Here is a 140,496-nt window from a genome sequence, read left to right on the forward strand (position 1 = left end):
GCCAGGTCCCCTCAGTACCCCTGGTCTTTGCTTTGACCCACTGCAGAGTTCTGGGGCTGGTGCAGCCCACGGCCACGTGTCCCATTGCTCCCCCGGAGGAGGCTGCTTCTTCTGATGTTTCCAGCATATGCGCTGCGTTTCACTGACTTTATGCTTAACACTTTGCTCTTCTCACCAGAAACACCTGAGTGCAGAACAGCCATTACCTTTTTTGCCATGAAGAGGACCATGAAGTGCCCCAGGACGTGAGTTGCAGGGTGGACATGGGTGTTCCTGGCGGTTCGGCTGGATCTGCCAGCTTACCCTTTGCTTCTGGGCATGGAACTGATGCCTTTGCAGGGGGGTTCGCTTCTGCCCTGAGATTTCCCGTCATGTGCAGCTGGGACCAGGGGTGTCCGCTGTCCCCCCTCTATATGTGATGGGCGATCGCTGCCTCGGCTCTGGAAACTGTGCTCCAGGCAAAAAGGCTGCAGTGGACAGCGCTTAATGGAGCTTCTCAGATGGGAAAATATTACCCGAGGTAATATTAATCAATATTAAATGAGCTGATGGCTTACTTGATAACTTTCAGTGTTCATTCAGTAAGCTCAGAGGGACAGGAAGCTGGGAAAGGAAGATTGCTGCTCAGCCAGCTGGTGTCTGTGGTCAGCTGTGGCGGGGAACGCGAGTTTGGGCCGCGATGAAGCGCTCAGGAGGGCAGACGAGAGCAGCGACGCCAGGCCCAGGCCTGAGAAGCACCGAGAGGCGAGGAACAGTGACACATGTGCCGTGTCCCGCTGTGTCCCCGCGGCTTGGCCAAAACACCCGCAGGTGCCACCAGCGAGACGCCGGCCCTGGCCCCGCCCCTGTGCCCCGCCCCGCCGCGCTCGCCCAATCAGCGCCGTTTCCCCGAGCAGCCGGCCCCGCCCCGCTCCTATTGCCCTCCCCGCCGCTCGGGGCCCCGCCCCGCCCGGCTCCCGCCAATGGGAATCGGCGGCGCAACCCCCGGCCCCGCCCCCCGCGCGGAGCTCGCGCGGCTGGCGGGCGGGGCGCGGCCTGCACGTCCCGGGCGGGGGCGCGCGCGGCCGGTGTCGCCGGTGTCGCGCAGGCGCGCGCGGGAGCCGGTGTCGGTGTCGGCGCAGCGGGGGCCGCCGCTCGGCTCGGCCGGGGCTGCGGATGGCGGAGCGGCGGGGCCCGGGCAGCGGCGCGGCGGCGGCGGCGGGGGAGGTGAGGCTGGGACGCGGCGGCGGCGGGAGCGCCCTGCGGGACCTGTCCAGGTCCTGACGCGGCGGCAGGTGCCGGCGGTGGCGGGCCTGGCCGCCCCGCACCTGTTGGACGCGGCGGCGCGGGGGTGCCGCCGCCGGCTCGCAGGGCGCAGTGCGGCGCGGGGCCCGGCCGTGCCCGGCGGCGGGGCCGGGGCCGGGGCGGGCGCCCGGGCGGCCTTGCCCGGTCAGGGGCCGCGGCGGCGGCGAAGCCATTTTGAGCGGGTGGCGGCGCCGCGGGAAGTTTGGCCGCGGTCGCCGACCCCGTGGGGGCCACCCGGCGGTTCGGCCGCCGAGCCCGGCGCCTTTGCCTGCGGACCGGCGGCTCTGCCCGGCGCTCTGCCGCCCCGCAGCCCGCAGCAGGCGGGGAAGGGGAGCGCGGCGGTCGCGGTGGCCGAGCTGTGCTCCCTCTCCTCAGGCTGTCCTCGGCTGTCCCCCCCGGCTGCCCCCCCCGGGATCCGGGACCGGGCGCCCCCGGCCCCGCCGCCCGCCCTCTGCAGCGGGGAAGGCGGGCGCGTCCTTGCGAGAGGAGCTCGGGCGTGAAATGCGGGTTCACCTCGCAGCGTCTCCTGTTCCTGCCTGGTTAAAATACGCTGGAAGCCCCTTTTTTGTCTTTTTTTCTAGTGTACCATCTGTTGCTGTGGCCCCCGGTGGGTTTGGGTTTTGTGGTTCCTCCTGGGTTTGGTTGGATTGAGGCTGTGTTGGAAGAAAACTGCGGTCGAAAATATCTCTTATTGTGCAGAAAGTCCGGTTTGCTTTAAAAATGTGTGGTTTTTTTAGAAATGAAGGCATATTGGGTTGCCTGAAGGATGCCCAGCTGGCCCATGGCCAAGGGGCAGCTCTTGCCACTCTTTCTGCCCCGGCTGCACCTCCCGCCTCTCACATCTCAGGGAAAAATGTGCTTGGCCTGGGCTTTTATTTAGTTCTTTGGGCAGATATGTCTGCATGCGGGAGCCTAACTTCTTTTTTTTTTCCATCTCCAGTAGGTTCTTTCAAGCAGCAGCAAACCTCAGTTGATGTTTCTGCGTTGTGCTGTGTCTTATTTGAGTCCTGAGGCTCCGAATGCGGTGCTGTTGCTCAAGGACTTTCGCCACTGTTTGTAGCGTGTTTATTCCTCAGGGAATCTTTAAAACTTCCTGGGTTTTGTAGCATAAACAAGATTGCCGTCTTGGTTTTCTTTTGGCTTGCAGCAGCAGCGACAGGCTCACCCCGATGGTTGGACTCGTATGGACACGCTGCTTGTTCTGAGTTATCTGTCACCACGGCTCGAGCGTCACGCCAGTGAAGCCGTAGCCTTGTTCTCTGAGCTGTTATGCTTGAGGGGGGCAGCAGGCCAACCTGCCCAGTGCGAAAAGTGTTTAGAATAATTAGTGATGGAATACCCTTTTAAAATAATTGTTTGGGTTTATCTAGCACTCAATCGTAGTGATATCTACCTCTAAAAATAGTCAGGCCTTCTGTGTAATGAGTCTTGTAGTATAAACGATCATGCCTTGAATGACTATTGTTACTTTTAGGATGTCAAAGATAGATGGTTTTGGGGGTTATGCCAAATCCTCTGTTTGGCTTTTTTTTTCCCTGCAGGAAATAATGTGTTTTTTGGCCGTTATGGCACATGGTTGCGTGATGACCAGAGGAAAAGCTCAGTAAACCTCATTGTTTGGGGCTGGCGTGGCGGGACAGAAAGCTTCACAGCGCAAGGTTGACTGGTCTTGTCATTCCCACCAAATTCTTGCTCCGTGCATTGCTGTGTTCGCAGAAACGTGGCCAGCAGTTGGCTTAGGTGACTGTGCACCACTTCTGCTTCGAGGCAGCGTCCTCAGCTAATTGCCGAGCTCCATCAGCTGGCATTTGGTGCTGGTAGGTCCAGGGTTTTCGTGCGAAGAGCACAGAGTAGCTCAAGCGTGACAGCCCCGTGCTGGGCTCTTTGTCGCGGCGCTCGGCTCCGCAAGGGTGGCCTCCCAGGATGCCTTCCCCGGGTTTGCTGAGGCACAGCTGTGCCAATGGGCAGTTCTTGCTTTCGGTAATTAAGACAAAGGGTTGTGCGAGGAATTTTCTCACGTTTTATCAGAGCGTTACACATGAGCGGTGGCCCTAACTCTTAAAGTTCCTTTTCAGCAACCAGTGTAATGGCAGAGGCTTCTCTGGGGCAGCTTGTGTGCGAAAGCACCAGCTCCTCAGCTTGAGGGAAAGCAGCCCAGTTCCTTCAGCAGGAGGGGAATTTGCTTTATGAAGACTTGTTTTCTGAGAAGGTACCATGGAGGACATTGTGCTTAGTGTCTGAAGCAGGTGGTGTTTCATAGGTTTGCAGACGTCAGGCTGTTTTTGTGTTTGCCCCCAGCTTATTCAGACTTATCTGCTCTGATGAGAATTTATTGCCCTTTTGTGGGCTGTATGGGGTCTAGGAATGGAAATGAGGTGCCGCAAGTCTTCAACGGCAGACCTCTTGCTTACTATAAGCACTTAAGCCTTCTGCAGTACCTTTATCATGTTTATCATAAGAAAATGGGGCTGAATGTGTACGTTCTGCTTCTCTCCAGGTGCTAGCAATGAGCATGACTTGTCAGGTTGATGCCTCTTGCATTTGAAGCCCTTTCAGTGGGTACAGGGCCCTGACACACTAGGTGAGGATATTTGAGCATCTCAGGATGTGGTCTGATGAAGAGAGAGAGCACTTGCTCTTTCTGCAACTTCTGGAACTAGTAAGCGCTTGGCACCTTTGAAACTCAGGCCATCCAGCTGCCGCACTATGGATTTCAGTTTAAGTATCAAAGATTAAAACAGTGGTTTTGGACTGTATTTATCAGTAGAAGCTGTTATTTATGTTACCTTGGTTTTAAAGGAAATGCCTTTATAGTATAAAGTGTTGCGTGACCAAGAAAAAAACACAACAGCTTGGTGGATTGATTATGTAAGCAAATGAAATGACATTTTAAAGCAAGTTTCTTTCCTGTTTGCCTACAGTGTGGCTGTTTTTGCTCTTCACTACCATTTAACAGCAGAGTGCATTTTCTCAGCCCTTCTAGTGAATGTTTTTTGTATGGTAGGTATGAGAAGTATTTGTTTTTGCAATTTGAATGCTTGAAGAGGCTGTCAGCAGGCTCTGGGAGCCGGCAGGAGCCAGCTGTGAGTATTGGGGTCTGTAGCTGACCAAAGAAGCAGCACATCTATGTATTTGAAAACCAGAAACCCACATAACTGATATTAGTCTGGGAGCCCAGCTTGTCTCAGAGTGATGGCCCAGCCAGCTATCCTCTCAAGGAGTTGTGGTTGCAAAGGGAATTAAAGTGAGGATGCTGCCCATGCTCCTAAATCAGGTTTGCTTCATGAACAAATGTGTTATTTTATTGGGAACTCCTGACAACCCCGTATGTTTCCGAACTCAATTTCCCATTGTGTAAGCATCACACTGTCAGTGCCTCCAGATGGAATTGGTCAACACATGGAAAAGTCCATCAGATTTTGACAAGAGAGTAGAGTTGTCAAAGGTAAGTGCTGAGAAGTTGTATGAGGACAAGAATCTGCATTTGGGGAATTCTCAGATTAGTGCTCTGCTGGAAGGAAAGCTGTTGGCGGAGTGCAAATGTGTTATTAGACATCAGAGGATCTTCATGGTAGGGAGACAAACAGGAAATCCAAGTTTCATAAGTAGCTCTGGTAGAAGCTGAATATCCTTATTTTCCTCTGTGAAAGTGGTGAGGAATGATCTGATGAGCAATCTTGCATTGTCATAGGTAACAAAAGAAAACAAAAGGTTTTGGGTACTGTCCTTCATCCTGACCCTTGGGACTGAAACAGGGGAGGGAAATTTCACTGTAAAGGCTTTTGCAGTTGTCCGGGAAAATGTCCTTTTATAGGTGCCACGTAACCACTCGGGTCGGGATTTTTCTGCGCAGAATCCTTTTGGCAGAGATGCAAGAGGAAGGTCTGCTCGGGGGATTGAGGAGCATCACCTTTTTCCTTTTGGCACCAGTATGAATTTAAGATATTTATACTGATGTTCCTTTCTACTTTGGCTTCTGAAACAGGATGTATTTGGTTTGTTTTTTTTTTTTTCTTAAATGTGTTTTTTTAATTTATGGAGATTCTAACAGAATGGAGCTCTCGGACCTGTGTCTTGCGTTTTGCAGGTGGGATGCTGAGTATCCTGGGTATTCTCGTTCAGAGAAAACGTGGGAGGAATATGCCATGTTTTGAATTTAAAGGAAAGTAGAAATCTTCCTCATTTGGTGATGAGTTTGGTGTTGTGTGTCAGGTTATACTCTCTGATTACTTCACTGTCTGTTGTTACAATAATACTTTAAGTTGCATAAACAATTTTTTGATGGGCCTTTGGTAATATTAGGCTTGAGGACTGTACCGGTGCCAATTTATCATTGTTCCAAACTCTACGTGTGCTAGCACTCCTAATTTCCTAATGGCTCTTCCTCCTCCTTTCTGCTATTAATTTTGTCATATCAACTCTGGGAAGAGAAGAACTGTTTAAAATTTGATCAAAAAGAGACCAAGCAAGTATGGAAAACATTAGTTTCTTTGTCAGATGTAGCATGTGAAAATGAAGTTTTTACATAGGGATTGTGAGGCAGCCTCAACTAGAAGTCTTTTTTTTTTTCCCATTTAATCTGTTTAAGTTGTGAGATTTGCAGAGATAATAAGTACCTGCCTCTTCCATTCTGAAGGGCTTCTGCTGAAAGCATTCGGTCTAATATAAGGTTGATTTTTATTTAGGCTGATTTACTCAGCTCCTCATCTTTATCAGCAAATGAGTCTTTATGTTTAAAGTTTCACTACCTTTTCCTTTGCTTAGTTATATTCTAATATTTGGGCACAGTCTCCTGGGAAACTATTAGAGGGGAAAAATTATCTTTAACTTCTTTCTTTAAATGCAGATTTTTTAAAACTTTGTTTACAAAGCCCATTCTGAATCAAAATGAGTTTTTATTTTTCACCTCAAATATTGAGCACTGGTACCGAGTACTTAATAATAATGATAATAATGACTTTGACTCCCAGTAAGAGCACAGTGGGATCTTGAATTCAAAAGCATGATCAGCCTTATGTTTTCATTAATGAAATTTGCATGTGCATGCAGATTAGCTGGAAAATAAATGTGGACAGCCCCAGCAGAAGACCCCAGCCAGGGTTAATATAAACACCAAGGTATGGGCTGTACATCAGGAAATCTGTGCAACAGAATAAAGTTATCTGTGTGGGGAAAGGGGTTTATATCATTCCTGTGCTGCCTGAGTTTTAAAGCTTGCTCATGGAGCTCTCATTGGAACGCTGGAGGAGGAGGAGGAAACTTCTAGTTTGTCCCTTTTGCCACTTTTTTTAACCCTGAGAGCCTCTGCTCAGCTTACACCCCGGAAAGAACTTGGTAACACACGTGTTTGATGTGTTTCCTGCACTATGGACATTAGCAAGGGCTTTTATGTAGGGAGAGATCTCCCTTGCGATAGCTTCTTAATCTGTATAGGACATAGCACTGGTTTCTCACTTCGATTTTAGTATGAGAGCACATGTGCTTTCCTGAGATTTAATGTGAATTTTACAGACGTTCTTGTAGTCGTGTTTTTACAGATGCTTTTTATCTCCTGCCACGTACCAGCGCCAAGCAGCGTTCTGCAGTTTGATGTCGTGTGATGCTGTGTTTTGGTAACAAAGTGGAGCTGGAAATTAATGCTTAACTCAAACCAGCCATCCTGGCAGTCGTGAGTTGGGTGTGTACGCTAGCGTTTTAATTCGCATTGGGAATGTGCTTTTTGATGATCTCCAGCTTTCGATTAATCAGCAGCTAAATTGGGACCCTTCGCTGAGTTAGCAGCTCTTAAGAACGTGAAATGGAAAAGTACAGCTGACTCGAGCAGAAGCACCGGGGTCCGGTAGGGGCGCGTGTACTTCTGACAAGGTACAGGCAGAGGGGCAAAGTCTCCCAGGCCAAAAAGCTTTCAAGAAAGTGCAGAAAATCCTCTTTTAACTCTGTAGGCTACCTTAGCTCAGACCAGCAGGGGCTCAAGCCCGTAGCCTTCCCTCTGTTTCATGAGGTCCTTCCATCCTAGTAAAGTCTGCAGAGTCTGATTCTTTTCTTTTTTTTCCTATGTCTTTGAACCTTTTTGCAAAAAATCTAAGAAGTTACATTAGACTCAGGGCTCTGCTGTATTTCCCGAGATGATAATGATAATGAGTTGGAAATACCTCCCGTCTGTGCAAAGGGCGCATTAGCCTGAAAGCCTTTGGGTGGTTTATCCCCGTTGATGCTTTTATATCAAAGTTGATTTCCGTAGACCTCAGCGCTGATGAATGCGGATAATGAGGGATAGCGAGTACTACTGTAGCTGTGTCTATGTTGTTTTTTTTTCTGGTGCAGCCTAGTTTCTCTTCTTTTATCCCCCAAAAGCTATTCTTAGTAAGTGATTGTTTGGGGTTTTTTTGTTTGAATTGAGTGAATAATCAGTATTTCATTCACTGTCCTTACATATGCTTAAATATAGTATTAACGTAATCTTCTTATATGCTTTTCCTCCTGCTGCTCCTGAGTTCATAAAGGAACCAGGTTCACTCTTAATAAGAACTATGAATGAACTTGCCTGGAAGTAAAATAGTTCTTTTGGGCTTTGGCTCGTGTTTAGGGCCAAGATGATAATTTATTTATATTTTTTGTAGACAGTATCATTCTTCATGCGCACAGCTTCTTGTACTGTGCCATTGGCAGTGATTTTTCCATCTACAAATTCCTTAGATACCATCTGTGAAACGCTTTGTTCCCGCTTTGAAACGACAATGACTTGCATGGCGGCAGACTTTGTATATTTTGCCCTTTTTTTGGACGGCACATCAACTGGAGGAGCCCAAGGCGGTGATTGACATCTGTCAGTCTCCTCTCGCAAGAGTTCCGCTCGGCTCCCCTCGGGTCTGAAGAGCCAGCGGAGGGAGGAAGTGAGGGAGCTCTCCGTGGTGCCGAGCAGCGCTGAGCGCCGGGAGCTTCCCGCTCGCGCCGTGAGGCGGGAACCACGGCCCCGCACCGGGTCTGCCGCCTGCCCTCCCAGTTTCGGTGTGTTGGGACATGTTGCAGGGCGGGAGGGGTCTTGCTCTGCGCTCGGGCTGCTCACCCCAAGGCGCCGAGTTTGTGCGGTCGCTGCGTTACCTGCTCCTCGCTGTGCTGAGAGCTTCAGCACGCTAGAAATATAAACGTTGAACATTAGGCCATGGTCACGTTTCCTGGAGGCAGAGTAAATATAACAGAGCTTAAATAAATATAGCTGGTGTTCCTATGACTCCGTGCATTTTTCTCAGCCTCCCCGTTTCCCATCGTTGCATTTCAGATCATGATGTGTAGCTTTTCTGGTAACCCACAAAACACTCAGCACTATTAGACAGTGTTCCCAATGCCTCTGTTCATTTTTCTGTTTCTTTGGGCCTCCTCGTGCATTTTTTTCTGAGGTGAAACTGCCTGCTTTCCATGTAGGATTCAGTCCAGCTTAGCAGTCAGCAGGTGAAGTCTCAGTGTTAGGTGAAGCAGGATATTTCTGAGGCTGGTTTTGCATAATCCTGCTTCAAGTTCAGTTGTCCTTTCTTCTGCTTTCAATTTGTTCTTTCTTCAGTAACTCATTCAAGAGGTTTACTTTAAAATAATGATGGTTTTCCAGTCTTAAGCCTGACAGCTGTGAGAACATTTGCTAAACGCTGCTCTTGATTGCTTTAAGTGAATGTGGAAGAGACTAGAAATACAACATTGGATTCTTGCAGTGAAAGCTCCATTGAGGAATATAGCTATTGACTGCTATTCTCTTGCCAGAGTATCACCTGACCTATAGGACTGCTTGAACAGAACAAGCTGCTTTGAATCCTAAAGAAACAAAAGCCAATATTTGGAAGGTCACAGACCTTCAAAGGACAGAATAGTCCGTTTGCTTGGGAAGAGGTAGAAAGCGCTAATGCTGTCCATTTAGTTGCAGGTTTGCTCTGATTAGGCGACCCAGAAGAACAATTAGACAGTGGACTGTCTTGACAAAACGTGAGTGAATTGTTTAACATTGAGTACTGCACTGCCACTGTGAGGTATTTGCTGTAACCATCGTCTCGTGTAAGTCTTAACTAAACCCACGACCAGCCCTTTGCCTGCAGAGCGTTGGGGCGGGTTGATTGTCCTGAGACTTGTGTAGGTCCCTCTGATATGGAGATGTTGTGGTTGTCCTGTGAAACATGGACAGTGAGGATTATAATGTGTGTGTGGTGGGGTGGTTTTGAATCAGTGACTTTGGGATCTCTGTTTGGATGTTGCTGGTGTTCTTATGGGAGGTTTTACCTCACAGAGCTAAAGTCAGCCAGCCCCTTATATTTCTGAGTGAATAGCTTCCTCTTCACAGAAAGTGTGTGCAGTATATGCTTATGTATGAGATACGTGCATATATATAATTTTTTGTGTTCAGTACTTTGCCCAGAATAAAAAATTCGGTCTAAATTTAGATACAGGAAAAGGTCACTAAAGTGGGTGCATAATCCAAATTCCACTCAATACATGGTTTCTTTACATATAGACTAATGTACTCTTTGGTTCGGTGACTGAGATCGCTTAGGTAGTCTTGATGGCATTAAATGGCTCTTTCACTGAAATGTCCTGAAGCAAATTTTACATCTTGAGTTATTCGCTTCCTGTGCTGATGTGCCGGGGGAATGGGGAATACTTATCTACATGCCCTGCTGCCTCATTGTTTTGATTTTTGGGATCATCTAGATCCCGTATTTGGGGTTTTTGCCGAACGTTGCATGCACAAAATCTGCTAGCCATGAATTGTAACTCCAGCATGTGCTGACCTCTGCGTTCAGTCTTAAACACTCTATGTTCGTGTTTCCCTCTGTTTTTGTTGGAATGACCTGAATATTGGTCATTTGAAATATAAGCCAGCTGTTTCTCCATCGGGCAGGGAAAAGCACAGCCTGACAGTTAAGGGCTCTTCATCTATCACCATATCACTTAGAAGTCCTTTAACCAAATTTTCTCAGCCCTACTATTTATATTTTTTTAATGGAACTTTTCAAACACACAAAAGCAAAGAAAAAATTTACTTTCTATCTGTAACTTTCATCACAGATTAATTCTCCTCCCCTTAAATACATGTAGTTTTGGATTTGTCTTGCCCTAAGATTCTCTGGGGCCACTTTGTGTAATTTAGTTAGCAGATAAAGTAGGCACAAGTATTTTTGCTCCCATTAGCCTCGTTTCCTTTGCGTATCAGGAGGAGCTTTCAATACTCAGCATTATTATATTATCTGAAAACGTATTTATGAAATTTTATCTGAACTCAAAAAGACTGATGAAAAGGAGCTTATGAGTTACCTGCTGACAACTCAGCCTATGGGGATGATGCATCAGAATTATCTTCTGTAGCCTTGAGTCAGCGTCTTGATACACTCACAAGTTTTGGTCCGTTTGCCCTCAGCTGTAGTTTTGGCTCATGAATCACAACATACAAGACTTTTTCCAAGCGTTTTCTGTATGCCAGTAATGCAGGACAGGGAGGGCTCCGTTCTGGACGTGCCATCCTGACCCATGCCTGGGTCATGCCAGCAGCTTCCCTCCCTCTCCTGCCCCATCTGAGCTCTACCCGGTGTTTCCCTTGCTGATCTTGTCAAATTCAGGAATCTATGACAATTTTTGGAGTAAGAAGGTGGTAAGTACCGTTTCTGCACAACATGGCTGTAAAATGTCTAATGCTCTGTGATGGCAAACACTCTGCCCACACACCAGAGTGGTGATGGCAGTCAGATTTTACACCATAAGTGAGGTTGGTGGTGGGTTTTTTGGGTTTTTTTTTTTTGAATGTACAGATATTTAATATTGAGTAACACATGGAGCTACTCTGAAAGGGACAGTTCGAGTCAGTCCTGTGTTAGAGAGATTCCCAACAGCCAGCTGCAACTATCAGGTTCTGAGAAAGGCTTCAAGAAACTGGGAAGACTGACTGGGGGTCAAACCCTCTCAAAAATTATCTTGCCATTCTTCAAATCTGCTCATATTTGTAGTGGGGAAAAAGCAGAAATATGATTTTTTAGAAGTGAAAGGTAGCGCTTCCCTATTCTTAGAAGTCCAGCAGCTGGTTCTTCCAGAAACATTGCAGTGATGAGACACACAGGCAAAAGTCCTGGAAGGCGGCACCACGGAGATACAGACTGTGGGTGAGACTTGAGTTGCAAACATGGGGTGCTTTGCGTTGCCTTTGGAAACTCTTCCCCTTCCCTGGGACCCTTCTCCTGCCCCCCCGGCTCTGCCCAGGGCACAATGAGGGTGCAGATGTGTGAACAGGGAAGCAGTGAGGAAACAACTGACCCGGCAGCATCATTTCCAGCTAATCACGCCCCAGTCCTTTGCCTGGGAAAAGAACATGACTCAGTTTTCTTCCCTGGTCTTTTAATTTCCCTGTGCCTGGAGTTCCTGTAATGTAAAGAGCTCTGAAACCCTCTCATGTTAAATGCATAACATTTTTTATTTTTAAATAAAAAGCATGCACAGTCGGTGACTACAACCTGCCTGCTTGCATAGGGTGCCTCAAATGTGCACAAACAATGTATGTTGATCCCTGTTTTCAGCCTGTGCATTTTATCTTGATGTATTCTTTCTACTGAAGTTGCAGCACCCTCTTCTGCTGTTTTATCTTCATGTAGGCACTATAAACTGCAATCAAGTTGCCTTCTAATCTCCTTGCTGATAAAATTAATGGAGTTCTGTGGCTGAGCTGCATATGGTGTTTTTTTGTTATTTTCCTGCAGTCAGTTGTGTGTGTGGATATGCCTGTGCCCCTTGGATCTTGTTTTCCTGTGTTTAAAAGCACAAGTCTGCGAATCAAGTGTGTTGTTTCGGTGGTTCCGAAGCAGTCAACTTAATGTTTAAGGGCTATGGGGCGTGACTTCCTATGGTAAAGCCTGGAGAAGATATTCTGATGTCCTTAACGCAGGACATAATGTCATGGTTTCAAGCACAGTTAAACTGAGTGATAAGTATCTTTTTTTTTCCCCAAACTTTAATTTCTGAGGCATTTTTTCTGAAGTCTAATATTAGGTTACAAAATACCCATGTAGCTCATGTGCTTCTTTGCCCTAGGGAGGAAGTAAGAACAAAAATACTCAGCCTGCCTTGTTCTGAAGTCTTAACAAATCGCTGCTGTTCAAATGAAGAAGGGTTCGCAGTCCCCTGGTGTACGCTGGACACATGTAGAACAAGCACGCAGGATGTTCTACAGGCGTTTTTTTGGGGTGTGTTAAGCAGAACCCCCTGCCTAGTCCTCTAGCCTGAATTCTTTTCTGCAGTCTGTAGTCCAGATTAATCTTGTTCTTGTAGCTGTTGTCTAAAAAGTGCTAATACAGAACAGTGAAATTGCTTTCAGTTGATTGCTTAAACTCCTTTGCACTTAAAAAGTCGCTGCTTAGTCTTAAGATTGCGCTATTTTACTGTTCCAATTTGACTAATGTTTAAAGCAGCTAAATGAGTAATGTAAATGTTTAAACATTAGCTATAGTGAAATCACAAAAAAACCCCCAAGATTAAAGCATAGATTCCCCTGAAGACATTTATGGTGATTTTGCTAATGTGAATAATTCTTTGGCTTCAGTCACATTCTCTTCTAAGGTAACTGCTCTTATATATGGGGTGTCGTGATCCTGTAGAGAGGAGGAGTGACATTAAAATCTTTGCTTTTCAAATAACGTTGTTTCAGTATTGAAATTGTATATTGAGGCTTTGAGTTCTCATAAATAACCAGTACACCAACATGTTGTTAATACAGTTTTTCAAATGTAGAGATCACCATGTTAAAAATCAGAAATTAAAACTTCCTTGCTGGTGTTGCGGGATTAAGTGAAACTGCTTTTGGCGAGAGAACATTTGGAAAAATGATTTGTCTGTGTTTGTTCCTGAACAGGTTTGAATCTTTGAGTGTTCCAGAATAGTTGCTTAATAGCAACTGAATTTTCGTAGCTTTTGAAGTGTCAGTGAACTTGGGTTCAGTGTCTTACAGATACTTTCTATACATAAGTTCAAAAAAAGAGTTTGTTCTATGCAAAGGGAAGACAATATGTAGCAGCTTTGTATTGTGTAAGAGCTGCGCTTACTGCATTTTCCAGTTGCGGCATATATGTCCTTTTTTCCTAAACTACTTTTTTTCATTGTGATGATTGGTTGCTAGTCTTTCCCAATTTATTTTAGAATTTTTAAATGAGCAATTCAAAAGGGATGTGGGGATTGTGGTTTGGATTTGGGCTATTATTTCATTAATTCAGTCTGATAAATTAAGGAAGGTGCACACATATATGTTAACTTTAGATGGAAAAACTATTTCCAGAGGAAAACCCAGTTCTCTAGTTGTGCTGTTGAACTGAATTTCTAGTTTATGGCGGAGACTTGTCCCCTTTGTGTATGGAAAGATGTGCCATGTCTTCTTTTGCAGGGTAACACTATAGTGTTCCGGGGACAGGAGCAAAACCTGCCATGAAGACATCTCTTCCCTGTGTTCCATAATAGGTTGGAAAAGACCTTTAAGATCATCGAGTCCAACCATGAACATGTAAAGATTGGAACTGGTGTTTTTCATGAGTGCATGCAGGTGGTTACCTGGTTTGGGTGGTTCTTGTCAGTGTGTGCCTCAAGGTGGCACCTCCTGTCCCTTGTGGGTGGGTGTTTGGGAGGTCTCTGTGACTGGCCATACATTTTTTTCCCCTAAAACCCTACAGAACTGAATTAAAACATGTAGCATCTTGCAAGTTTAAATTACATTGGAAATTCACCATGAGATACTGGAGGGACACACAGGCACGCTCGTGCATGTGCAGTGCTCGTGTATAAAGACAATTATGACAAAACTCCTTTAATTTAAAAGAAAAAAGAAGCTATTTTTGGTGGATGTTTCCACAGATACTGGAATTCCATATCACGTAGTTTATAGCTCAAATTCCAGGGGTTTGGAAGAGATTTGTTGTGATCGTGGGGCTATGACATTGGGAAAATATTAAAGGAAATGGTAAATCATGGTGCTGTATGTATTGTATCCCCATTTGGTGGACGTGGATATAGTCCATTGCAGCGAGGTAAACTGACTTCAATTACACCGCATTGAGCTTTCTAGGCATTTTTATTACCTCATGCTAAATATTATGGGCATATTTTTTCTGGATTATTGGAAAACGCCACCATGAAGTGCTGGGAAAATGAAATATCTTTAGTTCAATCTTGTTTTTTTTTTTTTTTAATGCAATATTCCAATATACGGAGTTTAAATATTATGGCAGGTCCCTTCTTGTATAACTCGACCCAAACTGTTTGTATCGTCCACAGCCCTGCACGCTGTGTAATGTGAATGCAGTGGAAGATTTTGCAGGGTGTCAGCACCCTCTTGTGGGCAGTGTAACAGCAGAGAATGTTTGTTATTTTCCACATGCAAATATCAAAATCCTTTACAGGTACAGGTGGCGTCCCCACTCTGATCAGCTGCTGGTTTGCGTGTGTGTTTTTGTAGAATGCAGCCGCTTGCCTGAAACACTCTGGGTTTTTTGGGAAGTTGCTTCTGTGATTTGCCGAACCACTTTTGAACAGTGTATCTTCACATTGATAAAGTCACATACATATTTTCTTATAACTAGGAGGCTATCTCAAAAAAAAATAAAACCATCTGCTCCTGATTGAGCAGACGTGAAGTTTAATTGTATTTATGGAAATAATATTTCTTGTAGCATCAGTCCTTATCCTGTGTCCTCCTTACCCTCCATCTAGTGTTTCTTTCCTGCCCCACTGCGGGTAGCTGAGGAATTTTCCAGCTGTTCAGGCACATCAGGGAATGCAAGTGCCAGTGGTCTCAAGAAACCGATGCTTGAGAAGTGAGTTGTAGCGTGAGGTCTTGTTTATATGGTTTAAAATCAACCACCAAAACCAAAATTTAAGATGTAAATAATAATAATAATAAAAACCTCTAACAAGATGACAACTGTAAATTTGCTCGCGGGATAAGTTGGCTGTGTTAACACAGAAGTTGACTTTAATTTGAAGGCATTCTTGGCCAGGTTTTTGCTGACCCTTGCTGCTAGAAGGTGCAGAGATGGCAGATTGAGTTCTGCTGAGTAGCTGCTTGTACCTCTGGGATGTTCCTCATGGCCCCAAGCACTAAGCATCTTCAGCTTTGATGTTTTTATTTGATTTCCCCCAACCAGGAATGTCCAGAATTGTTTCTCCCCTTCCCTTTGCTGGGGTTGCAAGGGAGTTGGCTGTGTGACTGTGTATTTGCAATATGTATTGTTTATTCTTACAGAATCAGGAATTTTTCCATTTTGAAATTGGGAGTTGTCATTTGTAATTAAGTTAAATTTGTGAAAGCAACAAATACTGACGGTGTTTCCTCTTTTTGCAGGTTGCAGAGTCAGCATGTGTCTCTAGTAGTTAAAAAGGTAAGCAGTCCGTATTTGCAAATGTATAGCGAGATTCTTTGTTTTCTGATTGATGCATTCAAATAATAACTTGGAAGAGAGCATTCATCTTAATGTATTTAAAGAGTTCCTTAAAACTTTATTGTTTTATATATAACATTTATTTGTTTCGGTAGACTAAACTCCTTCAAAGATACTGGATCAATACAGTTTGAAAACAGAGAAAAGATTGTTAAGATGTATCTAACTTTATCAGGTTGATGTATGTGTTACAAAACGTTACTTACCCTCCTGATTGCAAATTTGTGTCCAATCCATGTAAATAAAATAAATACACAAAGCTGGCATGTAAAAGTTCAGAGCTTGCTGGGTGTTTGAGCTGAGCTGCTTGTGGTAGGAAAGGGAGAAGTAAATCCAATTTGTAAGTCTGTCTCCTAATGCCAAACATCACCCAACCCGAGTAACTGGATTTTTTTTCTATTTATAAAATAACTTGAAGATTTTTGAGACTTTTTTAACTTCCTTTCAAACTGTTTCAGATTTTTCTTCCAACAAGCTCTTATTTTCCTTAGCAGCACTGAGTAGCTGCATCTATTATCTTTTAAATGATGGTGAAAATACTAATGTTATTTACTGGGATATCTAGGCTGCTCAGTTTTCTTCTCTGAATGGCTCTACCTTTTCCTTGGAAACACATCTTAAACACATTTCTGACAGTCATGGGTATTTGAGGAGTTCCTCAGAAATAATGCAAGTTCAAAATTAGATGTTCAAACCTTGGATTAAGCCACTGAGAAGGATACAGACAAAGGATACAAAACTCCTTAATAAATACATGTTCCAAAATAGTTTCCTGTAGAATAAATCTGCAAACATGGCCAGTTATTTCCAGAGCTGGGCTCTAGACATCCTGGGTCAAGGGAGCAATACATGTAAAATCAATTATTTATGTAGTGTAACAGTAGATGGTGCTGTTGGAGTGGATTTAATCACCTGAGGAGTTGAACTGCAAACTGAGGCAGATGGTATCAGAGCTCTTGGGGTTCCTGTGTCCAGCCAGCAGCTTTGTGTTTTGAGATTTGCTGTGCCGAGCAAATACTTAGGCTGTAATTAGCCTATACAAATTCTAGCAGTTGCTGCTAATGTATATTCAGTTTTGCTGCAGTACACAAAACTTGAAGGGAAACTTGCTGTTGGCCTGTAAAGCCACCCTTGTGCTTGACAAGTACCTGAATTGCATGTGGGGAAAAAATAAATCACTAAGAGTGCTTCTAAAACACAGTGTGTGGGTATTTCTTCGGAGAGTGTATGAAGTAAGATGATAATAGTGGCCAAATCTGTAAGTAAATGAGATTTGCAAGGGTGTTTTTGGTGTGTAGAGATTTTCATGCAATATGTTAAAAGAAAAATAGTAGTAGTGAGTTTCTTTTGTGTTGTGTGACGCAAAACTCCATCTATCACAAGCCATAAATCCACAGAAACCTAGGCTAGCTTTGTGACGATGATCTAGAAAATAGAGGTGAGAACTGAGAAGCTACTGAACTTTTCCATCCGTCTTGCTGTGCAGCTTCTGGTCTCACATGGGTTAGTTTTGATGGAGGACACCTCAGTTTTTTAGCATCTCTGCATTCCTAATTCAGTGATGTGGGTGAGATGGAAGCGCTCGAGGTGTGCGGGTATGTAACCGAATTCACCCTGGGAATTGCTTTTTCTGTGGTGAGAAGGCAGTCCAGTTTCTCCTTGATGCCTCTGTGGGTGTTGAATTTGTGAAATACAAGATGTTAAAGGATTTAATGCTTCCAAGGTACACATTAAAGCTGTATGCCCTGTGTTTGTTCTGCTGTGTCGTGTTTGCATCCTCGCACTCAGCCTTTAACCTGCGCTGTTCCAATCATGCAGACTCTGCAATATGTTTGCCAACATTGAAGATTGAATTTCATACATATAACAGGTTGCGTATTTTGTATTTCCTAAAACTGTCGTCGATGTGCCAACTGCAAATGAGTGCAGTGGGTCACTGGGTTTCTCTCTCAAGTGCGTTGCCTATGTTCCTTATCTGGTAGTCAGGTTGTAGAGACTTGATTTCTCTATTGCAAGCTGTCGTCCTTCAAGCTGAAATCATCTCGGATCTTCCTGATTCTCACAGCCCAGAGTCCCTTTGCTGTGGGCAGCAGTGGTCAGTAGAGCTGGAGCTGCTCTGGAGAGGAGAGCTGCAGGGGAAAAGAGAGCTGTAAGGCTGGGAAAATGACTCCTCCAAGTCCTGTGAGTGAAATGTCCAACAGCTGAGGGCAGATAAGTTAATCACTTTTCAATTTTCAATACCTAGTGTAGCAACTCTTCCTCGAAGGGAAGGAGAAATACACATAGTTATGTACGTCTTTCTTGCCTGTGGTGAGGGCAAGGTGGTGAAAGTTTCAACAGCTGGAAGAATTATGGTAGAGAGCTCAGTGGTTTCACAGTCTGCTTTCTTGCTTTTTTACAAAGTATGTGCTTTGCTCAAAGGAGCAAAATGAATTGTTATTCCTCTAAGGAGTGTGTTTTCTGTTTTTCCTCTCTGTGTATCAACGGTGCTTTTCCTTCAGGGCTATGTAGATGTAGATACCTCACTCTCCTTGCCCGTTCCCCATTGCGCACAGCTCAATGCGGATTGAAATGTCAAACTTGGCCTGAAACCATTAATCAGCAAGGTGCAGAACTGCTAACTTTGGTCTTAAAATAGGTCTGGTCAGGTGGGAAAGTGATGATGGGACTCATTTCCTCCCGAGCTTCTTGATGGTGGTGGACACGTGGTAGCATGACCATGGCATTGGTGGCTTGTTCCACCATGGCAAGTTCTCTTTTTAAATTGTGTAAACTGAGCATGAATGGTCCAGTTGATATTTCTTTGTCCTCAGTCGTCACCATTAACATAGATGCTGAAATAGAACTTCAGCTCATTAGAGGTAAGTGGGGAAGTTCGTTGGTTTTGGTGAGTGAAGTACTGCTAATTTAAGATGCCAGTGGCAGTGTTTTTCCAAAAATGCCAGCCTGGCTAGTTGTCAAAATATGATGGTCTGTGTAAGTCATCTACTGGAGTTTATCCATGTTTGATCATGTGCTCTCTTCCAAAGAGCCGAGAGCTGCTATACTGAGAAATGAAGGTCTGAGAGCAGGTGGAGGTGACGTGTCAGAGACGTCTTCTTGATATTTTCTGTCCTGCAGGGTTTAATCTGCAGGCAGGATTAACAGACAGCTGCTGTGCTGCTGAGCTGCAGGACCCACAACATGAACATGTGTTCGTTTGGTTGCTCTAACTGGGGAAACAGGACAATGTCACAGCCTTCCATAGTGTCACGTGTTGCTGGTTTGTTTATAAAAAGGCTGGAAAATGCTATGGTTAATGCTGACATCGGGAGGTGTCTTGGTAAGACTCAGCATACAAACGCTCATATGGAAAATGTGTGATTAAAACATTCCTATTTGAGATTTGCATATTTGTGCATTGCTGCTATTCACAAATATACATTGTGCATTTCTAGGCAGTATATGAAATACATAACTAAGAACACAAGAAACAATTACAAAGGATGCTGATGTATCTTGGTTTCATGCACTAGGACATATAAATGTTTCCTTGCTTGTGTCACTCCTTCTTTCTGAGATATGTATAAGCCTGAAGCCACAGCAAAGCGTTGCCTTCCTTTTTAATAACAACATAAAAATAAATTTGCCTTTGCACACCCAGTAGCAAGGATGTCTTCGATATTGTCCTTTTAAGAAACTGTCCTTCCTTGCCTCTTTTGCTTCCCAAAGGGTTAATTGTCACACGTGCCTCTTGCGGCGGGTAGGGACGAGCCCTGCGCTCCCGCATCTTTGTTCATCAGATTGTGCATCGGTGCATCCGGTGGCTCCAAGAACAGCCCTTGGCTGGTTGGAGAGAGCGCCAGGAGGTGCAGGGTAACGCTTCTTTTGGGAGGACACCTCTGCCTCTTTCGGAGGGGCCGGCCAGCGGGGCCGGCGCAGTGTCGGTGGGTTCATGGCATCTGTTCCAGCCGCAACTCTCAGCATGGGGACCGTGGGGACCCCGGCCAGCGTGGCCCTGCGGCGCTGCAGACGGCGTCGGAAGAAGCGATCGGAGCGGAAAGGTAGCGCTTTAATTGATGGATGGTCAAAACAAAGTGCTGGGTGGGAGGGTGTATGTGTAGAAGTTGACGAGTGAGGTTCAAACCTTCGTTGCTAAATGCAAATTCGGTGTTTTCTCGTTGGGTTTATAGAGTAAAAGATTTTGAACAGAATCCTTCAACATCTCCCAACGTTTTATTTAATTTAGCTTTCAAAGTTTCATATTCAACAAATATGAAACGTCTCTAAAGCTGCAGCTTTCTGACTGCTACTCCCTTCTAATAACAGTTTTGTTTGATCTGTCAGGTTATGAGTTTTTTGCATAAGTGCCATTCTCTGTTAACATACAATATTGGGTAGCTGCTAAATTTTCCTTTTAAGGTATATCTAGTTTTTCCTTGATTACGAGGTTAAACCAAGATAACTGTTCAAAGGGACCTTCACAACTTTTTTTGTGTGTGCAGTGAATACACAGAATATTCAAACTGAAGAAATGCAAGTTATATCTCTCTTTGCACTCATGTGGTGCACACTTGCTATAGCCGACATTTAGTTAAAAATCTTTCAAATAGTCTCTTGGGGAAATAAAATCAAGTAGCATTTTGTTGGCTAGTACATTTTGAAATACTTCTGGTGTTCTTCCCATCTTTGGAAACACTCTATGAGAAACAGAGACTTCAGGAGAGACTTAAAAGCGTGAATTTACTGTATTTCTCTATGACCCCACTTCAACCAGCATACATTTAGATGTTGTCTGGTTTGGCATGGCTGGCATGGAATGTGTTTAGGAAAGGAAAGTGTTTTGCAGTGCTGCTTGTAGTCTGAATATCGCAGAATCACTTGGCTTGGTGAGTGCATTTAGCCAACAGCTGAACTCAGGTTTGTCACTCCATGTAAAAAGCAAAAATCCCCTTTGCTACACCAGCACAGTGAAGCCAAACCCTGGATTTATTGTAGCAGCATACCTGAGAAAAAACAGTTTGTGCAGCCAAGGAGCAGGCTTGTTCCACAGTCCTGTTCCACATAGAGAATGTGTATGCACTGACCCAACCCAAATCACTTAACTAATATTATGTTGATTACTCTGTATTGTTATTTCTGAAAGCTCTGTAAATCTCTGAGCATCAACTATGCTTTTTTCCTTTATTTGTACCTTTTGCCCCCCCCTGCCCCTCAAACTTAGTTTTTCCAGTGGTCTCAAAGAGTGTTACTCCAGTTGTTTCTTGTCCCAGAGCAGGATTTTAGGAATAAAACTCGTGAGTTTACTCAAACCTGCTGTCCAGACGTCTGTTGCTAAATGGATTATTTACAGGCAGTGAATTAATTTATTCTTGCAGTTTTGCTGCATTATGAAACCTGCTCGAATACGAATTTGGAAGGTCAAAGAAGTCAAAAACATTGTTCTTTCTTCAAAGTGAAATGATAACTGAATTATTAATGATTTCAGAAGTAATCAAGCATGCCTTGGCAAGAGAGAAAGCTCCATCCTATATGAGCAGCCTGGGTTCAGGGTCCTTTTTCTGGACAAAATCTACCCCCAGTTTTTGAATGCATACATGGGCACTATTTTCTATTGAAGGGCTTTTGAAAACATATATATGTATATATTTTAATTACCTAATCTGTGTACCTCTGTAAGCCAGGTGAAAAAATAATAATAATAAAAAAATACATAGACTACAGTGGGAGCAAGTTTGGAAGATTAGTTTCCTAATTAATATCTGTACAAAAAGCACTGAAAAGTTCATTCTCTCTGCTGCAGCTGAGTGCTGTCTCCTATGTGTTATATGTACTGTGTGAATGTTATCTGCTAGCAAAAGTAGATGTTATTTGGACTTCATTATTAAGTACAATCGGTTCAAAGTGTTTTTTTACTTTAAGAGGGTGGTTAATTACAAGTTAGTTGTAATGGAAATCAGTGATGTTTTACTCTATGAAATGCACAGTGTTCCCGCTGTAGTGATGCGCTTGGGATAGGGGAGTTGTAATGAAAAATACAGAACTTCCCAGCATAGCTTCCAACCTGAGGTGCTCTCAGAGACCTCAAGTGTACTTTACTCCTTGCTTTGGGTGTCAAAGTCTAATCTTAGCCTTGGTAGGACGGCTTTAGAGTAAGGTCAGTCTAGATCAGCTCAGAAATTGTTTGCCAAGCAAAGTGAGGAGCCTGTGGCTGCTTGTGGACCAAAAATCTGTCTGTTGGTGTACTGAATTATTATGTATATGTTAGTAGTTCTTTTTCTCTCTCTCCCCATCCTGGGAAAATGATGTGTGCGTGGCTTCGTATGCAGCAGGAATTGCGCTGTTGAGTTGAAATACAGCAGTGTCAAGAATATATTTAGCCTAACTCTTAAACACATACGGTTAAACCTCAAAAGGATGCGAATGCTTCATTAGAAAACATGGACAGACGGCTCGGTGGCGTTTGGCTGCGTTATTTATTCCTCTAGCATCGCATCTCTTACGTGCCTTACAGCTCTTGTGTAAACTGTCCTCCTTCCCTTCTGTTTATCTTAATAGATGCTTCCAAAATCTGTTTAGCAATATCTGTGTGAGTTCTATTTCTTATCAACTTCAGTAATGCCACCAACAGTCTACATTAATCTATACAAATATTTATGCACCCGGGGTTCCTGTTTACCTCTGCTTTTAGCAGGCAGGAGCTTGCTTTTCCTCTGCTTTAGGGAGGGGGGCTGTGGTGCTGAGCCCAGAGCGATAACCCGGCTCGTCGGGAGGGTTTATGTCTGGGACGGCAGCGTTTCTCACATCTGGCTGGGCTCAGGTAGCTCTCTGACAACCTCTGTAATCATTAAAAAGTTAATTGTCCCAAGTGGTTTGTCCTTGAGAACTCCATGGTGCTGCAGGAGTAACTGGAGCCAGTTCGATGCGCTAAATAAGGTGACGAATATTTACAAGTCCTGTTGATTGCAGTCAACTAATTTCCTTCTGTTACACTGGAGTTGTGCTGATTCTATATAATGCAAATGTGTCAGTACAGTAAAATGTTGCCGTAGCGGCTCTAGTACTTCAGTAAGAACAGGAGTTTTGAAAACTGGGTTAGGACAGTGATGACACTTCATCTGGGCTGTGAGGAGTGGACAGCGCTGGAAATCACCCATCTGAGGGTGATCAATCAGAAGGAGAGAGAACCTCTTCCTTATTTTTCTTCTACTTTAGGCTTGGACCTGATGCTCGCATCAGCTCTCACTCTCCCAAAATCTCTCTGACCTGGCACAGTGATAATTGGAGTTGAATTTGGTCACACATAAGAATTTCTCAGCCACCTGCTCAAGCTTTTGATGTTTATTTAGTTAGATGTATGTGGTGGTACAGGCTTTTTAAACCTGAGGTCTTTAGGAACACCTCAACTACCTAAAGCTTTTAAAGCATTTTGTTGTCTTGGGAGTATTTTGTTTTATGTTTATAAGCATTGAAGTACATAACTATTAAAATAATCTTTCCTCAAAATGAAAACTAATTTTTCAACCACCTTCCAGGTCCCTTCTCTAATAATTAACTAAGTTATTTCCCACGAAAATTTGTTCTGAACTGATACTCACAAGCTTGGAAAAACCTATAAATATGTTTTGGTTTCAGTTAGTAGTTAAAAATATTATTTATCACTTTGTGTTTGTCTTTGCTAATCAGTTCAAGGCAAAGTGCATTAAGTTTTCATGTTCGCTTCAGCTGTATGTTTTAAAACCCCAAATGTTGTTCGTAAGTACATACAGTTTATATATGATGTACTGTATCCACGTGTACAATGGGTAGTTTGAAAACCAGCGAGCATTCCTTGCCCGAATTCAGCACAATATGCTGATAACACTTTGGAGATGCTGGAGTTTGATTCTGATTCTAAAATGCGTTGTTGGTCCATGCCTGGTTGTCATGAACTGTGCATTGTCACGATAAAACGATAACGTGTAAACCTTAGTTCCTGTAGCCCACAAGAAAGTGCCACCTTTCATAGACACAGGTTTTAAACCTTTCTGGCATAGCTGGATTTTAAATCTCTGTTGGCTGTGGTATGTGAGCTGTGTACCAGATACATAGAACAAGTGTTGCTCTTTCTGTTACTGCAGAGAAATGTTTCCTCTGCCATACGTAACTGTGCCTGGTACTGTCCATAATACACTTTATCTGGCTGATGGCAATATTAGTATGCCAAGAGCTACAGCCTTATTGATAGTACAGAGTTAATTATGATTGGAATCAGGCTTTCTCTATGCTAATAGGAAAGCAAATTTAAGCGGCTTTTATAGAGCAAATAAAAGTAGCCTGTTTAGCAAAAGTTCTGCTCGAATTTCTAATCTCTTTAAGGGAAAAAGGCTTATGTGGTTTGCATGATCCTCTCCCCTCTCTCTGTCCATCTGATTTAGCAAGGACGGTGACCAGGTGTGCGAGATGCCCAAGCTGGCGCTGCTGCAGTGGAACCAGGGCACGCTTTGTCCTTAAAAATGGATGAACAACTATTTCTATTATTGGTTGGTTATTGCTGGCACGTGTGTACTTGCCATCGCTACTCTAGCCCTGGTGACTCTTCTCTGGCTTTTCTGACTCCTAAACTCTATCTAAAGGGAAGAGCGATTTAGGTGATTTATTTGTTTTACTCTACTTAGTAAAACACGCTGGTTTGTGGCAACTGTAGTTGCTGGTTTGTTTGTTCCCCCATTATTGCACTGGGACAGATGCTGTCACAAGATGGGGACTCTGCCAGCTGGCCTGAAGTGAGGTAGCTGTAGTTGTGGCTGCTGGAGCCTGCAGCTGGGATAAAACACGATGGGAATCCCTGCATCCCCCTCAAGTCATTAGGAGGTTCCGAAATATTCGACGTTGGCAACTGGATGACAGACAAAAGTGTGTGCTCAATGAGGGAAGGGCAAAACTTTATGTAATAAAGCAAATGCTTTAGGAAATGGCCCCAAGTTGCGCCAGGGGAGGTTTAGATTAGATATTAGGAGGAAATTCTTCACGCAAAGAGTTGTCAGGCGTTGGAACAGGCTGCCCAGTGCAGTGGTGGAGTTGCCATCCCTGGAGGGGTTTAAAAGACGTTTAGATGAGGTTCTTAGGGACATGGTTTAGTGCTAGAGTTGGGTTATGGTTGGGCTTGATGATCCTGAGGGTCTCTTCCAGCTGAAATTATTCTATGATTCTATAGTTGTGCCACCCCCTATGGCAGCATGAAACCAAACAGCATCTTTTATGCCACTCACCTTCCAGTGTTCCCAGTTCTTTTGAAGGCACGAGGGCTCGGATGAGGAATAGCCCACCTAAAGCACATCAGTGGTCATCTGATGCTGAAGGGATTTGCACTGGGGTTGGAGCTGTTTGTGCTGTGCCAAGCAAGGCACAAGCATCTCAGGAGGCGAAGCCTTTCACTGTTCGTGGTGTGGGAGGAATCAGAAATGGCACATTAAGCAGTGTCGTGAGGTCACCAACGTGACATCGGCTCACAGACCCGCTCCTGGGGAGCAGCTTCTAGGACCATTGGGCAGCGCAGCAAGAGCGAGCTTTGGATTTGAGAGGGTGATGTTGATGCTTTCCAGGTACTTACAGGGGGCTCGTTCTTGGGGTGGCAGCACTCGCACCAGAGCGTGGTGGGACAGTCGTGGCCGATGTCTTTGTGACATGAAGTTCACGTTGGTCTCGCAGCCGTATGGGAGATGGAGCTGGGCTGGGCATGAAAACCCACACAAGTTTTCTGCGAGATGAAAGGGATGGAGGAAGGAGAACAACCCATGTGCTCAGGCTGGAAGCTATTAGAATATGCCTGTGTTACCTGGAGAACGGGATTTGTTCCAGATCAGCGGAGAGGTTGTAGTACACAAGGTGAACGATGACAGAGACATGGAAGAGAGGTTGCCACCAAAACACACAGTTTACCGAAAGCTACGATGCATTTACTATGAAGTTTACATAGTCATTTTGTACATAGTCTTTGGATTAAAACAAAAAAGTGGAAATTCTGTGCTTTGTTTTAGGTGCTTCTGGGAGTCTCAGAACTAGTGTGTGTGACTCAAGTGTTTTAGCTCTGTGCCCCTTGAAATGTGGCGCTGCTGGTGACAAAGTTAGCGGGGTGTTTTACTGCTTGTCTGCCTTGTCACATTGCGATGATCTGCTTGAGTTTACACTGTCTGGCTAATGGGGAATCTGAACATCTTCACTGGGCTCAGAAAGTGTTTGTACACAGTCCTCTTAGTGACTTAAATCGCTGTCTTCTCCAGACAAGGTCGGGAAGTGAACAGGAATCGTTTTGTGTCAGCAAAGATGCTTGTTCAGCTCACAAACGGGGCTGATCATAAACGTGTGGTGCTGGTGGTAGGAGATTCAGGATATCTGCAGGCATATGGGGTTTGTTTTTGAAACAGTGACAAACATTGCCATCCATTTCTTTCTCATTCTGCTGTTAGACTCATAGCATTAATTAGTGTAGTGATTGCTAACTGCACATTTTACATTTTCAGTAAGGGCTGCTGAGCTCCTGCTGTGAGAATTAAGCTGTAAAGATTGCGAATAGTAGCGTGCTGAGGATTTGTTTGGTTGAAGATAAACAGATTTCATTGTTTTGAATTACTGAATAACAGTATTTAACATGCATGTTAAAGTTGCAAACTCAAACATTTATATGTGTATTTTAATGCCATTCTTCATTTCTCAGTATCTGATATTTTTGCACTACAAGTTTCTCGATGTTTCCGATGTACATGTTTAACGATTACATTTTAATCACTTATATGCCAGTAGCTGCAGTTTTGTGAAAACCTGGTTTTGAAGTGATAGTTTCACTGGGCAAGTCCTGCAAAAACAGGTCCTGAAACCATCTCCTAGCAGATCCTTGAATGGATTTGTGTGTGTGTGGTGTTTTATTTTCTTTTTATATTAGCAAAGATAAAACCAAACTGACTTAAAGAACAAAATGCAACAATGCCGTTCATTGTGTTTGATGTTTAGACTCGGGATTTCTACCATACTTCTGCATGCTTTGCATGAAGTGTCTCCTAAAATAATAAAGAGGGGTGGAATGGCTGGTTTCTTCTTGCAAAACTTGGTAACTACATATAATGCGCTCGGATTACTGCAGTATGGGATCGGTGCATTAAGAACAACGTGAGTGCAAAGTTCTGCATTTTGTTTACTCGCAAAAATTTTAATGTAGAGTGGAATTAAAGGTAGAATTTCCCACAAGAAGTGGGGAGAGAGATGGGAAGATATTCACAGTTAAAGGCATTTGGCTCTGTTAAAATGAGTGGTGATTTTATTGTGTACACCTTATCAAGTGACCATGTTGGTTTGTATGGTTCTTGTTAATAACCTTTGACTCTGTCTCGCGCTGAATCAGGTATCACTTGTTCTACCGAGTCCTTATTATCCTGAATGCTTACTCCAAAGTGTCCATGCAACTGCTCACTTTTAAGATATGTACAGTGTAAGTGAAATGGCCACGGATAATTAGAATTGATAGTGTCTATGGTAAAAGTTAAGCTAAGTAAAAGGCCGAAACTCTGCTGGGAGATAATTGCAATATTGGAAATAACAGAAGGTTGCCCTGTGATTTCTGCAGACTATTCATAATAGATTTGGAGTAGGATCAAAGACTCACTTAAAAGTAGGACTTAAATCTTAATTTAATCTGATTGTCAGCAAAAGGAATCAATGTTTATAGGTGTTACACAAGACTAGCTTATCACAGAACAGTATTGCATTTATACCGGACTTTACTCTCTCTAGATACTTTCCAAACATTTAATTGTGATAAAAAGTCAGCAGAAAATGAATGCATTATATTAAAAAAATCTTGCAATGCAGAACATGGAAAGTGCAATGCTTAGTTACTAAAGCTTCAGAAAAGGTAAGAGGAAGATGCACAAAATTCAACAGATTGGCAGGTACAAAGCAAATTTCCACAGTTTGATCCACTGTTAATGCTCCGCTACTTTTTCTTCACTGTAATAATGGATGTTTTGTTAAAAGTGTAAATCCTTGCATGGTTTAGGGTTACAGTGTTCTCTGTGGGAGCACTCATCGCATTATGAGATTGGAGCGATTACCTAGAAAGCAAGAGATACTATGCAATTGATTCATTTTCAGGAAAAAAATAAACTGCAATACATTTTAAAAAACCCCAAAACTCAAACAAAACCCCTCACCCTTAAAGTAGTGCTTTTGATTTGGGCAAAATTGTTGTCTTCTTTCAAACCAAATGCTAGGTAGGCTACGTTTTTTGTATGCCAGATGCTTATATTCACCTGTAGATCAATCTCACTTGATCAAAGTCCCTGTGGTTAATCGCCGTGGTTAATAAAATGTATTTCCCCACAGCCAAATAACCTACATGTAATATCATCTGGACATTTCGGTCAATAAGAAAATTCACATGTAGGAGAGGGTGTTATATGAGCCGCTCTGTCCTTTGCCTGAGATGGGGCCACATCTTTCAGTTGCTGGTGATCATCTCAGTCTTAAGAGGGATCTTGAGTCGGGATTTAACCAAACCAAACACCACGTATCAGCTACAGAAATAGGCACTTTGGAGAATTACTATGCGAAAATCGAGCAAAACCCATGGGCAGCCCAAAGCAAAGCCAGGTTGCTGATTTTTAAAGGAGATTTAATGCTTTACCTTGTATGTCAGTACCTTAAAGCTTAAATATCCCACTCTCTGTTTTCCAGACAGAATCAGTCTCCGCCAGCCAAGAAACCAGCAAAAATATTTCACCATGGATGTAGACGATGAAGAAAACATGAGTAAGATGTGCTTATTTACACAGTAATAAGCTATGTGATCATTTCTGAAGGTGACTTTTTCTCATGAGCACAGGGATGACTGCGAAGAAACTTCAGAAGTACAAATTTATGTGTTTTGAAATACAGTATAGAAGAATGAATCACAGCTTTTGCATTAAATTATTTCAATACATATGGTTATATGCTAGTCTAGTTATACCTTGTGTCTCATATTTTTCTTCCAACAACTGACTAATTACACAAAGTATTTTCCTAGTAATGCTGAGAGTTAGGGACTGGTCAGGAGGGAGAGGCTGAGACCAAGGAGATGGAGTCAAACTGGATAAAATAAATGAGGGAAAGCAGCAATGGGGGAAGGAAAAGCAAAAGGAGGAGCTAGAAGAGCTCCCACAGGTCTTGTGTGGCTAATTATTCTCATTAGGTGCTCATTGTTCCAGCCCTGAGCTACTGAATTACTAAAGTGCGTTTAAACACAGAAAGTCAAATAGAGTGATCATCCTGATGCATCCACTGGTGAAGTGTTGCGAGGCTGCTGATTCTGTAGTATAATTAAGGTCTGATAACCTGCGAAGAAAAGTGTTCTCATTAAAACATGATAAAAGTATTTTTACTATTTTATTGACCTTACATCTACATCTACATCTAATCATCTGTCATCTATTTGTGAGAGAAATGTTCTGTTACCACTATGCTCATGTGCTGTGCCCGACTGTAAATAGTTGTGTATGATACAATAACAACTTATTTTTCCCCTAAGTGCCAATGGCAAAACAAGACATCCCTGGCAAAGCCCAGCGGTGCTGAAGGGTTGTAGTTCAGTCTGAAGGAGTCACGGAACATTTTTAATGAGAGATAAAGAAGCTGGATTATTGTGGTTAGAAAAAAACCTCAAACCCCTGAAAATATTAACTGCACTAGAATGCATCTTTTTTATTTGACTGAAACAGTGAAATCAACTGGAATATGCTGGCTAACACTTTCTATTCTTTGGTGTAAGCGAAGTTACTTCAGATGGATGCTTTGGCTATTTCTAGAAGTGATTTCCCTGAGCGAGCGTTCAATAAAATAACAGCTCTAACTGTATAATTCACATAAGTGGGGTTTTTGTTGTTTTGTTTGTTTGTTTGGGTGTTTTTTAGTTTTTGCATCTTTTGGGTAAAAATCCCATTATCTCAGTAAGGAGTATATCTGAGTCTTCCGAAGATGAAGAAAATATATCTATTTGCAGGGGCATTCTGTAATTGTCCTTAAGCAAAACACTCAGGTTTTGAGTGCTCCTGGTTTGTTGTTTGTGTTGGTGGTGGTTTGGTTCTTGTGGGGGTTTTTTGTTTGTTTTTGTGTGTGTGTTTTTATTATTTTGGGGTTTTTTGATGTGTCTATTAGTGCACCAATATGCAAAACCATTCATGGAACTCGGTGTCTGGACGGGAGGCTGGCTCCATGGGGTCGGTAAGGGTTTGGGACATGCATTTTATAACCAGAGTTGTCTCGCAAAAGTATGTTTCGAGATATCATATGTACCATGTGTTTGAAAGGAAGCTACAGATAACAATGGCTGCTTGGATGAGCCCGTTGAATAGAAGGTGCAATAAGACCTTCCTGCATCTGTACATCCACACAAACATCATGGATTTGAAATGTTAAATCATCTGATTTGCTGGGGAGAAATCAAAGTGCAAATTCTTAAGTTCTTCCCCTTGATTCATGCAAATATTTTTTTGGTAAAAATTTTTATCTTTCTGTCTTTTTATCTGTCTTTAAGCTTGTGAAGTACGATATCAGAAGTTGCCCATTAAATGTTTTATTATTTTATGTAACTCCTTTTTGGGGAAGTATCTTACAGGAAAGGAAGGTGGATATATGCAATATTTGTAGCTTGCAGTTGCATAACTAGAATTGCTCTGCAGAAGCCAGAATTAAGTGTATTGGTTTGGCTGAAATGTGAGAGAGCGATGAGGTTACATTAATGTCCCTGAGAAAACACAATATTTCAGAGTTCAGGTTTTAAGGTCTTCTTCCTTTATTTATTGAACATAGGGAAGATGTTACAAGAGACTTTGGGAAAAACTTGATTTATTTTTAGAATGTTTTTATTTGGTTTTCTGTGGCTTTGCATGGAGGGTATGTCTGCAGCACTGCGATCACCCCAGAAATGTGTGCTGGAAGCCCACCTGCCTGTTATCTCAGTGACAAACCAGATAGCCTGGCAAAGCATCAAAAATAAACCATTTGTGAGGTGTAAATTCACACTTATGTGTCCTTATCCATGACCCTACAGGCAAGGGAGAAGTGGAGCATTTTGCAGGACGCTTGGGACACTACCATGTGGCTGTCGTGACCTTTCTCTTTGGTCATTTTCCCTCTTTCTCTAAAAAGATGCTTACATGTGGTGTATGTTTTTTGGAGGATTTTTTTTTCCCCTGGATGTTTTTTATGAAAAAAATGACTTGTTTAGAATTTCCCCAGGCTGGTAAATGAGAGCAGCAATATAACAGATAGCAAGAAACATCTTTTGGTTCAGCTAAGAGTCATCGAAATTTAATTAAGTGTGCTCCAGATCACACAGAGCAGGGAGAGTGTCATCTCTCGGCAAGCAGGTAATGGAAGTTCCCCAATGGATAAAACATCTTAATTACAGACACTTTTTAATTACAGGGTGTAAAACCAAAAAATAAACGAATGCACTCGGGTGGAAAATTTCTTGACTGCCATGAAAATTTCCTATGCCCTTTTCTTTTGAGCATTCTCGGGTTTGTAAGCCTCTCAAACAACATTTCAGGAGCAGGACTTTCCTTCTGCTGAAGATACTGTCAGCTGTGATTTTTACCAAGGCAGCTTCCACAGATGTCAGTGAAATCTCCACTCAAAGCTGCCAACTGTTTTTAGTGAGTAGCAAATAAGCTACTCTTACGAAAATGGTATTGTTCTTAAATCATGGGCAGTATTAATGTTTAAGAAAACATGATCCTGTTATCAAGTGTTTGTGTCTGTATTAATGCTACTTTAAAGTGCTGAATGCACAGCAGCCACGATGGACCTCGAAGGGCTCTCTAAAGCATTTGTTCCTTGAGAACTGAAAGACTGGGAAGTGCATAGACTTCAAAGTACATTTAAAATCTAGGATTAAGTTGGTTTTAAACCTCTTGATTTTGGGGCATGTTAGGAGATCCACTAAGACTGTGTAACCTTTCTGAGGCAAGATATTTGATGTTAACATATAAATGTTTAATAAAAAATAAGAAGGGATAATGAAGAGCCTTTGTTATGGAACACAGACACTTCTTTATAATTCAGATGGTATTTTTTTCGTCCTGCCAGCTCTCTCTTATGTTTTATGCTTTCTAATAGTATTTTAACATTCACAGTTCTCATTTTCCTGCCTTACTTTAGCTGTGATGCTGACAGCACAAGGCTTAATACTAGCTTCAAAATCAGACTGATAGGCTCTGAAATAATCCAAGCTGTTTTTTAGAACGTGCATGGAGTGGTTGTCCACGTCTGCCATGACCTCTGCTTTAGAGCAACTAAATTTTGCTCCCAGCTTGAGCTGTGATGGGATCCCAAATCAGCCAGAGCTTTTGGGGAGTAAGGATGAGTGAGAGACTCCCCAAAGTCTTACAGTCTCAGCTTCTCTAAGGGGGTGAGATGCTTGGAAGAGGGAGAGGTTGGGCTGGAGAAGTTACTCCATGTCTGAATATGGACAAGATTAAAGGAGGTGGCTTCTCTGACTTTAACAGGTGGTGGTAGCTAATCTTGAGCAACCTGTCAGCTCTTCTCCAGCCCTGAGGTAATGAGGAGACCTCAGCACTGCTGGGCAGGACACACTGAAGGACCAAAAGCTCATCTTCACCCTCAGCCCGAGAAGCTGTTGCTCTTTCTTGCAGTCTGGTGATTCTGTGCCTTGAAACAAACCTGAGTCCTTCTGCTTGGCATGGAAAGTCTTTTTCTTTCCATCACGTGTAAAGCTGAGATTTGCATCACCTCCTCAATGCAGAAATTCACCTGCCTTCATGGTTTGACCCAGGCTGCTCGTACTCCCTGCTTGCTTGCTCTCCTAGTTTCTCGCACCCTGCATGTTCTGCAAAGCTAACAAGCCTGGGAGCTCTCAGGCAAGGAGTAGTTTTCTTCCCTTCTTTCTCATTGAGACGAGGTAAGTGTGTGAGTTTGTCTCCTGCATCCTACAAGTCCCCCTCTCTCTGTCAGGTCATCGTTTCCCCTGGGTGGATTAAGAAATTCCATCAGCTGCCATACATACATGTAGAAGTTATCTTCTTTACATTCAACTGGACTACGTTCAACTCCTGTTTTCCTTCTGTGATTTCCACAGGCCCTGGTAGTAGTTTTCATATAGAAAGAAAGGTAAAAATGGAGGCCGTTAATTAGTATCCATGAAACTATTCGTGTTTAGCCTAAAAGTCGTATTGTCTGATAGCAAATTCCTGGTGCCACTAATATGAGCAATGTTCTAGAAATGGTGTTTTAGATGAGGTGTAATTTTGGAGATTACAGCTTCAGGTAAGAAACTCACTGTAAAGAAAATTCACTCTCTCCTTAGATATATATATACCATATATATGTATATATAAAAATATATGTATCTGCCTGAACGCTGTGTATTGACAATTGTGGCCCTATAGCACACATTCTGCAGGCAAAATAATTTGTGGCTGAACATTACAAGAGATATTTTATGAAACTTAGCGATTTCTAGCAATGAAATGCTTCAGAATATTTGGTGTTTCATTCCTGACCAAATTGAATTCACTGGAATTTAACATTCAGTACTGTACACTTCTTTGTTGTGCTACTGTGATTTAACAAAATGTGTTCCTACCTTGGCTTTTGCTTTTGATCTTCTTTTGTCTTCTTTTTTTCTCTTTGAGCACCGAAAGGAGTAACCTATTGAGCTTTTGCTGGAGGATGTTATAAATGAAAATTTAGTAACCATTCCATCAGCTTTGTAACCTGGGTGAAGTGATGTGTGCACGGCAGGGGACTCTTAGGGAAGACTTAAAGTGTGGCTGAACTTGTTACTGTGACAAACACTTCCACCTTGGTTTGCTCTCATTTCAATTAGTATTTATCACCTAGTGTCAGTGTAGATGTAATACAGACATACTGAAATTTTGGAACAGAAGAGAGAGAAACGCTTGACCTAGTAAATTTGCCTTTTCTTTCACAAACACCAATATAAAGCAAAAATAATTTATTTCCTTAGTTTCTTTATCAGGATAAAAATGAGGTCTTTGAAAATATAATTCTTTAAATATACTTCTGGTGTATCATTACCGCAACTTTCTACTTTAGAAAAGGAATCATTACATTAATAATGTCTTTTCCCCCCCCATTAAAATGTCATCATTGTGATTGCACAGCTTTTTTCACACTTCTTTATTCTGCATAGTCTTAAGAGTTATTTGTAGTCGTAAGAGGAGATCTTTACTGTGATTTTTGGGTTCGTATCTCTGTGACAGCAGTTTTCTTACTGTGCAAGGAATTACAGAATAGCTTGTAAATGATAACTATAGGGTTTCCTAATAGAAAAACCTGAAAAATAATTGAATTAGGAGAATATGAAACAGCTGAAGAGAAACAAAAGCATTCAAACACTATTCAGTCAAGGGGCCCAGCAAAGCACTGCCCAGTTTTTCGTGGCTCAGGTTGTTTGTGTCATTTTTCAATTTGAGGAATTAAAATCACTGAGGGGAAAAAAAAGCAATATAAATAAAATAGGAATAAAGTAGAATTAAGTATCCATCTACTAGTACTGGTCTTAAGCATCCATTTTTACTTTGCTAATAGTAGTTCTTTGTTTGATAGGCATAGGCTACTATCAATTATATTTCTGGTTTAAAGCATTTTTCAGGCAAAACGTAACTTATGAGTAAAAGTTTTGTTCCAGCATGGTTTAAGTGCCAACAACAACAAAAAGCTGCAATGTTTTATTGCTAAATGCTTGTATCAAATGTGCAGTTTGAAAATCATTCGTCAACGTGTCACTTGAACTATCGAGAGGTTGTATCGCACCATTATCTCTGACCGTACCGCAGAACGTTTAACCTGTGAGCACACATCACTTAACCAGTTACAAAGAGAGATAAAGGAATCTATAAATTTTGCATTTACAAGGTCCTGCAACGAAGGCATTGTAAGTTACTCTTTCTGGGCACCGCAGGTTCCAGCAGCACCGACGTTAAAGAAAACCGCAACGTGGACAACGTTCCCCCCAAGGACGGTGGCGGGCAAGGCGCCGGGGAGGGGACGCAGCTCTCCAACGGCGGGGGCAGCGGCAGCCGAAAGCGTCCTTTGGAGGAGGGCAACAATGGCCACTCCAAATTCCGCCTGAAGAAGAGGAAGAAAACGCCCGGCCCCGTTCTGCCAAAGAACGCCCTGATGCAACTTAACGAGATTAAACCCGGTTTACAGTACAAACTCCTCTCCCAGACGGGACCGGTCCACGCTCCCATGTTCGTGATGGCGGTCGAAGTCAACGGGCAGGTGTTTGAGGGGTCTGGCCCGACGAAGAAGAAGGCCAAGCTTCACGCTGCCGAGAAGGCCCTGCGGTCTTTTGTCCAGTTTCCGAACGCCTCTGAAGCCCACCTGGCCATGGGGAGGACTCTGTCGGTCAACACGGACTTCACCTCCGACCAAGCAGACTTCCCCGACACCCTTTTCAATGGGTTCGAAACGCCGGTCCCTTCCGACGCGTCTTTTTACCTGGGGTCCAACGGGGACGGGTCCTTTAGCTCTGGCGGGGACTACGGTTTGCCGTCGTCGGCCATGGCCAGCGGCCTTTCGCAGTCGCCTCTCCCCGCGCCGCCGCCCTACCCGTCCGCCAGCGGGAAGAACCCCGTCATGATCCTCAACGAGCTGCGCCCGGGGCTCAAGTACGAGTTTCTCTCGGAGAGCGGGGAGAGCCACGCCAAAAACTTCGTCATGGCCGTGGCGGTGGACGGTCAGACTTTTGAAGGCTCGGGAAGGAATAAAAAGCTGGCAAAGGCCCGGGCCGCGCAGTCGGCCCTGGCGTCCTTGTTTAACATGCAGCTGGACCAGACCCCGTCCCGACAGCCCATTCCCAGCGAGGGGCTCCAGTTACACTTGCCGCAGGTGAGGAGCCCTTTGGATTTTCTTGAGGTTTTCGGGTAATGACCAAGAGTAGCCAAGTCGTGCGTATTGAGTCAGCTTAGAGCATTTCTGCTGTTTATTCTGCTTCCGTAGATGTGTGTGTGGATATATATGTATGTATTAAGTGATTTATCCACTTACGGCTTCTGATAATTGCATGAACTCTTTGTATTCTGTTGGATAGTGAAGAGGCTTTGTTGCTGATGCTTTTGACCACGTCACACAAGAGAGCACCAAGCCCAGCACAGTGCCAGCTTGGATTTGGGTTTGTGCTGAGGAAAGCTGGAATCACATCTTACTCGTCTTAGGCAGCAAGACTTAGATGGAGTTCAAGTCAGAATTACTGCTTTAAGTAAAATTATCATTTGACACAGCAGTTTTTAGCAGGGAAGAAAACCATTCTCCTCTGCAAACCGAAATTATTGGCATTAACAGAGCTGAATAACGGAAGTCAAAGGGCAGATTAAGTGAGGCTAATGCAGTCACCACATATTTTCAAGGTCTAAATAAATGGCACACTCACGGTGCATGTATCCAAGATGTGTGGTCAAATAGCTGTCATCTAAAGAATTGCGCTGTAATCAAATTAGTTCATAAGCATATGTGAGTTGCTTAGGCAAGTAAATCCGGATGAGAAACAGTTTAACTTAATTAATGAACTAGATGAAGTATCAAACATACCGGACGTTGATCAGAAATTTAAAGTAGCTAGAAAGGAGTAGTTTTTACAATTTTTTTAATGAAGAAAAAGCCTCCCTTATTTGCTTGCTTGTGTTTCTCACCAGTCAAGCTACAGAAATGATTGTTCAATTGCCCTCTTTCTACTGTGTCTCTTGGGTCTTTTTAGTGATATTGTGTGCCTGTCTAAATTCAAATACTTGCCTATGACTTTTTTTGCAACTTTCTGTCTGTTTATTATGAGAATTTCAAGGCTTTGACTTTTCTGTCTCAAAAACGTTTTAGATTTAATGAAAATTACAAGATATTGGTCTGGTTTGATAATGTGGGTTTGAAGAGTGTAACTGGATGTTGTGGCTGTTCTAATTGTGCTGTTCCCTCACAATGCATGGGCAGTATGAATCATTTAGATATTCCTTTATGCTCTCATTTTTAACTTTGCACATTATTGACTTATTGATGAATGTTTCCATCATTTTCAAATCTAGAACCCGGTGGGCTTTAGATTAATGCCAAATATATTGAATGGGAAGGGGGAGGGTGCTGGTTCTGCCCCACGTAGACCCAGTTCCAAGACAGTTAGTTATTCAGAGGCTTTTGATCAACTTGTGATCATTGTCATCATTGTCCTTTCTGCACTTCGCTGTGTTGTATTATCCTGCTTTTAATTATAATTAGCTGTCAATTTATTGGAATTACATGAAGGTCTGTTACATATTGGTGATTTTGGTCTTGTATCTATTAATGATTAATAAGGGGTTTAAGCAATTTGATGTTTTCAGGTCCTGCTTTATTTATCTTTTCTTTTAACTCTATGAGTTGTTTTATTTTTTGACAAAGTGTTTACTCAGGATGTGCAAAGATGTTCTATCTGGAGATAATCCTATAGTGGGTGAAGTCACAAACCTCGGAGAATACAGGAATGATGTGAGGATAGGATTTATTATAACCCATAGACCAAATAAAATGCCAGTTGAGTTGGTAAAAAAATGGAAGCTAGAAACATGCAAGGGGAGTAGAAATCCAAATACCAAATGCTCAGTGTTTGTGCCAATGGTGATGTTGAAATTGGCTGCCTGGGTAGCAGGTTCAAAACCCGTCTGGTGCATTAACTTGAGGTGCCTTGAGAGGAAGAGTGATAAAGTGGGAAGAGTGGAGAGGAGGGAAGAGATGATCCCTGCACTGGAGGTTGTCAGTCTTGCTTTATAGGGACTTGCCTCTCCAAAACAAAGAAGTCTTTTCACGGTTAGCTACACCTTGTACATGGATAGCCATCCTCGCTTTACCTCCCACCCCTCCATGTGGGGGTGACCTTGTCATGGTTCTGCAGCTGGTAGGTGATGAGAACTGGAGAAGACAGTGAAATGTGAACAGTCTTTTTAAATCTCTTCTGAAAACAAAAGGGTCACATGTTTATAGATGAATTGTGGAAGCTGATATGACCGGCTTTCTGAAAATTGCTTGTGCAAAACCCAAATCTGACTTCTGGGGAAAAGAGTATTGTTGAGCACTGAACCACAGCAAGAGCCGCACTGGTATGGACAGAAGCTTCTTCTCACACATCATTCCCTCCCCAGCCCCATGTCCCTGCCAGCAGCCCCAGCATTGAGGTTTGTAAGGGATGCTGGTGCTGGCCTCGGCTGCTTCCACCTCTGGGGCCAGTCCTGCCACTGAGCAGTGCCTTGGACATCTCAGGAGCTGGGGCAGGAACATCGTTGTACATCTCAGAAACATCAGGTGCTCTGTTGGACTTGGCATTTCTTGATTTTTAGTCTCTTTAACCCCCAGAGAGAAATCTCCCAGGCATCACTTGTTTTCTCTCCTTTTTCTCTTTTCCCTCACACACTCCGTGCTTCCCAAGGAAGGCCATGAAGGGTCTCACACCTCTGTCAAAGGTGGGACGGTGCTGTCCCTGAAAGAAGTGCTCAAGCCAGTACCAAATGCCTTGAAAAAAATATGAGAAAAGGGCATATTGTAGCAGTACTTCCGCAGTATGTGCTTCTAACCTTCAGCAGTTTGTGTCTCAAGAAGTTTTTCAGCCAGAAACTGTGTCTTTCCAGCTGAGAGCCTTTGAATTTCTCCATTAATTACAAGCCTTTCTTGAACTTCTGTAGTCTTTTAGCTTCCATAGCACCTTGTAGCAGTAAATTCCATTGTGTAAGTACGTATTGTGGGAAGAAGAGTCTCATCTGGTTTGTTTTGAACATGCATCCTGGTGTGCCCTTTGGGGAAAGTCGGCTGGTCCAGGCTGCCAGCATCACTGATGGGAACGGCTTCCATCAGACGGTAGGAGCTTTATTTAGGTAAGCTTTATTATGATACATCCCAGATTTCCTCAAAGTGTTGACTTAGAAAGACAGCTGATTATTCAGGATGCAAAGAGGCGGAAATTAGAGAATTGGAATTGTAAATATTGAAGCTTAGAAATCATGATTTAGATTAGTGAAAGCTGGACTATTGTGAGAGAAAACAACTTGCACTAGGCAAATAAGCAGTGTAGCTGCAGATTAAATTAAAGATCCACTAGAGGGAATACTTTCAATCATTCACCTAACTGTGTTGCAAATTAAGTGTATCCTGTATATCATTGTGGACAGACATTGAAACAAAACGTTAGGCAGAAAGAATGGAGTCAGAACCAGTACTGCAGCGGCTACATTTGCTTTAAGTGCTGTCTTAATCCTGGCTCAACTTGGGGTAGGGAGAAACTATAAAAGAAGTATTCAAATATAGGAAGGATATACAAATTAATTATGAAAATTATTTGAGATCTTGGAATTGGTATGTTGGAATAATTGCTGTGGGTTTGGCAGAAATGTAAAGGACATGTTTGCATAAGCAGGGAGAGAATCTACTGCCAGGTAGCAGATCCTTTAAATAAATGCAGGAAACTTTGGAGCACTAGAAAATAATTACCCTGTTCTGTTAGTGTAGATATGTCTGCACCTTGTCTGAGTTGCATGTGCTGGTCGCTGTCAGAGGAGAGATAATGGACCTTGATTTTGGTCCCACCATGTGGGTTCTCACCACTGTTCACCTGGCGTGATCTCTGTGTCCTGCCAAGGTCTTCCTTCGGATCCAGACACACCTGAGCTTCAGCTTCAGGATGTTGTAAAATACAGGTGGTCAGGGTGGTTCTGCTACAACTTTGCTGCGAGATAACCAAAACCAGTCTGTATGTGTAGAAGCGAATTCACTGTAACTTCATCAGAGAAGGGAACAGAGCACCCAAAATAGCTTTCAGCTCGCATGCCTTAACAAGCAAACTGTCAGCTATTTTAGGTCTTTCCTTTTTTGAATTACTCAACTTTGAGTAATGATTTAATGCAGGAGCCAGGGTAGAGAACCCGAGTGTCAGATGCTAGGGCACTCACTGGGAAGGTGAGACACGAGTTCCATTTCTGTTCCAATTAATATTTATTTGTATGAAAGGGAGTAGAGCCAGAATGAGAAGTGAAAGAACTCTACCCAGGCTGGTCAGTGGCCTGGGCTTGACATGGAGACAGCTTTCGAGTCCTTGGTTTTGAGAAGGGGACAGCAAGGACATCGTTTTAGGCCAGTAGGCCTTGTTCCCGGTGGTTCAGTGCTCTGTTTGCAGCCTGCCTTATTCTTCCATGCTCTTAGTGACTCTGAACTATGTTAATGTAATAGACCACCTGGGAGAAAAGGATGATTCTTCCCATTTATTGGGTGAGTATATATAACTAAGTATAATATATATATGCATATAATAGTATTTGTTCCTCACCACCTGCCTGTTGTCATGCAACTCAGGTTTCAAATAGAATAAAATGATCTTTAATATATCTGCCTGTTCTCTGGCAGTGATTTTTTTTGCCACCCTGCCCAGTTCCTCCAGTATTGTTCGCATATCTAGCGGTTGGTTTGTCTCACATGAGTTCTGCTTAGTCCTTTTTATCAGCCTCCCCAGTGTCTGGCTTCATGTTCATTCGAGCGTTTTTAGGTTTCCTTGCCAGCAGCTTAGTTCCACGCTGTTTGAGATGCAGCCCCATCCCGTCATTCTGTGCCAGCTTACATCTTCCCAGAGGGACTCGCCGTGTTCTCACTTGTGAACTGACGCCACAGTTTCCTCTGCTTTTCTTATAATGTGAAAAAAATAATCTTCTGTTGTAAAAAGCTAATGTATCCACCCTGTATGCAAGCATGGTGTTCAAGTAGCCTTTTGTCAGCAGTGTTGGCAGATAAGTTGACCGTGGGTTTTTTCCAGAAACATCTGGCAGTTTCTGTTCCCACCTCTTGACGAGAAGCTCCTCAAGCCAGCCCTGGTTCCTCAGCCTTGGTTTGGCCATGTGGGGTGATGACCTGTGTAATGAGTTACAGTGGTCCTGGAAGAAGCGTTCCTCTATGTTCACCCTTGGCAAATGGTTGGTTTTGATTCAGCATTTTGAAATCGCCCTTTTTGGTGTGTGTTGAACTTTGTGTTTTTGTGTAGCTCAGTGTTGGAGGAGACTCCCCCAGTTACCAGCCATCACGCTCACTTTTTTTTTGGAGAAGGAGTGACCCATACTGTTTATTACCTGGGTGGCAAGCCTGTCTGGCAGCCTTCAAAGCCTCTTTGTTCTCAGGTCCAACCCTAATTGGAAAAGTTTGTTTCAGTAGTTCTGCAATAGTATATGCCATCATAATGTCGTTCTACATGTTTTTACATTGTCAGCTGCCAGACATGTTCTCCTGTCCAGCATGTTGTGATGTAAGATAGAGCAAACAATATATATATGTTACAGAGATGAGGGTGTAAAGCTTGCAGCTGGGAAGCAGTGTCCATAATTATGCAGTGGGGCTATAGATAAAACACTGGAATGGGGACTCTGTTTCTTGTTCCTGCAGTGATCTGCCTGTGTAGCTGCAGGGAGGTTAATCATTTAAGCCTTTTGTGTATTAAGTTTCCATTTCTAAAACTAGGGTGAGAATAAAACTGTTGCTTGTTATTTTTCTTTAGTGTATTTACCTTAAAGTTCAGCTATTTGCATTAGGTAAGTACTAGCATGATTAAATGCAGATTTTGTGCTGTGTGGTCACAGTGCTGTAACGCAATTTTTACTCCAGCAACAAAATGACCTTATTTGAAAATCAGTGCCTGACCAGCTATATTTGTAGCATCTGAGCAAAACTGCTTTCCTGAAAAAATTCTCAATCTGTTAATAAGAGTTTCTGAATTGCAGTTCATTTAAATGCATCGAGAAAACTTGTATTTGCAATGTTGAGAGTCTTCTGACTCTACAGGTTGTGCCATTGCAAAACATTGACCAAAGGCTGGTGCAGATGTGACCCGAGTCAGCACTGACTGCTGGTCACTGTCTGCAGTTGGGGTCTGGCAAAGAGTGTCGAGCTCTGAAATAATGACACATGAGCTTTAATTTTTGCTTCCTCGGCTGCTGCAGCTTTTCCAGAAGGAAGTGAACATTGAGAGCTCTTTCACGTTATTTCTAGGCTGTCGGTTCTCATGAGCATTGTTAAGAAAATGGTGGTGAATCAGGGCAGGACTCTCAGCCACAAGCGTCATTTTGGGCTCAATGTAGTTACTTACATTGGATGCTCCTGGGTGTCTAAGACATCTGCATGGAGCTGGTGGGTGTGACACAGGACCTGTGTCCTTCTGGTGTGTCAGGCTGTGGGCCAAGTGATTACCCTACAATATCTCGGGTATCATGGACAACTGGTTTATGATCTTTATATCTGGTGTTCTGAGATGGGGACCTGAGCTCCCTCGTGGGCCTGCCCGCTCCTCCTCTCTGGCTGTGTGTCCCTTTGTTTTCAGTTTATTTTCAGGTGAAAATTCAAGAATTTAATCTTGACTCATCTCCTCTAGCTGTTATGGTTCCAGCCGCCTTAAAAACACCAGGTGAGATTAGCTGCAGTGCCGAACTGAACCGTCATTCAACAAGAGCAGGACTGGTATTTCAAGTTTTCCTTAAAACGAGAATTTAGCCTCCCTTATGGTCTGACCCTGCTGGTGGGACACAATGAGGCTCTGACTGTTACTGTTCAGCTTTTTGTGATGGTGAAAGAGAAAAACCCTTCCAAGTTTTGAGATAGTTTATTTTGGGTTATACATCAATGACATTTTTCTATTCCTAAGTTTGCATATGTCCTGTAAAAATAAGAAACAGAAAGTGTTTAAGTAGTGTTGAAAACAGATTTTGTTCTTATTTATGTAATAGCTAGATAATTAATTAATTCAGTTGTTATAAAAGGTTTGCATGTTGGTTTGAGGAGCCTGGTTTCTGCACTTCAATCTTCTTGTCAGGTCCGATGTTGAGGATACTGAAGTGATGTGTTTTGAGGTTTGAGCATGAAAGCATAGCCGTATCTGTCTATCCAGTTGTTCTCCTGAGCCTCAAATGTTCATATCCATCATGAGCATTAGGTGCTTTGATGCTTGTCTTAGGGCTGTCTGACCCTGTTTTAATAGACGTGGAGCACACAGAGCTTTGCTTCCACTTCTCAAGAGCTGCAAGTGTTCAGTATGCCTGAAAATTGGACCCAGCCACCTCCTTGACATACAGCTGATGCCCGATGTCCACTTGTTTAATTTATTGTGTCGAATCATTTAAAAGTGCAAATCTTTATAACGTAACGCTGCTGTAATTTTTAAGTGATTAGTTTAGTTTTCTAATGCGCATTTCTGTGTGATCCTGCAGGTTTTAGCTGATGCTGTTGCACGCTTGGTTGTAGATAAATTCAGTGATTTGACAGAAAATTTCACATCTCCACATGCACGCAGAAAAGTCCTCGCTGGAATTGTCATGACAACAGGTAAAGAACCAATACTGAAATATGTTTTTACTATTCAATCTTCAAGGTGAGCTAAAGATAGCAATTAAATCTTGGCTCAAGATAATTACAGGAAAATTAGACCTGCAAATACCTGTTTTTCCACCAAGTTCCTGTCTTGTGCCTGATTGAGGCATCTGAGATAATTCATGCTCTACAAAATACACATACCTTTTAAAATGAATCCTGCAACATTTTGAAGGTAAATCTAAAATTAATTTCACTGCATTGGTCACTCAGATGGTATGCTTGGGTTTTGACATATCGTATAAGAAATTATGCTTGCTTTCCAAGTTAAGGTTTTGCACATTAAGTTATTCTTGCTATATTTTATTCTTAGCACTTTGTTTCTCCGTTATTTAGTTCAAGTATCTGAAGAAAGTAGCTTATGTTTTGGCAGCTGATGCTGGCGTGCATGTACAAACGACAGTAACGTCATGGTTCTTTGATTGCTGATCTGACTCTGCCAGATCACCCGAAACAGCTGAGTTCTGCCCGAAGCTGATCTGCATCCATGCTGCTCTTGAATTTTCCTCATACCCAAGGTTTATCTTGGTCTTCAATCCACGTTAGTCCTTGATGGGACATACGTTTTGGGCCTGTCATGCGATGTCCCGATCAGTTTTACTAGTCAGTGATACATGTAGAGCCATGTTTCTTCTGAGTGGTCTGCATGGAAAGTGGACCTTGGGCATTTTTCTTGGTCCTTCAAGCTGCATAGTAATTCCCCTTGGGGAGTTGGACAATGCCAACTCTTTCCTTCTGTGGAGATCACACAGAATCCCAGAATGTCAGGGGTTGGAAGGGACCTCAAAAGCTCATCCAGTGCAATCCCCCCATGGAGCAGGAACATCCAGATGAGGTTACACAGGAAGGTGTCCAGGTGGGTTGGAATGTCTGCAGAGAAGGAGACTCCACAACCCACCTGGGCAGCCTGGGCCAGGCTCTATTACCTTCACTGAGAAGAAGTTTCTTCTCAAATTTAAGTGGAACTACCTGTGTTCCAGTTTGTACCCACTGTTCCCTGTCTTACCATTGGTTGTCACCGAGAAGAGCCTGGCTCCATATTCATGATGTTTGAGATGTTTGTAGGGGCCTCCTCCACAGAGCAGACATTTCATTGTCAGGGTCTGAGGATGCTGGTTAGGGTAGATAACCACATGCTTTAGGGACCAGAATGTGACAAGGGGACAGTGTAACCCAAACTCTGTCACAAGATGTTTGTGGTGGGCTGACCAGGCCAACAAACACCAACTCAACCTCTTGCTTGCTGCCCTCTCTGGGGACGTGGGGAGAAATGGAAGGAAGGTGAGAAGACTCATGGGTAGACAGCAGCTGTAACCTTGAATGTCCTCTTATTTTCCTGGAGCTCTCGTTGCTGAACACAGTGCTTATGGGCTGGGATACCCCTTGGTCACTGTGGCCCAGCTGTCCCATGGGCAGGAGAGGCCAGCTGGGCGCATGTTCATTTTTATTTTTATTTTTTTTTAAGGCCACATATTTCATCAGGACTTGGAGCTCAAACAGCCCGAATCTCAATTACGTTTTTAATGCCTCAGTTACCAATTCCCTTGCCAATTGCTGGCTACACCCCTTATATTGGCATTACCATCGTGCAGCCCAGGTCTTTACAGGAAGATGCTCAGTTCTGGGTGCTTGGGCTGCCTTGAACGTGGTTATTCTGCTTTTCCACACTGCGGTCACTATTCTGCAGGAGGAAGACAGCAGAAGTTGTTTGACAGGCTTGGTCGCTCTCTGCCTCTGCTGATGAGGCCTTGAGAGCCTTAGACGGATTCCTGTGGCTTGTTGGGATGTTTTTTTGCTGAATATTTTGCTAGAGGGATGTAACATTTTGAACTGCCTTTCTGAATTCTTCATGCAGCTGACCTTTATTTTTTGGTGGGATAAAAATTCTCTGTATAAAAACTACCCAAAATATTATTTTAATTCTATTGTACGGAATTACTTAATACCAAGAGCTACACTTCTATAAGTGTTATATTCCTGACAAGCTTTAAGCATTAAAACTTATTCGTTCCCTAGTCTTACTGTTCCTGTTGTTGGTTTAATACCCTTCCATAATGTGTTGCTGTTTTAATAAATCGGTGCCTTTCAGATTTTTAAGTTGCTATGCAGATCTGCATGGTTGGCCAGAAGGTACATGCTGGCTGCCTGGGGCTCAGGAATAAAACCACTGTCTTTGCAGCTCTGGCTTCAATAACTCCTCCTGAAGCAGCAGTTTTTCCCTGCAGGTTTTCAGTTTCTAACTCATCCAAACTCCAATATGAGAAACTCACAAGAACCATAGATGGTGTTGGTACAGGGAGGGTATGGCTGAGTGAAGCTTTTGCTTTAAAGAATGTATCAGAAGAAAAGAAGTGAATGAAAAGAAAGGAGCCTTGTTTGGGTTCCGCAGGAAGATCACTTGCTAGATTATTTGTGAATTTAATTGCAGCTTCCTCCTGAAATTTTGTTTTGCAGGTACGGATGTGAAAGATGCCCTGGTAATAAGTGTTTCTACAGGAACAAAATGCATCAATGGTGAATACATGAGTGATCGTGGTCTTGCATTAAATGATTGCCATGCAGAAATTGTATCTCGTCGGTGCCTGCTTAAATTTCTGTATACCCAACTTGAGCTTTATCTAAGGTGAGCTGGAGGGAAATGGAAGATGAGCTGATCACATGGAGCTGAAAAGGTGTCTGTGTAAAACATCTGTCTCAATTATTTCAGTGTGAAACACTTGTCCTGTTGCATTAGGATGTTTAATTGAGAACTCAGACCCTTTGCTCTCAAGTTTGACTTTAACAAAATATGTATTCAGTTAGGTGTCAATCACGAGAGGGGAGGACAGAAAAAATAATTAAGAATAATTTTTTAAACTGTAAACATGTACATCAAAATAATCTCAAGTGAACTAAAGGGTGTTGGATGTTTCATTTGGTGGTAAGTGCCTGAAAGCTCTTGACGTCTGGGTATATCAAGGGCACTCTATTTCTTGTCTCAATGGTATTCTAATTTTGTTACTTATAATAACTGTTAGATTTATGCTACAAAATTTCCATCCATCCTGTGTTTGTTTTTAATGCCAATTAAGACTCCACAGCTTATGGTCATGTACGCGTAGTGTCGGTTTTGACTCTAGCTATATTCTCTATTTCAGCAATAAAGAAGACCAACAAAAATCCATTTTCATCAAATCAGAGCGAGGCGGGTTTAAACTGAAGGAGAATGTGCAGTTTCATCTCTATATCAGCACATCTCCTTGCGGCGACGCTCGGATTTTCTCACCACACGAAGCGGCACAAGAGGGTATGACAGCGGCCCTACTCGAGCAAGGGACTTTATTCTTTGAGCACCTACAAGTGGCACAGTTAAAATTCAGGTGTCTTCTTTCCTTTTAGTGTAGATGTGTGTTAGACAAAGATCTCTCCAAAAAAAAAAATCTGAGCTGTTCTTCCTGTATGGTAGAAGTTAAGTATAGACTGATCCAGCGAGTGGTCTTGAAGAGGCCGAGATCAGCCAGTGAGTCAGTTCTTTGTACAGAACTAACCAACCCTTTCACTGTTTCCATCTTTTAATGGTAGTTGTCTGCTTGCCCCTTTCTCGGTCTGTCCATTAACTTCATTCTAACGCTGTAACACGCAGAACAGAGTTGAAGAGCTACCTGCTGCTTGCTGCTCCTTCCTGGAAAGCTTGGTTTAATTGCAAGAGTGTTTTAGAAGATGGTATTTGTGAGAGATGTCTCATGCTGTAGCTAATTTGCAAGGAGCAATAGAAATTGTTATGCAAGCCAGCAGTTACTCAGGCAAATACCTTTAATTGCTTCTTCTTGAGTTGAATTGATTCTTCTACTGCTATCTGTAGAACACTTTGAGAATGTTTCTCAGCTGATTGTAGGTGATTTTTGTCATTTAGATCAAGGGGACAGGCATCCAAACCGCAAAGCGAGAGGACAGCTACGGACAAAAATAGAGTCCGGGGAAGGGACCATCCCCGTGCGTTCCACCACCACCATCCAGACGTGGGACGGCGTGTTGCAAGGAGAGAGGCTGCTGACCATGTCCTGCAGTGACAAGATAGCGAGGTGAGATATCGAACTCTCTCTGCTGTTGCTTTTCATCACTGAACAAGAAAGGAGAGGTTGCAGATACCTGCAGCGAATGCGCAGGTTATTGGTTGGATTATTTCAGGGCTTGGATGTAGCGTGGAGGTGGCTGTAACTCCGGAGATAAAGCTCTGATTCTTCACCCGCGATTTGAGTCAGACTTTCTGCCGGCTTTAGAGGCAAGGAGAAATCATTGCCTATCATTCCAGCTGCTTCCAGCTTTCTTTTGTATTTATATCACTGGGAAATAGCAGAGGAATGCTTCCCCCCTCGCCCCTCCTAAAGTAGTATAACATTAGCAAAACAGTACAATAAATATATTGCATTAGTTATATTTGGATAACTTCCGTTGATGATATACATCCTTGCCCCATCACTGGAAGTGTTCAAAGTCAGGGTGGATGGGGCTTTGAGCAACGTTGTCCTAATGGAAGGTGTCCCTGCCCATGGCAGGGAGGTTGGACTAGATGATCTTTAAAGGTCCCTTCCAACCCAGACAAGCCTGTGATTCTATGATATCGAAGATACATTCACGTCCCTGAATAGATTTAGATTATTTTATATATTTAAAAAGTGTTCCAGTTTAAAAAATCTTAATTGATGGGCACTTCTAATTTTTGACTTTAAAATTATTTTAACTTAAGTTTAAATATTTTACTGTAATTAAATGTTTTGTTTGCAATGCTAGTGCTTTTATTTATATTTTATCCAATTCCTTCTTTGCTGTTCTCTTTGACAAAGATTGAAACATTTTTTTGCCCAAAATCCTAAATGTACAAATGATAATCCCCCAAAACCATTTAGCAACAGTACCTCTTAACAAGTATCAGCAGCACTGGAGAGCTGCAACGTGTTTTTTTAATTATTCTCTGTATTGGCAGCCTCTGTGTTCTTGCAAAATAGAGGAGAAATGCCAAGTTTTTCAGCTGATGATATTCTAATTATGTATTAATTAAAATAGCTCTGGTGTTTTATGAAGTCACAGTTAGTCTGATTCAAAATGTATTAAGTTGGAACTATTCTTGTATGCTGCATCAAAAATACAGGAGGAAGGTTATGCAATCGCTTTGTTCCTCTAGTCTTGTCTCAAGTGATCAGCATCTCTACTGAAGGAAGACGCTTTACTTGAGTTGAAATCCCCCTAACATAAAGCGATAGGGCATTTCAGAAGCTAGGACACTGGGTTGTTGAAAGGTAACTCTATAAAAGTGACATTTTGGTTTCTTTTTGTTTTGGGTTTTTTTATGGTGTTGTTTATTTTAATATTTTCAATAAAATCACCCAGCTTCGATAAATTCCGCAGCTTCATGCCAGGGACTTGTCCCGACCACCAGACGTGGTAATCATGCCACACTCATTCGACTTCTTTTATCACGTCGTCATTGCTGTTAGCGCAGATTAAACAGAATGAAGACAGTTGTTGAGGTAGAACACATTTGACCGTTTTGTTGATTTTGTGTGATGCAGAGCAGAGTCTGTCTCTCACTTGTGTAGCTAGTTGTCACCTCTCCTTGGGGCTAATGGCAATAATTTTGTTTGTGCCTGTGAAGGAAGCAAATAGAACCCCTTGACACAGAACAAAGACTGAATGATGGGTAAGGAGGCCCAAATTTTAATATATTTTTTTCTTTTATTTTTTTTAAACATTTCCCTGCCACTTATGACCATGTTTTGTCCACTGACATCTAAAAGAATGTAGCATCCAGCAGTTGGTCCTCTGGTATACCTGAGCTCTCTGAATTTCCCCTGAGCTTTCCCAAGGGACACAATCCCAGCCTGGAAAAGGCACGGATAAATTCGGGGTGCAGGATTGCACCGGCAGGAGAACTCCTTGTTCAGCCTCCACAGCCTCATCTGTGTGGATTATCCGTATAATCCGAGCTGTTATTTCCAGCCTCTGAGCGCTTTGTTGTGCACTGTCTGGCACCTCCTGAGCCTCGTAGGAACATCCAATTAAAAATACAAGGAACATGGGAAGACCGTGAGTGTAATCCCATTTGGATTAGAAGCATTAGAACAGGATTATGCTGGTGTGTTAGTGCCTCGTGGCCCTGCAGTACGGGATTAGTGTGGTTTCTGTGACCAAAAGTGACTGTTTTGGGACATTAATATGCATGCATTAGTTTTAAATGCATCCAAACCTTGTTCCATGGTACTTCCTGTGTATTTTTTTCATTTACCTCTTGGTGTGTTTTTCCACCCACATTAAGTTTTTTGGCTTCAAATAATTACTTAACTTGTCATGAAACATTCCAGTTGTGGTTGATGTCTTGCTGGGAAGTGCAAGATTTGTTTTCATCCCATATCATTGGGAGGAAGGCTGTAGGAATTGAGAAGTGCTTTCACATTAGGTCTAGTTGTTCAAGGAAAAGTCACCGATGTTCTTCTACTCTAAAGAAGGGAAAATATAATTTCTGATAGTGTTTCTTTGGCAAGAGGAGCACCAGCACACTCTGTAAAAGCGTTACCGAGGAGTTAATTTTTACTTAACCTTTTCGTATATCAAGTGTTGTGAAATCAGCTGCATGGCTGCATCTCCACAGTGGTCCCCAGTTGTTTGTGGAGCTGTGCTGTGACAGAACTGGAGAAACTGCCCCTTCAAAGCCAGGGGTTTGTTTCAAAAAAAACTGAATCATGTCACTGATCTAACTTTACGGAGAGCTGTACAAACAATAAAATCAGCAGGCTGAGGATCAAGGTGCTGATAGGCAGTGTTCTGTTCAGCCAGTCTTGGCACTGGGGAGATGGTGGGGTGCAACTTCTCGCTTTATAGCAGCAGCAGATTCATACGTCCTTTGACTGTCATCCTCTTCTGGAGCTGCTCGGCGTGTAGTGATGGGAACACTGAACTTCCTAATCCAGGTGTTGTTAAGGGCCATTGCAGTGTGTCTGGCCTGCCTGAGGAAAAAGGACAGCTATGGCTTTGATTTGCAGCTTTTGTTTCCCTTCTGGTGCTTAAGTGCTTTCCTAATGATTTCCAGAAGAGCTCTAGAAATTCTGTTGCCTCGTCAAACATGGTAGGATTAAATATCACCTCAGTGAGTTCCTGGTAGACAGTGAACCAAACTGCTCAGTGACTCTGATCTTCTGTCTCGCAAAAGGCAGCTCCAAAGCAAAAGGCTGGTTCAGGATGAGCAAACACATCTTTGTTTGAACTTTCCGGCAGCACGTCAGGTTACCTTTCCTTGCACCGTGCATCACTTGCAGAACTGCGGAGTTGAAGCTGAAGAAGTATCACAAGCTGCTGAACACCTGGCTGCTCTTTGGCCGCAGGTATCCCCATCAGCACCATGTGCTTGAGCTTCCCTGGCATTAAACAGCTGACCCATTGACGGAGAGCTGTCCTGCCCAACAGCGTTGGTCTTACTTGGCTGCTGAGTAAATCACCATTAACTCTAATGAGACCCAGGCCCCCAGCTCAAATCAAGGCACCTGTATGCAAATGCTGGCAGTCTGGACTCAAATCTTGTGGCTCATGCTCTATATCAATATAAAAGCTTGTGTTTTAAAAGTCAGTTTTATTTTGAAGTTTTATAGAAGTTAAGAAAGAAAATTCTTGCAGTGACTTAAAACCACCACATTCGGAATATGTAAAATGCTGTCACAAGAGGCATTGGTTTTATGCTCAGCTGAGTGTCTCAGATTTTTCCAGTGAGAAGTTTAACGTTGGAGGGTGTCTGCCTGCCCGCTGATGTATTCTTCCCCTTCGGAAGATCTCTCATCTTTGCATCTTACTTTAGGTGTTTCAGTATCGCCGTAGGTGCGATGCAGCATTCCTGTGTTCTGCTTACACCTGTGCTTTAGTGCTTTTCTCTGTTGCAAATGTGGAGCCATTTTCCTGCTTTAACGGTGAGAAAAGGTACCATGTGCTCAGGGATCTGCCCAGTAAGGCTGGACCTGAGATCAGGTTGTTTCACATGGGAGTGCTGCATTTTTGCCCATGGGTGGTGCAGGAGAGATTTAAGCTGTTGAATTAGCGATGGGAGAGTTGTCTTCTGTTATCATTTTCTCAAGCCATCAAATGCTCCATTTAGTACCATGCAGCAGCCAAGGTCTGTGTCTGCTGTACTGCAGTGGGGAAGGGTTCATTCTGTGTTAGAAACTACATCTGAACCTTGGAAGGTTTGAATTTGTAAGCTAGATTTAAGTCAATTCAGTTACTTGACCCTTTTCTGGTACTATTTTTAACCTGAATAAAAAAATCCTTTGCTCGTTTCACTGCAAAGGCAACACTTAATAAAGTTTTCTGCGATAAATTTGGCTGTTTCTGCCCTGCACCTCACAGTTTGTAGTGAAACACAGAATTTGATCCATTAATATCGAAACAAGTTGTGATTTCAGTTAACTTTAGTACTAGATTGACAAGGTCTGTTGACGTGCCTTCTACAACTCGTGCTTGTAAACTGGGAGGACGAGGCAGTTTTAGCATTTCAGGAGGCGATGCCCATGGCCTTTCAAAAACTGATGTGTGGTACTGGTGTAGCTTCTTCTCAGTTTATATCTATAAAGGCTGTTTTTAGTGGATGTGTGAGTGGAAGTGAGAAATTCCCGTTTGACAGAAAGAAGTACAGTATCAAAAAGGGACAAGAAAGTCTGCGCAATCCTTTCTTTTGACTCTGTTACAATCTGCAGAATTTCATTTGGGTTTCTGATATATGTTTCTGTAGATATGTTCTTTTATTGTAACAACTGTAATTTCAAGCTAGTTTTATAAACCGAACCGCTATCCAACCGTGCCTAATCAATGCTAAGAGCTTGAGGCTTTGGTTATATGAATGGTTTCTGCAAACCTTGTCCTTCCAGCAAACCAGCTGCTCCCAATCCAGCACTCTTGAGTGGCTCTTGTACTACTGGTTCATAAAGTTCACCTTGCAGAAGCTTGTTCAGGTGTCCTCACTCCTCCTTTTAATCAAAGGAAGTTGAGCAAGGCAAACTTGAGCTTTCATTTTCTGTGCTGGAGAAGGTCACCAAGGGTGGGAGGAGGCAGCAAAACACAAGCTCTGGAGATACTGAAGGCCAAGGAAAGGATCTGGCACAGGTTTTATTTAAGGAGCCAGGGCTTGCCAGAGGAATGCTTTGGCCTTTCTAAAAATAATTACCCATCACTCAAGCACTGTTCATGAAAAGTAGAATGTGATGTGCCTCGCTGACAGAAGCTCAGTGTGTGTCTGCAAGTTTCAGATACAATTGTAAGACCCCAGTTTGCAATGCCCAGTCTTGCATTCTCTCCAGATGTTTCTTCCATAATATTACCTGTGTTTATGCATACGCTTCCTTATGCTTGATGTAGGTAATACTGAAATAACGAGAAAATGCTATTGTGATTCATTCAGCACTTGAAATACCTCTGTGCTCACAAAATTCTAGCCATGGTAAGGTCACCTAGGCCCTGGGAAGCAACAATTTTCACTTCATACCTTTACTCTGAGGTTTGGTTGCTGATTGCATTTTCAGTGTTATACAAAATATGCTTTTATTCAAAGTAAAATATGCCTTATTTTTTATTAGTGCTATGTTTACTCATTCATTAGGGCCAGCTTTTTTAATGACGGGTGAGTAAGTGAATGCTCATTGCCTCCATTTTCATCCTCAGTAAAAACATGCAAAGAAATTGTTTCTTTGGATTACAATTTTTGGTGTTACCATTTTTTTTTAAACGCTTTGCAATTCTTGTAGCTAGCTTATGTAGCTCAGTCTTTGCAGCAGTGAAACAGTTGTGCTATATAGTTTGTAGCCTGGACTGATGATGATGTATAGCCATGCCATCCCAGCACAAACTGCAAGAAACACTGTTAGCAACATCAGAGCTCCTGCGTTCCTGACAAACCTTGCAACCCAGGCCTTTCAATAAGGACAGACATTCTGTATGAGCATGGGAGCTTCCATCGTGCTCCTCTGTTTTATTCAAGCATCAGAAGAAACTGTCCTGCTACTTGTGTCTGGGTGTTGCAGTTGTAGTCAAGTTTGCTATTTTAATAGTGCCACGCTGTTTGGAAGCACCTCAGAGACAAGGGCAGTGAAAATACTCTGCAGGAGACTTGGAGGTTTTAAAAAGCATTTTATATGATGTACGTACAGATTGATAACCAAAACTTGATCAGATGAACACAGCTACAAAAAAGTCAGTATTTTGCTCCTATCCCTGCCACCAGACCTCATCCAGCGTAGGTCACAGTGCTGCAGACAGGGATTTATGGTTGGATTCTATGAAGCAGCTAAAGTGGGCAAAGAGTGTATATGCTCTTCGCATACTTTCAGTTTTCAGATTCAGTTTTCTCCCTGCCTGCGGACAGTGCAGGCAACTACAGGTGTCCTTTCTGGCAGCAGCATGTAGACAGTTTGGCGAGGGTGTCCGGCACAAGCTTTCCCTTATGGTGATGAGGTGGTGATGAGGTGCTGATGTCTTGCAGACACGATCCTTCTTGCGTTCTGAGAAGGACTGTTTGCTCACTACCTGGTGTCTTTTGGAGGCATCGGCTACTATTTCTGACTGAGGATCTCACAGTTTGGCTTTCTCCGATTGAACGATGCTGTCCATCTCTGGCATTAGGGTGCTGGGAAACACATCATCAGACCTGTTAGTGGGGAAGTGAAGTTACAGGCTCTGCTCCTGAAGTGGGTGCTCACAGTACACCTGTTGCTCTAGGTCGTCTTACTCAAGGTTTTGCTGAGCATCCCATAAGCTGATCTGGGAAATGTTGGCAGGTGTCACAGCTATTCTACCATAGTCATGTGCTGGTCAAGAGGAAGGGTTGAAAGTCTGGTCCATTGTGATTGACTGCTGTTATGTCTGGCAGATGTTACTTGTTCCATTAAAAAGAAAGTGTTTTTTTTGTTGTTTTTGTTTTGTTTTTCCCTCCCTCTTAGGTGGAACGTATTGGGTATTCAAGGAGCCTTACTTAGCCTCTTTGTGGAGCCAATTTACTTCTCTAGCATCATCTTGGGGAGTTTATATCATGGGGATCATCTATCCAGAGCCGTATACCAGAGGATAGCAGAGATAGAAGATCTACCACCTCTTTATACACTCAACAGACCTTTACTTAGTGGCAAGTATCTAATGGAGAAGGCCGTGCCGGTAACTAAGTCTGTTCCAGTAGCAATGTGATTTTGCAGTTCTCAAACCCTTGCAAATTATGTACTGTGAGTAAACTGCTTGCTGGTTACAACAGAGAAGTTATGATCTAAACCTAATGTAGATACTCAGTCAGAAATACCACAGCAAGGACTCTTTGTGAGTTAAAAGGTGGAAAGAACTGGGGCATGAGCCGTTGGATGCGGTTGCACATAATTGCTGTCTGGAGTGTGCCCTAGCGATATTTGAGGCAAGTTGAAAGCCCCAGCTTAGTGAAACCTCTTTCCACCCATGAAATAGTGTGTCAGCTCTCACTGTCACTTCTCTTGCCATTGCAGATATTTGTTGAACGGCCCATCATTTATCAATATGCCAAGACAGACACATTTGGTTCACAATTTCTAGGTCTATAACCAACTAAAAGTGGACGGAGAGAACATCTCAAGCTGCCCTTGGTTGTATTTTCATTTTGTCATCAATCTATGCTGGATGTCGCGTTGGCTTTAATTAGCATGGCACCCAGCTTGTTCGCATGACCCAATAGTCATAATATTGTAATTTCCACTTTGTAGGTTAATGCGCAGAGGCTGTGTTCAGAGCCTGGTGGCACATTCTTTGAGAGTATTTTTCATAGAGTATTAAATACATCTGACAGACAGCAATATGGCAAGCCCCAGCTGGTGTAGCTGGCAGTTGTCTTTTGCAGCTCCATTAAATACCATTCTTTGGCTTTGTGCTGATCCTGGGCTTCAGTGGGGCTAAGAGGAATGGCAATATTTGAATTAACAGGTTGTAACTTCTAATTGAGCTGTGATTTTCAAAGGAAAGTTCTCAAGTGTCTTAAATTCTAGAACTGCTACTTACAGTAATGCTGTGAAAGCTTTAAACCTGAAGTCTCTTATCCTCCCTCTCATTGTGTGCATTGCTTTGTTCCATAGAGCTTGGCTTTTGACATGTGTCTGCTTATTTTCCAGGAGGACAAAAAAGCTCAGTATTTTAAAGCGTGTTTGAAGTTTGCCGTGAATTCTTAAAATAGATTTAGGGAGTGAGTAGGAAAAAGAGCCTGTTGAACAACCAGCATTTCTTTAGATAAGAAAGGTAATTAATAAGGATTCCCTGAACTGGGACATATTAAAATGTTAACTAATGTATTTGTTCTTATATTAGCAAGCAAGTAACAGTTACAACACTCACAGTTCGAAATATTAAATTGTTGTATGAACATAGTAGCTGATGTGTGGACTGTTTCTGCCTGATTTTCAGGGATCTTTACCAAGTCTTCAAGGCAGCAGGTTTGGGGTGGGGTGAGAGGAGTTTTTGTTACCCTTTTCACAACACATAGCAGCACCTTGTCTTCTTAAAAATCCTCCTTCTGCAATATTGATATCATCTATTTGCAATGAAATAGCACCATCTATTTAAACAGTTCAGCTGGGACTCACTGAGCAGCAGAAAGAGAGTTCAGAAATATTCTCAGCTGTTGAGTTTTCATGAAAATACACATTTCAAAAGTGTATGGGAGGCTGGAGGAGAATTGGGTATTTTCTACTGGCTCAGTCTTGAAAGCCGGTCTTGCGACCCATGCTGTTGGATGCAGCTGGGGCCTTTCTGTGGCTGCCCCACTGCTCTTTGATTCACACGTTTTATAGTGTATTCTTACCTGGAATAAGTGGAATAAACACCACAAAAACACCCGTCCCCAGTTCTATGTTACTCCTGCTACCGCACACACAACTGTGTGATGGTGATTCATTTCTAGCAGAGGGATGAAGTAAAAGACAAATAACTCTCTTTCCCCAGTGTCTCACCTGTTTGGCTGAGAAAGTACTGTAAAAACTGCTTTTTTTCCTCTCATAAAACAAGTTGTATGTCTGCAGGGATGATTGCATTAAGTCAAAGTCAGAGTGAGTTACTGCCATCTACTGTTAAAAATTCTCTCTTCATCGTCTCTCTTTCCTCATAGGAGTTTTTCTTCTAATACCTCCTTTTCGCAGCAAGTGAAATGTGAACGTGCACATCAGAGTAGCTGGTTTTTAACTAGGGAACATGGGAGATGTGTATGTTGGTAGAAAACTCCCCGTGTTGATTCTTGGAAGCCTTTTGGTTGCAGGACCCAGGCTTTTGGGATGCCCTTAGCAGCGCAGCACCAAGCGCACATGAGCTCTCCTGGGAATGGCCCAGCTCACTTGAAGAGAAAACAGCTTTGAATCTTGGGAATTTCTAGAATAATCTGAAAAGGGATCAATTTCTCAGTCAAAGCGAACGGCTGCTCAACCGAACCCTGCAGTAGTGTCTGCTTCTATGGACAATACCTTTATTCTTAGCTGCGATTATAATAGAAATTCAAAGCTTTCCCTGTTTTGATGTCCGATAAGCTGATAGTTTCTCATCCTGTAGTTTCTCTAGAGTTTCTTGCATTCTACCAGAGTATTGTCAGAAATTACCTTGTTTGGTGATTTTGACCTGTTACTTGTGGTGCTACAGATATTACCTGTTTTGATTCTCAGCTGAAAAATCCCAGAGCAGCGTCACATCTTCTGTTTATCTTGTCACCAGCGTAAGAACTGTCTTAGGTAAGCCCAAGATCTTAAGGCTCGATCCGTCCAGCCCAGAACCTTTTTCCACAGATAGTTAGGCTGTGAAAAGCCAAAGGCATTAGGAAACCTCTGCAGATACCTCCCGAGAATCGCAGCAGTGACTTGCACATGAGGGACATCCTGACTCTGGTATTGAGAATCTTTGTGTTTAGATTCTTAATGGATCTTTCATTCACGAACACTTGGCTTTGTTTTTGAACTGGTTTCATATTTTTGCCATCCGCAGCCTCCCTTAGTAAGGAGGGCTGTAGGATGTGTAAAATGTGCAATGGAATTTCCTTTTATGCTGGTTTAATTAGGTGCTCCTCAGTGCTCTATATGGTACAGGCTATAGGTAGTTGTCGTGGCACTTCCGTCAGGGCGCTCAATTTTCTATACCTCTGCGATATTCCTGCATAATTCCTGGGTTTCGCAAGCTGAAAGGTCTTAGTCTGCTTTGTTGTTCTTTGCATGGAGACCCTTCCACATAAGGATCGTCCCTTCCATTTTACAATCACATTTTTGAGCTAGTGAGACCAGAGCAGCACCTGATACTCAAGATAAAGCAGCAGGACTGATTTACATGGTGGCATCATGCTATTCTGTTCAGTTCCATGGTCCTTCAATAAAAATTCCTAACATTCCCTTTGCTTCCTTTGATTACTGTTGAACATTGACCTGATCTTGTCGTAGAATTGAATATTAGAAGCTAAAATTTCATTCCTGAATGCTAATAGCCAGCTCCAAGTCCAGCACTCCTTATGCAAAATAGCTTTGTCTGTTATTGCTGTTCATTACCTAATATTTCTCTGTGAGGAATTCCATCTGCCTTTTTATTGCCCAGTCACTTTGGTGATTTTTTTTTGGATGGGTCTGTTTCCTTGGTACCTTATCCTCTCGTTCATATTGGCAGTTTTCAGCTCTCTATCTCCTTTATAACGAAGCTTTTTTGAGCTCTGTCCTCAAAGAACTGCCAAGCTTTATTATTTCTATAAGCATTGGCACAAAGAGCTGTGATCTGTGCTTGTCATACCCTATTATAATAATATTCAAAAATAAGTTCTGAGCTATGTTTTCTAAATAGCTTATTTATCCATTTTCAAAAGAGAATAAAGTGTTTTCCTTTCTGTCCTTGCTTTCTCTCCCGTTACCAGTTTCAGCTCACTGTGCCCTGTTCATGTCTAGGTTTTGAGGGGGAAGATATGATGCACCTAAAGTGTTATCGGACTCCTTGCTTTTGAGATGACCTTTGTTCCCTGGCCGTGCTACCTGTGATCAGCCTTCAGTGGCTCCTTTGCTACCACTCCAGGGTTCCTGCAGATAATTAAGCAGCTGAACAGGGCGTTGTTATTTAAGTGTTATTTGAAATGCTGACATTTTGGTTTTTGGGTTTTGTTTGGGTTTTTTAACCTGAGGAATGCATTGTGTAGCTGCCACGGGAATGTGGTGCTTACTGGATGTGCAGCTTCCTCATCTTTATCCGATTTACTTGTGCGGATGCTTGTGATGTGTTTGAGTAGCTGACAGGGCAGAGGCCTCAAGGAGCAAATGGTGTTTTGCAGCACTTGATGAACTGTATCTGATCGCTGTACTGGGTCAGTAGCGTATGGAACAAAAGCAAAAGTTACTATAGATATCATTAAACTAAAGAAAACATATGCCATACTTACAATTTATTAGGTGTTTAGGTGCAAGCCTCGTGTCGTGTGGCTCACGGAGCGGCAGCATTTGGACTTCAGTGGCACAGGACACACACAGGCGTTGTGTGCGATCAGCTCCGCTTTTCGGGAGACGTGATGCCCACGCTCATTGCCAAGGGCAGAAGTCACGATGAGGACTTTTTGACTCATCATAAAGGCTTGTTCTTGCTGGGTATTCCTCACATATTGCTTATGGGCCGTTGTGGGTGGGACAGGGACCCCTGTCCGCCCTCCCAGGGTGGTCAGTGTGTGGATCCCAGATCCCTGCTCACCGATTTGCACATGGGTGGGTGTAGATCTGTGGCATGCTGTCGATGGGGTAGGAACCTCTGCTGTATTTCAGCTCCTGGATGCATCTCTCCTTAAAGTTATCTCCTAAAAGAGCTCTTCAGGAAACTCTTGTCCCCATTCTCAATTTTTTCAGCTTGTATTTTAAGAAAATGGGGAATGGTAGGGTGATTTTTTTACCAATTCACTTATCGGTCAGAGTGACCAGGATGGCGCAAACCAGGCGTAAAAATACAACAACTTCAGGAAGTTCAATATGATTGATATTTCAAAATGTTTGTTTGTTTATTAAAAGAGGAATTGATTATAGCAAGCAAACCAGATTTCACTGTGTCATTCAGACCTTGTAGGTCTCGCATGCTCTCGGCGCTGGGCCCAGAGCTGCTGACAGACCTGGGCCAAGTGATGTTGGCTTAACTTTGTTTATTGGATTGTGTTTCAAATATCAGCAAGCAATGCATCCAGCTGCAATGCTTACGTTCACTTTATACTAATTCACTGTGTCTTATAAAGTGTAGCACCTAGCATAACCTTGGAGTAGATTTGAAATAGGCTTTCAGTAAGAATTTCATTAAAAATAGGGTCTTATTAGAAAGAAAAAAAAATCCCCTCTTTGTTCTCCCTTGGTGAAACAACTGAGACACCTTAAAGGTAGCTTTGCCACCTCTGTAACATTTGCAGGATCCAAAGCCGTATTTCGGAGGTGTTGCACAGTTTAACATCTGAGCAAAGTGATCTGTGTCCTCTCTTGAGTCCTGCAGTTTGCCATTTCTGGGCACGTCAAGTGGGGAGGCAGCTGAAGCACAGCTGGATTGGTGCTGGAAGACACAAATGTCTGCTGCTTTCGACTTCCTGCAGATGGTGCTGAGGTTGGGGCTCCCCTTGTCTAACTTGGATGCCCACAACGTCAGCAACATGCACCTCAATTTTGACAACAGCAGAGTGAAAAGGGGTTGATTGGAGAGTTACAACTGCTGAACCTCACAGTATCTGCTCATTCCTACGCTCTGCTCGTCCCGCTACCGAGTGGGCCCCGAGAGCAGCGGTTTCTTGTGCAGGAGCAAAGCTGCTTTTTTTCTACTCCATAACTATTTGCGGGTTAACATTTAGTTTGTTGGTTTGCCCTATAAGCAAGACCAGATCCTCGTGAGATGGATGTGGCAAGGCACTTGTGTTACACTCCCCATGGACCCCTTCACGAGGAAGCTGGTTTCTGGTGGCTCCCGCAACAGACTTGCCCTGCTAGGAACGATAGAGGAGAGGATGAGAATAGCCAGGATGAGAATAAGATGTGCATGGTGATATCTCTGCGAGATGTGCAAGAGAACATCCTTGGTAGAAAAGATCCACTTCTAAGACTGCTTAGTGATGTGATTTCAGTAGCTCTGCCGTATCGCTTACTCCCCAGTAGAAACAAAAATCAAGGGTTAGTATTTACTGTTGTCATTAAACATCACTTTTCTTTCAGGTATTAGCAATGCAGAAGCACGTCAGCCAGGGAAAGCGCCAAACTTCAGCGTGAACTGGACAGTAGGAGACGCTGGTCTTGAAGTTATTAATGCTACAACCGGCAAAGATGAAATGGGTCGTGCATCTCGCCTTTGCAAGCATGCTTTTTACAGCCGCTGGATGCGTATTCATGCAAAGGTATATCTTGCAGAGTGCTAGATTTTCCAGTTCTTCTTAGTTCTTAATGAAATATCTGTGCATGCTGCTTTCTGTATTCAGAAGCCACTTTCTGAGCCTGTTGAAAGCTGAGCCTGATGTTAGCTCCTGCTCCATGTAGTAATGGAACCGAACAATGCATTTGTTTAGCTTATTCTTTAATTTGATGATGTCTGGTCAAAAATGCATGCAAGGATCTAACAGTCCTTGGTTTATAGCTAATTAAAGGGTGCTGTCTCCTTTGCCTTCTCATTTTATTGGGAAGGATAATCCCAGTGTCACTTCAATCAAACCTACTGAGGTTTTGCTCTGTCCTCTCTTAGAAGGAAAAGCTACAAGGAAGTATCTGTCTGGTTTAATACTAGCTGTTTTAATAACTCGATCCCTCTCAAAAAATTTGGCTTAATAGTTTCTTTTGTCTCCTCTTTTCTCGTCTTGAATCCACACAGCTTTCCTCCAGCTTGCGCTCCAAGATCCTCAAGCCCAACCTGTACCACGACACCAAGCAAGGAGCCACTGAGTACCAAACTGCCAAAGAGTGTTTGTTTAAAGCGTTCCTGAAGGCAGGACTGGGAGCCTGGGTGGAGAAGCCCATAGAACAGGATCAGTTTTCTCTCACCGTCTAATTCACAGACTGCTCATCACTTTGGGAAGGGGGTTGTTCTGGAAATTCCTGGTGTCCAGCACTGCTTTCTGGCATCTCCATCAAAACATCTTTTTGTTTGGAGTTGGGTTTGGTTTTTTTTGGTTAAAAAAAGCTTCATAGTAACTGTTTCTGTTTTGCTTAAGTATTGAAACTCAGTGATGATCTGACACATAAATGTATATTTCATTATGGGAAAGTAATTTCTGGTGTATTTCTAGAAATACTTTTACTGTAGAAAACTTGCAGTAAGGCTGTCCTTACAGTATACCATGACTCATTTTTTCTGGGTTAAAAGGATTCATTTTTTTAATTCAATGTCATCAAGTGCATGAAGAAAGGAAAGTTTCTCTAGGTTTTACACCACACTTTTAGGAGGTAGCTTATGGTTTTTTTTAAAGAAAATAGGTGACAAAGCTGATTCTGCTCCTCTGTTAACTTCTACTTGAACTGCGGATATTTCTAGCATATAGACCACAGAGCCAGAATGGATTCTGGACAGCTAGTATTTCCTCACTTCCTTGCTCTTTAAAACCAGCTGCTGAGAGTTTCATGTCTTTGATGTATGTATTTATTAGCCTGTGACCCAGTTTTTAACATGCAGCTTTTTATTCTGTTTTTAAAAATACATTTACCTCCCATTTACACACATTGTGAAGTCTTCATTTTTTTTTACCGTTGTAAACTGGAAACAGCAAAATGATTATTTGTAAGTTAAGAAGTTTAGTCTATAACGTGCAGAAATCTGTTTAGAAGTAGGTGATTTGTAAATCCCAGGAACTCATCAGAATACAGTCATCACTGTAACAGTAATATGACAACTTAAAGAAAAATAGTTGCTCATTTTAAGGGCACTAAGCCTGAATTGCCAAAACTAATCAGTTGCTGGGTATTGATTGCTCTCCTCTCGAAGAAATGAAAAGCTCTCGTAAGGACACAAATTAAGTCTTGTTTCCTGTGAGTTGTATCTGCTTTAAGCCAAGTCGTTGTGTCTCTGAGATTCCATTGCCTTTTGGCTTTACACATGTGATGGTCTTCATGAGGCTATTTAGGTAAGTTGCTTTGATGACTTAGAAAGGTGGTTTTCCTAAAGGTGTAGAAACTTCTGCTTTATGTAAAAATGTAAGATAGAAGGGAATTATTGTGAGATCAGTTTGATTAACTGGTGTATAGAAGTCGTTTTTAAAAACACTTTTTAGTACACGACATTTAGGAGCGATGGGACAATGTCTGGTCTCGCTTCTCTGCTCACATGGCGTGTGTCCAAACACATCCCTCGGCTCGTGCCCATCCAGGTGACACCTGTGCTTTCTGAAGAGCATCTTGGAGATCCTCTGTGTTCCCTTTGCAAGCGACGAAGGTGATGCATTGTGACATGCTAGTGCGCTTGACAGCACCAAACCAGCGCACCACTGCTCCAGCTGTCGGTTCCTGTCCCTCCGCTCGACCGCCCCGTCCCTGTGCCACACGGGACAGCAGATCAGTGGCTGGTCCATGCTTTGAAGCCAAGTCAGGTGTTGCTTTTAGACCCACATTGGGTCAGAGGTCCGGTTTGGAGTCGTGTTGGCGCACTGCGGAGCAGTGGAGCGGAGCGTGGGTCCTCCAGCCAGCTTCACGGCCAGAGCCCCTGTGTCCTGAAGCGGGAACTGGAGCTACTGTACCTGAGCCACAGCATCTCCAGGGGGTTTGCCAATACTTGGGGTGTTGGAGACTGGGATGTAAACCCAGTTCCGGCCAATCATGAACACCGAGGAGATGTGCTGCTTCGTTATTGCCCAAGTAGGAACCCGTTTTCATCTTCAAAAATGATCAAGCCTGAAAATCAGCAGTTAAAGCCTGTGGGTCACTGTCGTGGACGTAATGCATTGAGGTGCAAACAATGCATTTTTGGCAGTATTATGGATAGTAGCGAGCATTGCTGTGGGAAGATGAGCAATACTGTGGCCTAGTGGTCTCCTCGGAAAAGACCTGGATGCTTCCAGAGGTTGCTGCCTCTTCCAGATGCCGGAGGAACAAACCTTGCAAGCTGCACCAGCCAGGCTTTGTTAACTCAGCTTCACAGGTGACTGGAGCCCTCCTGTCTGCTTGGCACTAAAACCAGGAGTGCTCCTGTGGCCTCTGCCAGCCCGACAAGGCTTCTGTGGTCGTCCTCTAGCTGAGGCTTAGACTGCCCTGTTGTGAAGCTACAAGGAATTTAATTATATGTGGTCAGATTTTGCAGGCGCTTGGACCTTTGAGATCAATCTTGGCTTGTTCACATTGCAAAAATTCTCTGTGGCTGTAGCTGAATACATGCATATGTGTTTGCAGGATCGAGGGAAAGCTGCTCACACTATATACCTTTTCTTGAGATCATTACTGCTATTAGATGAAATAAAGACACGTTTCTAAGGGGCTCAGTCTGTTGATAAATGAAGTCCATTGATAATTTCCAGCGAATCATTTTTACCCATCTTTCTGAAGTGCTCATTCAAAAGTTGGTGTCTCTCTGGATTTTTTTGGATGACTTGGAAAGTATTAGCTCAAACTATTTTTTTTATAAGGTCACGAATATGAGCAATATATTTAAGTATTATTATAGACATAGTTTTTTAAGCTGTTGAAATGAACAATTAAAGTGTAAAGGAAATATGTTCCATGCCAAAACCTTTTGACGAAGGAATGGTGTTAGGTTATTTATGAGGAATGAGTGCTCTTGTTTATAATTCCAGAATTTTAAAAAGTAAGAAGTTTTCCAGGGTTGTATGCAATCCATATCTGTCTTCTGGGAGTCAATAAAACACTGCTTGGCTTCCTTCACTTGCTTGTCCCTTTTTTGTGCAGCTGTTACGTGGAAAGAAGTTGGGAGGCAGAGCTGTGGTTGCTGGTGCTCCCGTGTTCCTCACAAATCACGGTCACCGAGCACCAATGGATAGCGATGTATATAACGTGGAGTGAGTGCATAAGATAAGGCAGCTCAGCTTCCAGCAGCTGCCGAATTTTGTGGCTGACTTTTGTGTTGGGAGAAAAGCCTGGGCTGGGTGGATGGGACTTGCAGGGCTGCTCTGAGAGCGGCTTCGGTTCTTTTCATTGTGGGTTTTTTCATATTTTTGACTGCACACGAGTTTTTGTTTCAGGATCTTCAAAGGGCTTGAAATAAATAATAACAACTTTAAGGTTGATAAATACTTGAAATCTAATTTAAGGTGTTTTTCTCCACATGACGTTCTAGTGATAATAAAGTTTGTAGGTTCGTAAAAATAGATAATTTTAATTATAGATGTTTGAAATATATATGATTGCTTTAAGAAGATTTGGGCCTAAAGGCTCACACTTGAAATATCAGTTACAGCCGTACTCAGGACCTGGTGATAACGATAGATTGTTTCTTACCGCTTGTGTGTGAAGCGTATTGTGTGTAGGAGTTTGTTAGCAGCTGTTCTCACCCTGGTGTAGCCGCTGATGGTGACTCTGCCTATGTGGGGACGTACAGCAGCGGGGTTTCTGTACCTATGGCCATTTTGGTCTATCTCATCTTGGAGAAATTTTTTCATGGGTGGTTACTACGTCGGAAACTCAAGATGAAGAAGATCTTTGTGTGCCATGCCTCCGTGCATCCTCTACATCTGAAATAACTTGCAGCTGTAAGTCTAAGGATCTCGTGTTGCATTTCATGAGTCCAGTTCTGTGCTGTCGACCCAAGGGAACAAAGTAAATCTCATCCTGCTCGCTCGGTGGAAACACGCGTGAAATGAAGCCGTTGGTTCCGAGTCCTCGGTGTCACGAAGCAGAGCGTGTCCCCCACGGCAGAGCAGCGCTGCCTTTTGAAACCAAGCTGTCTTCTTCAAAAATAACCCTCTAGGAGCTGAGAATCAGTTCTAAGAATTGCTCAGTCATGGTCACCAAATATTTCAGTGTGTTTTGTTTTGTTTTTTAAAATATCAATGATTTTATAAATAGCGAAGATGATTATTGCCATTCCATAAATTAGGTTTTAATGCTTGGGAGGCTCATGCTTGCAGGGAGGCTGTGTTTTGGATTCTTTGCATTTTGATTGTCATAAAATGTCCACTGAGAAAATTATCCCAGAGTTTAACTGAAAAGGAAGCAGAGCTACAATTCAAGTATACTCTTAGAACAAAATTTTTATTTAAAACCTAAGAACCCACAGAAATAAAACACATAGAATTAATTATCCTGTCTCAGAATAGACTTTTTTATTTTTGTTGGGTTTGTGTTGGTTTTGGTTTGATTGCTTTTTTTGGTTGATTGGTTTGAGGTTTGTTTTTTAATACCAAGTGATTTCAGTTGAGTTGGAAGGTTTTCATCTTGGCTTAACGTGCTCCTGTTTGGAGAGGAGCTGGTGTTTATCCCAGGGTTACCTAGAGCTGGCAGGCACAGCTTTTGAAAGGGACAAGAAGTGGATTTTAGAAGTGACGCTGCACTCGGTGCCGCAGTTCTCTTTATGGAAACAGCTGGTCCAGTGTATTTGCAACAATTTTGGGCTGGCCCCCCTCAAGGAGGAAGGTTGTGTAGGTCTCTGTGGCGGGTATATACAGCCACAGGGGGTGTGGTGTTTCATCTCTAGCGAGGTGTTTGTCCTTAAAACACACCCGGGTGGATAAAACCCAAGTTTCTCCTTGGGTCACGTCAACATAGAGTGTTTTTCAGAAGCTTTGCAGCCATATGTGTGTCCAGTTGCTTGTTGATAAGTGGGTTGTTAATTGTGCCAATGGCATTTGCGTGTGCAGGAGTGAGTTTTATGGGTAGCTAGATTTTGATTTCTTCAGTCCTTCTGGAGAAGAAGAATTAAGCGCCCTGTTTGCTGTCAGTACTGAGGGCAGTGGGCATCGGCAGGTGTAACGATTTAAAGAATTTCTGTTGTCTAGAGGGAAAGATCCACAGTTGAGGTCACTGCAGTGGTTTTTTACATTTTTAGTATGTTCATCATCATCATACCAATATCTTTTTTGCTGTAGTTCAGGTGAGGCACCTTTAACAAATTTAAGACCAAATGTGTGTGTGAATATATATTTATACATGTATATATAGCTGTATATTGTTTGCATTAGGCAGTTGTTCTTCCCGTGTGATAGTGTAAATACATTAGCTTTACCTACCTGGTGTAAGGATATTAAAGAACACTCTCAGATACTGTCCTCAGTACTTATTTTCTCTATTTATAAACTCAACTTTGAAGACAAGACCCGGTTTTATCTCTGGTTTGTCGCTCTCCTTACAGAACACTTATTCCTATCCTGGTGTCACCACTGAAGCACAACCCATCGGTTGATTATTCCAGGCTCTGACTCTTTCGCATACTACCTTGCATTGTTTAATTAATGTTTGTGCAGAGATTTAAAAATACAAGAGCTATATCGTTGCTAAGTTTCACCATTGTTTTTGTATATTGATATCACTAGTGGCAAACTAAGTGGAATGTCACAAAACATCGTGGATGCCGTTAAAGTGGTGGTTTGGGTTAGATCCTAAAGAGCAAGTGAGGAAGTAATCTGAGGGAACACTTCTGAAGCTGCCAGCTTGACCTCTGAAATGGCAGTTTTGCAGAGAGAAAGGAGGGAGGGAGGGATTGCAGGCTTGGAAACGCCTGGCACGGCCTTGAAGAGGTAGTGGGAGCAACGGGGTGGAAAAGGAAGCTCTGGAGGTGGGAGCTGCCTGCCCTGCCCGTGAGACACCATGGTGTTGGTGAACACAAATGGAGCCTGTTCAGTCACATTGCTCTGCCTGAACAAATGCTATCAGTGATATTTGTAGAAAAGTTACTGATACCCCACTGCCTGATGTGGGGTGCACGGGGCTCCCTGCCACCCTCTCCCTCCCCTGGCCATCCGAAGAGCTGGTGGGGTGGCCCTGGCAGGAGGGGTTCCTGGCGTCCCTGTGGATCCAGGCTCTGACCTTGGCTCTGTTCCTCTCTGTTCCAGCCGTTCAAATGACAGCGGCCCCTACGTCCAACGCCAGACACTGCGCACGCTGCCCCAGCTGAGAGCTGCGGTGGCAAATGGCTCCTCCAGATCCAGGCTGCAGGAACTGCAGGGCCAACTCCGCCAGGCGTGGAGGAGGCGGCGGCCTTCTCTCTGGGGCAATGGCTGGCTGTGCTGCTGGGGCTCTGCGCAGGACTGATCCCAGCACCGCCATGTGCTCTTCCTTCATTAAACAGTTTATTGAGTGTCTGAACCTGCAGATCTTGAGTTACTTACTGCTCTTCTGCCCTTCTGTCTCCAACCAGTGGGTCTTGCTTTGGTCCCCAGGGCATAGGGGTAGAGGACAGAAAGGGTACTTGTGCTCCGCAACCATTGCCCAAGCACACAGTATAGTACACAAAGAGACCAGAAACCACTTTTCACTTGGTTCTTCTGCAGAAGCCTTTAATGCCTCCAACAAGAGCAGAACCCAGAGCTGTGAGGATCCCTGAAATGCTTGTCCTTGGAGATGTCCACAAACGTTCTCCCCGCCGTGACCTGCCATTTGTGCCTCTTTAGCCGGCTTCTCTGGAGCTCCTTCGGTGCTGGGTCACTGTGTGGTGGGTTTGCTGGGCTGGGGGAGCCCCAGGGCACACGCCTGTGGCACCGTGTCACAGGGCCCTTTGTGACCCGGCATGATAAGGGTGCTGGTGGCACAGCAACCACCTCACTGTGCCCGGAGGACACGACGGGACAGGACAGGACCGAGAGGAGCTGCCAGGAGCCCCTGTGCAGACACCTTGTTCCCTGTTGATCCGTGTCTACTGTCTACAGCGCTTTTCCTACACGTCTCCCATCCCTGCAGCAGGTGCCCTCGAGGCCAGACAGCAGCGGGATGGCGTGGAGACCCCCATTCACACCCAGGGTGGTCTGGCTGAGTGGGAAGAGTGAGGATGAGGACGAGGAGGAGAAGGGTGCTGAGGCCGCCCCAGCATCGCAGCGTGAGGAGGTGCAGGAGCACCAGCTGCTGCAGGCAGGTCAGTGGCCGGGCTGGGCCGCAGGGCGAGTGGCTGCAGCCGGCTGGGACCCATCCCCGTGGACATGCCCAGGGAAAGAGGGGACGAGGGGACAGGGCTGTTCCCCACGCTGGGCTCTGGCCATGCTCCGTCCACGGGCACTCCCAGCCCCATCCTGCGGCCAGAGAGACGGGGCTCAGTGTCCCCACCAGCCCCTGTCACGGGGCTCGGCTGTGTTCTCCAGCCTCTCGCGCAGCCCCTCAGCTCTGCCCACGCTTGGTCTTTGCCAGATCCCAACCAGGAGCTGCCAGAAGAGGAGCAGAAGGAGGAATACACCCATGTTCTGCAAAACCCCACAGCAAAGGTACCCGCAGCCAGCCCTGCTCTCGCTGCCCAGCCGAGCACCGCTCTTGGGCACTCAGTGTGGCATCCTTCTCTTACCTGCCCTTCCTATTCCCACAGCTCTTTTGGGAAACTGTCCGCCCCAAAGACTGTGAAGGCTCCGCTGTTCAGCTCGCTGAGGCCATGACAGAAGGACAATCCTGCGACGCGGAGGCTGGTGCTGCTCTGCTGGATACTCTTGTGGAAAGTGACGTCTCCACTTTGAAGCAGGTAAGTAGCCTGTGGCCAGAGTTGGAGTCCCCCAGGGATCCTGTGGCCCCTGAAGCCGGCTCCGCTGGGCTCCCAACAGCCTTCTAGGCCAGCACACTGTGGTGGGAAGGGCAGGAACTGTCAGGGGAAGGCGAGGAAATGTTCTCCTCCGGCAGCACTCCAACTCTCAGCTGTGCTTCCTCCAGGTGCCCAGGATTGTGCGGTGCATCCACCAGTGGTTCAGGACCAACACGGACGAGTCAGTCGAGCATAGGCTGGACAACACCCTTGTGGAGCTCACCAACGCACACCCCCATGATGTGGTGGTGGCCCTGCTGCGCTGTGCCCCATCGTGCGACCGGTACTGGGAAACCTGCCCTGAGGGCTCCAGGCTGCCCAGCCTTTAGAGCCCATCGGTCTGCACAGCCCGTCCCATGCGGGCTGGCAGACAGATAGAGCCTTTCAGGACCCTCTGGCCCCTCTGTTGCCCAGCCCTGGCACGTCAGCCCCAGAGCCCGCTGCCGTGCTCCCCCTGCCCACCAAGGCACCGCTGCTCAGCCGCCTGCTGCCCGCAGGGGCAGAGCCGCTGGGTGCCACCTGCGAGGGGCAGCGGGCAGAGCCAGGGCTGGTGGCCAGCCTGGGCCCCCGCGGTTGCCCAGGCCCTGGTGCTGTGGCCAAAACCCCAGTGACACGGAGCTCTGGGCCTGCAGAGCCGCTGCAGCCATGTGGAGGATGATGGTCACCACCAGCATGACCACGAAGAAGGTGTTCCAGGAGCTGCTCTGCGTGCTGGAGGACTGGCCGCTGCACAGCACGTCCACCTCTGACGGGGACCAACAGGACGTCCTTTCCCTGGCTGTGAGTGACCCAACCGGGCCTTTGCTCAGCCCCAGGGTCGCCTCTGCGGGCGGTTCTCCATCGTCCCCTGCCACTGCATCTCCCGCGGTGGCTGGAAACCCGGGGCAGGGGCAGGTTTAGGAGCATCCAGGCCAGGGGCTCCCCTTGCGTCCACGCTCAGCCCCGGCCACAGGCGTGTTTCGGCACTGAGCGCGGTCTCTGGCTGTTCTGTTTTCTGCAGGCAACCAGGGCACTGCGGGAGATCCTCCAGATACCCAGGTGCCCAAGAGGGCTGAAGGTGCATTTCCCTCGCCTCCTCCTGGCTCTGCTCTTCCAAGTTGTGTACAGCACGGAGCAGATGTCGGAGGAGGTGGATACTTTCTGGAGGGAATGCCAGGAGGAAGGCGGCCTTCCCGCCAGCCCCAGCAGGTGCTCCATCCCAGTCCTCCCAGCCCTCCCATGGCCCTGGGCCTGGAGCCAGGGCTCCCAGCGTGACTTGGGCTTTGCTCTGCACACAGGTTTATAGTGCTGACAGTGAAAGCACTGCTCTGCCGTCTGGGCTATAGGCTTGTAGCCTTTGAAGTGGAACGTAAGCACGGCTGGGACACGCTCCTCCACGCTGAGACCCACCACAGTGCAATGGGGCTGCTGGCCAGGTGAGAGCCCCCTTCTCCCTGCTCCCTGTGCCATTGATGCCCTGCAGACGGGGCACCCCACACAATCCCCTTGGTGCTGGGGAAGAGGGACTGGTCGGCGGTGATGGCCCAGCAGACTGGCAAGGGCTGGGAGAGCTGGGTGCACAGGAGCAGCCGCCTCCCAGAGCGCCGGCGTCCCCTCCCGAGGGCCTGGGCTGACGGTACAGAGCCGGGGTCTGTCTGCAGGCAGCACCAGCCAGGGCAGCCACCGCGGCGGCAGGATGCGCTGAGGGCTGAGGGCAGAGCCTGGGGGACGAGTCCCCATGGGCAGGAAAGGGGTCTCTGAGAAAGGGAAGGTTTTGGGGTGGGAAGGGTGTTTTTTTCCAGTTTTGTCCCCAAAAGGAGCCTGCTGGTGCTGGGCACTGCCTTTCTCCTGGTGAGGGCTATGGAAAAGACCCAGGCCTGTCTGAGCAAATGCTGCTGGTGGCTGGAGTGGAGCACAAAGGGGTCTTTGGCCCTTGAGGGGGACAGGGAGTCCCAGGAGAGGTTTGCCTGCCATGCTCATCACCGATGGTGCCTTTTTCCCCTGGCCAGAGAGATCCGTGTTGTCTCCAGACACTTCAATGCCTCGGTGGTGTCCTACCTGGTCGAGCTGCTATGCAAGAATGAGCCCCGCTGTGAGCTCCCTGCCCTGGCGTTCCTTGTGGAGGTGAGCCTGATGGCGAGCGCTGCCTCGCTGAGCTGCTTCCCACTGCTCTGCCCTCTCGTAGCCGCGGCTACAGAGGGAGCCCAGTCGGTGAGTGTGGGGCAGAGGGTGGGCTCCTCTGTGTGCCCTTGGCCCCCTGCTGCTGGGGGGGCACTTGCCTCTGTCCGTGTTTTGTGCCCCCCTTGCGCCAGCTCTCGCTCTTGCGTGGCGGCTCCTCGTAGGACGAGCAATCAGAGGCTGCTGAGGGTCCTGCCGGCCGGGCACCCCGTCACTGCTCTGTGTGTTTCAGATGCTGGCCTCCCCTGGCCCAGGTGTAAGGGCTGAGAGCTTCCTGCAGCTTGTTCCTAGATACCTGCAGAGCAACTGCAGCTTAACACGTTCCCTGGTGCTCAAAGGCCTCAGTGTGCTCTGCGACGCACCGTGGATGGTGAGCAGGAGGCAGCGGCTGAAGCCGTGCTGGTGCCCTGGGGCTGGGCAGGGGTGCTGGCTAGCACAGCGGCTTGGACTTGGCTGGGCTGCGGGAGCCGTGGTAGCTGCTCCCAGCTCTCCTGCCTCCCTGTTCACCTGCCCGAGTCCTTCGGGGCAGGCCGCTGGCGTCTGGGCCCTGAGGCAGCAGCGTGGGCTCCAGCTGCCACAACCGCTCCAACTGCCACAACTGCTCCAACTTTTCCACGCAGGTCCCAAAAATGCGGTTGCTGGTGCAAAGACTCATGGATCTACTGCAAGACACAGACATGGACGTGGTCAGGATGACCCTGTCTGTGCTCAGCAAAGTGATCCAGGGCCAAAACTTCCGAATTTCCACCCCAATCGCTCTGCAGCTGGCTGAGAGGCTCCGGCCACTCTTCGACAACGTAAGGCTTCATGCAGCCCCCATGGGTGCTGGCAGAAAACGTTTTGCCTTGTGGATTTTCAGACCTAGGACCAGGTGCACCTGAGGCAGCCAGTGCTGAGCTCTTGCCCTCTTCCTGTCCACCAGGAGTCCTGGTACGTGCGACAGCTCTCCGTCAGCATCTTTAAAGCGGTGATAGAGCGCGTAGCAGATGATGGAAAAAAGCCGCTGAAGACGCTCGTGCACCAGAGCCTGCTCCCACTGATCTTCCACGTGTTTGATGAGAACAAGGCCGTGGCAGCGGTGAGGATTTCTGACCTGCTGGTGTCCCCATGGGAGGTGGCTCAGCCGCCTCCTGCCCTGACACCTCACAGACGGCAGCGCTCCAGCCACCTCCTGGCCTGGGCTCCAGAGCAGCAGCTCTGGGGGACGTCTGTCCTGCTGCCCCGGCAGCACCCGCTGCCCGAGATGGGGGTTGCCCTGCTCCTCTGCCCGAGCACCAACCTGCCGGCAGAGGAGTTCCCCACCTGCTGCATCTCCTTGCCACGGGCCAGCACAGGCCCTGGGCCTTGCCCAGGCGCAGGGGACGCAGGTCCCGTGCCCTGGGCCGTGGTGCCATCTCTCGATCTCTGCTGCTCTGCAGACCTGTAGGGATACCCTGCTGCGAGCTACCCCGTTCCTGAAGAAGGAGAAGCTCAGGCAGGCGGTGTCAAGGGATCAACAGATAGAGGCAATCGGCGAGTGCCTGGTAAGGATGGCCGTGAAGCCCCAGCCCCAGCCTGGACAAGCCCCCGTGCCCAGTGTGCGGGGCTGGCAGCTGTGCCCCTGCCCACTGCTGCAGCCCATCGCCGCCAGCCTGCAGCCCACACACGCTCCCGTACCTCGGGTGTGCGGCCCCACGGACTCTTCTCCAAGCTCCTCTCCCTGCCCGAGCCCAGGGCTGCTGACGGAGCCCCGGCCCAGCTGGGGATTGGGGACAGGATGGCACTGCAGCTCCTCGGGGAGCAGCCAGCCCTCTGCTCCCTCCAGACCCGGCACCAGCCGGCTGCTGGCCGGGTGTTGTGGGTGTCCTGGCAGGGGAGACCAGTCCCGGGCACAGGGACCACCCGGCCAGGGGCAGAGTCTGCGCCAGCCCTTGTCTCCATCCCCTGTCGCTCTCTCCAGCTGGTAGAGTGCCGCAGCAGAGCAGCAGAGTACCTGCGTCAGTCCCTGACGTACGTGCAGAGCCCACAGGACTCCATACGAGAGGCAGCCGTCGCGTTCCTTGGTGAGGCACAACCCCCCAGGGTCCCTCCCAGCCCCACTGGAGCTCAGCCCCAGCCCCGGGTGCTGCACCGCCAGCGGGATTCGGCCCAGCGGCTCTGGAGCCGCCACTGCCCGATGTGGGGTGCACGGGGCTCCCCGCCGCCCTCTCCCTCCCCTGCCCTTGGGCATCGCGCTTGGGGCAGAGCCCGAGCTCAGCCCTGCCAGGGGCAGGGGCGCGTGTGGCCGGGCTGATGTGGGGGAGCTGCGCTGCTGGGGCGAGCAGGAGCGGTGACGGGCTGTGTGTTTCCAGGGGTCCTTGGGCAGCACATGAGGGCTCAGCCGGAGAAGTTCCAGCTCATCTATCAGGGTGAGTGAGGGCAGCGGGGTGTCAGCAGGGACTGGCGGAGAGCAGGAAGGACCCTGGCCATGGAGCTGCAATCCCTGCCCCGGCCGGGGAGGGCTCTGCTCCCTGCGCAGACGAGGGTCGGTGAGGGCAGAGCAGAGAGAGGTTTCAGGGACATGCGTGCTATTCATGGCCAGCACCTTCCATCCGATCCTGTTGGCCCCTGTTCCCCCTGGCCATCCGAAGAGCTGGTGGGGTGGCCCTGGCAGGAGGGATTCCTGGCGTCCCTGCGGATCCGGGCTCTGACCTTGGCTCTGTTCCTCTCTGTTCCAGCCGTTCAACAGGCGATAAACGACGAGGGCCCCGACGTCCAACGCCAGGCACTGCGCACGCTGCCCCAGCTGAGAGCTGCAGTGGCAAATGGCTCCTCCAGATCCAGGCTGCAGGAACTGCAGGGCCAACTCCGCCAGGCGTGGAGGAGGCGGCGGCCTTCTCTCTGGGGCAATGGCTGGCTGTGCTGCTGGGGCTCTGCGCAGGACTGATCCCAGCACCGCCATGTGCTCTTCCTTCATTAAACAGTTTATTGAGTGTCTGAACCTGCAGATCTTGAGTTACTTACTGCTCTTCTGCCCTTCTGTCTCCAACCAGTGGGTCTTGCTTTGGCATGGGAGAAGAAGAGAAAAAGGGGTCTTGTGCTCAGCAACAACAGTCACCCAGGCATGCAGTGTAGTAGGAAAAGTGACCAAAACCACGTTGCCCCTTGCTTCGTCTGCTGAAGCCTTTAATGCTCCCAACAAAGCTCATGCGCAGAGCCCGGAGTATGTCCACAAATACTCTTCCAGCCGTGACCTGCCATTTGCTTCTTGCTGACGGGATTGTTGAGGGATCCGAGTTGCCTCTTTAACCGGCTCCGGTTTCCTGTTTCCAGGCAAAATGCTGCCATTTTTGTCAAAATCAGTGATTACAATCTATGTTGTTTTTCAAAGGGAGCTGTTACGGCATTCTCTCCAGAATTTGAAATTTATTTTTGATCTCCTCTACCTCCTATGCTCTACACATTATGTTTTGACAATCTACAGGTTTTTATCCTTTGTTTCTGCACAAGTGTTTCTCCCAGCTCTAGGAAATGTCCCACTGCTCTTCCTGTGTTTTCCTTGTACTCTTTCCTAGAGTCCTTTTGTGAAGAGATGTGTTTGAAAAGCTTCAGCATGAGAATCACAAAAGCACAATGTAAGTGAAAACATGAGTTCAGAGGGAAGCGGGAGGGCAGTCCCTGGGCCCAAGGGGCAGCAGAATGGCACAGGGAGCCATCGCCAGGAAAGGGGCCCTCAGCCCCTCTACCTCCTCCTCTTCCCCCATTAGGGCGCGTGTCAGGTCACAGGCCCCTCAACTCCCAAAACAGCCATCTTCGGCCACATGACCATCCAAGCGAAGTCACAAACCACCTCAGTGCATTCTGTTCCGAGCCCTGTCAGTACAGGGACAGGTGACCCAGAAATCCCTGAGCTCTCATCACGGCAGCGATGGCTGGTGCCAAGGGTTCTCACCGCAGCAAAGCGGATGGCTGCTCACATTTGAGCCGGCCAAAACTAAATGTAAGGCCGGAGAGCTTCCTGCAGCTCGTCCCAAGATACCTGCAGAGCAACTGCAGCATAACGCGTTCCCTGGTGCTCAAAGGCCTCACCGTGCTCTGCGGCACACCGTGGATGGTGAGCAGGAGGCAGCGGCTGAAGCCGTGCTGGTGCCCTGGGGCTGGGCAGGGGTGCTGGCTAGCACAGCGGCTTGGACTTGGCTGGGCTGCGGGAGCCGTGGTAGCTGCTCCCAGCTCTCCTGCCTCCCTGTTCACCTGCCCGAGTCCTTCGGGGCAGGCCGCTGGCGTCTGGGCCCTGAGGCAGCAGCGTGGGCTCCAGCTGCCACAACTGCTCCAGCTGTTCCACGCAGGCCCCAAAAATGCAGTTCCTGGTGCAAAGACTCACGGATCTACTGCCGGACGCAGACATGGATATGGTCAGGATGACCCTGTCTGTGCTCAGGAAGGTGATCCGTGACCCAGGCTTCCCAGTTTCCACCCCCATCGCTCTGCATGCAGCTGGCTGAGAGGCTCCAGCCACTCTTTGGCAATGTAAGGCTTCGTGCCGCTGCTGTTGCAATTGTAAATCGCAAAGGTCCGGAGGAAGAGAACACTTCTGCTGTAGGAGGTACAGCCCCGCTCCATGGCAGTGGGCGGGCGCATTGCCCGGGCAGGATGGAGCAGGCATCGTGGGGATGGCATGGGGTGGGGACCCCGCTCTAGGGCGCTCAGGGGGGGCGGGAGCTTGGCTCACCCTCTCCACCCAGCCCTGCAAGGCCAAGGGCTGGAAGAAGCCCTTCTGGGCTGCTGGTCCCCTGCTGAAATCAAGCATTCCTGCCTGGGTGGACACATGCCCAGCAGAGCCTGTGGTGCCCTGGGCTTGTGCTGGAGGGACGCTCGCCAGGAGCAGCTGCTGCTGCCTGAGCTGGTACCTCCTCTGCCCCTTTCCAGGCTGGAGCCAGGGCAGCCCAGCCCTGCCTGCAGAGCAGCGCGTAGCCTAAAAGCCACCTGTGTAGGATTAGGGGATTCTCGGCGCTGAGGCAGGGTGGGGGCTGGCGTCTGTGCCCTGGACCCCCCACAGGGCAGAGGCATGGCTGCCTACCGCTGCCCTCTCTGCTCCAGGAGGTCCGCAAGAATGCTCCACTCCCGATGTTGCTGAGGCACATGGGAGCGCAGGATCTTCCATCTGCAGGCGCTCTCCTGTGGGTGCTGGTGGCCCAGGAGCTGCCAAGCCTCCAGGCTTGGGCTGGGGCTCTGCGCAGGACTGATCCCAGCACCCCCATATGCTCTTCCCTGGATAAACAGTCCATGAACCCCTGAACCTGCAGATCTTGAGTTACTGCTCTTCTGCCTTCTGTCTCCAAGCAGTGGGTCTTGATTTGGTCCCCAGGGCATTGGGGTAGAGGAGAGAAAGGGTACTTGTGCTCAGCAACTGTTGCGTGGGCACCCAGTGTGGTGGGAGAAGTGACCAGAAAGCACTTTGCACTTGGCTCTTCTGCTGAGATCTTCAATACTTCCAACCAAGCTCATGTGCAGAGCCCAGAGCTGTGAGGATCCCTGAAATGCTTGTCCTTGGAGATGTCCACAAACGTTCCCCCCGCCGTGACCTGCCCTTTGTGCCTTTTAGCCGGCTTCTCTGGAGCTCCTTTGGTGCTGGGTCACTGTGGGGTGGGTTTGCTGGGCTGGGGGAGCCCCAGGGCACACGCCTGTGGCACCGTGTCACAGGGCCCTTTGTGACCCGGCATGATAAGGGTGCTGGTGGCACAGCAACCACCTCACTGTGCCCGGAGGACACGACGGGACAGGACAGGACCGAGAGGAGCTGCCAGGAGCCCCTGTGCAGACACCTTGTTCCCTGTTGATCCGTGTCTATTTTCTACAGCGCTTTTCCTACACGTCTCCCATCCCTGCAGCAGGTGCCCTTGAGGCCAGACAGCAGCGGGATGGCGTACAGACCCCCATACGTACCCAGGGTGGTCTGGCTGACTGAGGACAGTGAGGATGAGGTTGAGGATGAGGAGGAGAAGGGTGCTGAGGCCTCCCCAGCATCGCAGCGTGAGGAGGTGCAGGAGCACCAGCTGCTGCAGGCAGGTCAGTGGCCGGGCTGGGCCGCAGGGCGAGTGGCTGCAGCCGGCTGGGACCCATCCCCGTGGACATGCCCAGGGAAAGAGGGGACGAGGGGACAGGGCTGTTCCCCACGCTGGGCTCTGGCCATGCTCCGTCCACGGGCACTCCCAGCCCCATCCTGCGGCCAGAGAGACGGGGCTCAGTGTCCCCACCAGCCCCTGTCACGGGGCTCGGCTGTGTTCTCCAGCCTCTCGCGCAGCCCCTCAGCTCTGCCCACGCTTGGTCTTTGCCAGATTCCAACTGGGAGCTGCCAGAAGAGGAGCAGAAGGAGGAATACACCCATGTCCTGCAAAACCCCACAGCAAAGGTACCCGCAGCCAGCCCTGCTCTCGCTGCCCAGCAGAGCACTGCTCTTGGGCACTCGGTGTGGCATCCTTCTTTTCCCTGCCCTTCCTTCTCCCGCAGGTGTATTGGGAATCCTTCGAGCCTAAAGACCGTGAAGGCTCCACCGTTGTGGTCGCTGAGGCCATGACAGAAGCACTCACCTACGACGCGGAGGCTGGTGCTGCTCTGCTGGATACTCTTGTGGAAAGCGAGGTCTCCGCTTTGAAGCAGGTAAGTAGCCTGTGGCCAGAGTTGGAGTCCCCCAGGGATCCTGTGGCCCCTGAAGCCGGCTCCGCTGGGCTCCCAACAGCCTTCTAGGCCAGCACACTGTGGTGGGAAGGGCAGGAACTGTCAGCGAAAGGCGGGGAAATGTTCTCCTCCGGCAGCACTCCAACTCTCAGCTGTGCTTCCTCCAGGTGCCCAGGATTGTGCGGTGCATCCACCGGTGGTTCATGACCAGCATGGATGAGTCTGTTGAACACAGGCTGGACAACACCCTTGTGGAGCTCACCGACGCGCACCCCCATGATGTGGTGGTGGCCCTGCTGCGCTGTGCCCCATCGTGCGACCGGTACTGGGAAACCTGCCCTGAGGGCTCCGGGCTGCCCAGCCTTTAGAGCCCATCGACCTGCACAGCCCATCCCGTGCGGGCTGGCAGACAGATAGAGCCTTTCAGGACCCTCTGGCCCCTCTGTTGCCCAGCCCTGGCACGTCAGCCCCAGAGCCCGCTGCCGTGCTCCCCCTGCCCACCAAGGCACCGCTGCTCAGCTGCCTGCTGCCCGCAGGGGCAGAGCCGCTGGGTGCCACCTGCGAGGGGCAGCGGGCAGAGCCAGGGCTGGTGGCCAGCCTGGGCGCCCGCGGTTGCCCAGGCCCTGGTGCTGTAGCCAAAACCCCAGTGACACAGAGCTCTGGGCCTGCAGAGCCGCTGCAGCCATGTGGAGGATGATGGTCACCACCAGCATGACCACGAAGAAGGTCTTCCAGGAGCTGCTCTGCGTGCTGGAGGACTGGCCGCTGCACAGCACGTCCACCTGTGACGGGGACCGACAGGACGTCCTTTCCCTGGCTGTGAGTGACCCGACCGGGCCTTTGCTCAGCCCCAGGGTCGCCTCTGCGGGCGGTTCTCCATCGTCCCCTGCCACTGCATCTCCCGCGGTGGCTGGAAACCCGGGGCAGGGGCAGGTTTAGGAGCATCCAGGCCAGGGGCTCCCCTTGCGTCCACGCTCAGCCCCGGCCACAGGCGTGTTTCGGCACTGAGCGCGGTCTCTGGCTGTTCTGTTTTCTGCAGGCAACCAGGGCACTGCGGGAGATCCTCCGGATGCCCAGGTGCCCAAGAGGGCTGAAGGTGCATTTCCCTCGCCTCCTCCTGGCTCTGCTCTTCCAAGTTGTGTACAGCACGGAGCAGATGTCGGAGGAGGTGGATACGTTCTGGAGGGAATGCCAGGAGGAAGGCGGCCTTCCCGCCAGCCCCAGCAGGTGCTCCATCCCAGTCCTCCCAGCCCTCCCATGGCCCTGGGCCTGGAGCCAGGGCTCCCAGCGTGACTTGGGCTTTGCTCTGCACACAGGTTTATAGTGCTGACGGTGAAAGCACTGCTCTGCCGTCTGGGCTATAGGCTTGTAGCCTTTGAAGTGGAACGTAAGCACGGCTGGGACACGCTCCTCCACGCTGAGACCCACCACTGCGCAATGTGGCTGCTGGCCAGGTGAGAGCCCCCTTCTCCCTGCTCCCTGTGCCATTGGTGCCCTGCAGACGGGGCACCCCACACAATCCCCTTGGTGCTGGGGAAGAGGGACTGGTCGGCGGTGATGGCCCAGGAGACTGGCAAAGGCTGGGAGAGCTGGGTGCACAGGAGCAGCCGCCTCCCAGAGCGCCGGCGTCCCCTCCCGAGGGCCTGGGCTGACGGCACAGAGCCGGGGTCTGTCTGCAGGCAGCACCAGCCAGGGCAGCTGCCGCGACGGCAGGATGCGCTGAGGGCTGAGGGCAGAGCCTGGGGGACGAGTCCCCATGGGCAGGAAAGGGGTCTCTGAGAAAGGGAAGGCTTTGGGGAGGGAAGGGTGTTTTTTCCAGTTTCGTCCCCAAAAGGAGCCTGCTGGTGCTGGGCACTGCCTTTCTCCTGGTGAGGGCTATGGAAAAGACCCGGGCCTGTGGGAGCAAATGCTGCTGGTGGCTGGAGTGGAGCACAAAGGGGTCTTTGGCCCTTGAGGCGGGGACAGGGAGTCCCAGGAGAGGTTTGCCTGCCATGCTCATCACCGATGGTGCCTTTTTCCCCTGGCCAGAGAGATCCGTGTTGTCTCCAGACACTTCAATGCCTCTGCGGTGTCCTACCTGGTCGAGCTGCTCAGCAAGAATGAGCCCCGCTGTGAGCTCCCTGCCATGGCGTTCCTTGTGGAGGTGAGCCTGATGGCGAGCGCTGCCTCGCTGAGCTGCTTCCCACCGCTCTGCCCTCTCGTAGCCGCGGCTGCAGAGGGAGCCCAGTCGGTGGGTGTGGGGCAGAGGGTGGGCTCCTCTGTGTGCCCCTGGCCCCCTGCTGCTGGGGGGGCACTTGCTTCTGTCCGTGTTTTGTGCCCCCCTTGCGCCAGCTCTCGCTCTTGCGTGGCGGCTCCTCGTAGGACGAGCAATCAGAGGCTGCTGAGGGTCCTGCCGGCCGGGCACCCCGTCACTGCTCTGTGTGTTTCAGATGCTGGCCTCCCCTGGCCCAGGTGTAAGGGCTGAGAGCTTCCTGCAGCTTGCCCCAAGATACCTGCGGAGCAACTGCAGCATAACACGTTCCCTGGTGCTCAAAGGCCTCACCGTGCTCTGCGACGCACCGTGGATGGTGAGCAGGAGGCAGCGGCTGAAGCCGTGCTGGTGCCCTGGGGCTGGGCAGGGGTGCTGGCTAGCACAGCGGCTTGGACTTGGCTGGGCTGCGGGAGCCGTGGTAGCTGCTCCCAGCTCTCCTGCCTCCCTGTTCACCTGCCCGAGTCCTTCGGGGCAGGCCGCTGGCGTCTGGGCCCTGAGGCAGCAGCGTGGGCTCCAGCTGCCACAACTGCTCCAACTGCCACAACTGCTCCAACTGTTCCACGCAGGTCCCAAAAATGCGGTTCCTGGTGCAAAGACTCACGGATCTACTGCAAGACACAGATATGGATATGGTCAGGATGACCCTGTCCGTGCTCAGGAAGGTGGTCCGTGACCCAAGCGTCCCAATTTCCACCCCAATCGCTCTGCAGCTGGCTGAGAGGCTCCAGTCACTCTTCGACAACGTAAGGCTTCATGCAGCCCCCATGGGTGCTGGGTGCTGGCAGGAAACCTTTTGCCTTGTGGATTTTCAGACCTAGGACCAGGTGCACCTGAGGCAGCCGGTGCTGAGCTCTTGCCCTCTTCCTGTCCACCAGGAGTCCTGGTACGTGCGACAGCTCTCCGTCAGCATCTTTAAAGCGGTGATAGAGCACGTAGCAGATGACGGAAAAAAGCCGCTGAAGACGCTTGTGCACCAGAGCCTGCTCCCACTGATCTTCCACGTGTTTGATGAGAACAAGGCCGTGGCAGCGGTGAGGATTTCTGACCTGCTGGTGTCCCCATGGGAGGTGGCTCAGCCGCCTCCTGCCCTGACACCTCACAGACGGCAGCGCTCCAGCCACCTCCTGGCCTGGGCTCCAGAGCAGCAGCTCTGGGGGACGTCTGTCCTGCTGCCCCGGCAGCACCCGCTGCCCGAGATGGGGGTTGCCCTGCTCCTCTGCCCGAGCACCAACCTGTCGGCCGAGGAGTTCCCCACCTGCTGCATCTCCTTGCCACGGGCCAGCACAGGTCCTGGGCCTTGCCCAGGCGCAGGGGACGCAGGTCCCGTGCCCTGGGCAGTGGTGCCATCTCTCGATCTCTGCTGCTCTGCAGACCTGTAGGGATACCCTGCTGCGAGCTACCCCGTTTCTGAAGAAGGAGAAGCTCAGGCAGGCGGTGTTAAGGGATCAGCAGATAGAGGCGATCGGCAAGTGCCTGGTAAGGATGGCCGTGAAGCCCCAGCCCCAGCCTGGACAAGCCCCCGTGCCCAGTGTGTGGGGCTGGCAGCTGTGCCCCTGCCCACTGCTGCAGCCCATCGCCGCCAGCCTGCAGCCCACACACGCTCCCGTACCTCGGGTGTGCGGCCCCACGGACTCTTCTCCAAGCTCCTCTCCCTGCCCGAGCCCAGGGCTGCTGACGGAGCCCCGGCCCAGCTGGGGGTTGGGGACAGGATGGCACTGCAGCTCCTCGGGGAGCAGCCAGCCCTCTGCTCCCTCCAGACCCGGCACCAGCCGGCTGCTGGCCGGGTGTTGTGGGTGTCCTGGCAGGGGAGACCAGTCTCGGGCACAGGGACCACCCGGCCAGGGGCAGAGTCTGCGCCAGCCCTTGTCTCCATCCCCTGTCGCTCTCTCCAGCTGGTAGAGTGCCGCAGCAGAGCAGCAGAGTACCTGCGTCAGTCCCTGACGTACGTGCAGAGCCCACAGGACTCCATACGAGAGGCAGCCGTCGCGTTCCTTGGTGAGGCACAACCCCCCAGGGTCCCTCCCAGCCCCACTGGAGCTCAGCCCCAGCCCCGGGTGCTGCACCGCCAGCGAGATTCGGCCCAGCGGCTCTGGAGCCGCCACTGCCCGATGTGGGGTGCACGGGGCTCCCCGCCGCCCTCTCCCTCCCCTGCCCTTGGGCATCGCGCTTGGGGCAGAGCCCGGGCTCAGCCCTGCCAGGGGCAGGGGCGCGTGTGGCCGGGCTGATGTGGGGGAGCTGCGCTGCTGGGGCGAGCAGGAGCGGTGACGGGCTGTGTGTTCCCAGGGGTCCTTGGGCAGCACATGAGGGCTCAGCCGGAGAAGTTCCAGCTCATCTATCAGGGTGAGTGAGGGCAGTGGGGTGTCAGCAGGGACTGGCGGGGAGGAGGAAGGACCCTGGCCATGGAGCTGCAATCCCTGCCCCGGCCGGGGAGGGCTCTGCTCCCTGCGCAGACGAGGGTCGGCGAGGGCAGAGCAGAGAGAGGTTTCAGGGACACGCGTGCTATTCATGGCCAGCACCTTCCATCCGATCCTGTTGGCCCCTGTTCCCCCTGGCCATCCGAAGAGCTGGTGGGGTGGCCCTGGCAGGAGGGGTTCCTGGCGTCCCTGCGGATCTGGGCTCTGACCTTGGCTCTGTTCCTCTCTGTTCCAGCCGTTCAATGCGTGACAAATGACAGCGGCCCCTACGTCCAACGCCAGGCACTGCGCACGCTGCCCCAGCTGAGAGCTGCAGTGGCAAATGGCTCCTCCAGATCCAGGCTGCAGGAACTGCAGGGCCAACTCCGCCAGGCGTGGAGGAGGCGGCGGCCTTCTCTCTGGGGCAATGGCTGGCTGTGCTGCTGGGGCTCTGCGCAGGACTGATCCCAGCACCGCCATGTGCTCTTCCTTCATTAAACAGTTTATTGAGTGTCTGAACCTGCAGATCTTGAGTTACTTACTGCTCTTCTGCCCTTCTGTCTCCAACCAGTGGGTCTTGCTTTGGCATGGGAGAAGAAGAGAAAAAGGGGTCTTGTGCTCAGCAACAACAGTCACCCAGGCATGCAGTGTAGTAGGAAAAGTGACCAAAACCACGTTGCCCCTTGCTTCGTCTGCTGAAGCCTTTAATGCTCCCAACAAAGCTCATGCGCAGAGCCCGGAGTTGTGGGGATCCCTGAAAAACTTGTCCTGGGAGATGTCCACAAATACTCTTCCAGCCGTGACCTGCCACTTGCTTCTTGCTGACGGGATTGTTGAGGGGTCCGAGTTGCCTCTTTAACCGGCTCCGGTTTCCTGTTTCCAGGCAAAATGCTGCCATTTTTGTCAAAATCAGTGATTACAATCTATGTTGTTTTTCAAAGGGAGCTGTTACGGCATTCTCTCCAGAATTTGAAATTTATTTTTGATCTCCTCTACCTCCTATGCTCTACACATTATGTTTTGACAATCTACAGGTTTTTATCCTTTGTTTCTGCACAAGTGTTTCTCCCAGCTCTAGGAAATGTCCCACTGCTCTTCCTGTGTTTTCCTTGTACTCTTTCCTAGAGTCCTTTTGTGAAGAGATGTGTTTGAAAAGCTTCAGCATGAGAATCACAAAAGCACAATGTAAGTGAAAACATGAGTTCAGAGGGAAGCGGGAGGGCAGTCCCTGGGCCCAAGGGGCAGCAGAATGGCACAGGGAGCCATCGCCAGGAAAGGGGCCCTCAGCCCCTCTACCTCCTCCTCTTCCCCCATTAGGGCGCGTGTCAGGTCACAGGCCCCTCAACTCCCAAAACAGCCATCTTCGGCCACATGACCATCCAAGCGAAGTCACAAACCACCTCAGTGCATTCTGTTCCGAGCCCTGTCAGTACAGGGACAGGTGACCCAGAAATCCCTGAGCTCTCATCACGGCAGCGATGGCTGGTGCCAAGGGTTCTCACCGCAGCAAAGCGGATGGCTGCTCACATTTGAGCCGGCCAAAACTAAATGTAAGGCCGGAGAGCTTCCTGCAGCTCGTCCCAAGATACCTGCAGAGCAACTGCAGCATAACGCGTTCCCTGGTGCTCAAAGGCCTCACCGTGCTCTGCGGCACACCGTGGATGGTGAGCAGGAGGCAGCGGCTGAAGCCGTGCTGGTGCCCTGGGGCTAGGCAGGGGTGCTGGCTAGCACAGCGGCTTGGACTTGGCTGGGCTGCGGGAGCCGTGGTAGCTGCTCCCAGCTCTCCTGCCTCCCTGTTCACCTGCCCGAGTCCTTCGGGGCAGGCCGCTGGCGTCTGGGCCCTGAGGCAGCAGCGTGGGCTCCAGCTGCCACAACTGCTCCAGCTGTTCCACGCAGGCCCCAAAAATGCAGTTCCTGGTGCAAAGACTCACGGATCTACTGCCGGATGCAGACATGGATATGGTCAGGATGACCCTGTCTGTGCTCAGGAAGGTGATCCGTGACCCAGGCTTCCCAGTTTCCACCCCCATCGCTCTGCATGCAGCTGGCTGAGAGGCTCCAGCCACTCTTTGGCAATGTAAGGCTTCGTGCCGCTGCTGTTGCAATTGTAAATCGCAAAGGTCCGGAGGAAGAGAACACTTCTGCTGTAGGAGGTACAGCCCCGCTCCATGGCAGTGGGCGGGCGCATTGCCCGGGCAGGATGGAGCAGGCATCGTGGGGATGGCATGGGGTGGGGACCCCGCTCTAGGGCGCTCAGGGGGGGCGGGAGCTTGGCTCACCCTCTCCACCCAGCCCTGCAAGGCCAAGGGCTGGAAGAAGCCCTTCTGGGCTGCTGGTCCCCTGCTGAAATCAAGCATTCCTGCCTGGGTGGACACATGCCCAGCAGAGCCTGTGGTGCCCTGGGCTTGTGCTGGAGGGACGCTCGCCAGGAGCAGCTGCTGCTGCCTGAGCTGGTACCTCCTCTGCCCCTTTCCAGGCTGGAGCCAGGGCAGCCCAGCCCTGCCTGCAGAGCAGCGCGTAGCCTAAAAGCCACCTGTGTAGGATTAGGGGATTCTCGGCGCTGAGGCAGGTTGGGGGCTGGCGTCTGTGCCCTGGACCCCCCACAGGGCAGAGGCATGGCTGCCTACCGCTGCCCTCTCTGCTCCAGGAGGTCCGCAAGAATGCTCCACTCCCGATGTTGCTGAGGCACATGGGAGCGCAGGATCTTCCATCTGCAGGCGCTCTCCTGTGGGTGCTGGTGGCCCAGGAGCTGCCAAGCCTCCAGGCTTGGGCTGGGGCTCTGCGCAGGACTGATCCCAGCACCCCCATATGCTCTTCCCTGGATAAACAGTCCATGAACCCCTGAACCTGCAGATCTTGAGTTACTGCTCTTCTGCCTTCTGTCTCCAAGCAGTGGGTCTTGATTTGGTCCCCAGGGCATTGGGGTAGAGGAGAGAAAGGGTACTTGTGCTCAGCAACTGTTGCGTGGGCACCCAGTGTGGTGGGAGAAGTGACCAGAAAGCACTTTGCACTTGGCTCTTCTGCTGAGATCTTCAATACTTCCAACCAAGCTCATGTGCAGAGCCCAGAGCTGTGAGGATCCCTGAAATGCTTGTCCTTGGAGATGTCCACAAACGTTCCCCCCGCCGTGACCTGCCCTTTGTGCCTTTTAGCCGGCTTCTCTGGAGCTCCTTTGGTGCTGGGTCACTGTGGGGTGGGTTTGCTGGGCTGGGGGAGCCCCAGGGCACACGCCTGTGGCACCGTGTCACAGGGCCCTTTGTGACCCGGCATGATAAGGGTGCTGGTGGCACAGCAACCACCTCACTGTGCCCGGAGGACACGACGGGACAGGACAGGACCGAGAGGAGCTGCCAGGAGCCCCTGTGCAGACACCTTGTTCCCTGTTGATCCGTGTCTACTGTCTACAGCGCTTTTCCTACACGTCTCCCATCCCTGCAGCAGGTGCCCTTGAGGCCAGACAGCAGCGGGATGGCGTACAGACCCCCATACGTACCCAGGGTGGTCTGGCTGACTGAGGACAGTGAGGATGAGGTTGAGGATGAGGAGGAGAAGGGTGCTGAGGCCTCCCCAGCATCGCAGCGTGAGGAGGTGCAGGAGCACCAGCTGCTGCAGGCAGGTCAGTGGCCGGGCTGGGCCGCAGGGCGAGTGGCTGCAGCCGGCTGGGACCCATCCCCGTGGACATGCCCAGGGAAAGAGGGGACGAGGGGACAGGGCTGTTCCCCACGCTGGGCTCTGGCCATGCTCCGTCCACGGGCACTCCCAGCCCCATCCTGCGGCCAGAGAGACGGGGCTCAGTGTCCCCACCAGCCCCTGTCACGGGGCTCGGCTGTGTTCTCCAGCCTCTCGCGCAGCCCCTCAGCTCTGCCCACGCTTGGTCTTTGCCAGATTCCAACTGGGAGCTGCCAGAAGAGGAGCAGAAGGAGGAATACACCCATGTCCTGCAAAACCCCACAGCAAAGGTACCCGCAGCCAGCCCTGCTCTCGCTGCCCAGCAGAGCACTGCTCTTGGGCACTCGGTGTGGCATCCTTCTTTTCCCTGCCCTTCCTTCTCCCGCAGGTGTATTGGGAATCCTTCGAGCCTAAAGACCGTGAAGGCTCCACCGTTGTGGTCGCTGAGGCCATGACAGAAGCACTCACCTACGACGCGGAGGCTGGTGCTGCTCTGCTGGATACTCTTGTGGAAAGCGAGGTCTCCGCTTTGAAGCAGGTAAGTAGCCTGTGGCCAGAGTTGGAGTCCCCCAGGGATCCTGTGGCCCCTGAAGCCGGCTCCGCTGGGCTCCCAACAGCCTTCTAGGCCAGCACACTGTGGTGGGAAGGGCAGGAACTGTCAGCGAAAGGCGGGGAAATGTTCTCCTCCGGCAGCACTCCAACTCTCAGCTGTGCTTCCTCCAGGTGCCCAGGATTGTGCGGTGCATCCACCGGTGGTTCATGACCAGCATGGATGAGTCTGTTGAACACAGGCTGGACAACACCCTTGTGGAGCTCACCGACGCGCACCCCCATGATGTGGTGGTGGCCCTGCTGCGCTGTGCCCCATCGTGCGACCGGTACTGGGAAACCTGCCCTGAGGGCTCCGGGCTGCCCAGCCTTTAGAGCCCATCGACCTGCACAGCCCATCCCGTGCGGGCTGGCAGACAGATAGAGCCTTTCAGGACCCTCTGGCCCCTCTGTTGCCCAGCCCTGGCACGTCAGCCCCAGAGCCCGCTGCCGTGCTCCCCCTGCCCACCAAGGCACCGCTGCTCAGCTGCCTGCTGCCCGCAGGGGCAGAGCCGCTGGGTGCCACCTGCGAGGGGCAGCGGGCAGAGCCAGGGCTGGTGGCCAGCCTGGGCGCCCGCGGTTGCCCAGGCCCTGGTGCTGTAGCCAAAACCCCAGTGACACAGAGCTCTGGGCCTGCAGAGCCGCTGCAGCCATGTGGAGGATGATGGTCACCACCAGCATGACCACGAAGAAGGTCTTCCAGGAGCTGCTCTGCGTGCTGCAGGACTGGCCGCTGCACAGCACGTCCACCTGTGACGGGGACCGACAGGACGTCCTTTCCCTGGCTGTGAGTGACCCGACCGGGCCTTTGCTCAGCCCCAGGGTCGCCTCTGCGGGCGGTTCTCCATCGTCCCCTGCCACTGCATCTCCCGCGGTGGCTGGAAACCCGGGGCAGGGGCAGGTTTAGGAGCATCCAGGCCAGGGGCTCCCCTTGCGTCCACGCTCGGGCCCCGGCCACAGGCGTGTTTCGGCACTGAGCGCGGTCTCTGGCTGTTCTGTTTTCTGCAGGCAACCAGGGCACTGCGGGAGATCCTCCGGATGCCCAGGTGCCCAAGAGGGCTGAAGGTGCATTTCCCTCGCCTCCTCCTGGCTCTGCTCTTCCAAGTTGTGTACAGCACGGAGCAGATGTCGGAGGAGGTGGATACGTTCTGGAGGGAATGCCAGGAGGAAGGCGGCCTTCCCGCCAGCCCCAGCAGGTGCTCCATCCCAGTCCTCCCAGCCCTCCCATGGCCCTGGGCCTGGAGCCAGGGCTCCCAGCGTGACTTGGGCTTTGCTCTGCACACAGGTTTATAGTGCTGACGGTGAAAGCACTGCTCTGCCGTCTGGGCTATAGGCTTGTAGCCTTTGAAGTGGAACGTAAGCACGGCTGGGACACGCTCCTCCACGCTGAGACCCACCACTGCGCAATGTGGCTGCTGGCCAGGTGAGAGCCCCCTTCTCCCTGCTCCCCGTGCCATTGGTGCCCTGCAGACGGGGCACCCCACACAATCCCCTTGGTGCTGGGGAAGAGGGACTGGTCGGCGGTGATGGCCCAGGAGACTGGCAAAGGCTGGGAGAGCTGGGTGCACAGGAGCAGCCGCCTCCCAGAGCGCCGGCGTCCCCTCCCGAGGGCCTGGGCTGACGGCACAGAGCCGGGGTCTGTCTGCAGGCAGCACCAGCCAGGGCAGCTGCCGCGACGGCAGGATGCGCTGAGGGCTGAGGGCAGAGCCTGGGGGACGAGTCCCCATGGGCAGGAAAGGGGTCTCTGAGAAAGGGAAGGCTTTGGGGAGGGAAGGGTGTTTTTTCCAGTTTCGTCCCCAAAAGGAGCCTGCTGGTGCTGGGCACTGCCTTTCTCCTGGTGAGGGCTATGGAAAAGACCCGGGCCTGTGGGAGCAAATGCTGCTGGTGGCTGGAGTGGAGCACAAAGGGGTCTTTGGCCCTTGAGGCGGGGACAGGGAGTCCCAGGAGAGGTTTGCCTGCCATGCTCATCACCGATGGTGCCTTTTTCCCCTGGCCAGAGAGATCCGTGTTGTCTCCAGACACTTCAATGCCTCTGCGGTGTCCTACCTGGTCGAGCTGCTCAGCAAGAATGAGCCCCGCTGTGAGCTCCCTGCCATGGCGTTCCTTGTGGAGGTGAGCCTGATGGCGAGCGCTGCCTCGCTGAGCTGCTTCCCACCGCTCTGCCCTCTCGTAGCCGCGGCTGCAGAGGGAGCCCAGTCGGTGGGTGTGGGGCAGAGGGTGGGCTCCTCTGTGTGCCCTTGGCCCCCTGCTGCTGGGGGGGCACTTGCTTCTGTCCGTGTTTTGTGCCCCCCTTGCGCCAGCTCTCGCTCTTGCGTGGCGGCTCCTCGTAGGACGAGCAATCAGAGGCTGCTGAGGGTCCTGCCGGCCGGGCACCCCGTCACTGCTCTGTGTGTTTCAGATGCTGGCCTCCCCTGGCCCAGGTGTAAGGGCTGAGAGCTTCCTGCAGCTTGCCCCAAGATACCTGCGGAGCAACTGCAGCATAACACGTTCCCTGGTGCTCAAAGGCCTCACCGTGCTCTGCGACGCACCGTGGATGGTGAGCAGGAGGCAGCGGCTGAAGCCGTGCTGGTGCCCTGGGGCTGGGCAGGGGTGCTGGCTAGCACAGCGGCTTGGACTTGGCTGGGCTGCGGGAGCCGTGGTAGCTGCTCCCAGCTCTCCTGCCTCCCTGTTCACCTGCCCGAGTCCTTCGGGGCAGGCCGCTGGCGTCTGGGCCCTGAGGCAGCAGCGTGGGCTCCAGCTGCCACAACTGCTCCAACTGCCACAACTGCTCCAACTGTTCCACGCAGGTCCCAAAAATGCGGTTCCTGGTGCAAAGACTCACGGATCTACTGCAAGACACAGATATGGATATGGTCAGGATGACCCTGTCCGTGCTCAGGAAGGTGGTCCGTGACCCAAGCGTCCCAATTTCCACCCCAATCGCTCTGCAGCTGGCTGAGAGGCTCCAGCCACTCTTCGACAACGTAAGGCTTCATGCAGCCCCCATGGGTGCTGGGTGCTGGCAGGAAACCTTTTGCCTTGTGGATTTTCAGACCTAGGACCAGGTGCACCTGAGGCAGCCGGTGCTGAGCTCTTGCCCTCTTCCTGTCCACCAGGAGTCCTGGTACGTGCGACAGCTCTCCGTCAGCATCTTTAAAGCGGTGATAGAGCACGTAGCAGATGACGGAAAAAAGCCGCTGAAGACGCTTGTGCACCAGAGCCTGCTCCCACTGATCTTCCACGTGTTTGATGAGAACAAGGCCGTGGCAGCGGTGAGGATTTCTGACCTGCTGGTGTCCCCATGGGAGGTGGCTCAGCCGCCTCCTGCCCTGACACCTCACAGACGGCAGCGCTCCAGCCACCTCCTGGCCTGGGCTCCAGAGCAGCAGCTCTGGGGGACGTCTGTCCTGCTGCCCCGGCAGCACCCGCTGCCCGAGATGGGGGTTGCCCTGCTCCTCTGCCCGAGCACCAACCTGTCGGCCGAGGAGTTCCCCACCTGCTGCATCTCCTTGCCACGGGCCAGCACAGGTCCTGGGCCTTGCCCAGGCGCAGGGGACGCAGGTCCCGTGCCCTGGGCAGTGGTGCCATCTCTCGATCTCTGCTGCTCTGCAGACCTGTTGGGATACCCTGCTGCGAGCTACCCCGTTCCTGAAGAAGGAGAAGCTCAGGCAGGCGGTGTTAAGGGATCAGCAGATAGAGGCGATCGGCAAGTGCCTGGTAAGGATGGCCGTGAAGCCCCAGCCCCAGCCTGGACAAGCCCCCGTGCCCAGTGTGTGGGGCTGGCAGCTGTGCCCCTGCCCACTGCTGCAGCCCATCGCCGCCAGCCTGCAGCCCACACACGCTCCCGTACCTCGGGTGTGCGGCCCCACGGACTCTTCTCCAAGCTCCTCTCCCTGCCCGAGCCCAGGGCTGCTGACGGAGCCCCGGCCCAGCTGGGGGTTGGGGACAGGATGGCACTGCAGCTCCTCGGGGAGCAGCCAGCCCTCTGCTCCCTCCAGACCCGGCACCAGCCGGCTGCTGGCCGGGTGTTGTGGGTGTCCTGGCAGGGGAGACCAGTCTCGGGCACAGGGACCACCCGGCCAGGGGCAGAGTCTGCGCCAGCCCTTGTCTCCATCCCCTGTCGCTCTCTCCAGCTGGTAGAGTGCCGCAGCAGAGCAGCAGAGTACCTGCGTCAGTCCCTGACGTACGTGCAGAGCCCACAGGACTCCATACGAGAGGCAGCCGTCGCGTTCCTTGGTGAGGCACAACCCCCCAGGGTCCCTCCCAGCCCCACTGGAGCTCAGCCCCAGCCCCGGGTGCTGCACCGCCAGCGAGATTCGGCCCAGCGGCTCTGGAGCCGCCACTGCCCGATGTGGGGTGCACGGGGCTCCCCGCCGCCCTCTCCCTCCCCTGCCCTTGGGCATCGCGCTTGGGGCAGAGCCCGGGCTCAGCCCTGCCAGGGGCAGGGGCGCGTGTGGCCGGGCTGATGTGGGGGAGCTGCGCTGCTGGGGCGAGCAGGAGCGGTGACGGGCTGTGTGTTCCCAGGGGTCCTTGGGCAGCACATGAGGGCTCAGCCGGAGAAGTTCCAGCTCATCTATCAGGGTGAGTGAGGGCAGTGGGGTGTCAGCAGGGACTGGCGGGGAGGAGGAAGGACCCTGGCCATGGAGCTGCAATCCCTGCCCCGGCCGGGGAGGGCTCTGCTCCCTGCGCAGACGAGGGTCGGCGAGGGCAGAGCAGAGAGAGGTTTCAGGGACACGCGTGCTATTCATGGCCAGCACCTTCCATCCGATCCTGTTGGCCCCTGTTCCCCCTGGCCATCCGAAGAGCTGGTGGGGTGGCCCTGGCAGGAGGGGTTCCTGGCGTCCCTGCGGATCTGGGCTCTGACCTTGGCTCTGTTCCTCTCTGTTCCAGCCGTTCAATGCGTGACAAATGACAGCGGCCCCTACGTCCAACGCCAGGCACTGCGCACGCTGCCCCAGCTGAGAGCTGCAGTGGCAAATGGCTCCTCCAGATCCAGGCTGCAGGAACTGCAGGGCCAACTCCGCCAGGCGTGGAGGAGGCGGCGGCCTTCTCTCTGGGGCAATGGCTGGCTGTGCTGCTGGGGCTCTGCGCAGGACTGATCCCAGCACCGCCATGTGCTCTTCCTTCATTAAACAGTTTATTGAGTGTCTGAACCTGCAGATCTTGAGTTACTTACTGCTCTTCTGCCCTTCTGTCTCCAACCAGTGGGTCTTGCTTTGGCATGGGAGAAGAAGAGAAAAAGGGGTCTTGTGCTCAGCAACAACAGTCACCCAGGCATGCAGTGTAGTAGGAAAAGTGACCAAAACCACGTTGCCCCTTGCTTCGTCTGCTGAAGCCTTTAATGCTCCCAACAAAGCTCATGCGCAGAGCCCGGAGTTGTGGGGATCCCTGAAAAACTTGTCCTGGGAGATGTCCACAAATACTCTTCCAGCCGTGACCTGCCACTTGCTTCTTGCTGACGGGATTGTTGAGGGGTCCGAGTTGCCTCTTTAACCGGCTCCGGTTTCCTGTTTCCAGGCAAAATGCTGCCATTTTTGTCAAAATCAGTGATTACAATCTATGTTGTTTTTCAAAGGGAGCTGTTACGGCATTCTCTCCAGAATTTGAAATTTATTTTTGATCTCCTCTACCTCCTATGCTCTACACATTATGTTTTGACAATCTACAGGTTTTTATCCTTTGTTTCTGCACAAGTGTTTCTCCCAGCTCTAGGAAATGTCCCACTGCTCTTCCTGTGTTTTCCTTGTACTCTTTCCTAGAGTCCTTTTGTGAAGAGATGTGTTTGAAAAGCTTCAGCATGAGAATCACAAAAGCACAATGTAAGTGAAAACATGAGTTCAGAGGGAAGCGGGAGGGCAGTCCCTGGGCCCAAGGGGCAGCAGAATGGCACAGGGAGCCATCGCCAGGAAAGGGGCCCTCAGCCCCTCTACCTCCTCCTCTTCCCCCATTAGGGCGCGTGTCAGGTCACAGGCCCCTCAACTCCCAAAACAGCCATCTTCGGCCACATGACCATCCAAGCGAAGTCACAAACCACCTCAGTGCATTCTGTTCCGAGCCCTGTCAGTACAGGGACAGGTGACCCAGAAATCCCTGAGCTCTCATCACGGCAGCGATGGCTGGTGCCAAGGGTTCTCACCGCAGCAAAGCGGATGGCTGCTCACATTTGAGCCGGCCAAAACTAAATGTAAGGCCGGAGAGCTTCCTGCAGCTCGTCCCAAGATACCTGCAGAGCAACTGCAGCATAACGCGTTCCCTGGTGCTCAAAGGCCTCACCGTGCTCTGCGGCACACCGTGGATGGTGAGCAGGAGGCAGCGGCTGAAGCCGTGCTGGTGCCCTGGGGCTGGGCAGGGGTGCTGGCTAGCACAGCGGCTTGGACTTGGCTGGGCTGCGGGAGCCGTGGTAGCTGCTCCCAGCTCTCCTGCCTCCCTGTTCACCTGCCCGAGTCCTTCGGGGCAGGCCGCTGGCGTCTGGGCCCTGAGGCAGCAGCGTGGGCTCCAGCTGCCACAACTGCTCCAGCTGTTCCACGCAGGCCCCAAAAATGCAGTTCCTGGTGCAAAGACTCACGGATCTACTGCCAGACGCAGACATGGATATGGTCAGGATGACCCTGTCTGTGCTCAGGAAGGTGATCCGTGACCCAGGCTTCCCAGTTTCCACCCCCATCGCTCTGCATGCAGCTGGCTGAGAGGCTCCAGCCACTCTTTGGCAATGTAAGGCTTCGTGCCGCTGCTGTTGCAATTGTAAATCGCAAAGGTCCGGAGGAAGAGAACACTTCTGCTGTAGGAGGTACAGCCCCGCTCCATGGCAGTGGGCGGGCGCATTGCCCGGGCAGGATGGAGCAGGCATCGTGGGGATGGCATGGGGTGGGGACCCCGCTCTAGGGCGCTCAGGGGGGGCGGGAGCTTGGCTCACCCTCTCCACCCAGCCCTGCAAGGCCAAGGGCTGGAAGAAGCCCTTCTGGGCTGCTGGTCCCCTGCTGAAATCAAGCATTCCTGCCTGGGTGGACACATGCCCAGCAGAGCCTGTGGTGCCCTGGGCTTGTGCTGGAGGGACGCTCGCCAGGAGCAGCTGCTGCTGCCTGAGCTGGTACCTCCTCTGCCCCTTTCCAGGCTGGAGCCAGGGCAGCCCAGCCCTGCCTGCAGAGCAGCGCGTAGCCTAAAAGCCACCTGTGTAGGATTAGGGGATTCTCGGCGCTGAGGCAGGTTGGGGGCTGGCGTCTGTGCCCTGGACCCCCCACAGGGCAGAGGCATGGCTGCCTACCGCTGCCCTCTCTGCTCCAGGAGGTCCGCAAGAATGCTCCACTCCCGATGTTGCTGAGGCACATGGGAGCGCAGGATCTTCCATCTGCAGGCGCTCTCCTGTGGGTGCTGGTGGCCCAGGAGCTGCCAAGCCTCCAGGCTTGGGCTGGGGCTCTGCGCAGGACTGATCCCAGCACCCCCATATGCTCTTCCCTGGATAAACAGTCCATGAACCCCTGAACCTGCAGATCTTGAGTTACTGCTCTTCTGCCTTCTGTCTCCAAGCAGTGGGTCTTGATTTGGTCCCCAGGGCATTGGGGTAGAGGAGAGAAAGGGTACTTGTGCTCAGCAACTGTTGCGTGGGCACCCAGTGTGGTGGGAGAAGTGACCAGAAAGCACTTTGCACTTGGCTCTTCTGCTGAGATCTTCAATACTTCCAACCAAGCTCATGTGCAGAGCCCAGAGCTGTGAGGATCCCTGAAATGCTTGTCCTTGGAGATGTCCACAAACGTTCTCCCCGCCGTGACCTGCCCTTTGTGCCTTTTAGCCGGCTTCTCTGGAGCTCCTTTGGTGCTGGGTCACTGTGGGGTGGGTTTGCTGGGCTGGGGGAGCCCCAGGGCACACGCCTGTGGCACCGTGTCACAGGGCCCTTTGTGACCCGGCATGATAAGGGTGCTGGTGGCACAGCAACCACCTCACTGTGCCCGGAGGACACGACGGGACAGGACAGGACCGAGAGGAGCTGCCAGGAGCCCCTGTGCAGACACCTTGTTCCCTGTTGATCCGTGTCTACTGTCTACAGCGCTTTTCCTACACGTCTCCCATCCCTGCAGCAGGTGCCCTTGAGGCCAGACAGCAGCGGGATGGCGTACAGACCCCCATACGTACCCAGGGTGGTCTGGCTGACTGAGGACAGTGAGGATGAGGTTGAGGATGAGGAGGAGAAGGGTGCTGAGGCCTCCCCAGCATCGCAGCGTGAGGAGGTGCAGGAGCACCAGCTGCTGCAGGCAGGTCAGTGGCCGGGCTGGGCCGCAGGGCGAGTGGCTGCAGCCGGCTGGGACCCATCCCCGTGGACATGCCCAGGGAAAGAGGGGACGAGGGGACAGGGCTGTTCCCCACGCTGGGCTCTGGCCATGCTCCGTCCACGGGCACTCCCAGCCCCATCCTGCGGCCAGAGAGACGGGGCTCAGTGTCCCCACCAGCCCCTGTCACGGGGCTCGGCTGTGTTCTCCAGCCTCTCGCGCAGCCCCTCAGCTCTGCCCACGCTTGGTCTTTGCCAGATTCCAACTGGGAGCTGCCAGAAGAGGAGCAGAAGGAGGAATACACCCATGTCCTGCAAAACCCCACAGCAAAGGTACCCGCAGCCAGCCCTGCTCTCGCTGCCCAGCAGAGCACTGCTCTTGGGCACTCGGTGTGGCATCCTTCTTTTCCCTGCCCTTCCTTCTCCCGCAGGTGTATTGGGAATCCTTCGAGCCTAAAGACCGTGAAGGCTCCACCGTTGTGGTCGCTGAGGCCATGACAGAAGCACTCACCTACGACGCGGAGGCTGGTGCTGCTCTGCTGGATACTCTTGTGGAAAGCGAGGTCTCCGCTTTGAAGCAGGTAAGTAGCCTGTGGCCAGAGTTGGAGTCCCCCAGGGATCCTGTGGCCCCTGAAGCCGGCTCCGCTGGGCTCCCAACAGCCTTCTAGGCCAGCACACTGTGGTGGGAAGGGCAGGAACTGTCAGCGAAAGGCGGGGAAATGTTCTCCTCCGGCAGCACTCCAACGCTCAGCTGTGCTTCCTCCAGGTGCCCAGGATTGTGCGGTGCATCCACCGGTGGTTCATGACCAGCATGGATGAGTCTGTTGAACACAGGCTGGACAACACCCTTGTGGAGCTCACCGACGCGCACCCCCATGATGTGGTGGTGGCCCTGCTGCGCTGTGCCCCATCGTGCGACCGGTACTGGGAAACCTGCCCTGAGGGCTCCGGGCTGCCCAGCCTTTAGAGCCCATCGACCTGCACAGCCCATTCCGTGCGGGCTGGCAGACAGATAGAGCCTTTCAGGACCCTCTGGCCCCTCTGTTGCCCAGCCCTGGCACGTCAGCCCCAGAGCCCGCTGCCGTGCTCCCCCTGCCCACCAAGGCACCGCTGCTCAGCTGCCTGCTGCCCGCAGGGGCAGAGCCGCTGGGTGCCACCTGCGAGGGGCAGCGGGCAGAGCCAGGGCTGGTGGCCAGCCTGGGCGCCCGCGGTTGCCCAGGCCCTGGTGCTGTAGCCAAAACCCCAGTGACACAGAGCTCTGGGCCTGCAGAGCCGCTGCAGCCATGTGGAGGATGATGGTCACCACCAGCATGACCACGAAGAAGGTCTTCCAGGAGCTGCTCTGCGTGCTGCAGGACTGGCCGCTGCACAGCACGTCCACCTGTGACGGGGACCGACAGGACGTCCTTTCCCTGGCTGTGAGTGACCCGACCGGGCCTTTGCTCAGCCCCAGGGTCGCCTCTGCGGGCGGTTCTCCATCGTCCCCTGCCACTGCATCTCCCGCGGTGGCTGGAAACCCGGGGCAGGGGCAGGTTTAGGAGCATCCAGGCCAGGGGCTCCCCTTGCGTCCACGCTCGGGCCCCGGCCACAGGCGTGTTTCGGCACTGAGCGCGGTCTCTGGCTGTTCTGTTTTCTGCAGGCAACCAGGGCACTGCGGGAGATCCTCCGGATGCCCAGGTGCCCAAGAGGGCTGAAGGTGCATTTCCCTCGCCTCCTTCTGGCTCTGCTCTTCCAAGTTGTGTACAGCACGGAGCAGATGTCGGAGGAGGTGGATACGTTCTGGAGGGAATGCCAGGAGGAAGGCGGCCTTCCCGCCAGCCCCAGCAGGTGCTCCATCCCAGTCCTCCCAGCCCTCCCATGGCCCTGGGCCTGGAGCCAGGGCTCCCAGCGTGACTTGGGCTTTGCTCTGCACACAGGTTTATAGTGCTGACGGTGAAAGCACTGCTCTGCCGTCTGGGCTATAGGCTTGTAGCCTTTGAAGTGGAACGTAAGCACGGCTGGGACACGCTCCTCCACGCTGAGACCCACCACTGCGCAATGTGGCTGCTGGCCAGGTGAGAGCCCCCTTCTCCCTGCTCCCCGTGCCATTGGTGCCCTGCAGACGGGGCACCCCACACAATCCCCTTGGTGCTGGGGAAGAGGGACTGGTCGGCGGTGATGGCCCAGGAGACTGGCAAAGGCTGGGAGAGCTGGGTGCACAGGAGCAGCCGCCTCCCAGAGCGCCGGCGTCCCCTCCCGAGGGCCTGGGCTGACGGCACAGAGCCGGGGTCTGTCTGCAGGCAGCACCAGCCAGGGCAGCTGCCGCGACGGCAGGATGCGCTGAGGGCTGAGGGCAGAGCCTGGGGGACGAGTCCCCATGGGCAGGAAAGGGGTCTCTGAGAAAGGGAAGGCTTTGGGGAGGGAAGGGTGTTTTTTCCAGTTTCGTCCCCAAAAGGAGCCTGCTGGTGCTGGGCACTGCCTTTCTCCTGGTGAGGGCTATGGAAAAGACCCGGGCCTGTGGGAGCAAATGCTGCTGGTGGCTGGAGTGGAGCACAAAGGGGTCTTTGGCCCTTGAGGCGGGGACAGGGAGTCCCAGGAGAGGTTTGCCTGCCATGCTCATCACCGATGGTGCCTTTTTCCCCTGGCCAGAGAGATCTGTGTTGTCTCCAGACACTTCAATGCCTCTGCGGTGTCCTACCTGGTCGAGCTGCTCAGCAAGAATGAGCCCCGCTGTGAGCTCCCTGCCATGGCGTTCCTTGTGGAGGTGAGCCTGATGGCGAGCGCTGCCTCGCTGAGCTGCTTCCCACCGCTCTGCCCTCTCGTAGCCGCGGCTGCAGAGGGAGCCCAGTCGGTGGGTGTGGGGCAGAGGGTGGGCTCCTCTGTGTGCCCTTGGCCCCCTGCTGCTGGGGGGGCACTTGCTTCTGTCCGTGTTTTGTGCCCCCCTTGCGCCAGCTCTCGCTCTTGCGTGGCGGCTCCTCGTAGGACGAGCAATCAGAGGCTGCTGAGGGTCCTGCCGGCCGGGCACCCCGTCACTGCTCTGTGTGTTTCAGATGCTGGCCTCCCCTGGCCCAGGTGTAAGGGCTGAGAGCTTCCTGCAGCTTGCCCCAAGATACCTGCGGAGCAACTGCAGCATAACACGTTCCCTGGTGCTCAAAGGCCTCACCGTGCTCTGCGACGCACCGTGGATGGTGAGCAGGAGGCAGCGGCTGAAGCCGTGCTGGTGCCCTGGGGCTGGGCAGGGGTGCTGGCTAGCACAGCGGCTTGGACTTGGCTGGGCTGCGGGAGCCGTGGTAGCTGCTCCCAGCTCTCCTGCCTCCCTGTTCACCTGCCCGAGTCCTTCGGGGCAGGCCGCTGGCGTCTGGGCCCTGAGGCAGCAGCGTGGGCTCCAGCTGCCACAACTGCTCCAACTGCCACAACTGCTCCAACTGTTCCACGCAGGTCCCAAAAATGCGGTTCCTGGTGCAAAGACTCACGGATCTACTGCAAGACACAGATATGGATATGGTCAGGATGACCCTGTCCGTGCTCAGGAAGGTGGTCCGTGACCCAAGCGTCCCAATTTCCACCCCAATCGCTCTGCAGCTGGCTGAGAGGCTCCAGCCACTCTTCGACAACGTAAGGCTTCATGCAGCCCCCATGGGTGCTGGGTGCTGGCAGGAAACCTTTTGCCTTGTGGATTTTCAGACCTAGGACCAGGTGCACCTGAGGCAGCCGGTGCTGAGCTCTTGCCCTCTTCCTGTCCACCAGGAGTCCTGGTACGTGCGACAGCTCTCCGTCAGCATCTTTAAAGCGGTGATAGAGCACGTAGCAGATGACGGAAAAAAGCCGCTGAAGACGCTTGTGCACCAGAGCCTGCTCCCACTGATCTTCCACGTGTTTGATGAGAACAAGGCCGTGGCAGCGGTGAGGATTTCTGACCTGCTGGTGTCCCCATGGGAGGTGGCTCAGCCGCCTCCTGCCCTGACACCTCACAGACGGCAGCGCTCCAGCCACCTCCTGGCCTGGGCTCCAGAGCAGCAGCTCTGGGGGACGTCTGTCCTGCTGCCCCGGCAGCACCCGCTGCCCGAGATGGGGGTTGCCCTGCTCCTCTGCCCGAGCACCAACCTGTCGGCCGAGGAGTTCCCCACCTGCTGCATCTCCTTGCCACGGGCCAGCACAGGTCCTGGGCCTTGCCCAGGCGCAGGGGACGCAGGTCCCGTGCCCTGGGCAGTGGTGCCATCTCTCGATCTCTGCTGCTCTGCAGACCTGTTGGGATACCCTGCTGCGAGCTACCCCGTTTCTGAAGAAGGAGAAGCTCAGGCAGGCGGTGTTAAGGGATCAGCAGATAGAGGCGATCGGCAAGTGCCTGGTAAGGATGGCCGTGAAGCCCCAGCCCCAGCCTGGACAAGCCCCCGTGCCCAGTGTGTGGGGCTGGCAGCTGTGCCCCTGCCCACTGCTGCAGCCCATCGCCGCCAGCCTGCAGCCCACACACGCTCCCGTACCTCGGGTGTGCGGCCCCACGGACTCTTCTCCAAGCTCCTCTCCCTGCCCGAGCCCAGGGCTGCTGACGGAGCCCCGGCCCAGCTGGGGGTTGGGGACAGGATGGCACTGCAGCTCCTCGGGGAGCAGCCAGCCCTCTGCTCCCTCCAGACCCGGCACCAGCCGGCTGCTGGCCGGGTGTTGTGGGTGTCCTGGCAGGGGAGACCAGTCTCGGGCACAGGGACCACCCGGCCAGGGGCAGAGTCTGCGCCAGCCCTTGTCTCCATCCCCTGTCGCTCTCTCCAGCTGGTAGAGTGCCGCAGCAGAGCAGCAGAGTACCTGCGTCAGTCCCTGACGTACGTGCAGAGCCCACAGGACTCCATACGAGAGGCAGCCGTCGCGTTCCTTGGTGAGGCACAACCCCCCAGGGTCCCTCCCAGCCCCACTGGAGCTCAGCCCCAGCCCCGGGTGCTGCACCGCCAGCGAGATTCGGCCCAGCGGCTCTGGAGCCGCCACTGCCCGATGTGGGGTGCACGGGGCTCCCCGCCGCCCTCTCCCTCCCCTGCCCTTGGGCATCGCGCTTGGGGCAGAGCCCGGGCTCAGCCCTGCCAGGGGCAGGGGCGCGTGTGGCCGGGCTGATGTGGGGGAGCTGCGCTGCTGGGGCGAGCAGGAGCGGTGACGGGCTGTGTGTTCCCAGGGGTCCTTGGGCAGCACATGAGGGCTCAGCCGGAGAAGTTCCAGCTCATCTATCAGGGTGAGTGAGGGCAGTGGGGTGTCAGCAGGGACTGGCGGGGAGGAGGAAGGACCCTGGCCATGGAGCTGCAATCCCTGCCCCGGCCGGGGAGGGCTCTGCTCCCTGCGCAGACGAGGGTCGGCGAGGGCAGAGCAGAGAGAGGTTTCAGGGACACGCGTGCTATTCATGGCCAGCACCTTCCATCCGATCCTGTTGGCCCCTGTTCCCCCTGGCCATCCGAAGAGCTGGTGGGGTGGCCCTGGCAGGAGGGGTTCCTGGCGTCCCTGCGGATCTGGGCTCTGACCTTGGCTCTGTTCCTCTCTGTTCCAGCCGTTCAATGCGTGACAAATGACAGCGGCCCCTACGTCCAACGCCAGGCACTGCGCACGCTGCCCCAGCTGAGAGCTGCAGTGGCAAATGGCTCCTCCAGATCCAGGCTGCAGGAACTGCAGGGCCAACTCCGCCAGGCGTGGAGGAGGCGGCGGCCTTCTCTCTGGGGCAATGGCTGGCTGTGCTGCTGGGGCTCTGCGCAGGACTGATCCCAGCACCGCCATGTGCTCTTCCTTCATTAAACAGTTTATTGAGTGTCTGAACCTGCAGATCTTGAGTTACTTACTGCTCTTCTGCCCTTCTGTCTCCAACCAGTGGGTCTTGCTTTGGCATGGGAGAAGAAGAGAAAAAGGGGTCTTGTGCTCAGCAACAACAGTCACCCAGGCATGCAGTGTAGTAGGAAAAGTGACCAAAACCACGTTGCCCCTTGCTTCGTCTGCTGAAGCCTTTAATGCTCCCAACAAAGCTCATGCGCAGAGCCCGGAGTTGTGGGGATCCCTGAAAAACTTGTCCTGGGAGATGTCCACAAATACTCTTCCAGCCGTGACCTGCCACTTGCTTCTTGCTGACGGGATTGTTGAGGGGTCCGAGTTGCCTCTTTAACCGGCTCCGGTTTCCTGTTTCCAGGCAAAATGCTGCCATTTTTGTCAAAATCAGTGATTACAATCTATGTTGTTTTTCAAAGGGAGCTGTTACGGCATTCTCTCCAGAATTTGAAATTTATTTTTGATCTCCTCTACCTCCTATGCTCTACACATTATGTTTTGACAATCTACAGGTTTTTATCCTTTGTTTCTGCACAAGTGTTTCTCCCAGCTCTAGGAAATGTCCCACTGCTCTTCCTGTGTTTTCCTTGTACTCTTTCCTAGAGTCCTTTTGTGAAGAGATGTGTTTGAAAAGCTTCAGCATGAGAATCACAAAAGCACAATGTAAGTGAAAACATGAGTTCAGAGGGAAGCGGGAGGGCAGTCCCTGGGCCCAAGGGGCAGCAGAATGGCACAGGGAGCCATCGCCAGGAAAGGGGCCCTCAGCCCCTCTACCTCCTCCTCTTCCCCCATTAGGGCGCGTGTCAGGTCACAGGCCCCTCAACTCCCAAAACAGCCATCTTCGGCCACATGACCATCCAAGCGAAGTCACAAACCACCTCAGTGCATTCTGTTCCGAGCCCTGTCAGTACAGGGACAGGTGACCCAGAAATCCCTGAGCTCTCATCACGGCAGCGATGGCTGGTGCCAAGGGTTCTCACCGCAGCAAAGCGGATGGCTGCTCACATTTGAGCCGGCCAAAACTAAATGTAAGGCCGGAGAGCTTCCTGCAGCTCGTCCCAAGATACCTGCAGAGCAACTGCAGCATAACGCGTTCCCTGGTGCTCAAAGGCCTCACCGTGCTCTGCGGCACACCGTGGATGGTGAGCAGGAGGCAGCGGCTGAAGCCGTGCTGGTGCCCTGGGGCTGGGCAGGGGTGCTGGCTAGCACAGCGGCTTGGACTTGGCTGGGCTGCGGGAGCCGTGGTAGCTGCTCCCAGCTCTCCTGCCTCCCTGTTCACCTGCCCGAGTCCTTCGGGGCAGGCCGCTGGCGTCTGGGCCCTGAGGCAGCAGCGTGGGCTCCAGCTGCCACAACTGCTCCAGCTGTTCCACGCAGGCCCCAAAAATGCAGTTCCTGGTGCAAAGACTCACGGATCTACTGCCAGACGCAGACATGGATATGGTCAGGATGACCCTGTCTGTGCTCAGGAAGGTGATCCGTGACCCAGGCTTCCCAGTTTCCACCCCCATCGCTCTGCATGCAGCTGGCTGAGAGGCTCCAGCCACTCTTTGGCAATGTAAGGCTTCGTGCCGCTGCTGTTGCAATTGTAAATCGCAAAGGTCCGGAGGAAGAGAACACTTCTGCTGTAGGAGGTACAGCCCCGCTCCATGGCAGTGGGCGGGCGCATTGCCCGGGCAGGATGGAGCAGGCATCGTGGGGATGGCATGGGGTGGGGACCCCGCTCTAGGGCGCTCAGGGGGGGCGGGAGCTTGGCTCACCCTCTCCACCCAGCCCTGCAAGGCCAAGGGCTGGAAGAAGCCCTTCTGGGCTGCTGGTCCCCTGCTGAAATCAAGCATTCCTGCCTGGGTGGACACATGCCCAGCAGAGCCTGTGGTGCCCTGGGCTTGTGCTGGAGGGACGCTCGCCAGGAGCAGCTGCTGCTGCCTGAGCTGGTACCTCCTCTGCCCCTTTCCAGGCTGGAGCCAGGGCAGCCCAGCCCTGCCTGCAGAGCAGCGCGTAGCCTAAAAGCCACCTGTGTAGGATTAGGGGATTCTCGGCGCTGAGGCAGGTTGGGGGCTGGCGTCTGTGCCCTGGACCCCCCACAGGGCAGAGGCATGGCTGCCTACCGCTGCCCTCTCTGCTCCAGGAGGTCCGCAAGAATGCTCCACTCCCGATGTTGCTGAGGCACATGGGAGCGCAGGATCTTCCATCTGCAGGCGCTCTCCTGTGGGTGCTGGTGGCCCAGGAGCTGCCAAGCCTCCAGGCTTGGGCTGGGGCTCTGCGCAGGACTGATCCCAGCACCCCCATATGCTCTTCCCTGGATAAACAGTCCATGAACCCCTGAACCTGCAGATCTTGAGTTACTGCTCTTCTGCCTTCTGTCTCCAAGCAGTGGGTCTTGATTTGGTCCCCAGGGCATTGGGGTAGAGGAGAGAAAGGGTACTTGTGCTCAGCAACTGTTGCGTGGGCACCCAGTGTGGTGGGAGAAGTGACCAGAAAGCACTTTGCACTTGGCTCTTCTGCTGAGATCTTCAATACTTCCAACCAAGCTCATGTGCAGAGCCCAGAGCTGTGAGGATCCCTGAAATGCTTGTCCTTGGAGATGTCCACAAACGTTCTCCCCGCCGTGACCTGCCCTTTGTGCCTTTTAGCCGGCTTCTCTGGAGCTCCTTTGGTGCTGGGTCACTGTGGGGTGGGTTTGCTGGGCTGGGGGAGCCCCAGGGCACACGCCTGTGGCACCGTGTCACAGGGCCCTTTGTGACCCGGCATGATAAGGGTGCTGGTGGCACAGCAACCACCTCACTGTGCCCGGAGGACACGACGGGACAGGACAGGACCGAGAGGAGCTGCCAGGAGCCCCTGTGCAGACACCTTGTTCCCTGTTGATCCGTGTCTACTGTCTACAGCGCTTTTCCTACACGTCTCCCATCCCTGCAGCAGGTGCCCTTGAGGCCAGACAGCAGCGGGATGGCGTACAGACCCCCATACGTACCCAGGGTGGTCTGGCTGACTGAGGACAGTGAGGATGAGGTTGAGGATGAGGAGGAGAAGGGTGCTGAGGCCTCCCCAGCATCGCAGCGTGAGGAGGTGCAGGAGCACCAGCTGCTGCAGGCAGGTCAGTGGCCGGGCTGGGCCGCAGGGCGAGTGGCTGCAGCCGGCTGGGACCCATCCCCGTGGACATGCCCAGGGAAAGAGGGGACGAGGGGACAGGGCTGTTCCCCACGCTGGGCTCTGGCCATGCTCCGTCCACGGGCACTCCCAGCCCCATCCTGCGGCCAGAGAGACGGGGCTCAGTGTCCCCACCAGCCCCTGTCACGGGGCTCGGCTGTGTTCTCCAGCCTCTCGCGCAGCCCCTCAGCTCTGCCCACGCTTGGTCTTTGCCAGATTCCAACTGGGAGCTGCCAGAAGAGGAGCAGAAGGAGGAATACACCCATGTCCTGCAAAACCCCACAGCAAAGGTACCCGCAGCCAGCCCTGCTCTCGCTGCCCAGCAGAGCACTGCTCTTGGGCACTCGGTGTGGCATCCTTCTTTTCCCTGCCCTTCCTTCTCCCGCAGGTGTATTGGGAATCCTTCGAGCCTAAAGACCGTGAAGGCTCCACCGTTGTGGTCGCTGAGGCCATGACAGAAGCACTCACCTACGACGCGGAGGCTGGTGCTGCTCTGCTGGATACTCTTGTGGAAAGCGAGGTCTCCGCTTTGAAGCAGGTAAGTAGCCTGTGGCCAGAGTTGGAGTCCCCCAGGGATCCTGTGGCCCCTGAAGCCGGCTCCGCTGGGCTCCCAACAGCCTTCTAGGCCAGCACACTGTGGTGGGAAGGGCAGGAACTGTCAGCGAAAGGCGGGGAAATGTTCTCCTCCGGCAGCACTCCAACTCTCAGCTGTGCTTCCTCCAGGTGCCCAGGATTGTGCGGTGCATCCACCGGTGGTTCATGACCAGCATGGATGAGTCTGTTGAACACAGGCTGGACAACACCCTTGTGGAGCTCACCGACGCGCACCCCCATGATGTGGTGGTGGCCCTGCTGCGCTGTGCCCCATCGTGCGACCGGTACTGGGAAACCTGCCCTGAGGGCTCCGGGCTGCCCAGCCTTTAGAGCCCATCGACCTGCACAGCCCATCCCGTGCGGGCTGGCAGACAGATAGAGCCTTTCAGGACCCTCTGGCCCCTCTGTTGCCCAGCCCTGGCACGTCAGCCCCAGAGCCCGCTGCCGTGCTCCCCCTGCCCACCAAGGCACCGCTGCTCAGCTGCCTGCTGCCCGCAGGGGCAGAGCCGCTGGGTGCCACCTGCGAGGGGCAGCGGGCAGAGCCAGGGCTGGTGGCCAGCCTGGGCGCCCGCGGTTGCCCAGGCCCTGGTGCTGTAGCCAAAACCCCAGTGACACAGAGCTCTGGGCCTGCAGAGCCGCTGCAGCCATGTGGAGGATGATGGTCACCACCAGCATGACCACGAAGAAGGTCTTCCAGGAGCTGCTCTGCGTGCTGCAGGACTGGCCGCTGCACAGCACGTCCACCTGTGACGGGGACCGACAGGACGTCCTTTCCCTGGCTGTGAGTGACCCGACCGGGCCTTTGCTCAGCCCCAGGGTCGCCTCTGCGGGCGGTTCTCCATCGTCCCCTGCCACTGCATCTCCCGCGGTGGCTGGAAACCCGGGGCAGGGGCAGGTTTAGGAGCATCCAGGCCAGGGGCTCCCCTTGCGTCCACGCTCGGGCCCCGGCCACAGGCGTGTTTCGGCACTGAGCGCGGTCTCTGGCTGTTCTGTTTTCTGCAGGCAACCAGGGCACTGCGGGAGATCCTCCGGATGCCCAGGTGCCCAAGAGGGCTGAAGGTGCATTTCCCTCGCCTCCTCCTGGCTCTGCTCTTCCAAGTTGTGTACAGCACGGAGCAGATGTCGGAGGAGGTGGATACGTTCTGGAGGGAATGCCAGGAGGAAGGCGGCCTTCCCGCCAGCCCCAGCAGGTGCTCCATCCCAGTCCTCCCAGCCCTCCCATGGCCCTGGGCCTGGAGCCAGGGCTCCCAGCGTGACTTGGGCTTTGCTCTGCACACAGGTTTATAGTGCTGACGGTGAAAGCACTGCTCTGCCGTCTGGGCTATAGGCTTGTAGCCTTTGAAGTGGAACGTAAGCACGGCTGGGACACGCTCCTCCACGCTGAGACCCACCACTGCGCAATGTGGCTGCTGGCCAGGTGAGAGCCCCCTTCTCCCTGCTCCCCGTGCCATTGGTGCCCTGCAGACGGGGCACCCCACACAATCCCCTTGGTGCTGGGGAAGAGGGACTGGTCGGCGGTGATGGCCCAGGAGACTGGCAAAGGCTGGGAGAGCTGGGTGCACAGGAGCAGCCGCCTCCCAGAGCGCCGGCGTCCCCTCCCGAGGGCCTGGGCTGACGGCACAGAGCCGGGGTCTGTCTGCAGGCAGCACCAGCCAGGGCAGCCGCCGCGACGGCAGGATGCGCTGAGGGCTGAGGGCAGAGCCTGGGGGACGAGTCCCCATGGGCAGGAAAGGGGTCTCTGAGAAAGGGAAGGCTTTGGGGAGGGAAGGGTGTTTTTTCCAGTTTCGTCCCCAAAAGGAGCCTGCTGGTGCTGGGCACTGCCTTTCTCCTGGTGAGGGCTATGGAAAAGACCCGGGCCTGTGGGAGCAAATGCTGCTGGTGGCTGGAGTGGAGCACAAAGGGGTCTTTGGCCCTTGAGGCGGGGACAGGGAGTCCCAGGAGAGGTTTGCCTGCCATGCTCATCACCGATGGTGCCTTTTTCCCCTGGCCAGAGAGATCCGTGTTGTCTCCAGACACTTCAATGCCTCTGCGGTGTCCTACCTGGTCGAGCTGCTCAGCAAGAATGAGCCCCGCTGTGAGCTCCCTGCCATGGCGTTCCTTGTGGAGGTGAGCCTGATGGCGAGCGCTGCCTCGCTGAGCTGCTTCCCACCGCTCTGCCCTCTCGTAGCCGCGGCTGCAGAGGGAGCCCAGTCGGTGGGTGTGGGGCAGAGGGTGGGCTCCTCTGTGTGCCCTTGGCCCCCTGCTGCTGGGGGGGCACTTGCTTCTGTCCGTGTTTTGTGCCCCCCTTGCGCCAGCTCTCGCTCTTGCGTGGCGGCTCCTCGTAGGACGAGCAATCAGAGGCTGCTGAGGGTCCTGCCGGCCGGGCACCCCGTCACTGCTCTGTGTGTTTCAGATGCTGGCCTCCCCTGGCCCAGGTGTAAGGGCTGAGAGCTTCCTGCAGCTTGCCCCAAGATACCTGCGGAGCAACTGCAGCATAACACGTTCCCTGGTGCTCAAAGGCCTCACCGTGCTCTGCGACGCACCGTGGATGGTGAGCAGGAGGCAGCGGCTGAAGCCGTGCTGGTGCCCTGGGGCTGGGCAGGGGTGCTGGCTAGCACAGCGGCTTGGACTTGGCTGGGCTGCGGGAGCCGTGGTAGCTGCTCCCAGCTCTCCTGCCTCCCTGTTCACCTGCCCGAGTCCTTCGGGGCAGGCCGCTGGCGTCTGGGCCCTGAGGCAGCAGCGTGGGCTCCAGCTGCCACAACTGCTCCAACTGCCACAACTGCTCCAACTGTTCCACGCAGGTCCCAAAAATGCGGTTCCTGGTGCAAAGACTCACGGATCTACTGCAAGACACAGATATGGATATGGTCAGGATGACCCTGTCCGTGCTCAGGAAGGTGGTCCGTGACCCAAGCGTCCCAATTTCCACCCCAATCGCTCTGCAGCTGGCTGAGAGGCTCCAGCCACTCTTCGACAACGTAAGGCTTCATGCAGCCCCCATGGGTGCTGGGTGCTGGCAGGAAACCTTTTGCCTTGTGGATTTTCAGACCTAGGACCAGGTGCACCTGAGGCAGCCGGTGCTGAGCTCTTGCCCTCTTCCTGTCCACCAGGAGTCCTGGTACGTGCGACAGCTCTCCGTCAGCATCTTTAAAGCGGTGATAGAGCACGTAGCAGATGACGGAAAAAAGCCGCTGAAGACGCTTGTGCACCAGAGCCTGCTCCCACTGATCTTCCACGTGTTTGATGAGAACAAGGCCGTGGCAGCGGTGAGGATTTCTGACCTGCTGGTGTCCCCATGGGAGGTGGCTCAGCCGCCTCCTGCCCTGACACCTCACAGACGGCAGCGCTCCAGCCACCTCCTGGCCTGGGCTCCAGAGCAGCAGCTCTGGGGGACGTCTGTCCTGCTGCCCCGGCAGCACCCGCTGCCCGAGATGGGGGTTGCCCTGCTCCTCTGCCCGAGCACCAACCTGTCGGCCGAGGAGTTCCCCACCTGCTGCATCTCCTTGCCACGGGCCAGCACAGGTCCTGGGCCTTGCCCAGGCGCAGGGGACGCAGGTCCCGTGCCCTGGGCAGTGGTGCCATCTCTCGATCTCTGCTGCTCTGCAGACCTGTTGGGATACCCTGCTGCGAGCTACCCCGTTCCTGAAGAAGGAGAAGCTCAGGCAGGCGGTGTTAAGGGATCAGCAGATAGAGGCGATCGGCAAGTGCCTGGTAAGGATGGCCGTGAAGCCCCAGCCCCAGCCTGGACAAGCCCCCGTGCCCAGTGTGTGGGGCTGGCAGCTGTGCCCCTGCCCACTGCTGCAGCCCATCGCCGCCAGCCTGCAGCCCACACACGCTCCCGTACCTCGGGTGTGCGGCCCCACGGACTCTTCTCCAAGCTCCTCTCCCTGCCCGAGCCCAGGGCTGCTGACGGAGCCCCGGCCCAGCTGGGGGTTGGGGACAGGATGGCACTGCAGCTCCTCGGGGAGCAGCCAGCCCTCTGCTCCCTCCAGACCCGGCACCAGCCGGCTGCTGGCCGGGTGTTGTGGGTGTCCTGGCAGGGGAGACCAGTCTCGGGCACAGGGACCACCCGGCCAGGGGCAGAGTCTGCGCCAGCCCTTGTCTCCATCCCCTGTCGCTCTCTCCAGCTGGTAGAGTGCCGCAGCAGAGCAGCAGAGTACCTGCGTCAGTCCCTGACGTACGTGCAGAGCCCACAGGACTCCATACGAGAGGCAGCCGTCGCGTTCCTTGGTGAGGCACAACCCCCCAGGGTCCCTCCCAGCCCCACTGGAGCTCAGCCCCAGCCCCGGGTGCTGCACCGCCAGCGAGATTCGGCCCAGCGGCTCTGGAGCCGCCACTGCCCGATGTGGGGTGCACGGGGCTCCCCGCCGCCCTCTCCCTCCCCTGCCCTTGGGCATCGCGCTTGGGGCAGAGCCCGGGCTCAGCCCTGCCAGGGGCAGGGGCGCGTGTGGCCGGGCTGATGTGGGGGAGCTGCGCTGCTGGGGCGAGCAGGAGCGGTGACGGGCTGTGTGTTCCCAGGGGTCCTTGGGCAGCACATGAGGGCTCAGCCGGAGAAGTTCCAGCTCATCTATCAGGGTGAGTGAGGGCAGTGGGGTGTCAGCAGGGACTGGCGGGGAGGAGGAAGGACCCTGGCCATGGAGCTGCAATCCCTGCCCCGGCCGGGGAGGGCTCTGCTCCCTGCGCAGACGAGGGTCGGCGAGGGCAGAGCAGAGAGAGGTTTCAGGGACACGCGTGCTATTCATGGCCAGCACCTTCCATCCGATCCTGTTGGCCCCTGTTCCCCCTGGCCATCCGAAGAGCTGGTGGGGTGGCCCTGGCAGGAGGGGTTCCTGGCGTCCCTGCGGATCTGGGCTCTGACCTTGGCTCTGTTCCTCTCTGTTCCAGCCGTTCAATGCGTGACAAATGACAGCGGCCCCTACGTCCAACGCCAGGCACTGCGCACGCTGCCCCAGCTGAGAGCTGCAGTGGCAAATGGCTCCTCCAGATCCAGGCTGCAGGAACTGCAGGGCCAACTCCGCCAGGCGTGGAGGAGGCGGCGGCCTTCTCTCTGGGGCAATGGCTGGCTGTGCTGCTGGGGCTCTGCGCAGGACTGATCCCAGCACCGCCATGTGCTCTTCCTTCATTAAACAGTTTATTGAGTGTCTGAACCTGCAGATCTTGAGTTACTTACTGCTCTTCTGCCCTTCTGTCTCCAACCAGTGGGTCTTGCTTTGGCATGGGAGAAGAAGAGAAAAAGGGGTCTTGTGCTCAGCAACAACAGTCACCCAGGCATGCAGTGTAGTAGGAAAAGTGACCAAAACCACGTTGCCCCTTGCTTCGTCTGCTGAAGCCTTTAATGCTCCCAACAAAGCTCATGCGCAGAGCCCGGAGTTGTGGGGATCCCTGAAAAACTTGTCCTGGGAGATGTCCACAAATACTCTTCCAGCCGTGACCTGCCACTTGCTTCTTGCTGACGGGATTGTTGAGGGGTCCGAGTTGCCTCTTTAACCGGCTCCGGTTTCCTGTTTCCAGGCAAAATGCTGCCATTTTTGTCAAAATCAGTGATTACAATCTATGTTGTTTTTCAAAGGGAGCTGTTACGGCATTCTCTCCAGAATTTGAAATTTATTTTTGATCTCCTCTACCTCCTATGCTCTACACATTATGTTTTGACAATCTACAGGTTTTTATCCTTTGTTTCTGCACAAGTGTTTCTCCCAGCTCTAGGAAATGTCCCACTGCTCTTCCTGTGTTTTCCTTGTACTCTTTCCTAGAGTCCTTTTGTGAAGAGATGTGTTTGAAAAGCTTCAGCATGAGAATCACAAAAGCACAATGTAAGTGAAAACATGAGTTCAGAGGGAAGCGGGAGGGCAGTCCCTGGGCCCAAGGGGCAGCAGAATGGCACAGGGAGCCATCGCCAGGAAAGGGGCCCTCAGCCCCTCTACCTCCTCCTCTTCCCCCATTAGGGCGCGTGTCAGGTCACAGGCCCCTCAACTCCCAAAACAGCCATCTTCGGCCACATGACCATCCAAGCGAAGTCACAAACCACCTCAGTGCATTCTGTTCCGAGCCCTGTCAGTACAGGGACAGGTGACCCAGAAATCCCTGAGCTCTCATCACGGCAGCGATGGCTGGTGCCAAGGGTTCTCACCGCAGCAAAGCGGATGGCTGCTCACATTTGAGCCGGCCAAAAACTAAATGTAAGGCCGGAGAGCTTCCTGCAGCTCGTCCCAAGATACCTGCAGAGCAACTGCAGCATAACGCGTTCCCTGGTGCTCAAAGGCCTCACCGTGCTCTGCGGCACACCGTGGATGGTGAGCAGGAGGCAGCGGCTGAAGCCGTGCTGGTGCCCTGGGGCTGGGCAGGGGTGCTGGCTAGCACAGCGGCTTGGACTTGGCTGGGCTGCGGGAGCCGTGGTAGCTGCTCCCAGCTCTCCTGCCTCCCTGTTCACCTGCCCGAGTCCTTCGGGCAGGCCGCTGGCGTCTGGGCCCTGAGGCAGCAGCGTGGGCTCCAGCTGCCACAACTGCTCCAGCTGTTCCACGCAGGCCCCAAAAATGCAGTTCCTGGTGCAAAGACTCACGGATCTACTGCCAGACGCAGACATGGATATGGTCAGGATGACCCTGTCTGTGCTCAGGAAGGTGATCCGTGACCCAGGCTTCCCAGTTTCCACCCCCATCGCTCTGCATGCAGCTGGCTGAGAGGCTCCAGCCACTCTTTGGCAATGTAAGGCTTCGTGCCGCTGCTGTTGCAATTGTAAATCGCAAAGGTCCGGAGGAAGAGAACACTTCTGCTGTAGGAGGTACAGCCCCGCTCCATGGCAGTGGGCGGGCGCATTGCCCGGGCAGGATGGAGCAGGCATCGTGGGGATGGCATGGGGTGGGGACCCCGCTCTAGGGCGCTCAGGGGGGGCGGGAGCTTGGCTCACCCTCTCCACCCAGCCCTGCAAGGCCAAGGGCTGGAAGAAGCCCTTCTGGGCTGCTGGTCCCCTGCTGAAATCAAGCATTCCTGCCTGGGTGGACACATGCCCAGCAGAGCCTGTGGTGCCCTGGGCTTGTGCTGGAGGGACGCTCGCCAGGAGCAGCTGCTGCTGCCTGAGCTGGTACCTCCTCTGCCCCTTTCCAGGCTGGAGCCAGGGCAGCCCAGCCCTGCCTGCAGAGCAGCGCGTAGCCTAAAAGCCACCTGTGTAGGATTAGGGGATTCTCGGCGCTGAGGCAGGTTGGGGGCTGGCGTCTGTGCCCTGGACCCCCCACAGGGCAGAGGCATGGCTGCCTACCGCTGCCCTCTCTGCTCCAGGAGGTCCGCAAGAATGCTCCACTCCCGATGTTGCTGAGGCACATGGGAGCGCAGGATCTTCCATCTGCAGGCGCTCTCCTGTGGGTGCTGGTGGCCCAGGAGCTGCCAAGCCTCCAGGCTTGGGCTGGGGCTCTGCGCAGGACTGATCCCAGCACCCCCATATGCTCTTCCCTGGATAAACAGTCCATGAACCCCTGAACCTGCAGATCTTGAGTTACTGCTCTTCTGCCTTCTGTCTCCAAGCAGTGGGTCTTGATTTGGTCCCCAGGGCATTGGGGTAGAGGAGAGAAAGGGTACTTGTGCTCAGCAACTGTTGCGTGGGCACCCAGTGTGGTGGGAGAAGTGACCAGAAAGCACTTTGCACTTGGCTCTTCTGCTGAGATCTTCAATACTTCCAACCAAGCTCATGTGCAGAGCCCAGAGCTGTGAGGATCCCTGAAATGCTTGTCCTTGGAGATGTCCACAAACGTTCTCCCCGCCGTGACCTGCCCTTTGTGCCTTTTAGCCGGCTTCTCTGGAGCTCCTTTGGTGCTGGGTCACTGTGGGGTGGGTTTGCTGGGCTGGGGGAGCCCCAGGGCACACGCCTGTGGCACCGTGTCACAGGGCCCTTTGTGACCCGGCATGATAAGGGTGCTGGTGGCACAGCAACCACCTCACTGTGCCCGGAGGACACGACGGGACAGGACAGGACCGAGAGGAGCTGCCAGGAGCCCCTGTGCAGACACCTTGTTCCCTGTTGATCCGTGTCTACTGTCTACAGCGCTTTTCCTACACGTCTCCCATCCCTGCAGCAGGTGCCCTTGAGGCCAGACAGCAGCGGGATGGCGTACAGACCCCCATACGTACCCAGGGTGGTCTGGCTGACTGAGGACAGTGAGGATGAGGTTGAGGATGAGGAGGAGAAGGGTGCTGAGGCCTCCCCAGCATCGCAGCGTGAGGAGGTGCAGGAGCACCAGCTGCTGCAGGCAGGTCAGTGGCCGGGCTGGGCCGCAGGGCGAGTGGCTGCAGCCGGCTGGGACCCATCCCCGTGGACATGCCCAGGGAAAGAGGGGACGAGGGGACAGGGCTGTTCCCCACGCTGGGCTCTGGCCATGCTCCGTCCACGGGCACTCCCAGCCCCATCCTGCGGCCAGAGAGACGGGGCTCAGTGTCCCCACCAGCCCCTGTCACGGGGCTCGGCTGTGTTCTCCAGCCTCTCGCGCAGCCCCTCAGCTCTGCCCACGCTTGGTCTTTGCCAGATTCCAACTGGGAGCTGCCAGAAGAGGAGCAGAAGGAGGAATACACCCATGTCCTGCAAAACCCCACAGCAAAGGTACCCGCAGCCAGCCCTGCTCTCGCTGCCCAGCAGAGCACTGCTCTTGGGCACTCGGTGTGGCATCCTTCTTTTCCCTGCCCTTCCTTCTCCCGCAGGTGTATTGGGAATCCTTCGAGCCTAAAGACCGTGAAGGCTCCACCGTTGTGGTCGCTGAGGCCATGACAGAAGCACTCACCTACGACGCGGAGGCTGGTGCTGCTCTGCTGGATACTCTTGTGGAAAGCGAGGTCTCCGCTTTGAAGCAGGTAAGTAGCCTGTGGCCAGAGTTGGAGTCCCCCAGGGATCCTGTGGCCCCTGAAGCCGGCTCCGCTGGGCTCCCAACAGCCTTCTAGGCCAGCACACTGTGGTGGGAAGGGCAGGAACTGTCAGCGAAAGGCGGGGAAATGTTCTCCTCCGGCAGCACTCCAACTCTCAGCTGTGCTTCCTCCAGGTGCCCAGGATTGTGCGGTGCATCCACCGGTGGTTCATGACCAGCATGGATGAGTCTGTTGAACACAGGCTGGACAACACCCTTGTGGAGCTCACCGACGCGCACCCCCATGATGTGGTGGTGGCCCTGCTGCGCTGTGCCCCATCGTGCGACCGGTACTGGGAAACCTGCCCTGAGGGCTCCGGGCTGCCCAGCCTTTAGAGCCCATCGACCTGCACAGCCCATCCCGTGCGGGCTGGCAGACAGATAGAGCCTTTCAGGACCCTCTGGCCCCTCTGTTGCCCAGCCCTGGCACGTCAGCCCCAGAGCCCGCTGCCGTGCTCCCCCTGCCCACCAAGGCACCGCTGCTCAGCTGCCTGCTGCCCGCAGGGGCAGAGCCGCTGGGTGCCACCTGCGAGGGGCAGCGGGCAGAGCCAGGGCTGGTGGCCAGCCTGGGCGCCCGCGGTTGCCCAGGCCCTGGTGCTGTAGCCAAAACCCCAGTGACACAGAGCTCTGGGCCTGCAGAGCCGCTGCAGCCATGTGGAGGATGATGGTCACCACCAGCATGACCACGAAGAAGGTCTTCCAGGAGCTGCTCTGCGTGCTGCAGGACTGGCCGCTGCACAGCACGTCCACCTGTGACGGGGACCGACAGGACGTCCTTTCCCTGGCTGTGAGTGACCCGACCGGGCCTTTGCTCAGCCCCAGGGTCGCCTCTGCGGGCGGTTCTCCATCGTCCCCTGCCACTGCATCTCCCGCGGTGGCTGGAAACCCGGGGCAGGGGCAGGTTTAGGAGCATCCAGGCCAGGGGCTCCCCTTGCGTCCACGCTCGGGCCCCGGCCACAGGCGTGTTTCGGCACTGAGCGCGGTCTCTGGCTGTTCTGTTTTCTGCAGGCAACCAGGGCACTGCGGGAGATCCTCCGGATGCCCAGGTGCCCAAGAGGGCTGAAGGTGCATTTCCCTCGCCTCCTTCTGGCTCTGCTCTTCCAAGTTGTGTACAGCACGGAGCAGATGTCGGAGGAGGTGGATACGTTCTGGAGGGAATGCCAGGAGGAAGGCGGCCTTCCCGCCAGCCCCAGCAGGTGCTCCATCCCAGTCCTCCCAGCCCTCCCATGGCCCTGGGCCTGGAGCCAGGGCTCCCAGCGTGACTTGGGCTTTGCTCTGCACACAGGTTTATAGTGCTGACGGTGAAAGCACTGCTCTGCCGTCTGGGCTATAGGCTTGTAGCCTTTGAAGTGGAACGTAAGCACGGCTGGGACACGCTCCTCCACGCTGAGACCCACCACTGCGCAATGTGGCTGCTGGCCAGGTGAGAGCCCCCTTCTCCCTGCTCCCCGTGCCATTGGTGCCCTGCAGACGGGGCACCCCACACAATCCCCTTGGTGCTGGGGAAGAGGGACTGGTCGGCGGTGATGGCCCAGGAGACTGGCAAAGGCTGGGAGAGCTGGGTGCACAGGAGCAGCCGCCTCCCAGAGCGCCGGCGTCCCCTCCCGAGGGCCTGGGCTGACGGCACAGAGCCGGGGTCTGTCTGCAGGCAGCACCAGCCAGGGCAGCTGCCGCGACGGCAGGATGCGCTGAGGGCTGAGGGCAGAGCCTGGGGGACGAGTCCCCATGGGCAGGAAAGGGGTCTCTGAGAAAGGGAAGGCTTTGGGGAGGGAAGGGTGTTTTTTCCAGTTTCGTCCCCAAAAGGAGCCTGCTGGTGCTGGGCACTGCCTTTCTCCTGGTGAGGGCTATGGAAAAGACCCGGGCCTGTGGGAGCAAATGCTGCTGGTGGCTGGAGTGGAGCACAAAGGGGTCTTTGGCCCTTGAGGCGGGGACAGGGAGTCCCAGGAGAGGTTTGCCTGCCATGCTCATCACCGATGGTGCCTTTTTCCCCTGGCCAGAGAGATCCGTGTTGTCTCCAGACACTTCAATGCCTCTGCGGTGTCCTACCTGGTCGAGCTGCTCAGCAAGAATGAGCCCCGCTGTGAGCTCCCTGCCATGGCGTTCCTTGTGGAGGTGAGCCTGATGGCGAGCGCTGCCTCGCTGAGCTGCTTCCCACCGCTCTGCCCTCTCGTAGCCGCGGCTGCAGAGGGAGCCCAGTCGGTGGGTGTGGGGCAGAGGGTGGGCTCCTCTGTGTGCCCTTGGCCCCCTGCTGCTGGGGGGGCACTTGCTTCTGTCCGTGTTTTGTGCCCCCCTTGCGCCAGCTCTCGCTCTTGCGTGGCGGCTCCTCGTAGGACGAGCAATCAGAGGCTGCTGAGGGTCCTGCCGGCCGGGCACCCCGTCACTGCTCTGTGTGTTTCAGATGCTGGCCTCCCCTGGCCCAGGTGTAAGGGCTGAGAGCTTCCTGCAGCTTGCCCCAAGATACCTGCGGAGCAACTGCAGCATAACACGTTCCCTGGTGCTCAAAGGCCTCACCGTGCTCTGCGACGCACCGTGGATGGTGAGCAGGAGGCAGCGGCTGAAGCCGTGCTGGTGCCCTGGGGCTGGGCAGGGGTGCTGGCTAGCACAGCGGCTTGGACTTGGCTGGGCTGCGGGAGCCGTGGTAGCTGCTCCCAGCTCTCCTGCCTCCCTGTTCACCTGCCCGAGTCCTTCGGGGCAGGCCGCTGGCGTCTGGGCCCTGAGGCAGCAGCGTGGGCTCCAGCTGCCACAACTGCTCCAACTGCCACAACTGCTCCAACTGTTCCACGCAGGTCCCAAAAATGCGGTTCCTGGTGCAAAGACTCACGGATCTACTGCAAGACACAGATATGGATATGGTCAGGATGACCCTGTCCGTGCTCAGGAAGGTGGTCCGTGACCCAAGCGTCCCAATTTCCACCCCAATCGCTCTGCAGCTGGCTGAGAGGCTCCAGCCACTCTTCGACAACGTAAGGCTTCATGCAGCCCCCATGGGTGCTGGGTGCTGGCAGGAAACCTTTTGCCTTGTGGATTTTCAGACCTAGGACCAGGTGCACCTGAGGCAGCCGGTGCTGAGCTCTTGCCCTCTTCCTGTCCACCAGGAGTCCTGGTACGTGCGACAGCTCTCCGTCAGCATCTTTAAAGCGGTGATAGAGCACGTAGCAGATGACGGAAAAAAGCCGCTGAAGACGCTTGTGCACCAGAGCCTGCTCCCACTGATCTTCCACGTGTTTGATGAGAACAAGGCCGTGGCAGCGGTGAGGATTTCTGACCTGCTGGTGTCCCCATGGGAGGTGGCTCAGCCGCCTCCTGCCCTGACACCTCACAGACGGCAGCGCTCCAGCCACCTCCTGGCCTGGGCTCCAGAGCAGCAGCTCTGGGGGACGTCTGTCCTGCTGCCCCGGCAGCACCCGCTGCCCGAGATGGGGGTTGCCCTGCTCCTCTGCCCGAGCACCAACCTGTCGGCCGAGGAGTTCCCCACCTGCTGCATCTCCTTGCCACGGGCCAGCACAGGTCCTGGGCCTTGCCCAGGCGCAGGGGACGCAGGTCCCGTGCCCTGGGCAGTGGTGCCATCTCTCGATCTCTGCTGCTCTGCAGACCTGTTGGGATACCCTGCTGCGAGCTACCCCGTTCCTGAAGAAGGAGAAGCTCAGGCAGGCGGTGTTAAGGGATCAGCAGATAGAGGCGATCGGCAAGTGCCTGGTAAGGATGGCCGTGAAGCCCCAGCCCCAGCCTGGACAAGCCCCCGTGCCCAGTGTGTGGGGCTGGCAGCTGTGCCCCTGCCCACTGCTGCAGCCCATCGCCGCCAGCCTGCAGCCCACACACGCTCCCGTACCTCGGGTGTGCGGCCCCACGGACTCTTCTCCAAGCTCCTCTCCCTGCCCGAGCCCAGGGCTGCTGACGGAGCCCCGGCCCAGCTGGGGGTTGGGGACAGGATGGCACTGCAGCTCCTCGGGGAGCAGCCAGCCCTCTGCTCCCTCCAGACCCGGCACCAGCCGGCTGCTGGCCGGGTGTTGTGGGTGTCCTGGCAGGGGAGACCAGTCCCGGGCACAGGGACCACCCGGCCAGGGGCAGAGTCTGCGCCAGCCCTTGTCTCCATCCCCTGTCGCTCTCTCCAGCTGGTAGAGTGCCGCAGCAGAGCAGCAGAGTACCTGCGTCAGTCCCTGACGTACGTGCAGAGCCCACAGGACTCCATACGAGAGGCAGCCGTCGCGTTCCTTGGTGAGGCACAACCCCCCAGGGTCCCTCCCAGCCCCACTGGAGCTCAGCCCCAGCCCCGGGTGCTGCACCGCCAGCGAGATTCGGCCCAGCGGCTCTGGAGCCGCCACTGCCCGATGTGGGGTGCACGGGGCTCCCCGCCGCCCTCTCCCTCCCCTGCCCTTGGGCATCGCGCTTGGGGCAGAGCCCGGGCTCAGCCCTGCCAGGGGCAGGGGCGCGTGTGGCCGGGCTGATGTGGGGGAGCTGCGCTGCTGGGGCGAGCAGGAGCGGTGACGGGCTGTGTGTTCCCAGGGGTCCTTGGGCAGCACATGAGGGCTCAGCCGGAGAAGTTCCAGCTCATCTATCAGGGTGAGTGAGGGCAGTGGGGTGTCAGCAGGGACTGGCGGGGAGGAGGAAGGACCCTGGCCATGGAGCTGCAATCCCTGCCCCGGCCGGGGAGGGCTCTGCTCCCTGCGCAGACGAGGGTCGGCGAGGGCAGAGCAGAGAGAGGTTTCAGGGACACGCGTGCTATTCATGGCCAGCACCTTCCATCCGATCCTGTTGGCCCCTGTTCCCCCTGGCCATCCGAAGAGCTGGTGGGGTGGCCCTGGCAGGAGGGGTTCCTGGCGTCCCTGCGGATCTGGGCTCTGACCTTGGCTCTGTTCCTCTCTGTTCCAGCCGTTCAATGCGTGACAAATGACAGCGGCCCCTACGTCCAACGCCAGGCACTGCGCACGCTGCCCCAGCTGAGAGCTGCAGTGGCAAATGGCTCCTCCAGATCCAGGCTGCAGGAACTGCAGGGCCAACTCCGCCAGGCGTGGAGGAGGCGGCGGCCTTCTCTCTGGGGCAATGGCTGGCTGTGCTGCTGGGGCTCTGCGCAGGACTGATCCCAGCACCGCCATGTGCTCTTCCTTCATTAAACAGTTTATTGAGTGTCTGAACCTGCAGATCTTGAGTTACTTACTGCTCTTCTGCCCTTCTGTCTCCAACCAGTGGGTCTTGCTTTGGCATGGGAGAAGAAGAGAAAAAGGGGTCTTGTGCTCAGCAACAACAGTCACCCAGGCATGCAGTGTAGTAGGAAAAGTGACCAAAACCACGTTGCCCCTTGCTTCGTCTGCTGAAGCCTTTAATGCTCCCAACAAAGCTCATGCGCAGAGCCCGGAGTTGTGGGGATCCCTGAAAAACTTGTCCTGGGAGATGTCCACAAATACTCTTCCAGCCGTGACCTGCCACTTGCTTCTTGCTGACGGGATTGTTGAGGGGTCCGAGTTGCCTCTTTAACCGGCTCCGGTTTCCTGTTTCCAGGCAAAATGCTGCCATTTTTGTCAAAATCAGTGATTACAATCTATGTTGTTTTTCAAAGGGAGCTGTTACGGCATTCTCTCCAGAATTTGAAATTTATTTTTGATCTCCTCTACCTCCTATGCTCTACACATTATGTTTTGACAATCTACAGGTTTTTATCCTTTGTTTCTGCACAAGTGTTTCTCCCAGCTCTAGGAAATGTCCCACTGCTCTTCCTGTGTTTTCCTTGTACTCTTTCCTAGAGTCCTTTTGTGAAGAGATGTGTTTGAAAAGCTTCAGCATGAGAATCACAAAAGCACAATGTAAGTGAAAACATGAGTTCAGAGGGAAGCGGGAGGGCAGTCCCTGGGCCCAAGGGGCAGCAGAATGGCACAGGGAGCCATCGCCAGGAAAGGGGCCCTCAGCCCCTCTACCTCCTCCTCTTCCCCCATTAGGGCGCGTGTCAGGTCACAGGCCCCTCAACTCCCAAAACAGCCATCTTCGGCCACATGACCATCCAAGCGAAGTCACAAACCACCTCAGTGCATTCTGTTCCGAGCCCTGTCAGTACAGGGACAGGTGACCCAGAAATCCCTGAGCTCTCATCACGGCAGCGATGGCTGGTGCCAAGGGTTCTCACCGCAGCAAAGCGGATGGCTGCTCACATTTGAGCCGGCCAAAACTAAATGTAAGGCCGGAGAGCTTCCTGCAGCTCGTCCCAAGATACCTGCAGAGCAACTGCAGCATAACGCGTTCCCTGGTGCTCAAAGGCCTCACCGTGCTCTGCGGCACACCGTGGATGGTGAGCAGGAGGCAGCGGCTGAAGCCGTGCTGGTGCCCTGGGGCTGGGCAGGGGTGCTGGCTAGCACAGCGGCTTGGACTTGGCTGGGCTGCGGGAGCCGTGGTAGCTGCTCCCAGCTCTCCTGCCTCCCTGTTCACCTGCCCGAGTCCTTCGGGGCAGGCCGCTGGCGTCTGGGCCCTGAGGCAGCAGCGTGGGCTCCAGCTGCCACAACTGCTCCAGCTGTTCCACGCAGGCCCCAAAAATGCAGTTCCTGGTGCAAAGACTCACGGATCTACTGCCAGACGCAGACATGGATATGGTCAGGATGACCCTGTCTGTGCTCAGGAAGGTGATCCGTGACCCAGGCTTCCCAGTTTCCACCCCCATCGCTCTGCATGCAGCTGGCTGAGAGGCTCCAGCCACTCTTTGGCAATGTAAGGCTTCGTGCCGCTGCTGTTGCAATTGTAAATCGCAAAGGTCCGGAGGAAGAGAACACTTCTGCTGTAGGAGGTACAGCCCCGCTCCATGGCAGTGGGCGGGCGCATTGCCCGGGCAGGATGGAGCAGGCATCGTGGGGATGGCATGGGGTGGGGACCCCGCTCTAGGGCGCTCAGGGGGGGCGGGAGCTTGGCTCACCCTCTCCACCCAGCCCTGCAAGGCCAAGGGCTGGAAGAAGCCCTTCTGGGCTGCTGGTCCCCTGCTGAAATCAAGCATTCCTGCCTGGGTGGACACATGCCCAGCAGAGCCTGTGGTGCCCTGGGCTTGTGCTGGAGGGACGCTCGCCAGGAGCAGCTGCTGCTGCCTGAGCTGGTACCTCCTCTGCCCCTTTCCAGGCTGGAGCCAGGGCAGCCCAGCCCTGCCTGCAGAGCAGCGCGTAGCCTAAAAGCCACCTGTGTAGGATTAGGGGATTCTCGGCGCTGAGGCAGGTTGGGGGCTGGCGTCTGTGCCCTGGACCCCCCACAGGGCAGAGGCATGGCTGCCTACCGCTGCCCTCTCTGCTCCAGGAGGTCCGCAAGAATGCTCCACTCCCGATGTTGCTGAGGCACATGGGAGCGCAGGATCTTCCATCTGCAGGCGCTCTCCTGTGGGTGCTGGTGGCCCAGGAGCTGCCAAGCCTCCAGGCTTGGGCTGGGGCTCTGCGCAGGACTGATCCCAGCACCCCCATATGCTCTTCCCTGGATAAACAGTCCATGAACCCCTGAACCTGCAGATCTTGAGTTACTGCTCTTCTGCCTTCTGTCTCCAAGCAGTGGGTCTTGATTTGGTCCCCAGGGCATTGGGGTAGAGGAGAGAAAGGGTACTTGTGCTCAGCAACTGTTGCGTGGGCACCCAGTGTGGTGGGAGAAGTGACCAGAAAGCACTTTGCACTTGGCTCTTCTGCTGAGATCTTCAATACTTCCAACCAAGCTCATGTGCAGAGCCCAGAGCTGTGAGGATCCCTGAAATGCTTGTCCTTGGAGATGTCCACAAACGTTCTCCCCGCCGTGACCTGCCCTTTGTGCCTTTTAGCCGGCTTCTCTGGAGCTCCTTTGGTGCTGGGTCACTGTGGGGTGGGTTTGCTGGGCTGGGGGAGCCCCAGGGCACACGCCTGTGGCACCGTGTCACAGGGCCCTTTGTGACCCGGCATGATAAGGGTGCTGGTGGCACAGCAACCACCTCACTGTGCCCGGAGGACACGACGGGACAGGACAGGACCGAGAGGAGCTGCCAGGAGCCCCTGTGCAGACACCTTGTTCCCTGTTGATCCGTGTCTACTGTCTACAGCGCTTTTCCTACACGTCTCCCATCCCTGCAGCAGGTGCCCTTGAGGCCAGACAGCAGCGGGATGGCGTACAGACCCCCATACGTACCCAGGGTGGTCTGGCTGACTGAGGACAGTGAGGATGAGGTTGAGGATGAGGAGGAGAAGGGTGCTGAGGCCTCCCCAGCATCGCAGCGTGAGGAGGTGCAGGAGCACCAGCTGCTGCAGGCAGGTCAGTGGCCGGGCTGGGCCGCAGGGCGAGTGGCTGCAGCCGGCTGGGACCCATCCCCGTGGACATGCCCAGGGAAAGAGGGGACGAGGGGACAGGGCTGTTCCCCACGCTGGGCTCTGGCCATGCTCCGTCCACGGGCACTCCCAGCCCCATCCTGCGGCCAGAGAGACGGGGCTCAGTGTCCCCACCAGCCCCTGTCACGGGGCTCGGCTGTGTTCTCCAGCCTCTCGCGCAGCCCCTCAGCTCTGCCCACGCTTGGTCTTTGCCAGATTCCAACTGGGAGCTGCCAGAAGAGGAGCAGAAGGAGGAATACACCCATGTCCTGCAAAACCCCACAGCAAAGGTACCCGCAGCCAGCCCTGCTCTCGCTGCCCAGCAGAGCACTGCTCTTGGGCACTCGGTGTGGCATCCTTCTTTTCCCTGCCCTTCCTTCTCCCGCAGGTGTATTGGGAATCCTTCGAGCCTAAAGACCGTGAAGGCTCCACCGTTGTGGTCGCTGAGGCCATGACAGAAGCACTCACCTACGACGCGGAGGCTGGTGCTGCTCTGCTGGATACTCTTGTGGAAAGCGAGGTCTCCGCTTTGAAGCAGGTAAGTAGCCTGCGGCCAGAGTTGGAGTCCCCCAGGGATCCTGTGGCCCCTGAAGCCGGCTCCGCTGGGCTCCCAACAGCCTTCTAGGCCAGCACACTGTGGTGGGAAGGGCAGGAACTGTCAGCGAAAGGCGGGGAAATGTTCTCCTCCGGCAGCACTCCAACTCTCAGCTGTGCTTCCTCCAGGTGCCCAGGATTGTGCGGTGCATCCACCGGTGGTTCATGACCAGCATGGATGAGTCTGTTGAACACAGGCTGGACAACACCCTTGTGGAGCTCACCGACGCGCACCCCCATGATGTGGTGGTGGCCCTGCTGCGCTGTGCCCCATCGTGCGACCGGTACTGGGAAACCTGCCCTGAGGGCTCCGGGCTGCCCAGCCTTTAGAGCCCATCGACCTGCACAGCCCATCCCGTGCGGGCTGGCAGACAGATAGAGCCTTTCAGGACCCTCTGGCCCCTCTGTTGCCCAGCCCTGGCACGTCAGCCCCAGAGCCCGCTGCCGTGCTCCCCCTGCCCACCAAGGCACCGCTGCTCAGCTGCCTGCTGCCCGCAGGGGCAGAGCCGCTGGGTGCCACCTGCGAGGGGCAGCGGGCAGAGCCAGGGCTGGTGGCCAGCCTGGGCGCCCGCGGTTGCCCAGGCCCTGGTGCTGTAGCCAAAACCCCAGTGACACAGAGCTCTGGGCCTGCAGAGCCGCTGCAGCCATGTGGAGGATGATGGTCACCACCAGCATGACCACGAAGAAGGTCTTCCAGGAGCTGCTCTGCGTGCTGCAGGACTGGCCGCTGCACAGCACGTCCACCTGTGACGGGGACCGACAGGACGTCCTTTCCCTGGCTGTGAGTGACCCGACCGGGCCTTTGCTCAGCCCCAGGGTCGCCTCTGCGGGCGGTTCTCCATCGTCCCCTGCCACTGCATCTCCCGCGGTGGCTGGAAACCCGGGGCAGGGGCAGGTTTAGGAGCATCCAGGCCAGGGGCTCCCCTTGCGTCCACGCTCGGGCCCCGGCCACAGGCGTGTTTCGGCACTGAGCGCGGTCTCTGGCTGTTCTGTTTTCTGCAGGCAACCAGGGCACTGCGGGAGATCCTCCGGATGCCCAGGTGCCCAAGAGGGCTGAAGGTGCATTTCCCTCGCCTCCTCCTGGCTCTGCTCTTCCAAGTTGTGTACAGCACGGAGCAGATGTCGGAGGAGGTGGATACGTTCTGGAGGGAATGCCAGGAGGAAGGCGGCCTTCCCGCCAGCCCCAGCAGGTGCTCCATCCCAGTCCTCCCAGCCCTCCCACGGCCCTGGGCCTGGAGCCAGGGCTCCCAGCGTGACTTGGGCTTTGCTCTGCACACAGGTTTATAGTGCTGACGGTGAAAGCACTGCTCTGCCGTCTGGGCTATAGGCTTGTAGCCTTTGAAGTGGAACGTAAGCACGGCTGGGACACGCTCCTCCACGCTGAGACCCACCACTGCGCAATGTGGCTGCTGGCCAGGTGAGAGCCCCCTTCTCCCTGCTCCCCGTGCCATTGGTGCCCTGCAGACGGGGCACCCCACACAATCCCCTTGGTGCTGGGGAAGAGGGACTGGTCGGCGGTGATGGCCCAGGAGACTGGCAAAGGCTGGGAGAGCTGGGTGCACAGGAGCAGCCGCCTCCCAGAGCGCCGGCGTCCCCTCCCGAGGGCCTGGGCTGACGGCACAGAGCCGGGGTCTGTCTGCAGGCAGCACCAGCCAGGGCAGCCGCCGCGACGGCAGGATGCGCTGAGGACTGAGGGCAGAGCCTGGGGGACGAGTCCCCATGGGCAGGAAAGGGGTCTCTGAGAAAGGGAAGGCTTTGGGGAGGGAAGGGTGTTTTTTCCAGTTTCGTCCCCAAAAGGAGCCTGCTGGTGCTGGGCACTGCCTTTCTCCTGGTGAGGGCTATGGAAAAGACCCGGGCCTGTGGGAGCAAATGCTGCTGGTGGCTGGAGTGGAGCACAAAGGGGTCTTTGGCCCTTGAGGCGGGGACAGGGAGTCCCAGGAGAGGTTTGCCTGCCATGCTCATCACCGATGGTGCCTTTTTCCCCTGGCCAGAGAGATCCGTGTTGTCTCCAGACACTTCAATGCCTCTGCGGTGTCCTACCTGGTCGAGCTGCTCAGCAAGAATGAGCCCCGCTGTGAGCTCCCTGCCATGGCGTTCCTTGTGGAGGTGAGCCTGATGGCGAGCGCTGCCTCGCTGAGCTGCTTCCCACCGCTCTGCCCTCTCGTAGCCGCGGCTGCAGAGGGAGCCCAGTCGGTGGGTGTGGGGCAGAGGGTGGGCTCCTCTGTGTGCCCTTGGCCCCCTGCTGCTGGGGGGGCACTTGCTTCTGTCCGTGTTTTGTGCCCCCCTTGCGCCAGCTCTCGCTCTTGCGTGGCGGCTCCTCGTAGGACGAGCAATCAGAGGCTGCTGAGGGTCCTGCCGGCCGGGCACCCCGTCACTGCTCTGTGTGTTTCAGATGCTGGCCTCCCCTGGCCCAGGTGTAAGGGCTGAGAGCTTCCTGCAGCTTGCCCCAAGATACCTGCGGAGCAACTGCAGCATAACACGTTCCCTGGTGCTCAAAGGCCTCACCGTGCTCTGCGACGCACCGTGGATGGTGAGCAGGAGGCAGCGGCTGAAGCCGTGCTGGTGCCCTGGGGCTGGGCAGGGGTGCTGGCTAGCACAGCGGCTTGGACTTGGCTGGGCTGCGGGAGCCGTGGTAGCTGCTCCCAGCTCTCCTGCCTCCCTGTTCACCTGCCCGAGTCCTTCGGGGCAGGCCGCTGGCGTCTGGGCCCTGAGGCAGCAGCGTGGGCTCCAGCTGCCACAACTGCTCCAACTGCCACAACTGCTCCAACTGTTCCACGCAGGTCCCAAAAATGCGGTTCCTGGTGCAAAGACTCACGGATCTACTGCAAGACACAGATATGGATATGGTCAGGATGACCCTGTCCGTGCTCAGGAAGGTGGTCCGTGACCCAAGCGTCCCAATTTCCACCCCAATCGCTCTGCAGCTGGCTGAGAGGCTCCAGCCACTCTTCGACAACGTAAGGCTTCATGCAGCCCCCATGGGTGCTGGGTGCTGGCAGGAAACCTTTTGCCTTGTGGATTTTCAGACCTAGGACCAGGTGCACCTGAGGCAGCCGGTGCTGAGCTCTTGCCCTCTTCCTGTCCACCAGGAGTCCTGGTACGTGCGACAGCTCTCCGTCAGCATCTTTAAAGCGGTGATAGAGCACGTAGCAGATGACGGAAAAAAGCCGCTGAAGACGCTTGTGCACCAGAGCCTGCTCCCACTGATCTTCCACGTGTTTGATGAGAACAAGGCCGTGGCAGCGGTGAGGATTTCTGACCTGCTGGTGTCCCCATGGGAGGTGGCTCAGCCGCCTCCTGCCCTGACACCTCACAGACGGCAGCGCTCCAGCCACCTCCTGGCCTGGGCTCCAGAGCAGCAGCTCTGGGGGACGTCTGTCCTGCTGCCCCGGCAGCACCCGCTGCCCGAGATGGGGGTTGCCCTGCTCCTCTGCCCGAGCACCAACCTGTCGGCCGAGGAGTTCCCCACCTGCTGCATCTCCTTGCCACGGGCCAGCACAGGTCCTGGGCCTTGCCCAGGCGCAGGGGACGCAGGTCCCGTGCCCTGGGCAGTGGTGCCATCTCTCGATCTCTGCTGCTCTGCAGACCTGTTGGGATACCCTGCTGCGAGCTACCCCGTTCCTGAAGAAGGAGAAGCTCAGGCAGGCGGTGTTAAGGGATCAGCAGATAGAGGCGATCGGCAAGTGCCTGGTAAGGATGGCCGTGAAGCCCCAGCCCCAGCCTGGACAAGCCCCCGTGCCCAGTGTGTGGGGCTGGCAGCTGTGCCCCTGCCCACTGCTGCAGCCCATCGCCGCCAGCCTGCAGCCCACACACGCTCCCGTACCTCGGGTGTGCGGCCCCACGGACTCTTCTCCAAGCTCCTCTCCCTGCCCGAGCCCAGGGCTGCTGACGGAGCCCCGGCCCAGCTGGGGGTTGGGGACAGGATGGCACTGCAGCTCCTCGGGGAGCAGCCAGCCCTCTGCTCCCTCCAGACCCGGCACCAGCCGGCTGCTGGCCGGGTGTTGTGGGTGTCCTAGCAGGGGAGACCAGTCTCGGGCACAGGGACCACCCGGCCAGGGGCAGAGTCTGCGCCAGCCCTTGTCTCCATCCCCTGTCGCTCTCTCCAGCTGGTAGAGTGCCGCAGCAGAGCAGCAGAGTACCTGCGTCAGTCCCTGACGTACGTGCAGAGCCCACAGGACTCCATACGAGAGGCAGCCGTCGCGTTCCTTGGTGAGGCACAACCCCCCAGGGTCCCTCCCAGCCCCACTGGAGCTCAGCCCCAGCCCCGGGTGCTGCACCGCCAGCGAGATTCGGCCCAGCGGCTCTGGAGCCGCCACTGCCCGATGTGGGGTGCACGGGGCTCCCCGCCGCCCTCTCCCTCCCCTGCCCTTGGGCATCGCGCTTGGGGCAGAGCCCGGGCTCAGCCCTGCCAGGGGCAGGGGCGCGTGTGGCCGGGCTGATGTGGGGGAGCTGCGCTGCTGGGGCGAGCAGGAGCGGTGACGGGCTGTGTGTTCCCAGGGGTCCTTGGGCAGCACATGAGGGCTCAGCCGGAGAAGTTCCAGCTCATCTATCAGGGTGAGTGAGGGCAGTGGGGTGTCAGCAGGGACTGGCGGGGAGGAGGAAGGACCCTGGCCATGGAGCTGCAATCCCTGCCCCGGCCGGGGAGGGCTCTGCTCCCTGCGCAGACGAGGGTCGGCGAGGGCAGAGCAGAGAGAGGTTTCAGGGACACGCGTGCTATTCATGGCCAGCACCTTCCATCCGATCCTGTTGGCCCCTGTTCCCCCTGGCCATCCGAAGAGCTGGTGGGGTGGCCCTGGCAGGAGGGGTTCCTGGCGTCCCTGCGGATCTGGGCTCTGACCTTGGCTCTGTTCCTCTCTGTTCCAGCCGTTCAATGCGTGACAAATGACAGCGGCCCCTACGTCCAACGCCAGGCACTGCGCACGCTGCCCCAGCTGAGAGCTGCAGTGGCAAATGGCTCCTCCAGATCCAGGCTGCAGGAACTGCAGGGCCAACTCCGCCAGGCGTGGAGGAGGCGGCGGCCTTCTCTCTGGGGCAATGGCTGGCTGTGCTGCTGGGGCTCTGCGCAGGACTGATCCCAGCACCGCCATGTGCTCTTCCTTCATTAAACAGTTTATTGAGTGTCTGAACCTGCAGATCTTGAGTTACTTACTGCTCTTCTGCCCTTCTGTCTCCAACCAGTGGGTCTTGCTTTGGCATGGGAGAAGAAGAGAAAAAGGGGTCTTGTGCTCAGCAACAACAGTCACCCAGGCATGCAGTGTAGTAGGAAAAGTGACCAAAACCACGTTGCCCCTTGCTTCGTCTGCTGAAGCCTTTAATGCTCCCAACAAAGCTCATGCGCAGAGCCCGGAGTTGTGGGGATCCCTGAAAAACTTGTCCTGGGAGATGTCCACAAATACTCTTCCAGCCGTGACCTGCCACTTGCTTCTTGCTGACGGGATTGTTGAGGGGTCCGAGTTGCCTCTTTAACCGGCTCCGGTTTCCTGTTTCCAGGCAAAATGCTGCCATTTTTGTCAAAATCAGTGATTACAATCTATGTTGTTTTTCAAAGGGAGCTGTTACGGCATTCTCTCCAGAATTTGAAATTTATTTTTGATCTCCTCTACCTCCTATGCTCTACACATTATGTTTTGACAATCTACAGGTTTTTATCCTTTGTTTCTGCACAAGTGTTTCTCCCAGCTCTAGGAAATGTCCCACTGCTCTTCCTGTGTTTTCCTTGTACTCTTTCCTAGAGTCCTTTTGTGAAGAGATGTGTTTGAAAAGCTTCAGCATGAGAATCACAAAAGCACAATGTAAGTGAAAACATGAGTTCAGAGGGAAGCGGGAGGGCAGTCCCTGGGCCCAAGGGGCAGCAGAATGGCACAGGGAGCCATCGCCAGGAAAGGGGCCCTCAGCCCCTCTACCTCCTCCTCTTCCCCCATTAGGGCGCGTGTCAGGTCACAGGCCCCTCAACTCCCAAAACAGCCATCTTCGGCCACATGACCATCCAAGCGAAGTCACAAACCACCTCAGTGCATTCTGTTCCGAGCCCTGTCAGTACAGGGACAGGTGACCCAGAAATCCCTGAGCTCTCATCACGGCAGCGATGGCTGGTGCCAAGGGTTCTCACCGCAGCAAAGCGGATGGCTGCTCACATTTGAGCCGGCCAAAACTAAATGTAAGGCCGGAGAGCTTCCTGCAGCTCGTCCCAAGATACCTGCAGAGCAACTGCAGCATAACGCGTTCCCTGGTGCTCAAAGGCCTCACCGTGCTCTGCGGCACACCGTGGATGGTGAGCAGGAGGCAGCGGCTGAAGCCGTGCTGGTGCCCTGGGGCTGGGCAGGGGTGCTGGCTAGCACAGCGGCTTGGACTTGGCTGGGCTGCGGGAGCCGTGGTAGCTGCTCCCAGCTCTCCTGCCTCCCTGTTCACCTGCCCGAGTCCTTCGGGGCAGGCCGCTGGCGTCTGGGCCCTGAGGCAGCAGCGTGGGCTCCAGCTGCCACAACTGCTCCAGCTGTTCCACGCAGGCCCCAAAAATGCAGTTCCTGGTGCAAAGACTCACGGATCTACTGCCAGACGCAGACATGGATATGGTCAGGATGACCCTGTCTGTGCTCAGGAAGGTGATCCGTGACCCAGGCTTCCCAGTTTCCACCCCCATCGCTCTGCATGCAGCTGGCTGAGAGGCTCCAGCCACTCTTTGGCAATGTAAGGCTTCGTGCCGCTGCTGTTGCAATTGTAAATCGCAAAGGTCCGGAGGAAGAGAACACTTCTGCTGTAGGAGGTACAGCCCCGCTCCATGGCAGTGGGCGGGCGCATTGCCCGGGCAGGATGGAGCAGGCATCGTGGGGATGGCATGGGGTGGGGACCCCGCTCTAGGGCGCTCAGGGGGGGCGGGAGCTTGGCTCACCCTCTCCACCCAGCCCTGCAAGGCCAAGGGCTGGAAGAAGCCCTTCTGGGCTGCTGGTCCCCTGCTGAAATCAAGCATTCCTGCCTGGGTGGACACATGCCCAGCAGAGCCTGTGGTGCCCTGGGCTTGTGCTGGAGGGACGCTCGCCAGGAGCAGCTGCTGCTGCCTGAGCTGGTACCTCCTCTGCCCCTTTCCAGGCTTCGGGCAGCCCAGCCTTTAGAGCCCATCGGTCTGCACAGCCTGTCCCATGCAGCCTGCCTGACAGAGACTTTCAGGACCCTCTGGCCCCTCTGTTGCCCAGCCCTGGCACGTCAGCCCCAGAGCCTGCTGCCGTGCTCCCCCTGCCCACCAAGGCACCGCTGCTCAGTCGCCTGCTGCCCGCAGGGGCAGAGCCGCTGGGTGCCGCCTGCGAGGGGCAGCGGGCAGAGCCAGGGCTGGTGGCCAGCCTGGGCCTCCGGGGTTGCCCAGGCCCTCGTGCTGTGGCCAAAACCCCAGTGACACAGAGCTCTGGGCCTGCAGAGCCGCTGCAGCCATGTGGAGGATGATGGTCACCACCAGCATGACCACGAAGAAGGTCTTCCAGGAGCTGCTCTGCGTGCTGGAGGACTGGCCGCTGCACAGCACGTCCACCTGTGACGGGGACCGACAGGACGTCCTTTCCCTGGCTGTGAGTGACCCAACCGGGCCTTTGCTCAGCCCCAGGGTCGCCTCTGCGGGCAGTTCTCCATCGTCCCCTGCCACTGCATCTCCCGCGGTGGCTGGAAACCCGGGGCAGGGGCAGGTTTAGGAGCATCCAGGCCAGGGGCTCCCCTTGCGTCCACGCTCGGGCCCGACCACAGGTGTGTGTTTTCACTGACTGTGGTCTCTGGCAGTTTTGTTTTCTGCAGGCAACCAGGGCACTGCGGGAGATCCTCCGGATGCCCAGGTGCCCAAGAGTGCTGAAGGTGCATTTCCCTCGCCTCCTCCTGGCTCTGCTCTTCCAAGTTGTGTACAGCACGGAGCAGATATCAGACGAGGTCAATACTTTCTGGAGGGAATGCCAGGAGGAAGGCGGCCTTCCCACCAGTCCTGAAGCAGCAGCGTGGGCTCCAGCTGCCACAACTGCTCCAACTGTTCCACTCAGGTCCCAAAATGCGGTTCCTGGTGCAAAGACTCATGGATCTACTGCAAGACACCGACATGGACATGGTTAGGATGACCCTGTCTGTGCTGAGGGAGGTGATCCGTGACCCAGGTTTCCCAGTTCCCACCCCCATCGCTCTGCTTGCAGCTGGCTGAGAGGCTCCAGCCACTCTTTGGCGATATAAGGCTTCGTGCAACTGCTGTCCCAGCCCCACTGCAGCTTGGCCCCAGTCCTGGGTGTTGCACCGGCAGCAGGATTCGGCCCAGCGACTCTGGAGCCGCCACTTCCTGATGTGGGGTCCACAGGGCTCCCCGTCGCCGTCTCCCTCTCCTGCCCTTGTGCATTGGCATACGGCACTGCAGGTTGCCCAGAGCAATGGTGAATTGCTCCAGTGTGCCACCAGGAAGGGAGAGACCATGGTCAAAATACAGGCAGAGCTGAACTCCAGATGCAGTGGAGGAGAGAAAGACAGGGACAGGGAGAGGACAAAGGCTCTTCCTGCACTTGTCACAGCAACATCCTACAGAAGGAAAACAGTGAGGCTGAAGGAAAGCCTAGATATCTAGATAACCCACTCCAGCCCTGTTCCTTCGGCTGAGCTGGGCCACAGGGAGAGTGGCTGCAGCCGGCTGGGGCCCATCCCACCCCCTGGGGACATCCCCGGGGGAAGAGGGGACAGGGCTGTTCCCCACTGCTGCAGAGGCGCTCCCCAGCCCCCTGCACCCCCCTCCCTGAAAGCCCCAGGAACTCCTAGATGGAGACACCAGTGTGGTCATGTACACGCCTCCTGGCCAACAGACAAGGCCGGTCACCAATCAAATGCCTTGGCTGAGAGAAGTTTCTGGAACACTACCAGAAATGGTCAGAGCTCAGCTTCAGCTTAGGTTATAAACCACTTAGCCCTTTGGATCTCCTGCTGAAGCCTTTAAATCTTCCAACAAAGCCTGTGGGCACAGCCCAGAGCTGTGGGGATCCCTGAAAAACTTGTCCTTGGGTGAGTCCCCATGGGCAGGAAAGGGGTCTCTGAGAAAGGGAAGGCTTTGGGGTGGGAAGGGTGTTTTTTCCAGTTTCCTCCCCAAAAGGAGCCTGCTGGTGCTGGGCACGGCCTTTCCCCTGGTGATGGACACCCCCAAGTGCTTCGGAGCAGGCCCCTGGTTCTGGGCCCTGAGGCAGCAGCGTGGGCTCCGACTGCCACACGTGCCCCAACTGCCACACGTGCCCCAACTGCCACAACAGCTCCAACTGCCACACGTGCCCCAACTGCCACAACAGCTCCAACTGCCACACGTGCCCCAACTGCCACAACAGCTCCAACTGCCACACGTGCCCCAACTGCCACACGTGCCCCAACTGCCACAACAGCTCCAACTGCCACAACAGTTCCAACCGCCACACCTGCTCCAGCGGTTCCACACAGGTCCCAAGAATGTGGTTCCTGCAGCAAACACTCACGGATCTACTGCAGGACACAGACGTAGATGCGGTTGGGATGACCCTGTCTGTGTTTGGGAAGGTGATCCAGGACCCAAGCTTCCTAGCTTCCACCCCCATGGCTCTGTCGTTGGCTGAGAGGCTCCGGCCACTCTTTGACAATGCTGGCCTGGGGGAGCCCCTTTGTGACCTGCTGTGATCAGGGTGCTGGTGCCCGCAGGACACAATGGGACAGAACGGGACCGAGCGGAGCTGCCAGGAAACCCTCTGCAGACACCTTGTTTCCTGTTGATCCGTGTCTACCGTTTACAGCGCTTTTCCTACACGTCTCCCATCCCTGTGGCGGGAGCTCTTGAGGCCAGACAGCAGTGGGATGGCGTGGAGACCCTCATTCACACCGAGGGTGGTCTGGCTCAGTGAGAATGAGGATGTGAGTGAGTGAGGATGAGGATGAGGACGAGGAGGAGAAGGGTGCTGAGGCCGCCCCAGCATTGCAGCGTGAGGAGGTGCAGGAGCACCAGCTGCTGCAGGCAGGTCAGTGGCCGAGCTGGGCCGCAGGGCAAGTGGCTGCAGCCGGCTGGGACGCATCCCCGTGGACATGCCCAGGGAAAGAGGGGACGAGGGGACAGGGCTGTTCCCCACGCTGGGCTCTGGCCATGCTCCGTCCACGGGCACTCCCAGCCCCATCCTGCGGCCAGAGAGACGGGGCTCAGTGTCCCCACCAGCCCCTGTCACGGGGCTCGGCTGTGTTCTCCAGCCTCTCGCGCAGCCCCTCAGCTCTGCCCACGCTTGGTCTTTGCCAGATCCCAACTGGGAGCTGCCAGAAGAAGAGCAGAAGGAGGAATGCACCTATGTCCTGGACAACCCAGAGCAAAGGTACCCGCAGCCTGCCCTGCTCACACTGCCCAGCAGAGCACCGCTCTTGGGCACTCGGTGTGGCATCCTTCTCTTCCCTGCCCTTCCTTCTCCCGCAGATGTATTGGGAATCCTTCGAGCCTAAAGACCGTGAAGGCTCCACTGTCATGGTCGCTGAGGCCATGACAGAAGGACAATCCTGTGATGTGGAGGCTGGTGCTGCTCTGCTCTTGTGGAAAGCGAGGTCTCCGCTTTGAAGCAGGTAAGTAGCCTGTGGCCAGAGTTGGAGTCCCCCAGGGATCCTGTGGCCCCTGAAGCCGGCTCCGCTGGGCTCCCAACAGCCTTCTAGGCCAGCACACTGTGGTGGGAAGGGCAGGAACTGTCAGCGAAAGGCGGGGAAATGTTCTCCTCCGGCAGCACTCCAACTCTCAGCTGTGCTTCCTCCAGGTGCCCAGGATTGTGCGGTGCATCCACCGGTGGTTCATGACCAAGACGGACGAGTCAGTCGAGCACAGGCTGGACAACACCCTTGTGGAGCTCACCGACGCGCACCCCCATGATGTGGTGGTGGCCCTGCTGCGCTGTGCCCCATCGTGCGACCGGTACTGGGAAACCTGCCCTGAGGGCTCCGGGCTGCCCAGCCTTTAGAGCCCATCGACCTGCACAGCCCATCCCGTGCGGGCTGGCAGACAGATAGAGCCTTTCAGGACCCTCTGGCCCCTCTGTTGCCCAGCCCTGGCACGTCAGCCCCAGAGCCCGCTGCCGTGCTCCCCCTGCCCACCAAGGCACCGCTGCTCAGCCGCCTGCTGCCCGCAGGGGCAGAGCCGCTGGGTGCCGCCTGCGAGGGGCAGCGGGCAGAGCCAGGGCTGGTGGCCAGCCTGGGCCCCCGTGGTTGCCCAGGCCCTGGTGCTGTGGCCAATACCCCAGTGACACAGAGCTCTGGGCCTGCAGAGCCGCATTTGGAGGATGTTGGTCACCACCAGCATGACCACAAAGAAGGTCTTCCAGGAGCTGCTCTGCGTGCTGGAGGACTGGCCGCTGCACAGCACGTCCACCTGTGACGGGGACCGACAGGACGTCCTTTCCCTGGCTGTGAGTGACCCGACCGGGCCTTTGCTCAGCCCCAGGGTCGCCTCTGCGGGCGGTTCTCCATCATCCCCTGCCACTGCATCTCCCGCGGTGGCTGGAAACCCGGGGCAGGGGCAGGTTTAGGAGCATCCAGGCCAGGGGCTCCCCTTGCGTCCACGCTCGGCCCCGGCCACAGGCGTGTTTCGGCACTGAGCGCGGTCTCTGGCTGTTCTGTTTTCTGCAGGCAACCAGGGCACTGCGGGAGATCCTCCGGATGCCCAGGTGCCCAAGAGGGCTGAAGGTGCATTTCCCTCGCCTCCTCCTGGCTCTGCTCTTCCAAGTTGTGTACAGCACGGAGCAGATGTCGGAGGAGGTGGATACGTTCTGGAGGGAATGCCAGGAGGAAGGCGGCCTTCCCGCCAGCCCCAGCAGGTGCTCCATCCCAGTCCTCCCAGCCCTCCCATGGCCCTGGGCCTGGAGCCAGGGCTCCCAGCGTGACTTGGGCTTTGCTCTGCACACAGGTTTATAGTGCTGACAGTGAAAGCACTGCTCTGCCGTCTGGGCTATAGGCTTGTAGCCTTTGAAGTGGAACGTAAGCACGGCTGGGACACGCTCCTCCACGCTGAGACCCACCACTGCGCAATGTGGCTGCTGGCCAGGTGAGAGCCCCCTTCTCCCTGCTCCCCGTGCCATTGGTGCCCTGCAGACGGGGCACCCCACACAATCCCCTTGGTGCTGGGGAAGAGGGACTGGTCGGCGGTGATGGCCCAGGAGACTGGCAAAGGCTGGGAGAGCTGGGTGCACAGGAGCAGCCGCCTCCCAGAGCGCCGGCGTCCCCTCCCGAGGGCCTGGGCTGACGGCACAGAGCCGGGGTCTGTCTGCAGGCAGCACCAGCCAGGGCAGCTGCCGCGACGGCAGGATGCGCTGAGGGCTGAGGGCAGAGCCTGGGGGACGAGTCCCCATGGGCAGGAAAGGGGTCTCTGAGAAAGGGAAGGCTTTGGGGAGGGAAGGGTGTTTTTTCCAGTTTCGTCCCCAAAAGGAGCCTGCTGGTGCTGGGCACTGCCTTTCTCCTGGTGAGGGCTATGGAAAAGACCCGGGCCTGTGGGAGCAAATGCTGCTGGTGGCTGGAGTGGAGCACAAAGGGGTCTTTGGCCCTTGAGGCGGGGACAGGGAGTCCCAGGAGAGGTTTGCCTGCCATGCTCATCACCGATGGTGCCTTTTTCCCCTGGCCAGAGAGATCCGTGTTGTCTCCAGACACTTCAATGCCTCTGCGGTGTCCTACCTGGTCGAGCTGCTCAGCAAGAATGAGCCCCGCTGTGAGCTCCCTGCCATGGCGTTCCTTGTGGAGGTGAGCCTGATGGCGAGCGCTGCCTCGCTGAGCTGCTTCCCACCGCTCTGCCCTCTCGTAGCCGCGGCTGCAGAGGGAGCCCAGTCGGTGGGTGTGGGGCAGAGGGTGGGCTCCTCTGTGTGCCCTTGGCCCCCTGCTGCTGGGGGGGCACTTGCTTCTGTCCGTGTTTTGTGCCCCCCTTGCGCCAGCTCTCGCTCTTGCGTGGCGGCTCCTCGTAGGACGAGCAATCAGAGGCTGCTGAGGGTCCTGCCGGCCGGGCACCCCGTCACTGCTCTGTGTGTTTCAGATGCTGGCCTCCCCTGGCCCAGGTGTAAGGGCTGAGAGCTTCCTGCAGCTTGCCCCAAGATACCTGCGGAGCAACTGCAGCATAACACGTTCCCTGGTGCTCAAAGGCCTCACCGTGCTCTGCGACGCACCGTGGATGGTGAGCAGGAGGCAGCGGCTGAAGCCGTGCTGGTGCCCTGGGGCTGGGCAGGGGTGCTGGCTAGCACAGCGGCTTGGACTTGGCTGGGCTGCGGGAGCCGTGGTAGCTGCTCCCAGCTCTCCTGCCTCCCTGTTCACCTGCCCGAGTCCTTCGGGGCAGGCCGCTGGCGTCTGGGCCCTGAGGCAGCAGCGTGGGCTCCAGCTGCCACAACTGCTCCAACTGCCACAACTGCTCCAACTGTTCCACGCAGGTCCCAAAAATGCGGTTCCTGGTGCAAAGACTCACGGATCTACTGCAAGACACAGATATGGATATGGTCAGGATGACCCTGTCCGTGCTCAGGAAGGTGGTCCGTGACCCAAGCGTCCCAATTTCCACCCCAATCGCTCTGCAGCTGGCTGAGAGGCTCCAGCCACTCTTCGACAACGTAAGGCTTCATGCAGCCCCCATGGGTGCTGGGTGCTGGCAGGAAACCTTTTGCCTTGTGGATTTTCAGACCTAGGACCAGGTGCACCTGAGGCAGCCGGTGCTGAGCTCTTGCCCTCTTCCTGTCCACCAGGAGTCCTGGTACGTGCGACAGCTCTCCGTCAGCATCTTTAAAGCGGTGATAGAGCACGTAGCAGATGACGGAAAAAAGCCGCTGAAGACGCTTGTGCACCAGAGCCTGCTCCCACTGATCTTCCACGTGTTTGATGAGAACAAGGCCGTGGCAGCGGTGAGGATTTCTGACCTGCTGGTGTCCCCATGGGAGGTGGCTCAGCCGCCTCCTGCCCTGACACCTCACAGACGGCAGCGCTCCAGCCACCTCCTGGCCTGGGCTCCAGAGCAGCAGCTCTGGGGGACGTCTGTCCTGCTGCCCCGGCAGCACCCGCTGCCCGAGATGGGGGTTGCCCTGCTCCTCTGCCCGAGCACCAACCTGTCGGCCGAGGAGTTCCCCACCTGCTGCATCTCCTTGCCACGGGCCAGCACAGGTCCTGGGCCTTGCCCAGGCGCAGGGGACGCAGGTCCCGTGCCCTGGGCAGTGGTGCCATCTCTCGATCTCTGCTGCTCTGCAGACCTGTTGGGATACCCTGCTGCGAGCTACCCCGTTCCTGAAGAAGGAGAAGCTCAGGCAGGCGGTGTTAAGGGATCAGCAGATAGAGGCGATCGGCAAGTGCCTGGTAAGGATGGCCGTGAAGCCCCAGCCCCAGCCTGGACAAGCCCCCGTGCCCAGTGTGTGGGGCTGGCAGCTGTGCCCCTGCCCACTGCTGCAGCCCATCGCCGCCAGCCTGCAGCCCACACACGCTCCCGTACCTCGGGTGTGCGGCCCCACGGACTCTTCTCCAAGCTCCTCTCCCTGCCCGAGCCCAGGGCTGCTGACGGAGCCCCGGCCCAGCTGGGGGTTGGGGACAGGATGGCACTGCAGCTCCTCGGGGAGCAGCCAGCCCTCTGCTCCCTCCAGACCCGGCACCAGCCGGCTGCTGGCCGGGTGTTGTGGGTGTCCTGGCAGGGGAGACCAGTCCCGGGCACAGGGACCACCCGGCCAGGGGCAGAGTCTGCGCCAGCCCTTGTCTCCATCCCCTGTCGCTCTCTCCAGCTGGTAGAGTGCCGCAGCAGAGCAGCAGAGTACCTGCGTCAGTCCCTGACGTACGTGCAGAGCCCACAGGACTCCATACGAGAGGCAGCCGTCGCGTTCCTTGGTGAGGCACAACCCCCCAGGGTCCCTCCCAGCCCCACTGGAGCTCAGCCCCAGCCCCGGGTGCTGCACCGCCAGCGAGATTCGGCCCAGCGGCTCTGGAGCCGCCACTGCCCGATGTGGGGTGCACGGGGCTCCCCGCCGCCCTCTCCCTCCCCTGCCCTTGGGCATCGCGCTTGGGGCAGAGCCCGGGCTCAGCCCTGCCAGGGGCAGGGGCGCGTGTGGCCGGGCTGATGTGGGGGAGCTGCGCTGCTGGGGCGAGCAGGAGCGGTGACGGGCTGTGTGTTCCCAGGGGTCCTTGGGCAGCACATGAGGGCTCAGCCGGAGAAGTTCCAGCTCATCTATCAGGGTGAGTGAGGGCAGTGGGGTGTCAGCAGGGACTGGCGGGGAGGAGGAAGGACCCTGGCCATGGAGCTGCAATCCCTGCCCCGGCCGGGGAGGGCTCTGCTCCCTGCGCAGACGAGGGTCGGCGAGGGCAGAGCAGAGAGAGGTTTCAGGGACACGCGTGCTATTCATGGCCAGCACCTTCCATCCGATCCTGTTGGCCCCTGTTCCCCCTGGCCATCCGAAGAGCTGGTGGGGTGGCCCTGGCAGGAGGGGTTCCTGGCGTCCCTGCGGATCTGGGCTCTGACCTTGGCTCTGTTCCTCTCTGTTCCAGCCGTTCAATGCGTGACAAATGACAGCGGCCCCTACGTCCAACGCCAGGCACTGCGCACGCTGCCCCAGCTGAGAGCTGCAGTGGCAAATGGCTCCTCCAGATCCAGGCTGCAGGAACTGCAGGGCCAACTCCGCCAGGCGTGGAGGAGGCGGCGGCCTTCTCTCTGGGGCAATGGCTGGCTGTGCTGCTGGGGCTCTGCGCAGGACTGATCCCAGCACCGCCATGTGCTCTTCCTTCATTAAACAGTTTATTGAGTGTCTGAACCTGCAGATCTTGAGTTACTTACTGCTCTTCTGCCCTTCTGTCTCCAACCAGTGGGTCTTGCTTTGGCATGGGAGAAGAAGAGAAAAAGGGGTCTTGTGCTCAGCAACAACAGTCACCCAGGCATGCAGTGTAGTAGGAAAAGTGACCAAAACCACGTTGCCCCTTGCTTCGTCTGCTGAAGCCTTTAATGCTCCCAACAAAGCTCATGCGCAGAGCCCGGAGTTGTGGGGATCCCTGAAAAACTTGTCCTGGGAGATGTCCACAAATACTCTTCCAGCCGTGACCTGCCACTTGCTTCTTGCTGACGGGATTGTTGAGGGGTCCGAGTTGCCTCTTTAACCGGCTCCGGTTTCCTGTTTCCAGGCAAAATGCTGCCATTTTTGTCAAAATCAGTGATTACAATCTATGTTGTTTTTCAAAGGGAGCTGTTACGGCATTCTCTCCAGAATTTGAAATTTATTTTTGATCTCCTCTACCTCCTATGCTCTACACATTATGTTTTGACAATCTACAGGTTTTTATCCTTTGTTTCTGCACAAGTGTTTCTCCCAGCTCTAGGAAATGTCCCACTGCTCTTCCTGTGTTTTCCTTGTACTCTTTCCTAGAGTCCTTTTGTGAAGAGATGTGTTTGAAAAGCTTCAGCATGAGAATCACAAAAGCACAATGTAAGTGAAAACATGAGTTCAGAGGGAAGCGGGAGGGCAGTCCCTGGGCCCAAGGGGCAGCAGAATGGCACAGGGAGCCATCGCCAGGAAAGGGGCCCTCAGCCCCTCTACCTCCTCCTCTTCCCCCATTAGGGCGCGTGTCAGGTCACAGGCCCCTCAACTCCCAAAACAGCCATCTTCGGCCACATGACCATCCAAGCGAAGTCACAAACCACCTCAGTGCATTCTGTTCCGAGCCCTGTCAGTACAGGGACAGGTGACCCAGAAATCCCTGAGCTCTCATCACGGCAGCGATGGCTGGTGCCAAGGGTTCTCACCGCAGCAAAGCGGATGGCTGCTCACATTTGAGCCGGCCAAAACTAAATGTAAGGCCGGAGAGCTTCCTGCAGCTCGTCCCAAGATACCTGCAGAGCAACTGCAGCATAACGCGTTCCCTGGTGCTCAAAGGCCTCACCGTGCTCTGCGGCACACCGTGGATGGTGAGCAGGAGGCAGCGGCTGAAGCCGTGCTGGTGCCCTGGGGCTGGGCAGGGGTGCTGGCTAGCACAGCGGCTTGGACTTGGCTGGGCTGCGGGAGCCGTGGTAGCTGCTCCCAGCTCTCCTGCCTCCCTGTTCACCTGCCCGAGTCCTTCGGGGCAGGCCGCTGGCGTCTGGGCCCTGAGGCAGCAGCGTGGGCTCCAGCTGCCACAACTGCTCCAGCTGTTCCACGCAGGCCCCAAAAATGCAGTTCCTGGTGCAAAGACTCACGGATCTACTGCCAGACGCAGACATGGATATGGTCAGGATGACCCTGTCTGTGCTCAGGAAGGTGATCCGTGACCCAGGCTTCCCAGTTTCCACCCCCATCGCTCTGCATGCAGCTGGCTGAGAGGCTCCAGCCACTCTTTGGCAATGTAAGGCTTCGTGCCGCTGCTGTTGCAATTGTAAATCGCAAAGGTCCGGAGGAAGAGAACACTTCTGCTGTAGGAGGTACAGCCCCGCTCCATGGCAGTGGGCGGGCGCATTGCCCGGGCAGGATGGAGCAGGCATCGTGGGGATGGCATGGGGTGGGGACCCCGCTCTAGGGCGCTCAGGGGGGGCGGGAGCTTGGCTCACCCTCTCCACCCAGCCCTGCAAGGCCAAGGGCTGGAAGAAGCCCTTCTGGGCTGCTGGTCCCCTGCTGAAATCAAGCATTCCTGCCTGGGTGGACACATGCCCAGCAGAGCCTGTGGTGCCCTGGGCTTGTGCTGGAGGGACGCTCGCCAGGAGCAGCTGCTGCTGCCTGAGCTGGTACCTCCTCTGCCCCTTTCCAGGCTTCGGGCAGCCCAGCCTTTAGAGCCCATCGGTCTGCACAGCCTGTCCCATGCAGCCTGCCTGACAGAGACTTTCAGGACCCTCTGGCCCCTCTGTTGCCCAGCCCTGGCACGTCAGCCCCAGAGCCTGCTGCCGTGCTCCCCCTGCCCACCAAGGCACCGCTGCTCAGTCGCCTGCTGCCCGCAGGGGCAGAGCCGCTGGGTGCCGCCTGCGAGGGGCAGCGGGCAGAGCCAGGGCTGGTGGCCAGCCTGGGCCTCCGGGGTTGCCCAGGCCCTCGTGCTGTGGCCAAAACCCCAGTGACACAGAGCTCTGGGCCTGCAGAGCCGCTGCAGCCATGTGGAGGATGATGGTCACCACCAGCATGACCACGAAGAAGGTCTTCCAGGAGCTGCTCTGCGTGCTGGAGGACTGGCCGCTGCACAGCACGTCCACCTGTGACGGGGACCGACAGGACGTCCTTTCCCTGGCTGTGAGTGACCCAACCGGGCCTTTGCTCAGCCCCAGGGTCGCCTCTGCGGGCAGTTCTCCATCGTCCCCTGCCACTGCATCTCCCGCGGTGGCTGGAAACCCGGGGCAGGGGCAGGTTTAGGAGCATCCAGGCCAGGGGCTCCCCTTGCGTCCACGCTCGGGCCCGACCACAGGTGTGTGTTTTCACTGACTGTGGTCTCTGGCAGTTTTGTTTTCTGCAGGCAACCAGGGCACTGCGGGAGATCCTCCGGATGCCCAGGTGCCCAAGAGTGCTGAAGGTGCATTTCCCTCGCCTCCTCCTGGCTCTGCTCTTCCAAGTTGTGTACAGCACGGAGCAGATATCAGACGAGGTCAATACTTTCTGGAGGGAATGCCAGGAGGAAGGCGGCCTTCCCACCAGTCCTGAAGCAGCAGCGTGGGCTCCAGCTGCCAC

The 140,496-nt window shown here is 53.2% G+C and overlaps 1 protein-coding gene across 2 annotated transcripts; it reads left to right on the forward strand.

The window, feature by feature from the left end:
* Positions 1-1,071: 1,071 nt before the first annotated feature.
* On the forward strand, positions 1,072-61,990 carry ADARB1 (adenosine deaminase RNA specific B1). 2 transcript variants are annotated; one of them, XM_080347129.1, is made up of 12 exons: positions 1,079-1,206; positions 13,682-13,798; positions 15,632-15,668; positions 28,416-28,490; positions 34,666-35,597; positions 42,956-43,070; positions 45,570-45,738; positions 46,253-46,401; positions 47,008-47,176; positions 54,065-54,246; positions 60,305-60,483; positions 60,951-61,990. In XM_080347129.1, exons 4-12 carry the CDS (start codon positions 28,463-28,465, stop codon positions 61,125-61,127), a joined length of 2,100 nt encoding a protein of 699 aa, XP_080203255.1. In that variant the 5' UTR covers positions 1,079-1,206; positions 13,682-13,798; positions 15,632-15,668; positions 28,416-28,462; the 3' UTR covers positions 61,128-61,990. The 2 variants fall into 2 exon arrangements, with proteins under 2 accessions (XP_080203254.1, XP_080203255.1); XM_080347128.1 differs by lacking the exon at positions 13,682-13,798 and having other exon boundaries at positions 1,072-1,206.
* Positions 61,991-140,496: the final 78,506 nt, after the last annotated feature.

This window comes from Nesoenas mayeri, assembly GCF_963082525.1.
Source record: "Nesoenas mayeri genome assembly, chromosome: 6".
Taxonomy (NCBI): Eukaryota; Metazoa; Chordata; class Aves; order Columbiformes; family Columbidae; genus Nesoenas; species Nesoenas mayeri.

What these genes read in the sequence shown, in the direction of transcription:
- ADARB1 (XM_080347128.1), top strand. Translation starts at nt 28,463, where the DNA reads ATGGATGTAGACGATGAAGAAAACATGA. An exon ending in CAACTTGAGCTTTATCTAAG is followed by an intron (nt 45,739 to 46,252) that starts GTGAGCTGGAGG and finishes TCTCTATTTCAG; the next exon opens with CAATAAAGAAGACCAACAAA. An exon ending in TGCAGTGACAAGATAGCGAG is followed by an intron (nt 47,177 to 54,064) that starts GTGAGATATCGA and finishes CCTCCCTCTTAG; the next exon opens with GTGGAACGTATTGGGTATTC.